Genomic DNA, 144179 nt, shown 5'->3' on the forward strand with positions numbered 1-144179 from the left:
CAAGTATAATGCTAGGGGAGAAAGAACTAACCGGTCAATTTTTTCACCAACCTGATAGATTAGGTATATGCTACAAATGTAGGGGGGAAAGAACTGACTAGTCAGTTTCTTCCCCCACCTGATAGGTCAAGTATATGCAAGGGGGGAAAGAATTGACTAGTCAATTTCTTCTCCTCACCTGACAGGTCAAGTACTGGCTAGGGGGGGAAAGAACTGACTAGTCAATTTCTTCCCCCACCTGATAGGTCAAGTATATGCAAGGAGGGAAAGAACTGACTAGTCAATTTCTTCCCCCACCTGATAGGTGAAATATATGCTAGGGGGGAAAGAACTGACTGGTCAATTTCTTCCCCCACCTGATAGGTCAAGTATATGCTAGGAGGGAAAGAACTAACCGGTCAATTTCTTCTCCCCACCCGACAGGTCAAGTACTGGCTAGGGGGGAAAGAACTGACCGGTCAATTTCTTCTCCCCACATCACAGGTTAAGTACTAACTATATATAGGGGGGAAAGAACTGACTAGTCAATTTCTTCCCCCACCTGACAGGTCAAGTACTGGCTAGGGGGGAAAGAACTGACTAGTCAATTTCTTCCCCCACCTGACAGGTCAAGTATATGTTAGGGGGGAAAGAACTGACCGGTCAATTTCTTCCCCCACCTGACAGGTCAAGTACTGGCTTGGGGAAAAGAACTGACTAGTCAATTTCTTCCCCCACCTGACAGTTCAAGTATAATGCTAGGGGAGAAAGAACTGACCGGTCAATATTTCCCCAACCTGATAGGTCAGGTATATGCTACAAATGTAGGGGGGAAAGAACTGACTAGTCAATTTCTTCCCCCACCTGATAGGTCAAGTATATGCAAGAGGGGAAAGAACTGACTAGTCAATTTCTTCTCCCCACCCGACAGGTCATGTACTGGCTAGGGGGGAAAGAACTGACCGGTCAATGATAGGTCAAGTATATGCAAGGGGGGAAAGAACTGACTAGTCAATTTCTTCCCCCACCTGACAGGTGAAATATATGCTAGGGGGGAAAGAACTGACTGGTCAATTTCTTCCCCCACCTGATATGTCAAGTATATGCTAGGAGGGAAAGAACTGACAGGTCAATTTCTTTTCCCCACCCGACAGGTCAAGTACTGGCTTGGGAGTGGGGGTGGGGGGGGGGGGGGTGGGGGGGAAGAACCGAATGGCCAATTTCTTCCCCCACCTGACAGGTCAAGTATTGTCTAGGAAATGTCTGACCAGTCACATTCTTCCCCCACCTGATAGGTAAAGTATATGCAAGGGGGGAAAGAACTGACTAGTCAATTTCTTCCCCCACCTATATGCTAGGGGGGAAAGAACTGACCAGTCAATTTCTTCCCCCACCTGATAGGTGAAATATACGCTAGTGGGGAAATAAGTGACTGGTCAGTTTTTCCCTCACCTGATAGGTCAAGTATATGCAAGGGGGAAAGAATTGACCAGTCAATTTCTTCCCCGCACCTGACAGATATTAAATAGTAATGGCAATCAAACAGAAGTTAAAAAATTTGATTTGACAAAAAAAAACATTGATTAAAGTTACAAAAAAGAAACATACAGGTTTATTCAAATGAAAAACAATACCTGTTTCATCTGAAATTTAAATGGAAAATGAATAGACACCTGTATCCCAAATAACAATACCGAAAGAATCCAGTACTTAAAGGGAAAACTAGGGGGAAAGAACTGACTAGTCAGTTTTTTCCCTGGGGAAAAATCTGACTAACTAGTCAGTTTCTTTCCCTATCAGAAAACTTATTCCAAGGGGGGGGGGGGGGAACTGACTAGTCAGTTTTTTCCCCGGGGGAAAGAATTGACTAGTCAGTTTTTTCCTCGGGGAAAGAACTGACTAGGGGAAAAACTGGGCTGTTACACCAGAAGCAGGAATATTACCCTAAATGTTAGAATATCTATAGAGTTTCAATCCAGTATCTGCATCAGTTTTGGAAATAGTAACTTGCATGCAAAACTTTAACCAGAAGGTTTAAGTTCGCAGGGGTCATAATTTGGCCAAATGCATGTCAGAGTTATGGGACTTGATGCTATAACCTAGTTTTATAACCCTGAAGACACATGTAAAGTTTCAATTCAATATCTGCATGCAAAACTGTAACCAGGATTTTCTAAGTCCAAAAGGAGGCATAATTTGCCCAAAATACATGTCAGAGTTATGGGACTTGACCCAGTGAGGTTGGTAATTGACCTAGAAAAGAAAGAATAAGTTACATAGCTATATGCCTTTAAGTAATAGCTATATGTACTTGCATGCAAAACTTTAACCAGGATTTTCTAAGTCCAAAAGGGGGCATAATTTGGCCAAAATGCAGGTCAGAGTTATGGCTCTTGATGCTATCACCTAGTTTTATTACCCTAAAGACACATGTGAAGTTTCAATTCAATATCTGTATTAGTTTTATAGATAGTAACTTGCATGTAGAACTTTAACCAAGTAAAAAGAGGGGGCGGCATAATTAAGGCCAAAATACATGTCAGAGTTAAAGGACTTGACCCAGTGAGGTGGTAATTAACCTAAAACAAGAGGGCCATGAAGGCCCTGTATCACTCACCTGACCTACTGTCCTAAAGACCATCAAGATTAACATTCTGACCAAGTTTCATTAAGATATGGTATAAATGTGGCCTCTAAAGTGTAAACTAGCCTTTCTTTTAATTTGACCTAGTGACCTATTTTTTGACCCGACATGACCCAGATTCAAACTGGACCTTGAAATCATTAAGATTACCATTCTGACCCAGTTTCATGAAGATACAGTCATAAATGTGGCCTCTAGAGTGTTAACAAGCTTTTCCTTTGATTTGACCTAGTGACCTAGTTTTTGACCCCACCTGATCCAGATTTGAATTTATCCTATAGATCATCAACATTAACATTCTGACCTAGTTTCATTAAGATATGGTCATAAATGTGGCCTCTACAGTGTAAACTAGCTTTTCCTTTGATTTGACCTGGTGACCTAGTTTTTGATCCTACATGACCCAGATTCAAACTGGACCTTGAGAATATCAAAATTACCATTTTGACCAAGTTTCATAAAGATACAGTCAAAAAGGTGTCCTCTACAATGTTAACAAGCTTTATCTTTGATTTGACCTGGTGACCTAGTTTTTGACCTGACATGACCCAGGTTCGAACTTGACCTAAAGATTATCAAGATTAACATTCTGGCAAAGTTTCATAAAGATACATTAATAAATATGGCCTCTAGTGTTAACAAGCTTTTTCTTTGATTTGACCTAGTGACCTAGTTTTTGACCCCACCTGACTCAGATTCAAACTTGACCTATACAGCCTCAAGATTAACATTCTGACCAAGTTTCATTAAGATATGGTCATAAATGTGGCCTCTACAGTGTAAACTAGCTTTTCCTTTGATCTGACCTGGTGACCTAGTTTTTGATCCCACATGACCCAGATTCAAACTGAATCTTGAGATCATCAAGATTAACAGTAATAAATATGGCCTCTAGAGTGTTAACAAGCTTTTCCTTTGATTTGACCTAGTGACCTAGTTTTTTCCTTTGATCTAACCTGGTGACCTAGTTTTTGATCCCACATGACCCAGATTCAAACTGGACCTTGAGATCATCAAGATTAACATTCTGCCCAAGTTTCATGAAGATAAGTCTTAAATGTGGCCTCTACAGTGTTAACAAGCTTTTCCTTTGATTTGACCTGGTGACCTAGTTTTTGACCCCAGATGACCCAATATCAAACTTGTCCAAGACTTTATTGAGGGTAACATTCTGACCAAGTTTCATTAAGATTGGGCCTAAATTGTGACCTCTAGAGTGTTAACAAGCTTTTTCTTTGATTTGACCTGGTGACCTAGTTTTTGACCCAAGATGACCCAATATTGAACTCTTCCAAGATTTTATTGAGGGTTACATTCTGACCAAGTTTCATTATGATTGGGCCAAAAATGTATCCTCTAGAGTGTTAACAAGCTTTTCCTTTGATTTGACCTGGTGACCTAGTTTTTAACCCCAGATGACCCAATATCAAATCGTCCAAGATTTTATTGAGAGTAACATTCTGACCAAGTTTCATTAAGATTGGGCCAAAACTGTGACCTCTAGAGTGTTAACAAGCTTTTCCTTTGATTTGACCTGGTGACCTAGTTTTTGATCCAAGATGACCCAGTATCGAACTCATCCAAGATTTAATTGAGGGTAACATTCTGACCAAGTTCCATTAAGATTGGCTCAAATTTGTGACCTCTAGAATGTTAACAGTCAAATTGTTGACGCCAACGCCGACGACGGACACAGGGCGATCACAAAAGCTCACCTTTGAGCACTTCATGCTCAGGTGAGCTAAAAAGAGAAAATAAGTTTCAAAGCTATATGCCTTTAAATGATAGCCATATGTACTTGCTTGCAAAACTTTAACCAAGGTGTGACACCTAATCCAGGGTGAGTAGAATAGTCTAAAATAGTCTAGAATAGTCTAGCTAAAAATGAGTATGGTGACCTGTGTTTTTTCTGCTCTTATTTATCTTAGAAACTAATGTTCTTCAAGCTCACAGAGTATGGAAAAAGTCTTAACTCATTCTATAGTAAAATCTGACCCTACATCCTTAAGTCAGAGTTACGGCACCTGGGACCCAACTAATAATGCCAAAATGTTCAATAATGCTTAAGATACCATTTTACATATTTCCAAGTGGAAGAGGGATTTGATTTTCCTCTATCAGTGACTCGAGATCCACATCTGAAGGATAGTCGTCCAAGAAAAAATCTGCCAAACTACTTATGAAGCGGGCCTTCAGATTCAGAGCAGATTTTCAAAGTCTTCCATATAACCCTGCTTCCTTGAGCTAATAGTTTCCGGATAAAATAAAAAACCTGAATAAGATAAAGTGACAATTTATTTTTGAAACTGGTGCCAGCTCTTTAGCCATAAAAATTGTATTAAGCCATTGCAACCAATGGAATTCTTTGAATATCTTTGCAAGGGAAGAACATTAGTTTGAAGTTCAATTGAAACTGGGCAAACTAGAGCTATCACTAAAGGTGATGAATGTACCCCCCGCATGCACTGACACAGTACATTGCAATTTGACGCACACAAGATTGCATAATTATGTGGACTGTATGGATATAGACTGTATGTATACAGTATAGTAACAAAAAACAAAGTCCCATAACTATGCAGAATATTTATCTAAAAGAATGTAACATGCACCATGCACAACTAGGGTTGGTACTGATCACTTGTGTGAAGTTTCATTAAATTGTGTGTAAGGGTTTGGTAGATTAGGCACGCACAAGATTGCATATGCAGACTGTATGTACTTAGTATGTTAACAAGAAACAAAGTCCCATAACTCTGCAATTTTTGTCGCTGAAAGAACCTAACATGCCCCATGCACAACTACTGTTGTTACTGATCACTTGTGTGAAGTTTCATTAAATTGTGTCAAGGGGATGAGGAGAGATGGTGCGCACAAGATTGTGTCTATGTATATAGTATAGTAACAAAAAAACAAAGTCCCATAAGTCTGCAAATTTTTTTTCTGAAAGAACCTAACATGCCCCATGCACAACTACTGTTGTTACTGATCACTTGTGTGAAGTTTCATTAAATTGTGTCAAGGGGATGAGGAGAGATGGTGCGCACAAGATTGTGTCTATGTATATAGTATAGTAACAAAAAAACAAAGTCCCATAACTCTGCAAATTTTTTTTCTAAAAGAACCTAACATGCCCCATGCACAACTACTGTTGGTACTGATCACTTGTGTGAAGTTTCATTAAATTGTGTCAAGGGGATGAGGAGAGATGGTGTGCACAAGATTGTGTCTATGTATATAGGATAGTAACAAAAAAAACAAAGTCCCATAACTCTGCAAATTTTTTTTCTAAAAGAACCTAACATGCCCCATGCACAACTAATGTTGGTACTGATCACTTGTGTGAAGTTTCATTAAATTCTGTCAAGGGGATAAGGAGAGATGTGCGCACAAAGATTGCGTCTACAGACAGACGGCCAGACGGACAGACAACCTGAAACCAGTATACCCCCCCTCCTTACAACTTTGTTGTTGGGGGGTACAGTTATTTAAGAGAGATAATTTTTAGTTATCATTGACAGACAACTGTCTTTGTGTGGTGTGAAAAGCTCCACTTCAGTGCTCACTTTTTTATAAAATATAAGTCAGAATTATGAAACAGGTCATGTCATAATGCAAAAACCTCCTGATGAGTGCAAGTATTCAGTTAAGAAATTACCATAAAACTTCCTTGCATACAAACCTTTTTTTAATGCAGACACATATGCCAAAAAATGTTGTCTTGTTTTTGTTGGGTTTATAGTTGCAATGACACAATATAGATCATATGGTGACTTTATCCAGCATTTGATAATGGAGGAAGACCCCATGTGTCCCTCCAAGCATTGTTTTAGGCATGGTTGGGCACCAGAGTAAGCCATCTGGATGGTATTTTTACCTGAAGAATTCTACAGTAAGGTTTCCAACCCACATCACTGAGGGGCAAGTGATTCGAAGTCATCAACCTTAACAGCTTGGAGAGCCCTAAGGTTTACAACAAAAGCTTTCTATTTGAAATCTGTTTTATTTCATATTTCATGTATATAATCATAGCAGAATATTTTCTTAATAAAGGTAATGTGACATTTCTGTCACTGACAACAAACTGTTTTGGTTTTCAAATCATGTCAAAAAAAAAAAAAATAGCAACCAGACTTTAGCCTCTATGGAAGCCACTTATGCTCCAAGTTTGGTCAACATATCTCATTCCTAGAGAAATCCAATATTTCAAAACCTAGACAGTGACCCAAACAATCAAAATGCATCTAAGTGAGTTTATTAAGCAGAAATCATTTTTCTCTCCACTTTGTTAGTGATAAAGCACTAATAATGACACACTTAGCTTCCGTGAAAACAAGCTTTACAAAATTCATATGAGAATCCACCCTTTCAAGATAAAGGAAGACCTCGCGTGCAACTCAGGGTGTTATTTCAGGCAAAGGTAGGCAACCGAACTACTGTTAGGTAACTGATTCGCTTAATCAAAAGAAAGAATTCTACATCCCAAACAAAGTTTAGAACCCACAGAAGTGAAGAGCAACTGATTCGAAGTCAGCCGCTTTAACCACTCTGCCATGGAGACCCCTTGTTACTGGTTAAAAGGTGAAAATATCTACTTTATAACTTAACTTAAAGCCATTTTGTTTTAAATAGATTTTACAAACAATTGATACTATTGAATGATGTACACTGTTTCCTTTGCCCTTTTCTTCCACAGGATCAGATTGGCATGGTCCAAATCAAATTGAATCCATATGTAAGCATTTCATGCCAGGTTCAAACTGCCTTATTTCAAATAAAGTAACCTGGTATTAAAATATTTTAGGTACCTGAAGTACTTTTAAGGTTGCTAATTTTACATAATGTTATGTGACTTCTTAACAATGTATTTCAACTCTATTTTTTTCATTTGATGTATTTGTTACTCAGGATTCAATTAACCGGAAGATTAATGAACACCAGACCTAATCACACTGGATTCTGAATGGAATCCTTTTACCTTTTTAACTTTGTGAAAATACTAAGGTTGAAGTATACATTAACCACAAGTTCAACCAGTGGTGAAATATGAGAGGTATTAACTATGAAAAACCATATATTCTTTTGTTTCTGTTGACAAAGTCATGTCTCCTAATTTTGTTCATGTAATAAAGCACTAATAATGACACAATGAACTTCTGAGTAAACAAACCAAACAATATCTAGGTTGATATAGACACAAGGTGTCCATCTGGGCATTATTTCAGGCAATGGCAGTCACCTGGGTGGAACCACTGACCTTCCCTAAGCCAACTGATGGCTTCCTCACATGAAAGAATTCTATATCCAAATCGAGGTTTAGAACCCACTGCAGTAAAGGGCAAGTGTTTCAAAGTCAGCGACCTTAACCACTCGCCCATGAAGACCCCTTATTGGTACTGGTTAAAGGTGCAAATATTTGCTTAACATGACCCAATTATACTATTTTGTTTCAATTGAAAGTCTTTATTGAATGCTTCACACTTTTCTCAACTCTTTTATTTAACAAGATCCAATAAAGTCCAAATAAAATTGAATCCATGCATAAGGATTTCATGACAGGTTTAAACTATTTCGAAAAAAGCAACCAGTTCCTTAAATACTCTATGTACCTGAAGAATTTATAAGACTGGCTAATTGTTACATAATGTCATGTGACTCTCAATGGTGTATTTCAACTGGATACCCATTTTATTTAATGTATCTGTAACTCTTCCAGGCTGTACTGAGAGTATTCATTCTCTTCCCACCACTAACAATTAGAAATGCAAGGAAATCTTTGTTTCATTAATGACAGTTCCACATCACCAGAACAGAAACTATCCTCATGTAGCATCCATTGAAGAGTCAGAACTTCCTTCAGAATCTGTCAAAATTTCACCTTTATTTTCTTTAACGATATTTTCTAGTTCATCTTCTGATTCTTCTAGTTCGTTTTCAGATTCTGCCTCCATTAATTATCCTCAGAGTCTGGTTCTTCTGGTCATCACTGCTGGTTCCTTCTTTTGGCTATTCTGTTCACTGGTACAGTCTTTATCCATATGTTTTCTCTTTGCTTTAGACATGCAATAATATATTGCAGGCTGTATTTGTTGTGGTCACATCTGAAAATATTAAGTTGAACTTTACTAATATATTTTTACATAATTATATGTGCAAGGATGCACCTGGAAGAATATTTTTATTTAAGCCTTCCTGTAACTTTGAATACTGAGAGAATTAAGAGTGGTGTTGTGCACAATAACTGCTTCAAACTGTGCAACTGTTTTGTCACTTACAGTTCCATGGTGTGTCCCACTATGTTCCTTCATTGTTTTGTTTTGTCCTCATTTAACTGTTTTACTTTCTCTATATATTTTGTGTACATATCAATCAAGTACATTCCATATGTACATCCTGTAGGGAGTTCATATTTTAGGGGCGCTTCCTTTGACTGTATGTACTCCTACTGGTCTTTGTCCTGTGTTTGATACAACTATTTTAAAAACATACGTTACAGTGTAACCTTTATCTGCAAATATTTTCAATACTACAAATTGTGGTGAATTAATTATACTCACATTTTTGCCCAACTCTCAGATTTGCGTGTAACATTTTCTTGCATAGATCTCAATGTAGCCATTATCTGCTGTGACTCTGTTTTAACCTTGGTCCATGCTGCATGAGAAGTTTACTTGCCCAGTCAGGTAGAACTCTATATGAGCTGTAGATTCTATCATACCCGCCACAAATGACATCAGTTTATCCACATATATGTCAGGCAAATTGTCTACAATCACCTCCACTGAAATTGTACAAAAAAAAAATCAAAATGGGAATGGTGATCTAGCAGATAAGGTCTTGGCCTTAACTAACAGACTGTGGGTTTGATCTCCACATAGGCATGACTGCAACCACTACTGGTTTCTCCAGGATGTGCACTCATGGAGATTCAAATAAGTTTTCATAACAATTGTGCTAAAGTTACTTAGTATAACCTAAATGTGAATTAATATGGCAAAATGGCAGACATTTTCCAGGTATAAAGTGTTGCCTGCAGAAATTAAAGTTGGCAGTGTGGCACTGATGTAAGCTTTTAAAGGCTTTCATGCAAGATCATTTCTATCCCATATGAATATTTGTGCTTTTTCATACATTTAAATATCACAAGTACAATTATGAAAAGCTGGGTTGGGTTTTCAGTTATACTTATACAATTTGGGAAATACTGGGAAATGAAAGCTATCACATTTGTGGAAGACCCCAGGTGCCCGTCGGGGCATAATTTCAAGCATGGGTAAGCATCTGGGTAGAACCAATAAGCCAAATGGATGACTTCCTCACATGAAATTTCTACTTCTCATGCAGGGATTCAAACCCAAGCAGAGAGAGGTAAGATATTCGAAGTTGGCAAACCTACCATACCAGACCACAGTCATCACTACTTACGCAATAATGCAATTAATTAGCTGAATTATAAATAAATATCAGATTCTTTTACACTTATCTAAAAGAATACTTTTAAGCAACTGATTAACATTATAGACAGATGTAGGGAATACAGTGCTTTTCATAATAAATAATAAGGTACTTTTAATAACATACTGGTAAAAGCTGTCTTACCATCAGAGACTGGTATATGTTCTAAAACTTCCTGTATCAGACTGTGCTCATTCAAGCGGAAACCAGCATCATTGCAGTAGAGTACTCTCCCTTTGTCAGTGTCTTCTTCACATTGGAGGGAGTTATATCAATGTCAAGGTCAAATGGATCAAATACAAGATTACTGTCCGTGAGTATATCAGAAGTCCTTCTGTTGTTGTGGCAGCCCAGGCTCTTCCTAAAATAGCAAAATTATATGTCTCATCAAGTGGGTTACTGCAAATTTAGTAACTGTTTTGAAACAAGCACTTAAATGCTGGGATCATAAGAAAGACTGTTCCATGGTATGAAGATAAAGTATTTAAACTTCCCTGAGGACAGTCAAGTAATTTAATCTGAAGGATTTAACAGCCATATCCAAGGTCTGATATACTTTTGAGAAATTTGCTTTAAAAACATTCACTTTTATTTTGTGAGTACTGCATTTGCAAATTTCTCTGTTTGTGAATACTAATGAATACAAAACCAGATATAGCTTTTAGTAAAAGCACATGTCTCCCCATATTGCTTTCTTTAAATGGAAAGATGACATAATATGCAATATTCAGCCATAGCATAGATATGATCCCTATTGACCACTGGCAATCAACAAATAAAATTTGGCAATCAGTAAGTAAACATAAACCATCTACAGCCTTAAAGTCAATGTGACTTCCACCTTTGACCTAGTAACCCCTAAAGCAATACTAGTCAACTACTGACCAAAGTAACCATTCTATAAAGTTTGATAGCAGTAGGCCCAATAGTTATTCAGTTATGGAGCAAAACCCATTTCTAGTCTCAAGATCACTAAGAACTTGACCTCTGACCCCCAAAACTACTTAAAATCTTCGTCTGACCATAGATAATCCTTCTACAAAGATTAACAATTTAATAAAATCCTGGTAGGGTTGCCTGGAATAAGCTTTGTTTTCTTCAGGCCAAAGCAAATGTGGTGCTTAAGAAACCCATATTCTGTAAGTATATGGGTCTCTAGTTACCAACTAGTTACCAACATGCTTTCAAATGCTTTCCGAAGATATTTAAGTGACCACTACTCCATTAAAATAAACAACTGGCAAAATGCTTATAATATGAAAATGTAGCCTTGATACTACAAACTTCTTTAAAGTTTAGTTGAAATCCTACTGGTTGTTTCAGACAAGCATCTGTGACAGACCGACAAAGAAATCACAAAATCAATGTACCGTAGATACCCATGTATAATGCGCACCCGTGTATAATGCGTACCCCCGATCTTAGTCCAAAATCCTGGGGAAAAAAAAAAATTAAAAAAATTTTGCTCAATTTTGAGGTGGATGGAAAACGAAAGTAGAGTTTACATCGTCACCGGTAATAAATTTTATCTCCGCGGCGGAGAGCTACATCGGTCTCACGGTACTATCGATTTTGTTTTCTCGAAAATAAAACCAGTAAGTTATTGTTATATTTGTTGTTTTACCTTTTTTAATTCACTATTTTGAATAAATAAATAACAGCTGATTCAATATTTCGGAATGGTATCTTTCAAAATGACATGAGCTTCTCAATTCAAACTGATAACAAAAGGTGTGATAGTCTTTTTGTCACGATCATAAAGCCAGTAATTACCGGCAATTTACGTGTCACCTCGTGTCAGTTATGTTGTTCACAGTTTGATCTCGGTTAAAGATAATTCTCGATCTTTAATAGTATCATAATTTTTGTGATTTATAAACATTTCTTTCGTCAAAATACTTTAAATTTATATGAAATTAATTCTGTTGAAAGAAAAATAAACAATTCGATCTTTACGGAATGTAACGGCAATCTTAGATTTTGCGGAGACAGTAAGCGCGGGGAGTAGTTTCCCTTTACCAAAATGGCGAACATCGTAACAAACTTGTTTGAAGTTGGAAAATTGTCTATACCTGTGTATTATGCGCACCCACGATTCGGGGGTGGTCCCGGGGGTCAAAAAACTGCGCATTATACATGGGTATCTACGGTATCTCCCCATATATGGAGACTTAATTATCCATTCTTATAGCAGTTAATTTAATGGTTAATACAATTCCAAGAACACACTAATTTATCAGAGCTTATACAGAACATCCCAGGAAAAATTCTAAGTACATACTTTTCAAGAACTTTTCAAGCACATTTTATTTTTGTCTTGAAACCCAGGTCTTCAAATCTTATGCAAAACAACTTGTATCAACTTTTTGAACAAGAGCTCATAGAACACGAAATGCCCCTCTTGATGCATTCAGTAATTGCACAAGGAACAGAAATTATTGGTCACTGTACAACAAAAGTTCTACTGTTCTAGGTCAATGTGACCTTGACCTTTGACGTATTGACCTCAAAATCAATAGGGGTCATCTGCTGTTCATGATCAACCTCCCTATTAAGTTTCGTGATCTTAGGCCCAAGCGTTCTCAAGTTATCGTCTGGAAACGGTTTAACTGTTCCATGTCAATGTGACCTTCGACTCTGGCCTACTGACCTCAAAATCAATTGGGGTCATCTGCAGGTCATGACCAACCTCCCTATTAACTTTCATGATCCTAGGACTAAGTGTTCTTGAGTTATCATCCAGAAACAGTTTAAATATTCTGGATCACTGTGACCTTGACCTTTGACCTACTGACCTAAAATCTATAGGGGTCATCGCTGGTCATGATCAACCTCCTTATCAAGTTTGTGATCATTGTCCCAAGCGTTCTCAAGTTACCATCCCGAAAATGTTTAACTGTTCCGGTCACTTTGACCTCGACCTTTGACCTACTGACCTCAAAATCAATAGGGTCATCTGCTGGTCATAATTAACTTCCCTATCAACTTTCATAATCCTAGCCTAAGCGTTCTTGAGTTACCTTCCGAAACAGTCTGTTCCAATTCACTGTGACCTTGACCTTTGACCTACTAAGTCAAAATCAATAGGGGTCATCTGTCAGTCATCACCAAGCTCCCTATCAACTTTCATGATCCTAGGACCAACCATTTTTGAGTTATCATCCGGAAACCGTTTAACTGTTCCAGTCACTGTGACATTGACCTTTAAACCTACTGACCTCAAAATATAAAGGGTCATCTGCTGGTCATGACCAACCTCCCTGTCAACTTTCATGATCCTAGGCCAAAGTTTCTTGAGTTACCATCCGGAATCGTTTAACTGTTCTGGGTCACTGTGACCTTGCTCTTTGACCTACTGATCTCAAATCAATAAGGGTCATTTGCTTCTTCTGACCAACCTCCATATCAAATTTCATGATCCTAGGCCCAAGCGTTCTTGAGTTATCATCCAGAAACAGACTGGTCTACATACCGACAGATATCTGCAAAACATATACCCTTCTTCTTCAAAAGCACCGCCTTGCGGGTGCTGACGCTCATCTGATTTTTTTGTATAATAGAAAAATTGTCGTATCCATGATTTTCTACGTCCAAAAAGGGTCATAATTCTTGCAAAAGCAGGATGGAGTTATGTTTCTTAATGTACAGAGTCAGCTTATGATGGTGAACAAGTATTCCAAGTTTCAAAGCAATAGCTTTGATAGTTTAGGAGAAAAGTTGACCTAAACATAAAACTTAACCAGGAAATCTGATATTTTCTAAGTCCAAAAGGGGCCATAATTCTTGCAAAAAGCAGGATGGAGTTCTGTTTCTTGCTGTACAGGGTCAGCTATTGATGGTGAACAAGAGTTGCAAGTTTCAAAGCAATACCTTTGATAGTTTAGGAGAAAAGTTGATCTAAACATAATACTTAACCAAGAAATCTGATATTTTCTAAGTCCAAAAGGGGCCATAATTCTTGCAAAAAGCAGGATGGAGTTCTGTTTCTTGCTGTACTAGGTCAGCTATTGATGGTGAACAAGTGTTTGCAAGTTGACCTAAAGATAAAACTTAACCAGACAATGCTGATGCCGACGCCGACAAGTGATTTGTTTGTTTGTTTGGGTTTAACGCCGTTTTTCAACAGTATTTCAGTCATATAACGGCGGCAGTTAACCTAACCAGTGTTCCTGGATTCTGTACCAGTACAAACCTGTTCTCCGCAAGTAACTGCCAACTTCCTAACATGAATCAGAGTGAGGACTAATGATTTCAGACACAATGTCGTTTATCAAATTGTCACGGAGAACATACGCCCCGCCCGAGGATCGAACTCACGACCCCGCGATCCGTAGACCGACGCTCTACCTACTGAGCTAAGCGGGCGGGCTCCAATCAAGTGAAGACAATAACTCATTTTTTTTTCAAAAAAATCAGATGAGCTAAAAATGGTGTTTTAGTAGAAATTGCATTCTGGGAATCTGTGCTAAAATTTGTTATAGACCAATACTTACAACTGCATACCAGGAGAGATTACTTGACAAAATATCTTCTGTATGATCATATCATATTCATTTTTTTTCTATTTCTTTTAAATTTTATTCCCTGTACAAAGCAACTTGCTTAGAAAATACTGTCTAGGTGAAACTTAGTGCTTTTTCTCCAAAATCAAGTTCTTCATCTGTTTTTAATTGGGCTTTAGCCATTTCACGGACTAGCAACAAATTCAAGCCTTTCACCTGTCTGTGAAAACCATGTCTATGCTCCTTAAAACATCGCTATTAAACAAGTAATTAGCAAGGAGAATTCTGTCTACATGGAACTTGGTAGCTGAAATTATTCAAACCATGTGCTGTTTCCTTCAAATATTTTACCTGTTGGTGAAAACTTCACAGAAGAGACTCTGACTTCTGGTTTCCAGTGTCTTGATGACATATCACCTTTTTTTACACCTGTATAGGACAAAAATATTGACAAAGTGAGTTTGCAAATACATGACATTTTCTTACTTTTACAAAAGTACATTTGTATACATTGAAACAACAACACCCTTTTAAAAAAGTGCATTTGTATACATTGAAACAACAACACCCTTAGCATGGAAAACTTAAAACAACAATTACATAACAATTACATAAATTATTGTTGCACAATCTTAAACAGATTTTTCAATTGGTTTCAAGATCTTTTTCTTTGTCTGGGCAATGAAGCCATTTCCTTCCCAGAAGTAAAATTCATTTTAACAGAGAAATGAATGATTCCTCTGTTAATTGAAAATTGACACTAAATTTACCCCAGTGGCAACATGTGGCAGCAACTAAATCTAGTATGTGTGTATGACTGTGAATGTACTATCCTCACAAGAAATATTTTTAAGATATTCAATGGTTACAAATTATGTCTAATATTGCAAATAATCTGCACAACTGAAATTATTAAGAACTGTGGCATTTGTTAAAGAGCTCAAAACTTATTTCAAATAACTTGTGTAGAAAAATTTACCAGGTAGACTAATGTCTCTGTCCTCATCTGTATCAACAAGAGATAAGCTGCCAAACTCTGTCATCTTCCTTTTGTCTAAAAACTCCTGTAATGTAGAAACTAAACTTGTTAACACAGCTGCAAATATGCTGCCACTCCCTAACTATGATAGCCTTTCAGAAGGTACTGGGTGTGTGCAAATATGCTGCCACTCCCTACCTATGATAGCCTTTCAGAAGGAACTGGGTGTGTGCAAATATGCTGCCACTCCCTAACATGATAGCCTTTCAGAAGGAACTGGGTGTGTGCAAATATGCTGCCACTCCATAACTATGATAGCCTTTCAGAAGGAACTGGGTGTGTGCAAATATGCTGCCACTCCCTAACTATGATAGCCTTTCAGAAGGAACTGGTGTAATTTCCAGTTTAAAGAACACTGTAACCTTGACCTTTGAAATTATGACTCCAGAAACAAATGAGGTCATCTACTGACCACAGCAATCACACTATGAAGTCTCTGGTCTTATTTAGTCCAACCAACATTTCTTAATATCAACATCAGCATAACAACATACCCTCTTCTTTGAGAGAAAATGATGGCGGTGCGTAAAAATAGGCCTACACATATACAACAGTATCTGCTACAATCTGACCATTTTACCTCTACAGTTACCAGTGCTTTTTTAATTCTTGTTTATGAGTACTGGTATAACCAAATTTCATTAAATTGATCAAAAGTGCAGAAGGCATTACCATATGTACAAATGATTATGGACATTTCAAATACTAAATGCCTCATGGATCCCACTGAGGGCACAAAATGAGGAGCTGTTTTAGCAAGTTATGGCTATGATACAAATTGCATGAACAAGTAACTACTTCTTTATTTCTAGAGGTTACCCAAAATTGCCTTTTAAGCATAACTCCAGGAATAGGAGGGCAAAACTGACATTCAGAAAGCCTCATATATATTACAAAGCACAGGCTAGACATTGTGAATGGTGAACGATAAGCAACCTAAACAAATTAACCAAACATGTTCACTTAACCAGAAGAAATCAATATATATTCTAACACGACCTGCAAATAACCTACATACATGTAGAGCAAAATCTATCTCGGGTTATTCTGCAATATACCACTCGCGTGCAATGACGTCATCCGATTCAAGTGCGTATCACAGTTGTAAAAAGTAGTTACCATATTTCTAACACTGTCGTTACTTGCATGTCGTGTTAGAATCGAAATAATAAGTTCCCAAGTGTGATTTATCGTAGAATAACCAAGTTTTTCGTTCTTATGCAAAATAATATATCACGAAGGCCTATATTCTTACGCATAAGAACTCAAAACTTGGGTTATTCTACGATAAACCAGGCTTGGGAACTTATTATTTCTTAAACAGATATCTGCCTACCTACAGTAATATTTCTAGAACATTAGTCATATTGATTTCTTTAATAGCAAATTTCTATGTGCAAATATGGTTAAGTAAGAATAACACACCTCCATTCCATCAAAGGACATATTGCACGAGATTTCAAACTTCTTAATAAGCATCTGGTCAGCCACAGAGTATAACACATTCACTCTTAGATCTTCCTCCAGCCAAAATGCCTTCCCACTGCAGAGTAACACACTGTGTTGAAGCTCTGAAATAAAATATAAACAAATACCTAGGTCTCATCACAGTGCTTCATCATCAAACTGTATATTACAATGACTTGGCTAATAGTTGTGGTTCCTTTTGCTGCTACTTAAGTTTGCACAAGGTCCATTTGAGATATTGTTGGAATAATCTGAGAATATTATGTTACTGGATATTCATTTACAAAGAAAGAATACAAATGACAACACCTTGCAAGTTTTTCCAAAAACATTCCATGTGTTCAAGAGAACTAGTCTAGCTAAGTTTCTACATAAAGCTGGAGGGGTGTTTTTTTTTGTTGTTGTTTTTTTTAATTGTTAACTACAGACATAGACAAGGCCATAAGGGTAAGGACTATTCAGAAAAAAAGCATTTTAATATCATGCAGAAATATTATTCAACATAACTGTATACTGTATATTAGCACCAGTAATGAAGTTACCATTACAGCAGTAGTTTTTGTTAAAAATATAATACAATATACAGTTAAATCTGTTCAAAAAACCCTTCCTAGGAAGAGTCTATTCACAGGTGGTCTGTATTAACTGGTTTAAATATATAACAAATGGTTTAAAATCTGAAATGAGATGAGTGGTATTTATAGCCAGGTGGTCTCTGTAAGCACACTTTACTGTTAAGGTAGCTGCACGTCTGATTAACCTGAAGTGATGGATATTGACTGAAGGATCAATATTTTCAAAAGTGGTCTAACGAAAAGTCAAACATTTGACCCTCTCTTTTCTACTGACTAAATTTCCTCAACATAAATGTTTTTGAAAAACAAAATTGGTTTAATAAAATTCTACTTTGTAAAACATAATATACTTGTTCAAAGGTGAAGAACTACCTTAAGTTAAAGCTATAAAACTCTTACTTTCCAATGCTGATTTCTTTGCAGTTATCTTTTCTTGTTCTTTCCTTGAGTATCCGATATCATGTCTCCCCTCTATGGACCCCACCTGCTTGGCCTGATGAGGCTCCCAGAAGGAGATCTGAGCATTCATGTGGACACGCTAATTCTCCACCATCAGGACGGAATGATACAGCTAGCACTGAAACACAATTCTTACTTTCTGGGAAAGAACACAAGGTAACAACAGTAAAGTTTTAACATCTGATAATTATACTCGAAATACAACTGAACAAAACTATGCACTGCCAGGCTATATACTAATTCCCTTCTCGAATGGCAGTAGTCAAAATAAAATAGACGAATAGCTGAACAGACACTTTTAATATTATCATAATTATGTTATCAATGTGTTTCAACCTTTTTTAGCATACATTTTGATTTCATATTCAACTGTATATACTCTTGTACTATGAGTATAAAAGAAAGCATTAACAAGAGGGCTCACCTGACCTATTGACCTAAAGACATCAATATCAACATTCTGACCAAGTTCATTAAGATATGGCATAAATGAGGCCTCTAAAGTGTTAACTAGCTTTTCCTTTGATTTGACCCGGTGACCTAGTTTTTGACCTGACATGACCCAGATTCGAACTTGACCTAAAGATCCTCAAGTTTAACATTCTGACTAAGTTTCATGAAGATACAGTCATAAATCTGGCCTCTAGAGTGTTAATAAGCTTTTCCTTGATTTGACCTAGTGACCTAGTTTTTGACCCCACCTGACTCAGATTGAACTTGACCTATAGATCATCAAGATTAACATTCTGACCAAGTTTCATTCAGATACGGTCATAAATGTGGCCTCTAAAGTGTTAACTAGCTTTTCCTATGATTTGACCCGGTGACCTAGTTTTTGACCCAACATGACCCAGATTCATACTTGACCTAAAGATCCTCAAGTTTAACATTCTGGCTCAGTTTCATTAAGATACAGTCATAAATGTAGCGTCTAGAGTGTTAATAAGCTTTTCCTTTGATTTGACCTAGTGACCTAGTTTTTGACCCCACCTGACCCAGATTTGAACCTGACCTCAAGATCATCAAGATTTACATTTAGACCAAGTTTCATTAAGATATGGTCATAAATGTGGCCTCTACAGTGTAAACTAGCTTTTCCTTTGATTTGACCCGGTGACCTAGTTTTTGATCCTACATGATCCAGATTCAAACTGGACCTTAAGATCATCAAGATTAACATTACTGATCAAGTTTCATGAAGATACAGTCATAAAATGGCCTCTACAGTGTTAACAAGCTTTTCCTTTGATTTGACCTGGTGACCTAGTTTTTGATCCCAGATGACCAAATATTGAACTCGTCCAAGACTTTATTGAGGATAACACTCTGACCAAGTTTCATTAAGATCGGCCAAAATTGTGACCTCTAGACTGTTAACAAGCTATTCCTTTGATTTGACCTGGTGACCTAGTTTTGACCCCAGATGACCCAATATCGAAATCGTCCAAGATTTTATTGAGGTAACATTCTGACTAAGTTTCATTAAGATTGGGCCAAAAATGTGACCTCTAAACTGTTAATAAGCTTTTCCTTTGATTTGACCTGGTGACCTAGTTTTTGACCCTAGATGAACCCAATATCAAACTCGTCCAAGATTTTATTGAGGGTAACATTCTGACCAAGATTCATTAAGATTGGGCCAAAATTGTGACCTCTAGAGTGTTAAGCTTTTCCTTTGATTTGACCTGGTGACCTAGTTTTTGACCCCAGATGACCCAATATCATATTCATCCAAGATTTTAGTGAGGGTAACATTCTGACCAAGTTTCATTAAGTTGGGCCAGAAATGTGACCTCTAGAGTGTTTAACAGTCAAACTGTTGACGACGGACGGACGACGGACACAGGGCGATCATAAAAGCTCACCTTTGGCACTTCGTGCGCAGGTGAGCTAAAAACTAGTAATTTATCTAACTGCTTCACCCTCTCTTAAATAAAGTTTTTCCTATATATTATTGTTAGACATAACTGTGATAAAAAGACATATTATATAGTCTTGAATAATAGGAGTCCTACATACCATCAGAGGACACCCCTAAAGTCCTCCTTAGCTCCTTTATTCTCAAATACATCCCAAAGCTTCACTGTTTATCCCAGGAGCCGATGCCAGCAATGTCCTGGTGGGCTAAAACTGAGACTGCTTACAGCCCTTCATGTCCTGCTAATACCTGAAGTAACAAAGGTTTTTATTAAACTCTGACATGCAGATATGACTAAGCTATACTTTCATCAAGAACATTTACACAAACAAGCAAAATGAACTCTTAAAACATTATGCCAAACTGTTTTTGTGTTTGTGACAAAACTCCAGTTAAGCTTTGGTAAACTGTGATGTCCCTTAAAACTCAAATATGATATTAAGTAGTTGTTGCGTTTAACATCGCACCCACACAATTTTTGGTCATATGGCATCTTTCCTACATTAGATGTTACAGGGAGCCCCTGAGGACCATCCGGGATTGCAGGTTTGGGTGGGCACCTGTTAGAACAACTGCCCTTCCATAAGCCAGCTGGATGGCTTCCTCAATGAAAGAATCTAACACCCAAAGCAAGGGTCTGAACCCACAGCTGTCAGGGTAAACTCAGCCATAGCAGTCACCTGACAAAAAATTGTGACTGTAGAAAGTTATGCTATAAATAAAGAAAAATTCATGTGCAGGTAACCTCTAGAAGTCTGCCAGTCTGCATAGACCATACAAATACTTCAAAAGTATCCTGGCTCCAGCACACACTATATTTCCACTGGGATCTATGGTGATGCATGAAACTGGCTGGTCGAGGCGAGGGAATGTACGGAAATTTCGATATCTGTAATATGTCAACAATATTTTGATGTAACCTGTAAATTAAACGTAATAAAATAGCTCTACCCTGCATGGGTTAATATAAGTACATTGTATAACATTCGTAAAAAATAACATTTTCAATAAGGTCTCTTCCAAGTCAGATTTACATTACTGTATAAGAATACAGATAACCTCAGGCCATAAGGACACAAGTGGATTAATTGGAAATTAATAACAATTAAATAGTTGCAATTTTATTGGGTTTTAAGCCTCACCAACACAGTGTAGGTCATATAACAGGCTGCCATTGGATAGAGCCACTGACCTTCCATCAAGCTAGCAAAAATGTTTCTACACATGTCTGAGACTGCTACATCCAATGCAGAATTCAAACCAATTGCCAAGTTCTAAGTCAATTAGCAAAAATTTGTATTATACCTGTTGAGATCAAAGGCCCGGACTGTTCCATCAAGTGATGAGGATAAAACAACTTGTCCATTCTGGTTGAAAACAACACCAGTTATACCACCAAGATGCTCTGTAAAGGTGACAAAACAGAATCCACTGCTTGTGTTCCATACCTTTACCTGTAAGAAATAACAAATGTTTGTAAAACATAAACATTCCTGTGTATTTACAATAAATCTATCAGAAAATCCCTTGGAAGCACAGTATGAAACCAAGCAAAACTAGAGCTGCTTTTGAGAAAAGCCCATGTCATCATAATTTTTCATCCTGACATTTAGAAGAAATATCTTTGTGTAGAATTTTTCTTCCGAATACAGTCTCCTTACTGAATACAGAATATTTATGCTCTCACCTTGCCATCATCCCTCCGGTAGCCAATTCTGCCCATCTGGTGAATAGACAACACAATTCATGTTGTTATAATGTCCCTGCTGTTCAAAACATATGTTTCACTTTGCCATTCCCAGACTAGAAGCTGACCCAATCCAGAACACCCAAATGCTATCCAGTCTCCTGTCTTGTTAAACTCTACTGTAGCTATGGACTTGTCTGAAATACTAAACAATAGTTATAACTTAGAACATTCACAGATGTTTCTATAACTATATCAAACTCGAGACAATACTATATCTGAAGATTAAAATCAGGCTTATTATTCAATGAATTTTTCTACTATTTACAGCGAAACCTGCATTAAGAAACCAGCCAAAGAAACAACACAATCTGGTGGCTTAGACAGGTGGCTGTTTAACACAACTTGAAATTGTAACAAAAAGTCAATTTGGAAAGTGAGCTGATTGCCTGTTTAAAGGCAAGTGGCTCCTTAGTACAGGTGGCCACTAAGGAAGGTTCAACTTGGATACAGACAAAATCCCCACCACTCCACTTCATTTGAACAAGATGGAAAAAATTCCCCCTTAGATTTTTTCAATTATATCCAAATGTTTACTTCATTTGCATCTATGTAAAAATTGTGATTTCTGAAAAAAAATTAAATCAGCTTTCAATTTCAGAGTTTTTATTCAACAAAATCAAAGGAGGGAATTTGTCCTATATTCAGTCCAACTATATATACACATTTATGCACACACAGTGGTGCATTGGTAAAGCCTTGTGGATACAGATACTGGAAAATGCAGAATTTGACTGTCTCCATAATTCCTTACTAAGGCAAAAATACAAATGTTATCAAGTGTAGTTAAAATAAATAACAAGAACTTTCTTTTTATTGATGTAAAATAAATATATCTAGTTCAAACATATTTAAAAATTTCTGTCTAAAACATTATAAACTAAATTAGACAGTTACTTGAGAGAATGAATGAGGTTGAAGTCTGGCATTTCATGAAGGAAGAAGACCCCGTCATCAAAGCCAGTGACCAGTATATGTGTAGCTTTATGGTAAGCTGAACTTGTTACTGTCCCTCTAGATGCCTTATCACCTCTCGCTGCCTTATAGGAATGCCTGAAAATACAGATTGTAGCTTCAAAATTAGTTCTGACAGACTTTACCTAATAAATAGAAATTTAAAGGGCCATACCTCTTGTATACCTAATAAATAGAAATTTAAAGGGCCATAATTCTTGTATACAATCATTCTACAGTAAAACCAAATAATAATATTTCAGACAGAAAATTTGATAAATATGTATCTTTTACAAAGGTGGATAAGAGAAATTTACTTTATATGTTAAAAGAAATTTGCTATCATCTAACCTGTTGTCTGCCTGGCCACATACATATTCATTTGTAAGCATGGACAGACAGGCTGGCTGATCAGCACACTGACACAAATAAATCTATAGTTCAGCTCTCAAAAAGAAGTAAAAAAATACTGGTAAAGGCATTTTGATATTTACTCTACTGTTGGTAACAAAATTTACCTGGCTATTCTCTTGTATATGACTTTATCCACCATCTTATTTTCTTCATCCTTACTCATCTTCACTTCTTTACCTGCAAAACAAACATTTCTATTATATATTTAAACATTGTAGTACATGTTGTTAATGACAATTTGATTTATGCTATTTATTTTGGCTCGATCCTTTTGAAAAGATTTACATACAAAAACTTAACCAAAAACTGCTAAGTCAAAAAAGGGGCATAATTTTGTGAAAATGCAAAGTAGAGTTATGGAACCTGTGCATTGCATGTCAGATCATGACAGTGAACAAGTGTGTGAAAGTTTCAATCTATTCCCATTAGTGGGTACTGAGATACTAGCTTACATAACCAAAAAACCTTAACCAAAAATTTCTGAGTCGAAAAAAGGGCATAATTTTGTAAAAAAGCAAAATAGTTATGGAACTTGTGCAATGTAAGTCAGTTTATCACAGTGAATATGTGTGTAAAGTTTTAGTCAATTCCTATAAGTGGTTACTGAGATACCAGCTTACATACAAAAACTTAACCAAATCACGACACGGACGCCGACGCATGAGTGAGTCCAATAGCTCTACCTTTTCTTTGAATAGTTAAGCTAAAAATGATTAAATATGGGCTAAAGACAATTGTCAAGGTAGAAAATATACCACAGCAATATAATTGCGAAAACTTGCATCATAATTAGTCACCTTTATTTTTTGGTTCTCCATCTTGTTCCCCATCTTCATCTTCCTCCTCAGAACTGACTTCAATTTTAGGTAAATTCCCCTCTGGTGCTTTGTAGGGTTTAAGTCCATCTAGTTCAGTATCACATTCCCATATGTTCAGTCTACCATTAGCACTTATTGTGTATAACTGCATTCAAATTAAGGAAACATTACCAAAGCATTTCAAGGTTTATCATGTGTTTTGGTAAATTTTCATTTTTATAGCTTATCAATTAAAGATTGAAAGAGTTGAGTCCACAACTTCAGGCATGATAAATGGATCCTACAGATTTAAATGACAAAATGTTAACACATTTTCAAGGACTATCATCTACATCTTAGATGTTCACCAAAAATTTGCCTGTTTTAAGTTGCTTTATTTTCCAACATGTCACTATGACGTTTGATGCTATGATATAATAACTGTGACGTACAAACAGTGCATGTGTTGCATAATAATACATAGTTAAAGTCTTCTTTGCTTAATGAGAAATAAATCAGGTTGTTTTAGAATGTAAAGTAAGGATACATCTAGTGAATTCTGTTCAAAGTATGCTCCAACAATTTCATCATTATGACCTCCTATAGAATACACAATTAGATTGGAGAAATGCTGTGCTCCATATACCCTTGTGTTCATGTCTTTGGACCCAACACAAAATGCTCTGAAATATAAACAGAAAATACTTATATATGGAATACTACTTGTTAATATATCTAGGACAAAATGGTCTAAAATATATAGTAATAGGTATAGTTGACCTTTTGATTTGGATTTTACGGAACACCAACACAGTAAAGGTTACATGGTACCAAACAACACTATAAATTTTAGTTTCACACCTCATTTACATTGAAATAAAAGTATGAGGTGTGGAAACAAAACGTCTATACCTCCTGAATTCAGATATACAGCAAAACTAAGTGTTCTAACAATCATTCAAGGGTAATACAGTGGGTCCAATTCTTTTCATACACAAGCTGTCCTAGAACCACATGGGAAATTAATAGGCTTAAAAATGCTTATAACCTTTTGCTGTTTTGAGGCTTTACAAGTCAAGTCAAGTCAAAGTTTATTCGGCAAAAACATATACATGTTCATCGCCAGTTACAATGTGGCGGTACATACACATATTACAGAAAAGTATGAATCATATATGGTATGAGTGGAATGTACAATCAATTATAAACATATTAAGCATTATGAATAAATATACAAACAAGCAAGAACATTTCATTCATTACAATACTATTAGCAAAAAAGTAGCTACCCAACTGCTTCATTTCTTTTAAGCGTTGCGAAGTAAATGTATTTTCCTAAATTTAGAAGCTTACTTCTTTGAGTTAAGCTCATAATAGATTTGAATTTATGAACACTAGGCCATACACAGTAATATTTTGGCAAATACTGTTTCCTTAAATCATAATAAAAAGGACAAACCAATAAGAAATGATATTCATTTTCAATTTGTTGCATATTACATTTTGTACATAATCGCTGACTCCTCTCAATATTTCTGAATCTTCCTTCTTCAATTGCCAACTTATGCGCAGAGCATCTGAATCTAGATAAAGCTGTTCTATATTTTATGTTATCAATATATGATAAGTATTTTTCTTGACAAAAATCATTTTTAAAGACATTATAACTTTCTAATTTTGAAAATGTACTAAGTTCTGAATGCCACTGCTGTAAATAATGATCAAATATTCTTTGTATTACTGCATTTATTTGAACAATACTAATACTATTATGATTCCATAAGTAGGAAAATCCTAGATCAGACAGCAAACTTTTCACATTTTTTGACCAACTATTCACTAATATTCCATTAGCATTGGTTAAAAACATCAATTTATGTAATAAAGAGTTTGGAGATTTCGTAATCCTGTACCAATACTTAATAATTCTAACTTTACGCAGGACTGACAAAGGAAATCTGCCAAATTCACCAAAAACTGCTGAAGTCGTTGTCTGTTGTCGTACACCGAGAATCTGTTTCAAAAATTTGAGGTGAATTTTTTCTATATCAGGTGCTTTATGAAATCCCCAAATCTCTGATCCGTAAGACAGAATTGGTAAAATCATGCAATCAAAAAGTTTTACCTTTTCTTCAACATTCAAAGAAACTTTATCAAACAATGTATTCAAAGAATATAACGCCTTCAATGCTTGGTTAGACAATGATTTTTGAGCTTGAAAATAGTTTCCATTCGAGGACAACGTAACACCTAAATATGTAAATACCTTAACAACTTTTAATTGTTCATTATTATAATACAATTCTACATTCTCTAATCTGTTACCAGACTTAAACACCATAACGACTCTTTTATCAACATTTACAGTTATGCCCCATTTGTTACAATAAGTATGCAGTTGGTTAAGTAACAATTGTAGGCCTTCCTTAGAATATGAAAATAAAGCAGTATCGTCTGCAAACAATAAGAGGTATATTTGTAATTCATCCAAGGTGAAGGCCTCATTATTATCATTTTGCAAATTTTCATACATGTCATTTACGAAAAAAATAAACAAAAGAGGTGAGAGTGGTTCCCCTTGTTTTACGCCCATATAACTGTCAAAATAATCAGAAAGAGACCCATTTGCTTTTACACAAGATTTAACACAATTGTACATACTTCGCAACATAGATACCACTTTGGAAGACACGCCATCTTTTAGCAATTTAAACCAAATACCATTCCTGTATATCATATCAAAACATTTTTGGAAATCTATGAACGATGCATAAACCTTTTCTTTTCATGTTTAATTATTTTATCAATAATAGAACAAAGAGCAAAAATACAGTCTACAGTACTTCTATCTTTTCTAAAGCCGTATTGAAATTCGTTCAGTAATTCATTGTCTTCAGCCCATTTGCGCAGTCGCATATCTAATATTATAGAAAAAATCTTAGAAAATATACTTGTTAGAGTAATGCCCCTATAATTATTTACATCGTTTAAATTGCCCTTTTTAGGTACTGGCACTACAATACCTTTACACCAAGATTCCGGATAGGTGCATGTATTAAATATATGATTGAACAACTTACACAAAACAGGCGCTATGACAGTCTTGTTTTCTATGAATATTTCAGGGATGAGCTTGTCAACACCAGCACTTTTCCCTCTCTTTAAGGAAGAAATGGCCTTTATAACATCATCAACACAAAAATCACAACCTAACTGTTCTACATTTATAACATTTATCTCATCACTACTCAAATTCTCTTCAACATTTATATTTGTGAATACATCATCTTTTGAATAAATATCTTTAAAATGATTATAAAATTGGTCTAGTGATAATTCGTTTTTAACATTTTGTTTTCTCAGTTTCTTATTTCTTTCCAAAATTTCTGCGGATTTTCACTAGCTAACAAATGCATTTTCTTTTTCTGATTAATATGAAATTTGGTGCGAGCCCGTCTTTTAGCTATTCTGTAGAGACGCCTTTTGGTAACTAGTATTTCCCTATTTTGCTGTGAATTGCATTTAGAATATATTTTATTAGCATATTTTAAATCGCGCCTTGCATTTTCACACTCTTCATTAAACCATGTACTTTTAAACTTTCTGCTACAATAACCCTTAGAACTATTTATTACTTTAGTTTCCCCAAAAATATTAAACGTTTTACTATACAAAAGGTCGGATATTTCTTGTATTCCAGAATCTAACTCTGTCTCAGCCTGAATTATGCTGTTAACTATGCTTTCAATGTTACAAATTTCACCTGACATAATTTCTTTGTATATGTTTACTTTATCATCATCCCATTTTAATACATCAACATGAATGCTTTCATCTTTACATGATACTGGCACACACTTCATATATAAATTTAACTCAATCGGCTTATGATGCGAAAAGGTATACAGATCATGTATAATGAAACTACGTTCAAAGGGAAACAACTCATGTGATAATAGCACATAGTCGATCAGACTATTACCTGTATTTGATAAAAAGGTAAAATCACCAATACCGGCGTCATTTCCTAGCCGGCCATTTACGATTTTTAAATTAGTGCTGAGACATAAATCTATCAATCTGTTGCCCGAGGAATTAACAGTATTATCCATTGATTTTCGATCAGGTAAATCAACATGATCAATAACGGTTTCATCTTGCTCAATAGATGAAATGTACCGTTCAAAACACTCTGGTTTTTCTAAAATGTCACACTTCTTGCCGCATCTTGCATTAAGGTCGCCAAATATCGACACTTTACCATACTGCGAATAATCTCGCACACCTCTTTCTAATGTCTCAAAGAAACCTATTTCATTCATATTATAGTAAATTGAATTGCTCGGGGGTATATAAACAAAACAAGCAAAAATATCATGTTCATTTTGGAAATAATCTTTGCACAATTTAATCCAAATTAGACCGTTATTGTCTGTTTCAATGATCTTAATACCATGCTTTAACTCAGTTTTATAGAATAGGCACACTCCACCATGGCCTCTTTTGTTTTTAATGGATAAAGATTCGGTTCTAGGTACTGAAACACACTCATACCCGTCTAAAACAAAACTATCCTTATTACGTTCCCAGGTTTCACTTAAAAAGATAATATCAAAATCATATACAAAATTCAAAAAGTCCTCATCATCAAAGCAAGTCGAAAGACCTTCAATGTTCCACGATAATATGCCAATTTCACACTTTTCTGAAACATCCTATCTGCCATCAGGCATGGTGGAGTCAGACTTGTACAATGCGTTATTAATATACAGTTTATCTCTGACCAGTACTGCCCTCTTACCTTCTCGTCGGGCCTGCAACATCTTCGGTACCAGTTCGCGCCTGCGCTCTTGGACTTCCGGTGGGAACTGGTCACTCACGTTATAGGGTGTATGATATAGGTTGACATTTTTCAAAGAGTTTTTAATTTTCAGTTTGGACTGAGAGTCAAATTTGACCACAATTGGGCGGGTTTTCTTTGAATCATACACTCCAATACGATGTGCCCTGTCAATTTAGAGCATTGTTTCAGGATCACTAATATTTAGAACCTTTTACAGAAAGCTCCGATACAATGTATATAAACATGAATTCAAAGTTGATCATCGGAGGAGGCAACCACAAGATATTATTGCTACTGTAAGATGAAAATAAATGTACCTGTAAAATCAGAAAAGATCTTTTTAATTTTTCCTAATGTTAACTGTAAAACAATGACATCCGTGACAGCCTAAATTTTACCTTAATTGTCCTTGATCATGTTCAACACAAAATTACCAATTACTCTTTAATTACATACCAATTACTAACTTGCATCTCAATTATGATAACAGTGTATCTCAGTAATTAACTTAATTTAAACATGAACTGTTAAATACTTATACTCATGACATGCTATCATTAACAATGGCTAGACATAGGATGCTTACTTTCCTATCCATCCTGCTAATTCTGCAAAATTTAGGCCTGGGACAGAATGAAGAGCCAAAGTGTGTTTCAAGTTTTCACTCTAACTATCACATGTTACAGAAGATAGTACAGCTGGAACAGAAACTGATCAACCTTGAAGCAGAAAACACAAAACAACAACAGCTAATAGACAGGATGACAACAGAAGGTACTACGTTTTATCATTAACCTTTACCTTGCTAAATTTTTAAAATGTACTGGTTGATCATTCAATTTGGACAGTAACACTTATTATTTAAAGGGGTGTTCATTGGAAATTTACTGACAAAAATAGCAGACCATATGGACGTGCAGGCTGATCTTGGTCTGCACTGGTTGCAAAGGCAAGATCACTTGCCGCTAGCAGGTTAACGGTTGAAATATATACCAGTATGCATGCAATGAGTTTTCCTGTTGATTTAATGGTTCAGCAGGTATCCAAAAATTAGATTAAATAAATAATTTTGGCACATTAATAAACTAATCTAGTTTTCCCAAATGTAAGTTAAATTCTTGCTCAAATCTGTATTTTCCATTCATTTACATATATTATATAGGAGCTGGATCAGTGTATGTGAGATGGGGAAGGAATAGTTGTCCTCAAGATGCAACCCTTGTTTATACAGGTAAATTCTTTAAAACAATTTCATGTAATCATTTTAATGAAGTGCATGTCAAAGTATTTATCACAATTATCAACAAAAGTAAGGATTAATATTATGACCCATCCGTATCAATTTGAACTACTTTTCAATAAGCAGGCTAACAGCAGACCCACGGTGTCATAACCATAACAATGTACATTAATCTTCATACCAATATACACAATGACAGATCTTACAGCTGTAAGAAGTCACTTTAGAGGCTAACTTTTATAACAAAACTGTTTTGAAGGTAAAGATTAACAGCAATTTTGTTCTTTCGTCAAATTTCTATTGATCATTAAATTTTCATTTTCTGTAATAGTCTAACAGTGAAACATATTTGAATATTCAAGGTTATGACGAATACTTGAATATTCACTGACATCCCTAATTTTTAGCATGTTTGCTTCAAATTTAATATATTTGCTTTAACTAATAAGTGACAAATTCGTCCAGAGAACAACTACAAAACAGGGCTTTAACAATAGTATTCATGAACTTGCTGAAAATGTTATTACTAATTAAACCGGTGAACTTTTGTTGAACAGATCCAAGAGATTTGTTTTTTTAACCTACTGTAAATCAAATGTACCCTGTACAGGTTATACTGGAGGTAAATACTACAATGAAGCAGGCAGTGGGAGCGACACGCTGTGTCTACCATCTGACCCAACATGGTCTAATTACACTGACGGGAATGCCAGTTGTTGCCGAGGACATGTCTATGGATCTGAGATACATGTTGAGGAACCGAGCAAGATATTTCCGTATAAGGTTCATACACAAGACATGCCTTGCGCTGTGTGTAAGACTTTGAAATCAACAACACTCATGGTTCCGGCCAGGTCAAACTGTTATCCTGGCTGGAAAATGGAATATACCGGATATATCATGGCTAATTTCTATGCTCATGCTGGACCACACAACCATATCTGTGTGGACAGTCAACCAGAGTTTGTTCCTAATGGTGGTGAATATAAATTACACCATTTACTATATCTCATGGAAGCTCAGTGTGGTTCACTGCCATGCCCCCCTTACGTTCAAGGCCGTGAACTAGCCTGTGTTGTCTGTTCTTTATAATCAAACAATACATGCAGACAAAAAAAGAAGAACATTTTTAAAGCTGCTTTTATTGAGTGCAGTTCTCTAGCTTATTACCTGTGGCACAGTTTCAGTTAATCAACAAAGTCTTAGTATTAAGCATGATTTTAGTGTAGCTGTACAAACACTTACTTGAAATATATGTTCAAATAAAATTTCTGATTATTTATTTATTTATTTACTTAAAAAAGTAAGAATGTTGTTATGCAGAGACTTTGAAATCCAATACGGGTTGTACACTCTGCATGCCACTTGTATGAGATTAAACAATTGATGCTCATTTTATGAAAATCCTTCCAATGGTTAAGAAGATATGGAGCAAACACAAATTTAAACTATTCTATTTATGACCTCAAGTGTGACCTTGACCATGAACTTAAAGGCCTGGGTCATATGCTCTGCACAACATCTTGATGAGGCTGCCAACTGATCCTCGCTTAATGAAAATCTTTCAAGCCATTAAGAAGACATGGAGTCGACAGGATGGACAGATGGACCAACTGACAGACATGACTCAAAAATAGCACTGTAAACAAACTATATGGGGGTATAATTTGAATCTATGGAAATCTAACTCCACAAAAGAAAATATACTTCCCAGATCTTTAAATCTACTATGCATAAAAATCACACATCTGAATAAATACACCAAAACTCACATTATCAGGGAGAAAAGCATAGAATAGGTGCAACTAGGGCTGTAACATAATACTAAAATATGACATACAAGGTAATGAAAATATTTACTTTGAATCATCTGTCCAATCAAGACATGTTGTTTCATCATAAGGCCCGAAGAAGGTTTTGTACAGAACAAATGGGTTATATTCCCTCGTTTTCCCTGGTGCATGAAACACAAGCACCTTGTTCTCTCGAGTGACAGCAAATTTACTGTAAAGAAAGACAAGAATAATCTTAATGGAGAAATCATACCTTTACAACATTTAGTTATAATTGTTTATCAACATAACAAGAGGGCCATGAAGGCCCTGTATCGCTCACCTGACCTACTGACCTACAGATCATCAAGATTAACATTCTGACCAAGTTTCATTAAGATATGATCATAAATGTGGCCTCTACAGTGTTTACCAGCTTTTCTTTTGATTTTAAATTGGTGACCTAGTTTTTGACCTTAATACTGGACCTTGAGATCATCAAGATTAACATTCTGACCAAGTTTAATGAAGATACAGTCATAAATGCTGCTTCTACAGTGTTAAGAAGCTTTTCCTTTGATTTGATTAAGATTAGGCCAAAATTTGTGACCTCTAGAGTGTTAACATGCTTTTCCTTTGATTTGACCTGGTGACCTAGTTTTTGACCCCAGATGACCCAATATCAAATTCATCCAAGATTTTATTGAAGGTAACATTCTGACCAACTTTCATTAAGATTAGGCCAAAATTGTGACCTCAAGAGTGTTAACAAGATTTTCCTTTAATTTGACCTGGTGACCTAGTTATGACCCCAGATGACCCAATATCGAACTCCTCCAAGATTTTATAAAGGGATACATTCTGACCAAGTTTCATTAAGATTAGGCCAAAATTTGTGACCTCTAGAGTGTTAACAAGCTTTTCCTTTAATTTGACCTGGTGACCTAGTTTTTGACCCCAGCTGACCCAATATCGAATTCCTCCAAGACTTTATTGAGGGTAACATTCTGACCAAGTTTCATTAAGATTGGGCAAAAATTGTGACCTCTAGAGTGTTAACAAGCTTTTCCTTTGATTTGACCTGGTGACCTAGTTTTTGACTCCAGATGACCCAATATCGAATTCATCCAAGATTTTATTGAGGGTAACATTCTGACCAAGTTTTATTAAGATTGGGCCAAAATTGTGACCTCTAGAGTGTTAACAGTCAAATTGTTGAAGACGACGGACGGACGGACGACTGACGACAGATGGACAGACGACGACGGACAACGGACACAGAGCGATCACAAAAGCTCACCTTTGAGCACTTCGTGCTCAGGTGAGCTAAAAAAATCTAAGTGCCTACTAATTGGCATGCAATTATTCTATTAGAAATCTTATTATTAAACCTAAATTATATTAGAAATCTGATCTGGATTTTTCCAGAAATCTTCAAGTTTTATGACACACGCTCACTTTGTAACACATCAGAAAAAGACCCTTAGAATTTTTTTTAGCTAACTGGCTAGGTTAAAATAATTGATGTAAATAATGAGATATCATTTTCTGTAAAATCTGTAGAGCATACAAGAGGGCCATAATGGCCCTATATCGCTCACCTGACTTGCAGACAAGAAGGTCCTCAGAAAAAGTATCTAAGTCCAAAGGACAGGAACAACAAAGTGAAGAAATTTAACCAAAAAGAAGAAGAAAAATTCTTACAAGGTATAGGTATGTCAAAATACACCTAAAAATTGGAGGTACCATCCATGTTGTACCACAGAAAAGTGGTCTCAGTTTTTCCCTATGGCCAATAATAAAAAAGTTACTAAAAATAAGCTATTTATAGTAACGTAAAAGGGAAGTTATTAAAAAAAAAATAAATATTGTAAGTGAACAAAAGAAGGATCTGCCAAATAAATCTGTTGACATAAATGAAATTTCAGATCAGTATCTTCATTAGTTATGGAGATATACCCATTTTAATTTGAAATAAAGGGAGGTAATTTGACATAAAATCAGTTCATAGTTATCTACCCTGATTGTCTCAGTCCAACTAATAATAATGATGAAATTTCAAATAAGTCCTATAAGTACTTACTGATATAAATCCATTTTGATTACAATCAGGGGAGGTAATCAGATATAAAATAACTCTGGAACCTATGATTGGATCTGATTTGTCATGGAATCCAAGATTTATTGTTGTTGAAGATATTTTGGAAGTTTGTATCAAATAAAACCATAAATGAAGTCTCTATATGGCTGCAAAAGCCAAAACAGCCAATTTTGGACCTTTAAGGGGCCATAACTCTGGGACCCATGATGGAATCTGGCCAGCTGAAGAAAGGAAGCAAGATCTTGTGGTGATACAAGTTGTGTGCAACTTTGGTTAAAATCAAATCATAAATGAAGCTGCTATTGTGCAGACAAGGTCAAAATAGCTAATTTTGGCCCTTTCAGGGGCCATAACTCTGGAACCCATTAAGGGATCTGGCCGATTCAAGAAAGGAACCGAGATCTTATGGTGACACAAGTTTTGTGCAAGTTTGATTAAATTCAAATCATAAATGAAGCTGCTATTGTGCAGACAAGGTCAAAATAGCTAATTCCGGCCCTTTCAGGCGCCATCACTCTGGAACCCATAACGGAATCTCGCCAGTTCAAGAAAGGAACCAAGATCTTATGGTGATACAAATTGTGTGCAAGTTTGGTTAAAATCAAATCATAAATGAAGCTGCTATTGTGCAGACAAGGTCAAAATAGCCAACTCTGGCCTTTTCAGGGGCCATAACTCTGGAACCCATAATGGAATCAGGCCAGTTCAAGAAAGGAACCAAGATCTTATGGTGATACAAGTTGTGTGCCAGTTTGGTAAAAATCAAATCATAAATAAAGCTGCTATTGTGCAGACAAGGTCAAAATAGCTAATTTTGGCCCTTTCAGGGGCCATAACTCTGGAACCCATAATGGGATCTGGCCAGTTCAAGAAAGGAACCGTAATCTTATGGTGATACAAGTTGTGTGCAAGTTTGGTTAAAATAAAATCGTAAATGAAACCATTATCGTGCAGACATGAAATTGTTGACGGACGCACGGACGACGGACAAAGGGTATTCACAAAAGCTCACCTTGTCACTATGTGACAGGTGAGCTAATAAAAACTTGTACACATTGCACAAAACCGGATCAAATATTTTATGTACCATACTTATTAACAATTTAAAACGATAGATTGTATTTATTACATCTTTGTACTGTATACCTAAGTTTTTTCTAAACTTTCAGCTTTTATCTCTTTTGTCTCTTTAGATGTATACAGTATAAATACAAACATTCGAACATTAAGTGAAACAAATTAAATTAATAATATTCTGATGTAAAGGGTAGCAGTTAGATTTTAAACCATTTGTGCTACTTTTTGCTTAAAGCATACAATATCTGAGACAAAAATACACAAACTCTTTGTTTAAAACTTGTATTTAAAATTTATTTGAATCAGCATTGTAAATATATATGAACAAGGAGCTGCGTTCAATAAACACTTGATGTCCCCGGTGGCATCCTTGTCGATACAAAGCAACCTAAGTCCAAAATGGGGTCAAGGTGATGTTTGAAGATGAGGAATGGTCACAGGTTACATCTGCATTAGTATCAAGTCATTCTTGTAAGCGGTATTGATGCTAGATGAAACGGTCCCATTTGGTTAACCAAGAGATGGCCCATATAAAGCAGCCCAAGTCCAAAATGAGGTCAAGGTCAAACTGAGGTCAGGTGATGTCTGAAGATGAGGAATGGTCACAGGTTACATCTGCATTAGTACCAAGTCATTCTAGGAAGGGGTATTGATGCTAGACGAAACGGTCCTATTTGGTTAACCAAGAGATGGCCCATATAAAGCAACCCAAGTCCAAAATGAGGTCAAGGTCAAGGTCAAACTGAGGTCAGGTAATGTCTGAAAATGAGGAATGGTCACAGGTTACATCTGCATTAGTATCAAGACATTCTAGTAAGGAGTATTGATGCTAGACGAAACGGTCCCATTTGGTTAGCCTCGTACGGACGGACGAACGGACAGGACAATCACTATATGCCTCCCGCATCAGTTGATGCCGGGGGCATAAAAATGGGTACTTAACAGCTTGATCTTCAATTTTTAAGTAAAGAATATTTAAAACTTTTTGCTTTTGAGTAACTGATATTTCTACTAAATGCACATCCTTTCTATTTTCTCACATTTTTGTGTATTTTCTGATCTGACCATGTAGACCATTCTCGCACACATAGTCTTCTGCTTAAAGAATTTTTCCTAATGTATCATTATCTCTTTACAGAAAGAAATTCTATGTTTACATGGTTTAGATTACTGCAATGGCAAGATTTTAGTGAAAATTGTTAAAATTCATTAATCTGAAGTTTAAGTTATAGCTAATAAAATTTATTAATGATAAAAAAAATATTTAATCTGATTCCCTTACAAGTATAAAATAAAATGTCTCTGGCAGGGGATATATTTGTTTATGGGTTTGCGGTATCTTGTATCACTGAAGTATTAAAAACATGTATACCTTCCATCAGGACTGAACTTAATAGCATGAACATCTCTGTGAAAGTGGTATCTATGTAGGACAGTCTTACTGATCAAACTGCATAACAGTGCCTCACCATCTGCACGAAAAATTATGTATCAATATAAAAATAGCAGTCCATGAAAATTACAAATGTACATTTTATAAAACAAGAGGGCCATAATAACCCTAGATCGCTCATCTGAGTTTCACAGCTCAAACTGGTAACAATGTCAGAACATAATCAAAGAAAAATTATTGCTAATGTACTTTGAAAACTTGGCTGTAGAGTGATTAGCCTTAAAGCCATATGAAGAAAACTTGACCCAACACTGTGGACAAATCAAGATGGATGTAGCACCTTTAATAGAGGGTCACCCAAGGAACATTTCTGTACTACAGTGAAATATTGCTCACTGAAGCATTGAACGCTTGATCATTCAGATTTGTGTTGTCCTCAGTCGTTTTCCTATATCTTATACCTTTCAATCACTTGAAACTATCCGGATAAGTAAAACATTTTGCTCTTCCCTTTGGGACTTTGGGCAAAAAACAGTTTAACTGTATTTCAAAATCCGACAATGCAGTCATTACAATTTCACATGATTCATTTGTATTTTGACATGACTTTTGGTGTCTAAAATTGTTTTTGCAGAAGACACTATGTGCGTAATAACTTTTTCTAGTACAAGAATATAAACATAATACAAAAAGGTTTACCTTCATTTACTACTATAAAAGTGAAACCATCTGGAGATAGTGCTATACATGTTATGTTCATACGAGCCTCAATAGGTAGTGTCTCAGACTTGTTACTGGAAAAGAAAAATCAAGAATATGATAAAATATGAAAGACATAAAAAGATCAAAATTTTCAAGCCTGGTTAAATCAGAATATATCTTACAAGTTTTATGAAACTGTCTTGAAATTTTCTAAAACACATGATTATTTATAGACATGTCACTTTAAAAAGTTGAAATAATCAAAACAGAGAGAGAAACAGTCATAAAAAGAGCAACAAGTGAAGTGGTAAGCCTTGCAAATGCAAAACTGCAACATCCCAATTACAATAACAGTAGTAAAACCAATAAAGGTTACTTTATTATTTAAATCTACCTACTATCATTTCGATTTTTTCACTAGACAAATATTGGCAATAACAGAAGAAACAGCTTCATTCCAAATTTTCCAAAATAGAGCAAACATCTATCATAAACATCGCATGAAATCCTGGCGACATACAAATTCATTGTTTGGAAAGTATAATATTGCCAATACAAACAAATTACTTTTTTAGATCAAACACCGTCACTCTGTTTCCAACTGGACTTAGGACACTGCTGCCATCTGGAGTAAATAGTACATTGCCTTTCCTATATACACTTCCTAACAAGTTGGAAAACTGAAAATTAAAATAAATTCTGTTATGTCACAATATTAATCAATATAACAACGCGGCCTGTAGCTCAAAGAATTACGCCCCTCCTTTAGCCTCCCAATAAATACCCCCTAGGGGTGTTGCATTTTGTGAAAGGGGGACATTTATTAAGAGGCCTATTTTTCTGTTTTTGGTGCTTCTTTTTAATCCATCAGTGAATATCATCTATAGTCAAAAGTTCAAGTCAAAAGTTTATTAAATTTAGCAAAGGCCTCTGGCCCAAAATACACAACATATTTATGGTAAGAGCGTTATCAAATAGAATAAATGTATCTTCTATGGAATGAATTTCAACAATCATGAAAAAATGTTAGCAATACCAGGACAGTAAATCTAAAGTTGTTGAAGGTTTAATGCAAAACTTTTTTAATTTGTTGTTGTTAATGCCAAACTGTTATAATTTGTTGTTGTTGTTTTTTTTAATGAAAGTGTCTAGCCGTCAAGTAACTGGACACCTAGCCTGCGTTCTAGCCGCAAATCCTTTGGGGATTTTCTAGCCATCCGGTAATTGATTTCTTAATGAATAAGTAATAATTTATACAGTTTTAAATGTTATTTACTTAAGATATCAATACCATCTGATTTTTCAGTCAATAAAACGAATGAGATCGTGTTTGTATATAACAGCCTAAACTTTAATTCTTAAAACACAAATTTATATATATTTTTTGATGAATGGAAAGCTTATAAAACAAGCAATTCATTAATTAATTTTGACAATTAGGTAGGTGGTGTTATCCAAGGATTTATCGATAATTGACATCTGTTTTACAACTTTAATTGATTAAACAAACAGATTACAACTCGGCGATTCGAATTATACCCACAGGCGATAAATGACTTCACAGCGACTATGTAGGATGATCCTTGGTATCATTGAAAAAATGTATCGGCCCGATCTTTGCTTTGTTATCGCCAGAAACTTTCGCCAACTGATCCAAACTAGTGCCAGAATTTGTAAATCGGCACATTTGGCGCCACTGGCGTCTGACAGCGTGACCTCTGTTACAAGCACGGCTGGCTTAGTCGAGGGTGCCATATTCTCAGAGTTATGGAATTTGCATACACTGCACTCCGTTGCATTGCGTTCGTAAGATGCTAGTGACAACAGTGCTAGTGCTGATAAAATATGCTTCACAAAACTGGTTTATCAAAGATCAAGTGACAGTGTTGAATATAGCAAACCAATGCCTATTGGGGTTTTTAATCTGTATCTATACGTGACGGCGATGCATAGGTATACACATGCATTAGAAACAAATAAATCTTTGTGTTTCAATGGTATACGAGTTTTAAAACATTCTAAACTATATATGATGTCCAGGTAGTAACTTGACCCGAAAAAAAATCGCTTGGAAAGCTGATATTTATTTTACGTGACGAAGCCTTACGTGATGCAGTAATAGACCTGAAGCGATGTTTTATGCGACGACAACAATACTGTATTCGCACATTGTTTAAAAACAAGTACCCGGAAGTACTCGGAATTTTGGAACCGCCATTTGCGTTTGAATTTATGTAAACACGAGGAGAAGAGAAATCTACCGTTGTGCAAAAGGTAAATAAATCCACATGCATGAATTATTTCATTTTTTGTCCATTAACTTATGAACCATATTAATGCCGATTGAGAGGCGAAGTAAGGATGACACAAATTTAGTTTCGATTGATTTTCCTTCAAAATTTATGCGAACCAAGCACTAATGTACTGCTGAAGAATGTCACGTAAAATTATTCTCGTTGTCACGTAAAATTCATTTTATGTAGCTTTTTGTTCCAGCATTTAATCTTCATCACAACTATCTACATTTGACAATTATTAAATAGGTACTAAGTTTTGTACCTAATGTTAATATTTCAATTGTAAAATGATGCAAAATACGCTTCCTTTTGGTGGTGTGTGCCGCTAATTTCAAACATGTAAAATAACACTAATGAGGTTATTGATTTGCAATTATCATCGACCACGGTATATGGCAAATTAAACTATATTCTGCCAAAAATATTTTCGTACACAGTTTCATGTTATGTTTATTGTATCGAATATAAAGATGCTTAAAATGCATGCTAGTTTTAGTCATCTCTATTACAGAAAATTGTCACGTAAAATACAGTTGATTTTAATTCAGTTAATTGTCAGTCTGATTTGATTTTTTTTATATTGGACCATAAATAAAAGTCAAATAGAATGATAATTTCATTTCTAAAAGCACAATAATAAAAAATACCATTTCCTTTGCTCATTCTTAAACAAATAAAGTATTAATAAAATACAAGCTAAACTTAGTTTGTTTTGTCTATGCATTCCAGATAATGGCAAAATCACATGCGCAGCGTCAAAAAGAATATCGTGAAAGGAAAAAGGCTGAAGAAAACAGTTCCTGGTTAGAAAATGAGAGCAAGAGAACAAAGCAATACTACACCAAAGTTGGATTACTTAGCAAGAAGGAAGTAAAGAGTAGACGACAGAATCTGCGTATAAAACAGAGAAAGTACAGAGCAAGTAAAAGGGGTACTAGGACTAATGCCAGTAATCCGGACAATGTTGGTACTAATCCATCCAGTGGTGTGGATCAGATACCTAGTACAAGCAATTTGCCTGTGCAAACCAGCGAAATATCAAGTTCACAAGCACCTTCTACCAGGTTGATTGTAAAATTACCACCAATTAGAAAGAGGCAGGGGTCAAGTAGCAAAAAGAAGGCTGACAGAAATATTGAATACCTGAGACAAGTACAGAATGATCTGAAGAGAAAGAATCAAGCCCTAAGAAAGAAAATATCACGACTACAGAAAAGCAAAGTCACTAGTACACCAAAATCCTAAACTGAGAGAGAAATGATCGATGCAGGTATAGCACCAAGACAGCACCCCGTCATCCGAAAAAAACTGATGTTTGCTAACTGTGTAGTTCGTGAATTAAATGAATCGGCATCAGTAGATCAAAGAAACAGACGTTTAATCAAAACAGTTATAGCTGGTAGAATTTTGCGAAAGTATAAGTTAACACAGTATGCTGCAAATCTGACAAGCCTTCGCGTTAGGTATAAAAGCAAGCCTAAGCAAGGTGGTAGGAAAGTGTATCGCTCTACGATTCAACTTCGCGAAAAGATCAGAGTATTCATGGAAAGGGAGGATAATTCACAACAATTACCAGGAAAGGCTGATGCAGTGAAAAGTCTTGAAACTAAGATGAAATTGCAGAAATTTGTACTCAACAATTACCTCAAGAATGTCTTTTTAAAATACAAAGCTGAAAATCCAGAGCACAAAGTTAGTTTTTCAAGCTTTTGTCGCGCTAGACCTAAACACATCACCCTTGTAAATTATGCAGCCAGGGTAACCTGCTTATGCACAAAGCACCAGAACTTTGCTTTAAAACTTCATAGTCTGAAACGATCCGGTGTAATTACAAACACTAGCCCAGACAGTCTTTCAGAGAGCATGACCGTTGATCAAATGAGCTGTGCACTTTCAAAATTAGATGAACGTGAAATACAGTTCAAACAGTGGAAGAGAGTAAAATGCGATGATGGTAAACAGAGAACAAAATTACTAGATATAGAGAAAGAAAGAGACGTCTTTACTGAGGACATGAAAACCGAGTTTCAAGAATTCAATGAACATGCTTATCGTGTCAAGGTGCAGTTTCAGGCATTTAAGCAGATGAAGGAAAGTTTAAAGGATATGAAAGATCACGTGTGCATACAATGGACTTTTCAGAAAACTATAATATTAAAGAGATGGAAGAAATTCAAAGCGCCTATTGGAATCCGGAATCAGTGACACTTCATCCAATAGTGATGTACTTCAATAACGGCGATAATGTAGTAGCACATTCTAGTATGGTTGTGGTATCAGAAGTATTGAATCATAATTCAGCCATGGTCCAAGCAATTATCGAAAAGCTTATTGTAGAAGTGAAAAGCCTATGTCCATCTGCAACGTTCATTCATTACTGGACAGACTCACCTACATCACAATATAGGAATAAAACCATGTTCGATTTAGTAGCGCGACACCAATCCATCTATGGCATGAAGCCCAGCTGGAACTTCTTTGAAAGTGGCCATGGGAAGGGAGCGTGTGATGGTATAGGAGTGGGTCATTTAGAGAACAGCAGGCACAGCAATTAAGACAGGGAAAGTTAATATCCACCGAGGTAGAGATTTCTATGAATGGGGATCGAAGATCGATAGTAAAATTAAGTACTTGTACATAGAAAGAGAAGAATATGAAGGGTATAACAAGATGATAGAAGATTGCGCGGGAGATGTCAATGTTATAAAAGGGACAATGAAGCTACACAGTGTTGTGGGCCTCAGTGAAGAGCAGATCATGTGCAGAGATACAACTTGCGTTTGCACAGAATGTTTTTCAGAAGAAGGCTTTCTTTGGCATGAAAATAACCAATGTGGCTGGCAAAGATACAACAAATGTAAGTCAGAAACAGTAAACAAGAAGACAAACAACCTTGAATCCGAAGGAAATGAGCAATTGAGAAATGCAAGCGCGATATCCAAGAAAGAAAAAAATCCCATTAATCATCAAGATAGAAAAAGGCATGGAAATGAACTGGGACGTCCAGCAAATGTAGAAAAAGGTAACTTTGTGGCAGCTACATATGATGAAGAAACATACATTGGAAAGGTCGTTGATATTGATGAGGGACAGTATGAAATTACATTCATGGAGAGTGGAAATAAATTAAGGGACTATCTGAAATGGCCTAAAAAAGAGGACAAAATATGGTTACAGCCTGAAGATGTGATTTGTAAAGTAAACGTACCTATTCCCACTGGAAAAGCTAAACGCTTTTACAAACTGGCAAACGAAGATAGACAGAAACTGAGTGGTTATTTAAAATAGGTGGAGAACGTAGTATACGTTACATATAATGTGCAAGCGAAAACATGTATGATGTATCATTATATGCCGAACACTTAGTTATTATCATAACACAGTTATTTTCTAACTCTTATCGTTACAGTTAGGTACTCTATATGTGAGCGGTACTCATATATGCCAATTGTTTTAAGTTGTTAAATGTACGTGACTTTTGAGTTATTTTTCCATGTTTTTACCGAAAATTGTTTGAATGTTTCACAAAGCGTGTTCCAAATACTTTACATCTCGTTTTAAAGTTAATTCAGATGAATATTCTAAATATTTTCAAAGACTTAAGTGAATTTAGTTTTGTCCAGAAAAATGTAGGATTTGTCGTTTACGTGACAATCAGACCTCTTACTTCCGCATAATACCAACATTTCGATAAATGGTGTTTGCTTTGGTAATTTATTTAGCGTTCATGCTTTTTTAATGATAAACATTTTTAAAAATAGTTGTGTGATATTAACACATTCCTGCCTTCAAGAATAAAAAGTAAAAAAACAATAACAACAATTACAAAGTGTTTATAGTAAGATGGTAAAGCGAAAAAAGTTGTTATAAGCTGTAATTCAGGAAAACAATGAAGTTTTTTGGCTTTGATGCTGTTCTTGGTTTGTTTTTGTTAAATAAAGACAAGTTAAGTCTGATTTGATGTGTTTTGTATATTTTATTGACCAAATTTATAATAATACATACACCGTCTTCAAAGTGGTACATGTTAACTGATATAATGACAGATGATGTGTCATATACAAAATAACGTCCGTGGAAGCTTAAGTTTTCAGAACAAATTATTATCAAACATTGTACGGACCATTTTATTTTCAGTTTAACCACCAGTCAGATTGGCAGGTCCTTTGAGAATGAGTGAATTATAGTTAGGAATGGCGAATACACAGCTCAAAGCTTGAAGACATGTCACCCAGGACTGCGATATTAGGCTGCATTTACCTTATAATAATGCTACAAAAAAAATAAATGAAAAATACAAAAAAATACCGACCCTACTTTTTTGGGTCCTGCAATATACCGCTAAGGACCACTAAGGACCGCTAAGGACCACTAAGGAGGTACAAAGGACCACTAAGGACCTTTAAGTGAGCACTAAGGACCACTAAGGGGTGACTTAGGGTTCAATAAGGACCCTAAACAAAAATCTAAGGAATAAATCATAAAATAAAAAAGATATGAGTAAATTATTTCACGCAGTTTTCCCTTTAATGACCACTAAGGAGGCACTATGGGCCACTAAGGACTATTAAAGATGAACTATGGACAAATTAGGGACAATTATGATAATTTTATAACTTTAATTTTAAAGTTTGAATTTTAATCATAAGATAGCACCGCTAGCTGACTGAGTGCTTATGTGTCTTGAATAAATATACATTCAGGAGGTACAAAGGACCACTAAGGACCTTTAAGTGAGCACTAAGGACACTAAGGGGTGACTTAGGGTTCAATAAGGACCCTAAAGAAAATCATAAAATAAAAAAGATATGAGTAAATTATTTCACGCAGTTTTCCCATTAAAGACCGCTAAGGAGGCACAATAGGCCACTAAGGACTAATAAAGATGCACTATGGACATTAATTGTATCACATAACAACACATAAAAAATTTGTAACTTTATTGTCATATTGTTATAAAATCTTATTTAACCTTATTTATTAATATAATATATTGATATAATGTAAGTTCATATACTAAATGTCATATTAAGAAATCAGATAGATATTTACAGAACAATAAAACAAACAACTGCATTGCTTATGAAAAGTTCTATATACAGACATACTAATCAATAAAGTCATTGAAAATTTGAATTAACCTTATTTATTGATATTATTTACCTTGATATAATGTACCTTAACAAATTCATATGCTATATGTGATATAAAAAATATAATATATTGATATAATGTAACTTCATATACTAAATGTCATATTAAGAAATCAGATAAATATTTACAGAACAATAAAACAAACAACTGCATTGCTTATGAAATTTTCTATATACAGACATTCTAATCAATTTTGAATTAACCTTATTTATTGATATTATTTACCTTGATATAATGTACCTTAACAAATTCATATGCTATATGTGATATAAACAAGAGCTGTCTCCATAGGATGACACATGCCCCCGATGGCACTTTGAATGAATAGTTATGGCCGATGTTAGAGTTTAGGACCTTTGACCTACGGAGCTGGGATTTGCGCGTGACACATCGTCTTACTGTGTCACACATTCATGCGTAGTTATTTTAAAATCCATGCATGAATGACAAAGATATGGACCGGATACGCCCATCAATGCACTATCATGAAAAATGACCTTTAACGTCTAAGTGTGACCTTGACCTTTGAGCTACGGACCTGGGTCTTGCGCACGACACGTCGTCTTACTGTGGTACACATTCATGCCAAGTTATTTGAAAATCCATCCATCGATGACAAAGATATGGACCAGACACGCCCATCAATGCACTATCCTTTAACGTCTAAGTGTGACCTTGACCTTTGAGCTACGGACCATGGTCTTGCGCGCGACACGTCGTCTTACTGTGGTACATATTCATGCCAAGTTATTTGAAAATCCATCCATCAATGACAAAGATATGGACCGGACACGCCCATCAATGCACTATCCTTTAAAGTCTAAGTGTGACCTTGACCTTTGAGCTACGGACCTGGGTCTTGCGCGCGACACGTCGTCTTACTGTGGTACACATTCATGCTAAGTTATTTGAAAATCCATCCATCGATGACAAAGATATGGACCGGACACGCCCATCAATGCACTATCCTTTAATGTCTAAGTGTGACCTTGACCTTTGAGCTACGGACCTGGGTCTTGCGTGCGACACGTCGTCTTACTGTGGTACATATTCATGCCAAGTTATTTGAAAATCCATCCATCGATGACAAAGATATGGACCGGACACGAAAATTGCGGACAGACTGACAGACCGACAGACTGACAGACCGACAGACGGTTCAAAAACTATATGCCTCCCAAAGGGAGGCATAAAAATCAGAAAATATTTACAAAACAATAAAACACACAATTGCATTACTTTCAAAAGTTCTATATATATATACATACTAATCACTACAGTCATTGAATATTTTATATATTGATAACCTTATTTATTATGTACCTTAACAAATTCATAAAAATGTCATATCAAGGAATCCGATATATAGTTACAGAATATTAAACACACAATTTCATTGCTTATGGAAAGTTCTATATATTACTAATCACCTTAATTAACCTTACTTTAATTTTGTACCTTAACAAATTATTAAATATATATTTACAGAAAAATAAAACACACATTTGTATTGTTTATATACATGTATATACAGACATACTGAACACATGGCACTGCACATTTAGTTAAACACTAAATTTAGTTTAAACACATGGCAATGTTTGTGACTGTTAATATTTCCTGAAAGGAAGTGAAACTTGCGCTGCTTGACAAAGCATGAAGCCTGTTGTTTCCAACAGAATCAGTACGCAAGTTCACTTCCTTCGTGTAAATGTTCTTGTCACTTTGGCACGGCTTTTTTGACCTGGCTTCTTAGCGACTGCTGGGGTTTGTCCGATTGAATATGTACCATCAGTGGATACAATTCTTGATGGTATTTCTCTTTTTGAAGTGGCATTTAGAAATTTCATTTGTTATGCTTTTTTTTCAGTGTCTGACTTCGACCGCCACACCCCTTCGGTTAATCTGAATTTAGTGAATTTGGGTGGCCATGCCACCAGAAACACAGCTATTCTGGGCCTTAACAAAAGTAAGTGGCATGACTTTCCAGGCACGATCATCATGCGAATAACAAAAATAATCAGCATCCTGTGAATAACAAAAATAAACAGCACAACAGTTGTGCAGATAAAGAAAATTATCGGCATGTCCATCGTGCAAACAGCCTTGGCCGAGTTTAATACGGGCTGAAAATATTGGCCAAATTTGTAGAAGGGGAAGTGTGTGTGTGTGGGGGGCGGGCGGGGGCAACATTATCATTGTTATATATGTAAGTGTATACGGCTCATGGGCCCATGTATCCTGATTCGGATACGTTTAATCCACCTGTGGTGTCAGCGTGTTCCTCGCGAAAACTGGTTACGATGGACAACATATCATATCATTTCTGCTATTTAAAGCTTACAATAAACTCTTAATTACCTTGTATGCAAATTTCATTATCGCTGATTCGTTGACACACTTGAAAGATAAAACTAATGATCAGACAGTGAAATACAATCCGCGAAACCACAAAAACATGCTGGTTTGTTTTTACCGGAAGTGTTCGCCTGCCTTTACAATTATCACAAGCCTAAATTAGATAGGATTTAAGGTTAGAGACCACCAATTGTTTTCCCATAGACTTACATTGTAACATTATGGCGTGTACGGCCTTCCATACATCGAAACATGTATATCTAATTACAAGTTTTTCAAGAACTATCTTAGTTCTACCAAAATATCGGACGAAAAACTATGGAATCCTGTTGGGGCCATTTATAATGTCGCCGTCGCGTTTGTGGGGTCGACACACGACAACGCGAAGTGACATAGCCACATTACGAAGTGACACCCGACAATTGCAAACGACGGCGACAATCCCAAACGACAATGTCGCGATATCCACTTTACAATGTCGCCTTTCAAAAGCACGATATATCGCGATGTCACTTCGCATTGTCGAGCGTCATATCGCATTGTTGCTATGTCACTTCGTAATGTCGCGATGTCACTTCGCGTTGTCATGTGTCAACCCTGCAAACGCGATGGCGACAATATCAAACGACATGCGATAATCACAAACGACGCTCGACAACGCAAAGAGACATTTTCCAAATGTCGTATCGTATGTCGCGTGTCGCGGGTTTGTGTGAGGGTCGACACACGACAGTTTCAAACGATACACGACACGCGAAGTGACACTCGACAATACGAAGCGACATTTTCATAATGTCTTATCGCATGTCGCCCGTCTACCGGTGAAAGGGTAAGATAAAAAGCTGTATTTCCGTACTTTTCCGTACGTAAATGTCCATGTTTTTCATTAACTTCAAATAATTGTAGAATGTTCCAAACACAAGATATTTTAATGAAATAACTTTTATAAATTAAATTCAAACATTGTCTAAACGGATATGTAACTTGTATAATTTTACCGCCGACGGTTTCATCAAAGGACCGTCTCAAAATGTATCATTTTTCATGAAAATATGCATACTTCTTCATATATTAAATAGAGGGGTGGTCCTTGTCTCAGAAGCCATATCTTCATAACCTGATGTCCGATTTTAATAAATGATACCTTATTGCAAAGGGCAAGCCAGTACCTAGAGAAATGAGGCCACGTCAGGTTCGAACCCGGTCGGCTAGGGTTCAAGGTCAAATTGCGGTAATATGAACTTGTCAGAGCAGTCAAGACAGTCCTGGAAACCCAAGCACTACCTTCACTGAGTCCAGTGACACCATTGGAGCAATTCTCATGGCTCTCCGGGTCGGACCAGCTTAGTCTTGGCCAGCACCCTACTGTATATAACAAGTTTAATCATTTTCTGATACCTGTTCTGAGCTCTGATGGCATCATATGGACTTGTAAGTAGCTTAAATGTAAAGCCAAAACATCTACGAAAATATTCATATATGGTATAGGTAGGTACCTGGGGTGTAGAGACTCGAACAAGGGTCAAAATCTACCATAGTGTCATTATCAACTGAAATTCAGTGTAAATTACAATAATAATAATTAAAAAAAATAGGACGGGTATCAGAAAATGATCAAACTTGTTATATGCGGTAGGGTGCTGGCCAAGACTAAGCTGACCCGAACCGGGGAGCCATGAGAATTGCTCCAATGGTGTTAATGGACTCAGTGAAGGTAGTGCTTGGGTTTTCAGGACTGTCTTGACTGCTATGACAAGTTCATATTTTGAGAATATTACCGGAATTTGACCTTGAACCCTAGCCGACCGGGTTCTTTTCTCTAGGTACTGGCTTGCCCTTTGCAACAAGGTATCATTTATCAAAATCGGACATCAGGTTATGAAGATATGGCTCCTCAGACAAGGACCACCCCTCTATATAATATATGAAGAAGTATGTATATTTTCACGAAACCGTCGGCGGTAAAATTATACAACTTACATATCCGTTTAGACAATGTTTGAATTTAATTTATAAAAGTTATTTCATTAAAATATCTTGTGTTTGGAACATTCTACAATTATTTGAAGTTAATGAAAAACATGGGCATTTTACGTACGGAAAAGTATGGAAATACAGCTTTTTATCTTACCCTTTCACCAGTGGACGGGGGACATGCGATACGACATTATGAAAATGTCACTTCGTATTGTCGAGTGTCACTTCGCATGTCGTGTATCATTTGGAATTGTCGCGCGTCGACCCTCACCAGAACCCGCGACAAGCGACATACGATACGACATTTGGAAAATGTCGCTTTGCGTTGTCAAGCGTAGTTTGTGATTATCGCATGTCGTTTGATAATGTCCCATCGCATTTGCAGGGTCGACACACGACAACGCGAAGTGACATTGCGACATTACGAAGTGACATAGCGACAATGCGATACGACGCTCGACAACGCAAAGTGACATCGCAATATATCGTGCTTTTGAAAGGCGACATTTCAAAGTGGATATCGCGACATTGTTGTTTGGGATTGTCGCTGTTGTTTGCGATTGTCGGGTGTCACTTAGTAATGTGGCTATGTCACTTCGCGTTGTCGTGTGTCGACCCAAACGCGACGGCAACATTATAAATGGCCCCAACAGGATTCCGTAAAAAACATATGAATAGTGATACTTTATTTAAGTAATTTTCGTGTGAATGAGATGACCCCCTGTTTACATCATTGACATGGCGGGAGAAATTCGTTTGATAAAACTTTTTTTCAATACACATAAAATGTAGCAAATTCTGTCAAAATATATAATAAAATACTGTAAATGCAGTGAAAATATATCAATTTTGAAAAAATAATCACTTCCTGGGTTTGTTTACATGACTGACCAATCAGAACGCACAGACGTTACATTATTCCCAGGTATACACTTACCTCATTCCCAGTAAGTCCCTGTACTTTTTTGAATTGGTGGTCTCTGACCTTAATAAAGGTTTGTAACAGGACCAACCTACCAACTTCATCACATTTTGAAAGGACGGACCATATATGGCAAGTTTTTGAATTTTCCTACAGCAACTACTATTTTTGTGACTAGTAACAAACCTTCATTATTAAAAATAAATTAAAATTTCATTTTGTGACCATGTGTTACTTTCTTGTTACTAGACTTATATAGGGATGTTACCATTTGTTACTAATGTTACTAATGAAATGAAATCTCAGAACTTGTCAAAAATAAATTAAAATTTCAATTTGTGACCATGTGTTACTTTCTTGTTACTAGAGTTAAATAGGGATGTTACTGTTTGTTACTAATGTTACCAAGAAAATGACACCTGAGAGAGTCTATCATTAATTTACAAACTTATTATTGTGCCATTTTCGTTACTATAGATAAAGAAGGATTGTTACCTTTCCATACAGGAATTTTAACAGGAACTGGTGGAATTTGTGTGGAACAAAGTTGTGACTTTCTATTACTAGATTATAGAGGGGTTGTTACAGGTAACAAATATACAACTACTTGTAGACAAACTCAGATTTGAGCCATATCTAATTTTACTGTGTCTGACGGAACGGGTGGAGGACTCAATCTAATAATTATTTTTAAAACACACCAGAAATGAACTGTTTTTTGATATGTCTTCTGGCCGGTTTCGTTGGTCCCATAGGAGTGTTTCTCTTGATGAATTGTTTTTTTGTAAAGGCACTGAGTACTGGCGTTTTTTGGTTCTTAAAGTTTTTATATAAATTAACAAGAGCACTCTTGTATTCTATATGTCATGCCTTCTGTTGCCATTACACGTGTTAGGGATTCATCTGGTGGGAATTGTCTTGTGACTATGGAACATGGTGGCGGTATTGGGAGAGAGATGAGTTAGATTTAGTGCGCACTATAAACCAGTTTAAGCACCCAGTGGTATTTGCCACTGATCATACAAGGCGGTATCCTACTGTTTTTCTTTATTTTTTCGTTTTGTCCTCATGTGTTTTTGTCTTTGTTTCTGTGTATGTTTGTCTGTGTGTGCTGGTCATGTACGCGTCCGCGTGCTGTGGGTTGCGCTTTGCGGAGGCTGTGTGTTTTGGAACATCGCTTTACCTGTTGGATATTCATCCTTTTTTTATCAATTGTCACTAGAGTTTTTGATAGACATTATCTTTACCTATGATGTACCACAAAGTGTTTATGCTGTGAAGTCAGTCAACCATCTTGAAAGAGATATTAAAAATGACAGAGTAATATGTACAAATTGGTCTAACATGTTACAAGTACCAATTGCAAATCTATAACCCTGAATATAACATGCATTTTAATCATTGAATCACATCTGAATAAGCTTACAGAGCACATGAGCACGACTAGTGTTGGAAGAGATGACCGCACAGCCCAGTTATCAAGTGGTTAGTTCTCTAAATTGTTTTCTCGTTTACGGCAAAGCCAATATTTTAACTGGGGACCATACGCCGCTTTTCATTGAAGTACACTCTGTGTATCGTTGAAGGTTTCATCTGCACCGCCATATAAATACGTCTGCGGATGTCTCTAAATTATATTCTGGTACTTGAAACATGTGTAAATGTTGAGTTCTGCGCAACCTGGGTATAGAGGGCGTGGATTGTAGATTGAATTTCCACTGCCGTCCATGAAAAAGCTTTATCAAACCGAGCCTGCAACATTTTCGTTTATGTCGTGTTGGGAGATCTGTGGTTATCCACTCTTTTTATTTTATGTAAGGACACCGTCGCATATTCGGTCACGGTGACAACGGACATTGCCAGCACTACATACTTACTGACACCATCAAAGTTAAAGGAACAGTCTTGGTAACTTGTAACTGTGTTCTCCCTTTTTAAACTGAAGAATATATTAGAATGTCATTCAAACCATATATACAAAAAAATTATATACACTGGTGTCAATATTGTTTGAAAACTTATTTCATTATTTCCAGCCCGTAATAGAAATTCTGTGAAATAAGTAACACCTCCAGGTATTTTCTTGACATTTACCAATGATTCTAATTTATCACGAGAGAAAAAAGAAAAAAGAAATTTCTGGATGTTGTAGGGGTTGTAAGATTTTGGCTGTTCGTTTTTAATTTTAGTGTTCATGCATGTCTCAACCATATCGAAAGGTGTACACCTTGAAAAAAGCCTCTTTAACATGTGTACGTTGGAAGGAAGGGCATTAACAACAGAAAAATCCAAATAAACACATTTTTGCAAGGGTTGTTTTCATGATTTTGGTCTTTGCATCAAAAATATCGAAAACAAGTTTTAATAAAATTTTGAATCAAAACCTTGACCATCAGATTGGAATAATCTGACCAAGAAAATGAATGCTCATACCTACATATTTATTCAGAAATAAGATAAATGTCGCCGTTTCTTGAATATTACTATTGTCGGTTTTGGCATTAACACAAAGCTGAAATACACGCATGAATACAAAAATGATGAACAAAGGGTTCAGCGATGTGTGAACGGCTCGACCAAACCAACCAAACTGGCAGGTTTGAATAAAAAGATATTGGCATTATTTTTCATGTCATCGATATATTTTGCTTTTGTCTTTCGTTGCTCTTGTACTGACAAAATGAATTTTTTGAATTATTGAATTAATTAAAACAACATCAGCCTTTTTTTGGTGGAGAGAGAGAGAGAGAGAGACTCGAAATAATTTGAAGTAATTAGAAAGGTAAAAGACATTTGGATCAATGCAGGGTTATTACCAGGGCCTTCCAGCCAAACACAATGCCCGGCTAAAACGTCCTAGCACCCAGCTATAAAAATTCAAAATTCAGTACGTTAAAGGGGTTGTAGATAATTTGAGTAGAGTAGAAGGGTTTGGGAAAAACAGTTTCCAACTTGGTTACGCGCCAAATACACGTGTGCCCTGGGAAGTTGCAGACTCGAATTATTCGATTTTTTAAAGGTCCACAATACTCAAATTTTTATTTTAAAAAATATGAAGCTGCTTTTCAAATAGATGTCATGCATACTTGCATGGTTAGAAAAGCATTGCTTTTGATATTGTAATTGAACTGTTATATTTAGAGTCATAAAGGTAATAAAAAACCCAACAGATTTAATAAAACGTTCTAGTATATACAGAAATATTCAAACCTTTGACAAATGTTAAAGAAAGTAATTATCAGAAAAAGGATTTAACAAAAATTTGATGTATTTAATGTTCATAACGAAAAATGTGGCAGACACATTTTAAACAAAGGCATTATGAGCTTTTAAATTCTTTGCTTAAAAAATTATATTGACTGGTTTAACAGACAGATTGTTTTTCAACTGTAAGGATTTACAAGTGCATAATACAACAGGCTGTCATTGTTCCCTCATAAAACTGCCTGCTATGAAATCCTAAACAAACGCTAAAATTGCTTGACAAATTCACGATGGCGGGCCTGATTTGTAATACAAGGCTGTGTTTGCTGTGCTCTGCGTACCGAGAAATCTATCCTTACCTTTTAATTTCAATAAAAACGTAACTACAGATAAATCGAATGAAATATAGTCTATGCGAATTTAAGCTGAAGAGCATTCCAGTGATATATGGTTTGTAGTCCCGATCAGAAATAGCATAAGTGCTGTCCATGATTGGGCGCATATTTTAGATTACAGCTGTGATTGGATCAGGGTCTATTATACAGTGGACTTAACGGGTTCTGAGATTACTGTTATGCTCCTGCGAAGGAAACCAAAAGTTTGAAAAATCTAATTCAAGCAACGTATCATGCATGGACTTAGACTGGATATGTTGTTTTTTTTGCCGGTGATATCAACTTGACACATTAAGGATCATTCCACGATACCCGTTCAGCTTCAACTTTTCTAATGTTTTAAGCTCAATTGGCAGGTCTGTTATTGGAACAGAAGGTATAATAATAATAATAATAATAATAATAATAATAATAATAATAATGAGCACTCTTATCGAAACATCTAACGCGTCACTTTTAAACTGCAAATATGTATCAAATGAAAACTTCTAAATTTGCATGCATCTATAGATAATAACGTGTCATAAGTACAGCAAAATCGAATCATGCAATTACCTCAAACCATTTTGAAAGTAAAGTCGCAAAACTACGCATCAATAAATGAATTGCATCAAAGGTACCTTATACATTTGTTCAGAACTGCATTTTTGAGAGTGTAAGATTGTTGGTCTGTTATGAACTTCTGCAGCTTGACCCGTTAGGATTATGATAATTCGAGAGAAGAGTAGCTCATCAAAAAACGCGTTTGAACGGTTAGGGTACATAATACATTAGACAATGATTATAGGACGATTTTCATATTAGTATCTGAAACATGAATACAAAAAGGTGCTCTTTTCAAAATATGCTCAAATACTGTAATCTTCTTTCTAGCTTTGGCAAAATAATGGTTAAACTTTATGATTCATTTTTTATATTCAACACCATTTGTTGGGTCACGTGAAATATTCACGGATACCATGCACATGGAAGATGGAATAGCATTAAATGATTGGTAATTGATGAAGATAATAGATACACTTCAGGGTTTTGAAAAGTACATACAACTTATGGATATGGGCCTTTATTACATACCAATTTTAAAACTCTGCCAACTTTTAATGGAACTGAAACGTCAGTATTTTTTCCATATTGACGTTCAAATTTCATATCGGGTGTGTGACGTCATTTCTGACGTCAGTTTCGTGTATGTCGTCGCATTTAAAGTACTTTAACGCCAATATTTTCATGTTCACTCAGGCTTAATAACAGAATTGTATCATTTATGTAATACATGTAGTTTTAAGTGTAGATGCTATGTAATGAATAGATTATTAGATTTTGCATCGAGAAATATGCACTCTTTCAGCTTGTTTTCCAATACATGTATTTGACGAGTAAAAATTTGTTGTACATGTTATGTGTATGTTGCTTTAAATAAATAATGTTTAAACTAAATATGCACTCGTTCTTTCGCGGAATAATTTCGGCCTCCTAAAGTCGCGCAATATTTCCGCTGCATATCTCGATACAAATCTAATAATCTATAAATATAGTGTTGTCGTCCCTGGGATGACATCAGTCACAATCAAAGGCTTTTTAAAAATATCTCAGGAACTGGTGTCAGTTCTATGAAATAGACAGTTTGAATATGGCGGACATTTTTATGAGGCTAAAGGGGTAGAATGCACTTTAGCGGTCCAAGAAGTTTACAGTGCGCATGCACATTAAGTTGGGGTGTGGGCGCAGCATCCCCCAAACATATCCATCTCAAAATAAAGTTACCCCTTATAACTTTTAATATTTAAGACTTTATTATAGGGATCGCTAAAGTGCAAGTGCTCCGGCTAAAGTTGCTGCGTTGTCGAAGCCGATATCTGAGTTTCGCCACATAAAACTTTGGTTTCCAATGTCATTTTTGTGGTGTTCTTCCAGTTGGTATTTCATTTATAATGTTACATTTTATTATATCTTTGCATATAACTTTTAAATGTTTACACATGATGAGAATATGCGAAAAAGTGTTCCAACTGCAAATCTCGCATTTGGTGATAGCATCATAAAAAGGTCTAATTTGGGTAATAATAGAGTGAAAGACAGTGCAATTCACGCTTGGACAATATTTTCCTTCCGTTTGATTTGTAGAAATTTACTAGAAGCTGTAACTAGATCTATTGTACTGTCTTACTTAGATTCCAGAAACAAAAATTGTTTTACTGCCTTTAAACAGAGAATTTATTCTCATAATTATTATAAAAAATCAGGTAATCCGGTACAACGTGTAACAGATATACTTATTTTCAGAAGCAATTACTAACTAGTCTATCTTATACCATTTATTGAATAATCATATTAGGTTATTTTGAGCTTACCAAAACAGTTTAAATTCATGTTCAGTCATCTGGCACTTTTCTACCTGTTTTTCTCCTTTTCTTCATCTTGTTTGAATTAGTAAATACAAGAAGGGCAGTTCAATAAGCTCTCGTACAGTTATTCTATTCTTTGACATTTTTGAAACTTATGTCATTTTATGACGTTTTGACTTGATACCCATTTTATACAGTATAGATACAGAGGTATTTTTGTTTCATCTCTTTTTCAGATGATTTTATCAGTATGTTGTATTTCATGCAAAGCATGTTTTTTTTTTTTTTTTTTTTTTTTTTGGCGGGAATATTTTGCTTTTTCCATGTACTTTTGCCAGATCTACAGATGCTCGAGGTAACGTTTACCTGTTGCCGCCAGACTGGTCATTTCTCCCTTTATCATTCTTTCCTCTTACCAAATTTATAATTCAGATTTTGAGTGTGTTTTAGATATTTATCAATAGTGAAATGGAGTAAAACATTATAAGGATAATAAAGTATTTGTGTACTGAACTTGTTTTCCTTCAGTTGCCAAACAAGGTAGAATTTAATACAATAATGAACCTGGGCTAATTTAAATCAGGAATTGTGACCACTTTTCGTCCGTCTGTCCGTCCTAGATATGGCTCAAATCAAGGATGTTACCTTTTGTTACCTATGTTACTAAGAAAATAAAATCACATGTTCTGTCAAAAATCTATAAATTTCAGATAGATGCAGTTTTTGTGACTTTCTGTTACTAGAATAATGAAGGTTTGTTACTAGTCACAAAAATAGTAGTTGCTGTAGGAAAATTCAAAAACTTGCCATATATGAGTAAAATAGGAAAGCGTAGCGTCCAATTGTTAAATGACTGAATACTAAACATGCGATGTTCCTCAAACAGTTTGGTCATAACATTCTTTAATAGAACGTTTTATAAGTTTACAAAGCTGCAAGACATTTGAATTAACTCTTCTTCTGACATTTATAGTTTTCAGATTTTGTTTTACTAAGAAGGACTTCTTAAAATTATTTCAGGAAAAATAGTACGATATTTTTGCAAAATGGAATAAAAATTCTGACATAAAGTCAATTGTTTACAAAAAAAACTGCACTATTTGAAAGAAAAATGATGGCGATAGAAAGTGGACAATAAACGCCCTCTACTATAGAAAAAAAAACGCCCTAGATTTGTATCAGCTCCTAATACAGGTCGTTACCAAGTCTTTTCACGTTCCTTATTTCCGTAATTTGGATATTCTGAATAAAGTTTTGTATGAACGAGATGACAGATATTAAACGAGACATTATTGATACATTAGTGTGGACGCAAGTGGGTGGGTCAACGTAAAATATTGTTTAAGTGATATAAATGTCAGATAGCTGTATTCACTTACGCACCGTGCAATGATTCTGAAATTTTCAAGAGTTAAAGAGGTTTGATTTTGATATGTGCTAAGTTTACATACTGTTTGCGCTGCATTTCCGCCCTTTATTTCTCTTTAAATATAATAACATACCACTGATATTATACATAATTCTAGACTAAAGAACATCGGCGGTGACAATAGGACTTTTTTACTTTCACATATTTTTATAACATCTAAATTTATCATCAAAAACTATTATTGTGCAGTTACTTTCATTCTGGACACCAATAGAGTTTAGATGTTGGTGTATTATAAAACTCTAGGGATCACATTTCCATGCATAAAAAATGTTGAATTTTCAAAAAGAATAGTTTTCGAAACTGTGATTTTGCCAGATTGTTACATTGGAAAAAGCACATTTTTGGCCAAAAAGGAACCTTCTTAGACATATTATAAAAATGAAATGTCCTGCTATCTTAGAATGATATAAAGTTTATATAGGGATCTTGTAAAATGAGACCGCAATTCACTGAAACCCTTGTTAAGGATTAGGCGGAGCAAACAGTAAATATATATATCGCTATGACAATCATTTGAGCTAAACTTCTTATTCTAAATAATTTGCAGGGCCCACTCTGGAGAATCGTCGCAAATAAATGTATTTACAAAGACGGTGCGAATTCAAAACATTGCAGTGATAAGGGCCTCGCCTTTTGCATCTAGTGTAGGCTCGCCTGTTACAAGTAATGTGTGGAGTGAACGAAACATTGCAGTGATAAAAGAGATAAGGACCTGATATGCATTTAGTGCAGGCTCGCCTGTCCTGACCTGAAGAGGTCCAGTGTCTGAGTCTGGGCAGTGGCTACATGCTCCTGGGGCTGATTCCAAAGTCGGATGCCATCTGGGATGAAGAGTAGTGAGAAACATCGGTTATACAGGACAGAACTATGTAGAGTAGAGTAAGGCATTTGTGAAGAGAAGACTGAAGGGCGCAGATAAGTTCCACCAGGCATTTCTACCAGGTTGTTGATGGTGCCATACATCACGATATATTCTGGCTTTGAACAATATGTTGAATTGTCGTTGAGCAGATCAACATCTACATTAGTACATCATACTGTCAGACTTGACAGTTCTATGACGGTGCGCAAGAATAAGAAATATACAGAGAGAAACTGATAGTAAAAGTAAGAAGTAAGTAAATTCGTCCAAAGATAGAAAAAATGGTGTAAAAGTGTTACCCAGCTACTTTTCACACCATCAGGACATGGCCAGTTTGACTTCCGTGATGGTACCAGGTGGCAGAACCCCGTCGACATAGCTCAATTTAAATCCCCCGTTTCGAGCTATTAAGTAGCTGGAACGGAGTTCCCTTAAGGATGTACGAGCGAATTTTTTCTAACGTTAAGAATTTTTTCATATCCTGTGATCTTGAAGAACATTAGTTTCTAAGACAAACAAGAGCAGAAAAAAACATAGGTCACCGAACTCGTTTTAATTTTATAGGGCATTTTCTTCAGCCACTGCTTAAGCATTTCTGAAATTTTGTAAAATTAGAAAAATGGTGGTACTATATAAGACATATAATATCTTACTTAATCTTATAGGGATTTCAGATCTTACAGGTTAATAAGAATATATGGTGATGTCAGTATTATATAAGCATCAATGTCACTAACAAATCTCTTTAATTTTTACATGTTGACATAATTACCCCACCCACATTATTTTCAATGGAAAAACGTATTTAGATCTACAAAAAAAGTTCTGACGTTAAGATTTTCAAAATATTTTGCAGCATTAAAGACACACAAAACTGCTTCAAAATGGAAAGAAAAAAAGTTGGGGTCACCCTGCATCTAAGAGATTTATTAAGAAAAAAAACTGCTAAAACGTGGTGAATTTTGATATTTTTTGTTCTTTTTGTTTTAATTTATATTTTCTAGATAATATAAAGTGCTATCTTGAAAACTTTTATTTTGTTTATAGCTTAACATTATATGTATCAGTCAGAAAAATATCAAAACCAAACCTGATCTACTTTAATAGATATTTGAAATTACCTACACCTACCCCATTGTAAATCTTACGTTAATTTTAGGCAAATGCCAGCCAAAAATAAGGGTGAAAAAAATTCACAAAAAGCATAATAAATTTGGTTAAATGGTACATTTCTAGCCATATTTTAATTATTTAGCATTAATTTTGACAAAACTTTTGTTAGAAAGCAATATTCGAAGAAACATTTTTCAAAATGGCGGATATCCTGAAAAAAAAACGCTCGTACATCCTTAAGGTCAGGTTGGACAGCCCACTTTTAACGATGCCAAAGAGTAGGCCTCAGCAACAGTTGCTGGCAGAGTTCCATAATAGCAGGATACTCCTAGGAAAGAAGCTGAACGTGTAGCAATCAGTTGATGCTCGATATGGTATAGGTATCTGTCACTTTGTAAGAATCTGGGTATGACCTTCGCCGGCGTCAGGTAGTCCTCAAGGTCTATGGTTACAAGATGGTATACTATCTTGTAGAGCATACGGACTTAGTGTTTATGGCAACGTGAATCCAGAGTCTTCCAGCTAAAATCTTCCAACATATCGGATAAACTGCTGGTGTTATGATTCCAGTTTGTTGCAAGGCGAACTGGTCTCCATTGTACCATTTCAATTTTCTTGGTCAGTAATTTTCAGTACTCCGGCATTGGTTATAGAAACATACGTATACAATTTATTCTGATGTATGAGCGTATATACTATACTTAAAAATAAAACATTAGCAACAATTAAAGCCGGTCATGCGTGAAAGAAAACTGAATACCTTTATAAGGCTTTTGAGGTGCAGCCAAATTAGCCCGGAAATTATACAGTAGCACATGTGAACTCTACTGTGAGTGGTCAGATGAAATCAGATAAACCAATGAGATATGTTGTTACAGACCATTACTACAGACACATTCGGATTTTTCGGTTGTTAAGGTGTACAGCCTTTTGTGGTCACATGATTGTATACGTCACTTGTGTCTTTGCATGATCTGAAAGGAATAGTAATTTGTAGGGGGAGTTTACCGGCGTAATTACTTGTGATTTCCGTGTTATTTTCTTTTTTATCACACAAACTTTGATAGAATGCCTGAGGTAGATCTTGACAGACCACCATACACCCCATTTTTCGGGGCTATGGGAGCTACAGCCGCTATGGCGTTCAGTGGTAAGTTGATGAAGGGTCTTGTGACAACCGGAAATTGATTATTTTCATTGAACATTCATTATCATACCAATTGATTTTGGTGTCAGTTAACAAGATTTTGTCTGGAAATCCTTTTATTTTATGAGGCAGAACATCAGGCACTTTGATCTTGTCATTTTTGTTGCAGATCATAGAGAAATTCTCTTCCATTAAAAATTAATCACATGACAGATGTTCTTTCTTACGAGGATGGCCAGTTCCTGTAAAGATCTAATTGTGTTTAAATTTTATATATATGAAATAAAGCAGCCTAATAAGACACATGTGTGTGCACACATTTTCAAAGACTTTTGTCCTGATAATGTAATTCATTCTCTTGTATTCCCAGGATAAGGTGCTTTGACAGTTCATGAGTAGGCTTACAGCAAAGATCACAACGGAATTTCTAGATTTGATGTCGAGATAAAGTAACTCGGCCTCCTAGTCTTTCCTAATCCTTTCCTAATAGGGGGTCTTGCTGAAGTGGATCCTAGCCTCTGCCTCTAAAAACACATTTTTCTGGCAGATGAGAATTTTTTTTTAAACTGAATAATGAACACAGTGGTTATATCAAAGCAGGTTATGAAAGCCGTGTTATTTATCATGTTAAGATATCTGATTTTTATTTGTAATTAAAGAGTTAAAATATAAGTTTGTTCTACCACTTAAAGGGAATGGTGTTGGTTTAAGAGAGGTAAATTTAAAACTTGGAATGTGAAACTGTAAAGTTCCCGAATTTGGAATGTGATTTTCCCTGCTGGATCTTTGTTCATATTTATTTAATCAGAGTGTATCGCCACAAAATACCATTTGTTTTTCACAGAAGCAGACTGGGATGTGATTCAGATGAGAGCTCTTTAAGATATCTTTTCAAAAAAATCATGTGTTAGTTTTGTCAGAAAGCATACTGTAACAAATATTTTTTTAAACTGTAATTGGGTATAGCCTTCATTGAAATTTTGATTTAATCATTGAATGTACACATAAATATTGTAGTCCTGAGAAATACATGAAAAAGTATTCTGTCAATATTCTGCTTTGCGGACAGCTGGAATTACAATACCGTTAAAAGAAATTCAGAGCCTGCACAATATTGAGTGAATAAATGGTATAAATTGTATTTAGGCTGAAGATTTTACATTTAAACCATGATTGAGCAAAGATGTCTAGGAATTCTTTAAAGTTTGCTTGCAGCAGAATTCTAGGAATAGTGATTAACTACATTAGTTTATTTCAGATAATATAAAAACAAATAGTGATGAAGTCTGAATAGAATTCAAATGAAATAAATAAGTCGAGTTATCCCAGATTGCATGAATTGATCATAGTAATTGCTCTGCATAATGATTTTATGGTGGGAACTCTGTGAAAAACAGATCCATTGGCAAAAATGTTGTACTAAAATGAATGTATTTTGACATTGAAACAATTGTATCTGCATTTTTAAAGAAAATTTCATCATCTGCTTTCATGCACTGACAGGCAGATTTTAACCACAACCTAAAATTAACAAATTGAACTTATTTTTTACTTCAGTTTGCTATCAAGGTTCTTTGGGTTATGTTTTCAATATCAAACTCTTTTTCTAACAATTATGAATTTAAAAAAAAAATTGTTACTGTATTAAAAGACTTTTTTTTATTTCTTAGACAGTTTTTTCTTCACTGAATATATTAAACACAATTTTGTACTTTCCTTGTAATGTGGCAATACAAAGTTGATAATATTCATATTTAAAATCTCACTTAAATTTGACTACTGACTCTCCACAATTTTGTTAAGGTTATCTCCCTTTAACAGTAAATTACACTTACCAATCTCTCATATTATCTAGTGTAAACAAGTCTGCTTGTGGTTAAGACTAATAAAAGTTTGTGTACTGGTTTGATAAAATTTAGGGGAAAAGCTTGATGTCGAATGTTTACTTGACTGAAGTCAATGTGTGTTTTAACCTATAAGATCCCATGATATGTGCAAGGAGAAAAACTTATTTGGATGTTATACTAAGTCTATAGTTTAGGATACAAATAAGTGGGGAGAGATTTAAAATATGTTTTGTAAAAGAGAAGAGGATAGTGAGAAATTCAAAGTAAGTCATCATCATTTTCGAAATTCAGAAGACCTTAAGTTAGGGGTTAAAATAAATTATAGAAAATATTGAAAAAATATAAAGTTATTATATATTATCAATACTAACAGTTAAAAACATCAACTTAAAATGTATGGTACATTGTATATTCTTCAGATCTGAGCATTTTTTTTTCAATTCTTAAGTTAAACTGTGTTAAGTGCTCCATGAAAATTTAAACTATAGAATGAAAAAGTTTGACTCCTGTTAAGTATATGGCATTATTTAATCGGACGATGCTGGGTAAAGTTTAAGACATCTTTAACAGATGTTGATCAAAAGATACAGACGAGGACACTATGAACTTCTCTGTAATGACTGTGCCACTGACATTTTTTGCTCATCACATATATGTTGTGCCATTCCCCTGCCCTTCTAACGGAAAAAGAAGAATATCTCAGTCAGTGTCTTCATCACGTCTTCCCCCTGTGCCTTGAAATCTTCAGTACACACCTCAGACTTGGATTTTCAGCAAGTAACATACATGTATGTACTCCCCCAACTTCCTTCAAGTCACACACCACAAACCAAAGTGGTAGTAAAGTTTACTTAAGTCTCACATTGTCAAGGAGAACATACATAAGTATGACCATGCAGTGACAGTAAGTGTTCTCTGGTTACATATACATATTGACTTTCCTGTATAAGATCAGACATGTTCCTTTTCACCTCTCATGATACATTTGTTGTTAACTCATTGCAGTAAACTTGTAGTTTTCACTGAAAGAAACAAAGTATCATCAAACACAAAGTACAGAAATGTTGTTATACACATATAGACACATAATCATGTGACCTAAATTTGCAGTATTTGTGAAACTAACTTTAAACACAATCATATGTCCTAATGTACAAACTGTATGTTTGTTTACTATGAGCACTCTGTGGTTTGTAAATGAAATATCTTCCCTTTTAATCATTAACCTTTACCATGTTTAATTTCTAACATAAAACTGGTCTATCATTCAATTTGGGCAGTATCAATCATTATTCAAAGGGATGTTCACTGAAAATTAACTTACTGGACTGTGAACTGTGCAAACCATGATCAGCTTGCACTGGTCACAAAGGCAAAATCACTTGCTGCCAGCAGGCTAAAGTTGACCATTTAAAGCTCAATCATGGGGAGTCAGGGTTCGATTCCCGACACGGTCATCTTTTTTTCTTGATGTGGCATTTTTAAATAGGTTAGAAACAAAAATGTTCATAATATGACCAAACTTTAATTTGAAAGAAAGGTCATTTTTAATCCAAAATCTGAAGGTCAGTGCCTTTAAGACATGTTTTAATAGGAGAGATCGCCGTGACATCACGCATTAACACCTATTTATCTAGTGGTTGGCAAAACAAATGTTTTTACATCGTTTGTGTATAGGATCGGAATTTTTAATTTTTGATAACTTTTTCGTTCATTTATGGATTTTAAAAATTCAAAAAGTTTTGAAATGCTTACGATTTTCATATTTTCTCATTTAAATATCTTTTTAAAATGAATGACCATTTTAAATGACATATGATTTTAATAGCGGCGTAGAGATGCTCCCAACTTTTAGAAAAACACTTAAGTTAAGCGTTCATAATAAATCCATTTTATTTCGAAATGACAATTAAAAGTAATCAATAAATTGCTTGTTTTATATCCTTTCCATTGATCAAAAAATGATTGATATCATTTGTGTTTTAAGAAAGTTTAAGCCGTTAGAAAAACATCACTGTTTACAAAAAACATGGACACTCGGCGCCTGCCCACCCGATCTTTGTCTTATCAGTTCTAAAAATAGAAAATACGAGGGATTTGTATACAAACACGATCTCTCCTATAATGACTGAATTATTCTTAGATCGAGATTTTAATCAGATTGGATGGCATGTGACAATAAACAAGGCAAATGCCTTGGTTATTTCATAGATTTAACTTTATACTTGTTATTCTACATCAGTAATTTGTGTGTGTTAGAATATTCCATGAGTGTCTTGTAGAAAATCTTTGTCTGAGACTCTTGGAACAGAAATAACTGAATGAAAATCAATATTATATAATCTACTGCTACGACTCTTTGACCACAGGGAGTATTACCCTGTGATATTTTGATGATTCTACAATTTCCATTTCCCAATTAAACACAAAAATAAAACATGGCCTTGCCAGATGCTTTTTTAAGTAGCTTTAATTTGAAAAAAAAAAGGAAATTATAATAACAGTTTGATATTTTTTTTTTGGTAAAATCAATACTAACCCATTTTAAGCAGGTACTGTGTAATCATTTAATTTGGTGGGCAGGAAATTTCACAGTTTTGACTTGAACAGAATAATCGGATATTTCATGGGGACATGAATTTGTGGATTTCAGATTTGGATTGAAACAACTGCAGAATCTAGGAGATTAGTGCCTGTCAAATAATAACGTTTTACAACATCTCTGTTGGTAATATTGTATGATATGTTTGTTTGGTAAGATAACTTGCAGAGTTTTTGTGTTTTCTGGAAGTCTTTTAAGAAATCCACCACTGGCACCAAATGAAGGGACTTGATCATGACAGTTATTGCGTACAAACCCACTGTCATGTAATCAAAGACCTGAAAGTTAGTAAAATGGTAATTGAATTGAGATATTGTTGTGGTTTGTAAATAATCAGGCAAAGAAATTGGAATTTATGTGTTCTTTTTAGCTCATCTGATTTTTTGAAAAAAAATGATGAGTTATTGTCATCACTTGAGCGGTTGTCGGCGTCGGCGTCGGCGTCTGCGTCGGCGTTGCCTGGTTAAGTTTTATGTTTAGGTCAGCTTTTCTCCTAAACTATCAAAGCTATTGCTTTGAAACTTGGAATACTTGTTCACCATCATAAGCTGACCCTGTATAGCAAGAAACATAACTCCATCTTGCTTTTTGCAAGATTTATGGCCCCTTTTGTACTTAGAAAATATCAGATTTCTTGGTTAAGTTTTATGTTTAGGTCAACTTTTCTCCTAAACTATCAAAGCTTTTGCTTTGAAACTTGGAATACTTGTTCACCATCATAAGCAGACCCTGTACATCAAGAAACATAACTCCATCTTGCTTTTTGCAAGAATTATTGCCCCTTTTGGACTTAGAAAATCAGTTTTCTTGGTTAAGTTTTATGTTTAGGTCAGCTTTTATCCTAAACTATCAAAGCTATTCCTTTAAAACTTGCAACACTTGTTCACCATCATAAGCTGACCCTGTACAGCAAGAAACATAACTCCATCCTGCTTTTTGCAAGATTTATGGCCCCTTTTGGACTTAGAAAATATCAGATTTCTTGGTTAAGTTTTATGTTTAGGTCAACTTTTTCTCTTAAACTATCAAAGCTATTGCTTTAAAACTTGCAACTCTTGTTCACCATCATAAGCTGACCCTGTACAGCAAGCAACATAACTCCATCCTGCTTTTTGCAATAATTATTGCCCCTTTTGGACTTAGAAAAATCATTTTCTTGGTTGAATATTATGTTTAAGTCAACTTTTCTCATAAACTATCAAAGCTATTGCTTTAAAACTTGCAACAGTTTTTCACCATCATAAGTGGACACTGTACATCAAGAAACATAACTCTATCCTGTTTTTTGCAAGAGTGATGGCCCTTTTTAGACTTAGAAAATCATGGGTAGGACAATATTTCTATTATACAAAAAAAATCAGATGAGCGTCAGCACCCGCAAGGCGGTGCTCTTGTTTATCATTCAGTTTAGTGATCTGATCAAGTAACCACAAAATCCATGAAAATAAGTCCCTGCTTACAGCTCTAATGAATGATAGCCTTAGACCCGACTGTGTGAAACAAGAACACTAATCCCATATAAGGCTGTTAGCAGATTTTAACCATATGTGATAAAAAAGCATCCATTGGGGTTTCATCTACAGTCTCCCAACTTATCCATTTAGTGGTTTCAAAGGATTTGATTTGAATATGTGGTCTTATATATGTGGTCAATAATACTAGAAACATGTGTGCCAAAATGCTTACTTATAGAATGAAAGTCTATTTTCTGCAAGGTCACGTGAATCTATTGAGTGTGTGTGGGTTGTAACATCCAATATCCAATAGTAAAATCAATAGAGCCTTCTCCAGTAATAGTGACTCTCAAATCATAGAGCTGTGTTAAGCCAGAATATTCCCATGATTTTCATTGTAGGAAAGTATTGATTCTACATTGACTGGCCGTTTTTCTTTCTAACCTTATGAAAAGATACATCTTTCTTCTATAATTAGCTTCGGTATGATTTAACCTTTAATCTGCTGGCAGCAAGTGATTGTGCCTTTGCGGCTAATGCAGACCAAGATCAACATGCACATCCGTGCAGGCTGATCATGGTCTGCACTGTTAGCTATTCAGTCAGTAAATTTTCAATACCACCCTTTGATAAACAAGTGGTACTGCCCAAATTGAAAGATTGGATTGGTTGGACCAATTAATTTTAGAAATTACGCAGGGTAAAGGTTAAGGGCTACCTTGTTGTTATGGTTGCTGGCTGTTTCAATTGCCCCTTTAACCTCTGTGCACTGGAAACCTTGCTTGGAATGTAAAATTCCTTTGTGTAAGGAAGTCAATTAGATGGCTATGGAAGGTTGATGGTTCTAACAAAAAAATAAGCCAATGCCTGAAATAATGCCTATAGGGACAAATAGGGTCTACCTGCGCCATAAAAATCTGGAAAGTCGCCATCAAGGCATTTCATTGTTGTATAACAGAGACAGATATTCAGTCTCCCAATCGAAAACCAGGACTTTTTTTTTTCAGAAAGTCACATAAACTTTATTTACAAATTTGCTCAGTTTGAAGTATTTCATTTATTTGAAAATTTTACAATATATTGAATCTGTAATGCTGTAGAAACTGAGGCTGTAAATTTAATGTCTTTAGACTGTATATGTACTGATACAAAATCTTAAGTATTTTGCAAACATTTTGAATTCATGCAATCTTAGTGTGGTTTAATATAAAATGTTCCCTGAATCGAAGCATAACACAAAGGCATATTTTGGTGAGTTACATGTAAATGTTTTGTGCATAAATTAGCAGTGGGATCAGCGTATGGAACCGATAAATCTTATACTGGCATTACATCCATATTTTTCTCAAGAAATTCTTAACAGCACATAAAAGTTGATTTTGTTATGTTTTCAGCTCTGGGAGCAGCCTATGGAACGGCCAAGTCTGGTACTGGTATTGCGGCGATGTCGGTCATGCGACCTGAGCTTATCATGAAATCCATCATCCCCGTTGTCATGGCTGGTATCATTGCCATCTACGGTCTTGTCGTAGCTGCTCTTATTGCCAACAGTATAGATGCTGAATACGATCTTTTTAAGTAAGTTCACTTGAATAGTAAACTATTTTAGTACATAATGTTTGCAGTAGTGAATAGATAAGTGGTATACTGATATTAAAATAATGGCTGTCTCATCTGCCAAATACTGCAAATAGTCTGGTGTACTGAACACCCCTTTGCTAAATATTTATGCATTTAGCAAATGGAGGAATGATTTTTACATCAGCTGGAAATCACACTGGCTCAAAATTACTGTGTATTTGAGAAACCAAAGATAATGTGCAGACAGAAAAGAAGACCCTAGGTCGTGATAAATTGTAGTCTAGATATTTATACACTGGGGAAAAAGAAAATACACTGTACCATTATGTTTAATTTAGGTGATATTAGTGACAGCAGTTACAACAGTCAATAAATAACTGTAGTTAAGTATTCTATTTTGCTTCCATATTGATCGGTCGTATTTGGCAGAAGGCATTATATAAGTAAAGTGTGTTATCATCTATTCTTGCAATGTATTATATACAGGTAACAGTAATAGTTTTAGAAAATAGAAAAAAAAATCACAGTGATTTGCCTATTAAATGACTAAATGTCTTAGATGAGGTTTTTTGATATGATACTTAGACTTGAAAGTGGCCCTAATACATGTACCTAGTGCTTAAGGTTGCTGACAGCGGATAGTTTTCTTTCATCTTTGTAAGTCTTAAGTTCTGCTTGGAATTCAGCTTGGACTAAGATTAGGAAAGGTTGGCACTTCTGCCAACATGCTTATTCAGGGGTGAAATAATACACGAAGGGTACATTGTACTTGTGTCCTTTTCTGCTATTAAAGCCCAAAAAGGGCCATTTGACCTGAGCCCCAGAGCCCGTCTGCGTATAAAAATTATACCAAAATGGTAATTTAGGGTATTCCTCTACCAATAAGCTGGAAACATAATTATAGTACTTAGAAATAGTATTGATAAAACACAGATGCCATGCTTTTAATACAGTTGCTTTTACTGCTCAGAGAGTTTCATATTTAGTCAAAAGTTTTAGAAGAGGATTTTTCATATGACTCTTTGACTTCTAGCTTATTGTAATTATTACTTTTAATTCCTATCAGGATAATTGAGCTGTGCCATGGGAAAACCAATGTAGTGGCTTTGCGACCAGCATGGATCCAGACCAGCCTCAGGTCAGGATCCATGCTGTTCGCTAACAGTTTCTCTAATTACAATAGGCTTTGAAAGCGAACAGCATGGATCCTGACCAGACTGCGCGAATGCGCAGGCTGGTCTGGATCCATGCTGATTGCAACGCCACTATGTTGGTTTTCCCATGGCATGGCTCATATTATACACATGATTTTGTTATATTCTACAGTGTTCTGACATCTTCATATGTCAAAAGACTGTATAAATACAACTGTTTAGCCAGTACAAATGTAGTTTGTAAGAATACAAGTTTACTGTAGGTAAAGTGATTGTTTTCTGTACTTGCAGGAGTTTCTGTCATCTTGGAGCAGGTTTGAGTGTAGGTCTCAGTGGTCTTGCTGCCGGTTTTGCCATCGGCGTTGTCGGCGACGCTGGTGTACGAGGAACGGCCCAACAACCAAGATTATTCGTGGGGATGATTCTAATTCTTATTTTTGCTGAAGTGTTGGGTTTATACGGACTGATTGTGGCGCTCATTTTGGCCACAAAGAGCAAGAACTAAGATCTATGGTGCTCTGTTAGGTACCTGTTATAAAATATAATACTTGGAAAGATTGTGGTAGAATAGTGTCTATAAATTTTGAAAAATATCAAAGTATGTCAGTTCAGTAAAATCATGGTGTTTACCTTTTTATATTGGTGTTACTATTTTTTGGAACGAAAAATAAGGAAAGAAATTGTAAATGTCTTAAATGGTTTAAATTTTCAATGTATCTGGTTATATCCATTTGCTTTGCATTGCAAACGAGTATCAGAGTTGGCCAGAGAGAAGCAACTCGACACAAGATTATCACTGCTTTGCTAAGATGAACAAATTTCCATATAGTTGTGAATATAGCCAGATATATTGTTTCAATGAATGTTAGCGTATTGGAGCATTTGTCATTAAAGACAGATCTGTATACAAAATTTGCACTTTAACGAGGAAGTTAATTAACATACATGTATCCTATAGGTATAAATCATATAGGCCTTATGAAGTTTTGAAAATTAGAAATTGAGACATGCAATTAAAAGCAATACTGGCTTGATTGGCAAATGCTTCAGTTTTATTGTTTAAACTTACGAGGCATACAAGCTATAGAGTGGAATAATTTTTGTTTTGTATGAAAACCTTTCGTGATAAATATTGTATATTACATTTTGTTATAATATATTTGTAAATAGTTAGTCTTCTGTTGATGGACTTAAAAATGAAAGCAGGGTAGCTTGGAGAACAATTTCACGAAATAATGATCTACTTTTTTATTGTGAAAAAAAATGTTTTAAAACACCAGACAGAGGTCTTGCAATGTAAATATTCAAAACGAAAAATTTTGATCTGAAGTTAAGTGGTTATTAATTCTATTCATATTGGCTAAAATAAAAACGATACTACCAGTTTGTAAGAGGTGCGTCGGAAGGTTTTTAATAGAACAATAGGTTAAACTGATTAAAGGTGATTTCTTGAATTTTGAAATAAAGGTAATTGTAAGATTGCTAAGTTGTATGAAAATGATTATAAATCTATTGATATAAAAAATAACAAGTTTATCAGTGAAAATATGACTGTGAAGGTACTTTTTCATCAGACATTTGTAGTTACCCTCCAGCTAACACATGTACTGTAGATACATTTACCATTTTGTGAGTAACATGTCCTTATGTTTAACTTCATTGATTTGATCTTTACTATTTTTATGAATTAAACTCACTTTAAAAGTTTGCCAAAATATCCTAGGATACGTTATGTACTTGTACAATTTGTATAAACTATTTCTCAATGTTTTGAAAATTAAAAAAAGCTACAATAAAAATACAAGATTTAAATGTTTTTTCCTTGTTTCAAAGTCACCTGTCTCTGTGATTTACTCTATTACTGGTTTTTAGTCATAATTTTTATGTTTTCAATTATATTTTATTTAGTTTTTCTAGAACATTTTCAATTGTGTTCTTAGTTACTATAACCCAGAGAGAATGCTTAAGGTTGTTTTATGCTAGAAATAAATCCCATTGCTTTGTTTGTAAAAACAATTGAAATGACATCAATATTTTATTCCTAACTATTCTATGTTTTTTATTTATCCTGTAGCATATAAATTAAAATATTGGATTAAACTGGCCAGTTTTCTAAGCATTTGTTTTAGTGTGATGTGATTAAAGTTAATTTATAATAGAAAATTAATTCTTAGACTAATAAATTATGTGATATTTTGTCAACATTGGTATACAATTTGAACTTTTTATTACAGCGCATCAAAAATGTTCTATCTATACTTTCCCTAAGATTCTTGAATGATAAAAAAATAGTCAGTTAAAAAAGAAAACACTCCCTGAAAAAACTGAAAAAAAAGACAAAATTCCGCAGTTTTACATGTGAAAATTAAAAGAACAACTTTCTGCTAGTTTTATTGCTTGTTTGCTTCAAAAATCTTTTTCAAATTTCTTCTTTTTATACAAGCCCCATGTAGTCTTATACAGAATTTTTCTGACTCTTGTAAGCAGGTGTAATCAAATGGAAGCAAAAGTTTGACGTGTATGATTGAGAAATCCCTTACCCATGTGTGTAGTAATATAGCTCATTTGTTAACTTTGTTTATAATGGAACATTCCTTCACAGTGTATAGATAAACTTCGATAAAATGACACAATTATACCATTATTAGGCTGGCAGTCAGACACATGTTGACTTTGAAACATTGGTCGACTCGTGACCCATTTATAACATGACCTTTGCCCTTGAGGTCATTTTGCATTCACTGTGCAATAAGGAACAGACCGGTTTAGAAGTTGGTTAAATTGTGTCATCATATCTTATGTCATCAGTAAAATCTCGCTGTATATTGTTTTTTCATTTCATGCATGGTTGACTAAAGTGACACAGTATATATATTTTGTTTCCATGTAAATGTGAAAATAAACTGGAAGAACTCATCAGTACAGTGTTGTTTTCTGCATTTTCTTTTCTCCTGTGTTAGCTCACCTTGACAAAGCGTTCAGGTGAGCTAATAGTATAGGTGGATCAACCAGACAAAATATTCCAGAAGCATCTCAAATATTGCTGGACAGTCAGAATTTCACTAAAATTGTCTGTAGTACCGGTAATATGGTGTGGATTATACTAAAGGTTTTCCAAATTGTAGTGGTTTTGCTTGACTGTATTTACGAGCTTCCAGAGCTGAAACAGTAAGACCTTCAAACGTTTGATGTTTGTTAAAATGCTTTTGCTCCACCATACTTTGGTCAAGAGCTTAAAATAGACCAAACATTATGATAATTTCTCATGAGCCCCTTGATAGATGTTCACCAAACATGTTCAGAAAGAAGTGAATTTAGGAAGGTTAAGGTATTAGATCACTAATAGTAATGTTTACAAAATGGCCTTTGCTTGGTATATTCTGAACGGTAACCGTGTTTTGCACTATTTTGCAATTTTTAAGCAACTTTTACCGTGCCGTTATGTATAAATTTCGTATAACTTACGGCATCTCCTCAAGCTCAAGTAGAGACAAATTTCAAAGTGATAGCCACTATCCAAAACGTTTGCAGAGAACTCATTTTACAATTAATTTTAATAAAAGAAACATCAAACTTTTGGTAAACAATTATAAAACAAAATAAAAATGTCAATATCATTTTTTCTATGGTGCCGCAAGTAAACGGATTTAATGAAACAGAATTCATACTTCAACATCGAAAAAATAAGGTCAAATGCTCTGTTTCTGTTTTGAATTTTGCTTACTCCATTTAAAAATAACCTAAGAGCAGATGTAAAACCTACCTAAATTTCTTCCACAATATATAATCTAAGAGTGAAAGCAAAATAGAGAACTTTCACCGCGTGTAACTCAATATTTTTAAAGATGTGTAACTCTACCCCTTCTGTTTAAGTAGTAAATTCACTTTGAACACCAAGAAAACGCTTATAAGATTCATCTTTATCCATTATTGTACAAGAAATCAATAATAAGTCTTGAAAGAAGTAAAAACTTACTAGAAAAAAAGGAAAATAAGGAAAAAAGAAATTTGGTCCCAGTAGGGCTTGAACCTACGCCCCACTAAGAATTGCAGTAAAAGTAGGTTTATTGTAGGAATTGAATACTCTTCAAAAAGGAGGTTCTCTATTAGTGATCTAATACCTTAAAGGGTCAAAGCAAAATTAATGCTTGTTCACACCAAGTCGTTGTATGTATCATGCTTTTTCGGGACTTTGTAGGTGGTGTTTGACTATGGTGTTTGCTGATGAAAAGCATTTATTGGTCCATCAACTGCTGGACTATCATTAATACAAGACACAAACTGCAGTTCTTGCGATTGTAAAGTATCTTTCTATATAATATACTAATGTCTATAGAAACTTGCAGTTGCTGTGTAAATCTGGTTTGGTAAAAAGGGTGCACCATGGTATATGTAAAAGTCCACACTTAACAAATTGCAGTTTGTGCTTAGTAAGATTATGGTAAACTATGCATTACCTGTTTTATCATGTGGCCCATTTTGATAACGGATATATGTACATCAAGAGATTAACTTGAGAATATACTCTCATAAAGTTCAACCAGGTTTGTCACCCATTAAACAAGGCAAAATGAAGTTACAAGGTGCAGCACTTGTAAACAATATAAGCCATGGTTCTATCAGTCATCAACTTGCATAGTACACAAGCATTATCATGTGCACTTAACAAATTTCATTGAAAATGCCAGACAGAATTTTCAGCAAAGAGCACATTGGAGGGACCACTAATTAATCTGTAAGCTGACTGAACGTCTCCAGTACTTTTGAACAGGTTAAGGATCATGCAAGGTGTTGTGTTGTCGTCTCTTGCAATAAGTATGTCTCCCACCTGGTGGCAGATTTATTCTGACAGTATGGTACAAAATTTGTCTGTCCTTTGACCCCACAGGATGGATTTACACCAAACTTCAAAAATGATCATTGCCAGACCTAGTTCTGCATTTGGGATGTGCAGGTTCACTGATTTTTGGTGGAATTATGACCCCAGATTATTAAAACTTTACGATATTTTGGCTAACTCGTGTGTATCATTTTGCAATTTTTTCTACAAAAACACACAGGATCAGTGCCAAACCTTGTTAGCTCACCTCTCACGTAATAGCAAGGTGAACTTTTGTGGTTGCCCTTCGTCTGTCCATTCACAATTTCTTGTGAACACGATAGAGACCACATTTTGCAATTGATTTTAATCAAACTTGCACACAACTTGTATTGGCATAATATCTTGGTTCCTTTCGAAAACTGGCCAGATCCCATCAATGGTCCCAGAGTTGTAGCCCCTTAATGGGCCACAATTTGCTACTTTTGCTTGTGAACATGATAGAGACCACATTTTGCAATTGATTTTAATCAAACTTGCACACAACTTAAATTGGAATAATATCTCTATTCCTTTTGAAAACTGGCCTGATTCCATCATGGATTCCAGAGTTATGGCCCCTTCAAGGGCCAAAATTTGCTATTTTGACTTTTGCAGCCATATAGAGACTTTATTCATGGTTTGATTTGATACAAACTTGCAAAGTATCTTTAACAACCATAGATCTTGGATTCCATGATGAATCCATCAGATCCAGTCATATTTGAAACTGGGTCATATGGTGTCAAAAACCCTAGGTCACTAGGTCAAAACAAAGGAAAAGCTTGTTAACACTCTTGAGGCCACATTTATGACCCTATCTTCATGAAACTTAGGTCAGAATTTTTATTTTAAAAATTGGATCATATGTCCTGCTTTCAGACGGTTTGACTGGTCTGAACAAAGGACTTAAGCCACCACAGCAGAGACTGCCACAAGGAAACTTAGTGGTGGAAGGTTCTAGGTGTAGAGACGCTAATTCAAAATAGTTCTCTTGAGTAAAACCCAACTAGTTCCACAAGCTTAATGGTCCACCTACATTAATTTTATTCAAGCATTCTGAAACCCACAAGCTTAGGGAGAATGCAGATCTACAGATAGCGGGGTTGTGAGTTTGATCCATGATGGAGGCCCATGTTCTTTAAAAACGGCATTAAATCCAAAACAAACAAACAAAAATAAGCATTCTGATCCAAGCAAGGCTTGAACCTGCAAAGAAAAGGTACATTAATTCCAATCACCACTAGAATTTCCCCTCAGAGTCAAGAGGACAGAAATTGTAACACAAGATAAAAATGTTTCTTCCTTTTTTATTATCAATTAGCACATATTAATCTACACTGTCAGAATGAATCCTTAATAACACACTCAATTAATAGATACTTTTTTTTCTGGATTTATTAGTAACAATTATAAAGACTTCTAGTAAATTATATTCATACATTCATCTAACATAAATAAAAACAGTAACCAATTGCTGGCCATATTCCTTACAAACTACAGGTTGATTTTGAAAAAGTGTGTCACCCAAAAAGGTTTCATTTACATGGCAGGGTGAATTAAGTTAATACCAGTCCGGTTGTAGTTGAAAGAGATGTGTTGGAAGGTGAACAAGTTAAAATGCTCAACTAAATTTCACTGGATAAAAAGATACACAGTGGACCTGAAATAATCCCTGTTTGACCTTTGATCTCATTGTTTGGCCTTGACACAACATAGAAAAATGCATTCCAAAGACTTGTCTTATCTTATTATTGTAATTGTTAAAAAAATCTTTCCAATGGGTAAAAAGATAGTGTAAACAAAATAATTCCTGTCTGACCATTGATTCCACCTTGCAACCTTGACCTTGAACCAACATGACCCAAAGATGCATTCTTCACAATATCTCAATCACTGGTCTTGATTTGCTAAACATAAATGGAAGGGTGAACTGATGGATAATACCTAGCTACAGTAGACACAGATGTGTTGGAAGACAGACAAGATACAAAATGGATGTCAAATATCCCCTATCTGACCTTTGATCTTCCTAAGCAACAACAACCCAGCACGACTGGATGTCATTTCATTCTTGTTATGCTTTGTGGCTTTAAGTTTGAAAATCCTACCAGCAGTAAAACAATACAGAGTTAACAGGCTATTATGACCTTTATTTTCACTGTGCAATACAACCTTAAACCAGCATAATCAAAGTTGTGTTCTAGATTTGTTGCATGGTTAACATTGGTGGCAAGGAATCCTTCATAGGAGTAAGAAAATACACACACCAAATAACCACTATATGGGAGACATGTTTACAAAATCAAATTATAATTGCTATGTGGCAGCCTTGTAACAAGCAAGGACATTTTATTTCCTTCAAAAATTAAGAATTAAAAAAAAAGTGAAATTCAGATTCTGTTTGCTGAGGTAGATTTTAAACAAACTGATTAAAATGAACTACATGTATTTATTGGTATATGATTAAATTCTTTAAAACGATGCTCCAAACTTGTCAGCACTTCTCTAATTCTTTTTGTTTAAGAATTTCGTTCAGGCTTACCCGAGATTCGGTTGCACATGCGCAGATCACTTTTCCGGTTGCAATTCTGCAAGAAACACGCCTCGTAGTTTAAGATTTTTTAATCGGTCGTAGATCGATTTTATCGAAGAATTTATTGAAAATTTCATTCTACTTTATTTGATTAGTTTTTGACACAAATTTGTATGCACATAGTGCATATCTAGTAAATTTAATTTAGTGAAACGAGGCGAATTTTAGGTCGCACGTGGTGTGATTTTTTCACTTCCGTCGTAAAGACGGATGCTAGTAAAGAATCGAGAGATACAACTTTGAAGAAAGTTGTGGAATCAGGTGAAAAAGTTAAAGAAAAAGTGAATAAGAATTGAAATCAAACTTTGACTTTTACCAAGGTAAGTCTCGTTTAATTTTTTAAATTTTTTTTTTTGGTTGGCTTATGAGTTATTTGGTAGACAAAAAAATAAGCCTTTATTCCCAAGAAGTTGTGTTGGTTGGTTGGATTTAACGTCGCACCGACACATGATAGGTCATAGGGCGACTTTCCAGCTTTAATGGTGGAGGAAGACCACATAATAGGTCATAGGGCGACTTTCCAGCTTTAATGGTGGAGGAAGACCCAAGGTGCCCCTCCGTGCATTATTTCATCACGAGCGGGCATCTGGGTAGAACCACCGACCTTCAGTAAGCCAGCTGGATGGCTTCCTCACATGAAGAATTCAACGCCCCGAGTGAGGCTCGAACCCACATCGATGAGGGGCAAGTGATTTGAAGTCAGCGACCTTAACCACTCGGCCACGGAGGCCCCTATTCCCAAGAAGTTATTTGAGACATTCAGTAGAAAAGGAATATAACTTTAGACAACAAAACATCATGTCATCAAAGAGACAGAAATACAGAACTAAGGTTCCTTTCCATCTTGATGAGTTGAAAATCAGAATTTGAGAAAAATTATTTTGCTATCCATCGTAACATATCCAACTTGTCACGAGTCAACAAACTTTAACAGTTCATAGGCATAGGAGCAATTTCAAAGCTTCGAGTGGTGGTCAGTAACCTTCAAGAGCTGTCATGAAAACTTTGGCCAACGAGAAAAAAGCATTTTCCATTTTTCTAATTATACTTCAAAAAAATACTTTACCAAAAATATATAGTTCTATTCCTATTCTGTTTAAAAGTATAATGATTGGTCTTTTTACCTTTATTTAACTTTTGCTACAAAAGTAAAGATTTTGCAGTCAAATATTGGGGTAGACAAGCATATGCCAAAAATGGGCCAGTCCCTAGCTACTATGCTTAGTTAAGAAACAATTACATAGATATATTCCCAGTTGCAGTTTTTTTTGCAATAATTCTACATGTATCAGTATGTTAGAACACCACTAAAGATTTGTTTAGAAAAATATGCACAAGTTCTGCAATGTTAAAACATATGAGCTATGCCATGGGAAAACTAACATAGTGGCTTTGCGACCAGCATGGATCGAGACCAGCCTGCGCATCCGCGCAGTCTGGTCAGGATCCATGCTGTTCGCTTTCAAAGCCTATTGCAATTAGAGAAACTGTTAGCACAGGCTGGTCTGGATCCATGCTGGTCACAAAGCCACTATGTTGGTTTTCTCATGGCGCTGCTCATATTACTTCTGTGAACAAAGCAGATGTGTATTTCTAGATGCATTAGTTTAAGCATCTTTTTATTACATACAAATCTACACTAAGTGTTGTAAATGATATAAATTTGTTTTTCTTTAGCCTTTATCAATTGAAAATATCTCAAAATTATAAACACTTTTAACACAATAACAGATTTAAAAGACATTAAACACAGCCTATCAAATATACATGCCAAAATGGAAACTAATTGAAGTCTCTGGTCTTACTGTAAGAACATGGAGATTAATGTAAACATGTATGTAATATGTAATAATATACAATGTATTATTAATAATATATAGTATGCAAACAACAGACATTTTACTCACTTTTTCATACAAATCTACATCATGCAAATACTTAACAATTATAATCTTTTAAGAATGTAGTGTATCTTAACATTTGTATGCGCGCATGTCCAACCGAAAGCTAACATGAGGATTTACACTTTATTTTTTGAGTCCTTCGCTCTGAATAATGATCAATGAACATTAAAATGAGTATTATGAAATATCTGATATAGCCAATACTATTTTACAACATTAAAGTAAAAAAGAAGTGTTTATTACTTTTAGAACCGCCCTTACTGAACAGCCAACCATGTTGGCTTATGAGACACCTGTCATACAGACAGTTAACATCAATTTTTTGCTAATTCCTATTTACTAAGACTAGGTAGCAAGCAGTATCTATTTGTCTAGTGGCTCACCAACCTGTCACTCTTCCATTAACAAGATCAAACTCTGATGAGACTTGAACCTTTGACCACCTGACTGTAGGACAGACACGTTATCAATTAGGCCACCACAGCTGGGTAATTTATGAATATGAAATTTCTCAATTTGAGATAATAAGACATATTTTTTTTATAAAACACTATACCTGCACTTATGATGATACATGACTGGAAACATTTATCAATAAATATTCTAAATTAAGGTAGTTCTGCACGTTTGATATACCGGAAGTGATGGCGTAACGTCATTTATCCGGAAAACGTAGAATAATGCCTGGATTCGGCGTACGGAAACGAAAATCAGTTTATGAATTAAGGACAACCAGTGAATAAATGTATTAAAATGGCACTGTTTCTATCTTTCTAAAGTTAAAATATGATATTAAAACATCTTACACGTTAAATAATTCAAAATAATGTCTTAAAATTAGCTTGAAATAGACGGTTCACTTTAATGATAGCCAAATATCTCAAAAATAAACTCACGGACCTATACATTTTATTTCACGATATTATAGGCCATACATTTATTTACGACTGTGAGAAGTTTCATTAAAATCTACATTGTAGAAAAAATTCTATTCGCGAAAAAGTTATGAAAGTTGCGTTTTTCCCATAGACTCCCATTATGAAAAATTGCGTGAGGTCGAACTTTTTCAAATCAGTCTAGCAAAAAATCATGCACACGACCCTATCTTTTTTATTTGCTGAATTTTCTTAGTACATTCCGCAGTTTTGAAAAATCAGAGTTTAATCAAATTCTACATTGTAGAAAATTTTTTGATCCTAACGTGCAGAACTACCTTAAAGACTTTCTAAAAATATAAGGGATTTAATTGTATCATTTTGGTACTTGTGATTTTCAATTAATAACTTCTAAAATTTCTTGAAAATGGACTGAATTGTTTATAAAGCAACTAGCCTTATGTATATAACAATGTTTTATTCTCCTTCCATTATTTAATATTCCAATACACAAGAAAAGCTTCTGGTACATAATGTAGTTCAAAAGTCTTGTTCTATTTTCATGTGTAAAAAAAATGATTTCATAAGCCTTATTGAAGTTATTAAAGGTCCATTACTAAAACCCGAACGAGTATTATATGAAAACCAGAGTTTGTAGCTGAAACTTCCTATTTACTGAAAATATGGCCCACTGCATCGGTTCTGACCAAATAGTCATGAATATGTTCAAGAATAACTAACAAATAAACAAAAACTGTTGCCTATGTCAAACCGAAAGTATGCTTTCCGACTGCTTACGAACCCGTCGAGCATCTTCGGACTTTTTCGGAAGAATCCTCCGAAACGAGGCTATAATTTATGAATAGATGCAAAATATATCATATGCCCAAACGATAACGTGATTTTTACAAACTTAGCACATGGAATTCAACAATTTTGTAACTCACAAAAACTTCATGAAAATCATTCTTATAATACAGGTAATATACAGCTATACTACAAGTTTTCATAAGGACAATTCAGGCCCTTCCTGAATAAAAGTGTTTTTACAACTTCGTCTGTAAACTTTTTCAATTAATCTCTTTTCAGTATAATTTTAAGAATATAAATGAGTAACTGTCTTACACTGCAGAAACAAAGTATGATTGAAATTTACCTAAATACACTTATTTATGTACACATGGCTACATTAATTTAATAAGATTTTAGACATTAAACACATTGTCTTAGCCTAAAATCTGTCACTGTCAATTTTAAATTTAAATTTTGTACATCTCATATTTTTCGTGCAAGTCGTGCATAATTATCATCATGGAAATACAGTTATTTTGTTGCTCGTCTTAAATGGATATTCGTTTGAAACAATTTTAAAATCACGTGATCCCAAAGAATTTCCGACCGATTACGGAAAAGCGATAAACACGAAAGTAGGACAAAATGACCCCCTATGTCAGTCTAAGAAAATACAGAAACAATCATTTGTTTCTCTGTACATGTGTTGATTTCAAGGGAATATTGCACGGCTATCGTAATGTTTAGTACTATATTTCAAAATGTGTAGTCTTTTTTTAAGATTTATGTCTATTCATTTGTCTTTATTTTGCACCTTTAAAATTTCGGATTTTGTTATTTCGGTACAACATCCCGAAGGCAATTTTCGGACATTCTACCATCAGACTGAGACATACATCCCACATATACACATCATAAAATTATGATATTACATTTTATATCACACATATTTTTTCACACTGTAAAGTTTGTATTTTAATATCAATGTCTCCTGCGTGTTATCATACTTTTTCCAGAGCTTTCTCAAGAAGCTGGTTCAACCTTGACACCATTGATCGAGGGTCGTCCAGTAATCCTGCTGTTACCATTGCGTTGTCATACAACTGAAAATACAATAAAACTCGTTAGACTACCATATATTAGAACAAGCAATATAATGCTAAATTAAACATATTCTTGCAATGTAAGGGTCACACCCCTTACAATACATTTCACATTCTTTTGACTACACTATTTATGTCAAACCAGTAGTAAGTGAGTTAATGGAACTTTCACATATTATAAGCATAAAAACTTGGGATCTGTTTCATAAAATGAACTTGATATGATATTAGTTTCACCTCACTTAAGCCGCTTTACATGTTATTTCATTTACGCTGACTTTCCCTTTCTTGCCCTTTGCTAACAAAAGCGTCTATATAGTTTGTCATTTAAATTAATATTAGGTTTAATCTATATTTTTGAAGATGGTAATGTCAAAAGTTATCTGCTCTTAAACCCCTACCCCACCCCCTCTCTCCTCCCCCTTAAAATAAGTTCATTCATACAACCCAACTCTCAACAGTGACACAACTGACACTTATACTACTTAACAATTTCCTCTTCACCCTTTGTCATTCTTAATTCAAGTACATTTAATGTCTGCCCCATTTACTCTTACTTAACTTTTCTAACCACTGTGATTTCATTGACCATAATGTTTTGTTTCATCAACTGACCACTTACAGATGTAAGAGAGGACTTCCTTGTGACCTTCAAACTCTAGTCAATACCAGAGATACAAGGAGAAATCTATAGTTACTATCTCTGCACACTAACTGGTGTCTTGGCTGAAACAAATCAGTCCCTAGGTAGTATCACTCCATTATAAATCACAGGGTCTTTTAAATGTTTGTTTAAAAGCTATAAAATTAAGCCGTAACCTTCAATAACTAAGCTGCATTTAATTTTGGTCTTGTAAGATTTAAATACAAACTGACTAAAAAGTTAATTCAAGACGATGCAAAAGTTACCTGATCTATGGTATTTTAAAAGGCAAGTTTTACTAGCAAGTTACATGTATTTTGAATAGTCAACTTAGAATAAAACATTTGCCAGAGATCACAAGGTAATTGTTTACAGAAATCAAAGACGGCAATGAAAGGCTAGTCAGAGTTGACTCAAACACTATCTGTAACCAGCAACCATTACAACTGTGACTACTGCACCCACTTCGTGTTCTGCATTCTGACATTACATGTATACATTTAGTATACGAGTTCAGAAAGAAAGCCTACCAGTTACATAATGTTTGCAACTTAAATAAGAAATACATGGAAATTAATATTCACCATGCATATTTTCAAGCAGAATATGAATAAAATTATAGAGGTATTTTCCTAAATCTGAATCTTTAAAACTTCAAAAACTCTAAATGAGCCGCGCCATGAGAAATCCAAGATAGTGCATTTGTGACCAGCATGGATCCAGACCAGCCTGTGCATCCACGCAGTCTGGTCAGGATCCATGCTGTGCGCTTTCAAACTCTATTGCAATTAGAGTAAACATAAGTGAACAGCATGGATCCTATTCAGACTGCACGGATGTGCAGACTGGTCTGGATCCATACTGGTTGCAAATGTACTATGTTGGTTTTCTCATGGCACGGCTCAAATATTGTTGGTGTCTTTAAAGACAGCACTTCCCAAAAATTAAAAGAAAAATTTGTTTGAAAAAATTCACATTAGTTCTGAAACATGCTTGCTCATCCATACTGCGCAAAAAGCCAAAACTTTCATGTTACATATATAATTGTGTCAGCTGAGAATGTAGATCAGTCTAACCCAGGATTTCAAGTTTAAATTGTTTAAAATCTTAGTGATAAAGTTATCCAGTAGACTGAGCTACAACATGTTGGTAGGCTGATAAAGACAACTTGTTTATCTATGGATGAATTATTTTGAAATATTTAGTACAGTTATCTACAATAATATGGGTTGCCAAGTTTAAAGGTCCAATACTAAGGAAAGTGAACATTTTAATTTCTTTTAAAAAGCACAGAAACTATTTCATTTTATTGGAAAATGAAAGTTGGTATGTAGGAATTCGAAATAAATCGCAGTATATGTACAATTATTTTTCTATGAAGTATGAAGAAAGTTAAAAAGACCTGGGGGGTCATTCTGTCGATTCATTGAAATTTCAACATAATACACATACATTCCTTTGAGTTTCAAAGACCTTCTGTAAATTTTGACCTGCCAATCTTCATTATTTAGTGTCTTGCAGAAGTCTATGCACTGGCTATGAAAAAAATTGCCAACTCACTTTCCCTTAGTAATAGACCTTTAAGATCATGATTCAGATTAATATTAATGAATATTTTGAATTCACAGAGTTCATTATTTGTGAATATCAATGAAAATAAAAGCTGTGTGAAAATCACCCAATTTACAGTTTAAAATGCTGAACGATTTTGCATAATAAACTGCAGTGTGTCTAAAATTGCCTCTGTTTACCCAGCAGAAACTGGGTACCACCAATAACTAGTTTTAATCACTCTTAAATGAGGATGCTACAATATCTACAGAGTTTATACGAATCGTTTCACAAACCAGCTGGTTATTAAAATATTTTTTTCCCTTTTAAACCACTATCATTTTTCCCTGCAAAGTAAACTGACAACTTTCTAACAACAATCTGATGAGAAAGACACTGAAAATCAAAGACATTGTCTTCTATCTTAACACTGCCTTTGGACTTGACTTCCAGTCTCGATTTTTGTTCCTTCTTTGAACTAAGCAGGCAAGCTAAAGTTCTGAGTTTCTGTACAAGCACTATTTATACATTTAAGAAATAATATATCTCATCCAGTGATTTGTCGTTGAATAAATCATTGTTTGGAGTTCAGATGTGAAGGAATTATATCACGAGGGCGCAGCCCGAGTGATATAATAATACGCATCTGAATGATAAACAATAATTTATTCAAGAGCAAATCACTAAATGAGATATATTATTTCGATTCTAACACGTAACCAATGATTTTTAAGTACATCCTTGATGCCATTCATTAAATGTTTGCCCGTTTTCAATTGGTTTCTTTTCCAGCGCGCCGCTGTGCCATTTGACCCTATGATGTAATAATTGTGACGTCAGAACAGTGATTTGTTGTATAATAATTCACTGTTTTCAGCCTTCTTTGTTTAATAGGAAAAATGAATTGGATCGTGTTAGAATAATAAATATAACATATGTAGTGATTTTCTATCCATTTAATTATGCATATCTCTAATAGATAAGCTGCTTAACCTGTTTTAAACATAAAATTAAAAGCCTTATGGAACTTTAAACATGTAACCACAGTTCATGTTTGATTTGATACAACGTGTAAGGTGGAGCAGGGGATCAAACTCCAGATTCTGTCTCACACCAAATCTGTTCTTACACAACTCGTTTTTCTGGCCGAGCACCAACTGTGTAAGCATGTAATGTAGGGCAGTATAGATACACTAAATTATGAAAATCATTACCAAAGTCACCTTCATATCAGGAGAGTACTAACTGATAACAATATTATCAAACAAGGTCAGCTGACTTTCACAGAGGTGAAACAATTTAAGTATGAAATGGTCCTAAAAACCCAATTGTTTTATAGTATTGATGGAAATTCTATTTACAACACTAGATGCCCAAGGGCAACATGTCGAGCCCACCAGCTGTCAAACAGACTGGGAGTTGCACATGAAAATCTGTCTCACTGGGACAAACGCTTGTGCCAAATAAAACAATTGTGCCAGGTTTTTTTATAATCCCACATTCAATGACAGAGTTATTGTCTGAACAAGGTCAATTATAACCATCTTTGACCTTTAAACTCCAAGTGTGACCTTAACCTTTAAGATATTGACACAGGTGTAGCACGCGACACACCATCTCATGGTGGTAAACAATTGTGCTAGGTTATTTTATAATCCAACAATGACGAAGTTATTGTCCGGACAAGGTCAATTATAGCCATATTTGACCTTTAAACACCAAGTGTGACCTTAACTTTTAAGATATTGACAAGGGTGTCGGCATGACACGCCGTCTCATGGTGGTGAACAACTGTGCCAATTTATTTTAAAACCCACAATCAATGACAAAGTTATTGTCTGGACAAGGTCAATTATAGCCATATTTGACCTTTAAACTCCAAGTGTGGCCTTGACCTTTAAGATATTGACACGGGTGTTGAACACGACACACCATCTCATAGTGGTTAACAATTGTGCTATGTTATTTTATAACCCACATTCAATGATGAAGTTATTGTCTGGACAAGGTCAATTATAGCCATATTTAACCTTTAAACTCCATGTGTGACCTTGACCTTTAAGATATTGACACGGGTTTTGCGTGCGACACGCCGTTTCATGCTGGTGAACAATTGTGCCAAGTTATTTTAAATGGTGCTGAACAATTGTGTTTAAGTTATTTTAAAATCCCACAATCAATGACAAACTTATGGTCCGGACAAAGAAATCCGGATGGACGCACAAACATCCAGCCGAAATGAAAGAGAGGGCCATTTCTTATGTTATCTTCTTTTGTTTAAATAGGGGGCCCTGGCCCTTTAATCTATTGTTAACAGACTGAAGCTATTGTTCTCTTTTGTTCTCTTTACCGTTAGATGGCCCTCTCCATTTGGACAACTATATCTTCGCTCCATTACTGGCTCGACAAAAAAATGAAATAATAATAAAAAAAAAAAGAAATTCGAACTCTTGTTGTTTCAATGTGACCTTCTACAGTACATAGTTTTAAGGCAAGATTGAATATCTTTCACTGAGTGAAGAGATGAAAATGTAAGATGTGGTGAAAGATATTTTGATGTCACATGTAAAACAAACACACTTGTCTTTATTTCATGTTTTGTCAATGGTTTTAAGCAAATGTTACCCATTCATTAAGTTCCTTGCCACTAAAAAGGGACAGAAAAATCCCATATTCTCAAAAATACTTTCAAATTATGATTGATGAGCCAACCATACATTTCTTGTACAATACAAACATCAACAGTGTACCTAAAACCAATGAACAAAGTTCACCTGCAAGTAAAGGGTACTTCGTGGCTTTCCTACATAATGGTCTATATATAAGATGTTTCATTATTTTGTTTTTTGTTGGGTTTAATATTACACAAAGAAATTGTAAGTCATAAAGCAACTTTTCCAGTTTTTGATTGTGGAAGGAGACACCAGTTGCCTCTCCTCGAATTGTTTCATGCATGGGAAAGCACCTCAGTAGAATCACCGACCTCCCACAAACTAGCTGGATGGCTTCTTAACATGAAGAATTCTACATCCCAAGTGAAGTTTCATACCTGCATTGGTGAGGGGCAAGTGATTTGAAATCAGAGACTTTACCAATCAGCCATTTGATTTGTAATTAAAACTTATCCCCATAGTTATTTTACATCATTCTTACAACAGATGCTAACTAAATCAGATGAGAGCTATCATACCAGTAACCCTACAATGGAATGGCAGAGACCACATACAGGTTTCTCTTCCCAAGAGTTCAAACCAGTTAGCTACAGGTTAAGGACTATGAAATTCATGGAGATTGCAGTCGATTCTCCTATTCACCCAGATTTGAACTTGTAACCTCTGGATAAATCGTGATAAGATGCAATAAAAAATACACAAGCAGCATGTAGTGACAGGATCAATAAATGAACAAATTACTTCATTTTGGAATTATCTACATTTCTTCTGTTTTTATCTTATGAACTTTCTCTATCCATAAAGCAAGGTGATGATGCAGCCTTCTTAAAGGTGGAATTATGCACATTTTCAAGTAAAACTCCAGCTAAAATAGATGTGTATGTAAAAAGGATGGAGGAAATTATAGCTTTTCACCCAATATACCAAACTCTTCCTTTTACCAGTACAAAATAATAACCTGCCAAATATGACTTTTCTTATTTTGACTGGGGCAGTCTTTTTAAGAAAAGTCAAACTGCAACCAGGAGTTGCTTTCCTTCAACTTTAGAAATTTCTACCTATAGGTAAGGGAGATCACTGCGTATAAGATTTAAGAAAAGAATTATTATCTTATTAGTCTGATTTCTTTATTTCTAAAGCATCAACTTCAAATACTAAGCAGCATTACCATTAATTTAACACATTTAAATGCACAGCAATCGAAAATTGCTTTTATAAAACATTTGCCAAAACACACTATGTGCAGTAAGATGCGCATAGTGCTACACTTTAATACAGCAGTCTCTTGTTTTGTAGGGCTTAACATCCCAGTTCATTATTACAAGTCCTATTTCAGCTTTGATGGTAGAGGAAGACACAGAGGAACCACTGTGGCACTATTTCAGGCAGACATCCCGTTAGAACCACAAGCTTGAGCCATCTCCAATTCTATGCAAGGTTTTGAACCCAAAGTAACGAGAGTCAAGTGATTCAAAGTAAACGAGATTAACCACTTGACCACAGACTCATACTTCAGTCTCTAATCCAACTACATCTCTAACAATATCTGTAACAGATCTACGTACCTCTAGTAAATGCTGTGAATAGGAGAGGTGCTCAACTTATATCTGAACAAAATACAAACATAAAATTTATGTTCAATATTCTCCACTGTTATAAAGTTCTGGTTTGAGATCACTGACAGTGAAAACCATTCTGCAATGTTTTTTCAAGATGCAAAAGTTGTAGCTCTTTTGTCCAGTTCTTTCCAATCCTCTCTTAGATCAATTTCAAATCCGTTTTTAGTCTTTATAAAACACTTCTGCAGCCATGTTTTTAGAACCCCTCAAATACCATAGTCAGTTAAGACTGAATACACTTTTGTTGCTTGTTTTAGGTTTAGCTGGGTATTTTCAGCAATACTGTAAGTGTAACAGCCTGCTTTAACCAAACTGTTCCTGGATTCTGTACCAGTACTAACTTGTTATCTACAAAGTACAGGGTTCATACCTCACCATGTAAAATTTCAGGACTTTTTTCTTACTTTTACAAACCAATTGCTATTTAACTCCAGTTTCACACATCAAACTTTAATTTGCATTCTTCTTTATATTTATTTTACACTTGGCTCAACCAAATGCCTGTTTCTTTTTTTATTGAAAACAGACTTATTTCAAGCATTTTTCGCATGTCATGGACATACAGAAATACTTTACCAGAAAACATACCAGCTGGATGCAAACTTTAACAAAGCTAGGAACCAATACCAATATATTCAACCACTATTATGAATAACAAAATTTTTCCCCCACACACATAATAATAATTATATATTTACCAGATTCATCACTTACTTTCTTTTTCTTTTTTTTTAAACCTCTTCTTCATGCATTTAACAACAAATGCAAAACTTCAGGACTTTTTGGCATTTTCAAGAACCGTTAAAGCATATTTAAGAGTCAATAATGAATAATGAATTAAAGTACTTTCCAAAAAATTTTCCACATTTTTCACTACCTTTTGAAAACAGGAATCAATCTAAACACTTCTGTGTACAAGGCTTCAAGTGTGTTTCTATAACTCCAAACTTCTCAATATGAATCAGAAGTGGATGACAAATGATTTCAGACACAGTATCTTTTATCAAATTTTCAAAGATATATATATGCCCAATCTTGGTACCAAACTCACAACCCTACAATTCATATGTCTCAGCTCTTCCTACAGAGCTATACAGGTGTGTGTTACAAACAGGAAGACAGATAACCTAAGGCATTACTCACAAACACTGAGAAAACATGAGATCAGTTTGCCCACTTCCAGATTCAGTTTTGTGCTCTACTTACTGAGTTACAGGTACTGAGAGAACTTTACACAGAGTTAAAAGGTACATTTCAGAGTCATCAGGTAGCTTAACTTCCAAATACAGCACACCTTCAAAACCAGAAGAAAAATTCAGTTTTTGGAAGTTTCCAGTATTTTTAAGTACCAAGTGATTCGGACAAGTACATTTGCATACCATAAACCGTTCTTTGTGATTTTGAGCAAGTTAAAACTTGCAAGTTATTTTTTATCCAGAAGGGAAAAATCAGTTTTAAGACATTTTTGACAGCGCCTCAGTCATTTAAATTACAAAAATGATGCAGATTTCATGAAATGCCTCAATTTTAAAGGGTATACTAACTTTTTTTACTTACCTGCATCCAGCTTTGAAGTTCAGACCATTAAATTTCACAAATTTTGTGAAACTGTTCGACCAATTACGAAATCAAACCATTGTCAGAAGTTAAATCTACATGCTGGCTTATTAATTTCTTAGTTACATGCACACTTATAATGCAGCTACAATTAAAAGTCCATGAAGACGTTTCATGTAAACATCAAAATCTAAACCGCTAATCCGATCTTTAACAAAATATTATTATCTCTTTATCATGATCTTCAGCAGTCATTTGATCTTTTGACTGACAGGTTGTGTTTCTAATGTATGTCAAAATAATTTGTCACCGCTAATTGGTAATCAATGGAATGATAAAAGAAATTTTCCTGGAAGCACAGATTTGCATTTGAAGAAATATCTACTTGTTCATGTCGTGCTGTTTTCAGACTTAAAACTGCATGGAAACAAGTCAATTTTTTTGGAAACCATCATCAGGTGCTAAGACTTTGGAAATTCCGGATATTAGAAGAGCAGTCTACATAGAAAATAGAAGGCAAACAAGAGCTGTCTGTAAGACAGCGCGCACGACTTTTCTCAGTGCTTGACACTGAATTAGAGCTTTGCTAGTAAAAAAAAATTCCAAGTTAAAAAGAGACATAACTCTGTCAAAATTCAAATCAGAGTTATGGGAACTGTGTCTCTTGGGGTAGACTTTGACAGTAAATAAATATTTTGAGTTTCAAGTCAAAAGCTTTAATAGTAACACAGATATTTGACTTTATCAATAATTTTAACAAAAAAATCTAAGTTAAAAAGGGGCATAATTCTGTCAAAATTCAAATCAGATTTATAGGGATTGTTTCTCCTGGTGCAGACTTTGATGATAAATAAATGTTTTAAGTTTCAAGTCAAAAGCTTTGACAGTAACAGAGATATTTGACTTTATCAAAAACTTTAACCAAATATTCCAAGTTAAAAAGGGCATAATTCTGTCAAAGTTCAAATCGGAGTTATGGGAATTGAGTCTCCTGGTGAAGACTTTGATTAAGAAATAATATATCTCATCTAGTGATTTGTCGTTGAATAAATCATTGGAGTTCAGATGCGGAGGAATTATATCACGAGGGCGCAGCCCGAGTGATATAATAATACGCATCTGAACGACAAACCATGATTTATTCAAGGGCAAATCACTAAATGAGATATGAGCCGCACCATGAGAAAATCAACATAGTGGGTTTGCGACCAGCATGGATCCAGACCAGCCTGCGCATCCGCGCAGTCTGGTCAGGATCCATGCTGTTCGCTTTCAAAGCCTATAGCAATTAGAGAAACTGTTAGCGAATAGCATGGACCCTGACCAGACTGCGCGGATGTGCAGGCTGGTCTGGATCCATGCTGGTCGCAAACCCACTATGTTGGTTTTCCCATGGCATGGCTCATATATTGTTTCGATTCTAACACGTTACCAAGGATTTTTAAGTACATCTTTGACAACATTCATTAAATATTTGCCTGTTTTCAATCAGTTTCTTTTCCAGCGTGCCGCTATGCCGTTTGACGCCATACCGTAATAATTGTGACGTCAAAACAGTGATTTGTTGCATAATAATTCACTGTTTTCTGCCTTCTTTGTTTAATTAATAGGCAAATGAATCGGATCATGTTAGAATAGTAAATAACTACTTCGAGTTTCAAGTCAAAAGCTTTAATATTAACAGAGATATTTGACTGTATCAAAAATTTTAACAAAAAATTCAATGTTAAAAAGGAGCATAATTCTGTCAAAATTCAAATCCGAGTTATGGGGATTGTTTCTCCTGGTGTAGACTTTGATGGTAAATAAGTATTTTAAGTTTCAAGTCAATAGCTTTGATAGTAACAGAGATATCTGATTTATCAAAAACTTTAACCAAAAATTCTAATTTAAAAAGGGGCATAATTCTGTCAAAATTCAAACCAGAGTTATGGGGATTGTTTCTCCTGGTGTAGTCTTTGATAGTAAATAAGTATTTTAAGTTTCAAGTCAATAGCTTTGACAGTAACAGAGATATTTGACTTTATCAAAAACTTTAACCAACGGCAACACCGACGCCGACACCGGGGCGAGTGCAATAGCTCTACTTTTTCTTTGAAAAGTCGAGCTAAAAATGAAGACAATGAAAATCATCCGATTTCCAGAACTTTCCAGTTTTTTGAGGGTCCTGTATTCAGAAGTTCCACTGTAATACTATAAGTTAAGAAGAAATTCACAATAATAATTTAGTCCTGTAAAAAGTACTAACCTGTTCTGCTAAAAGTTTTGCCAAGTAAGGATCACTGGACTGTAATTTGTTCAGCTGTTTGATCAAAGAGTGACTGAAAATACAAAAGTACATTAGTTTCAACTTGGAAAAATGTTTAATTATAAGCAGGACAAAATCTTAAATGCACTTACATAGAGATCTATTCGCCTTTTAGAGCATTTGCAACATTCTTCTCAATCTTCATTCTATATCTTTAAATTCATATAGTCCCTGGCTGATTCCTTGTATTTACTAGGATTTGATTACGTGAAAACCTTCGACACTTTAAGCATTTTGCTCACACCATGCAAATCTGTGATATCAGTATCTTAAGACTTACATTTTAGCGGCAAATAATTAATTTGCCAAAACAATGTAGAAAACTTGTGATGATGAAGTTTTGCCTGTACCTGCAGATCAAACACTCAAGTTACGTTCCTTTAAACCCTGTTCCTATTTTCCAATGGCAGAGCTAAATGAAAATTCTGCAAAGTTTAACTTTCAGACTTAAAATGTAGATGGATACTGCCTAAATCATGATTTTCAAAAGAAATGGAAAGTTAGAGGACAAAAGTCATAAAAAATTGTATTTTTGCTGTACTGTATAAGTACACTTTAATATCTCTTTTTACATAAACCTTTGTCTTACTTACAGATTATGCAGAATTTCTATACAGTTTTCAACTTAATTTGTAACTTTTTTAATTGTACGTTTGCTTGACCAGTGATCACAATTTCTTTGGAACAGTGAAAAATTTTGGGGTACAAACTAATTCTAATCGTTTTTACTTTTAACTAAAATGTTGGAAGGAATTTCTGTCTTTTTTCTTTTCAGGGCTAGCAGATCCCATTTTGAGTGCAACAAGGGAGACTACAAATATAATATTTGAGCGACTGTTTTCGAGTGTCAACTCCATAACATGTAGGGCTGCAGACCACCAAAATAACCAATTATAGAATAACCGATAATTACTAGGGTCACACTTTAATAGTTCCACACAGATATGCAGTATAAACGATTCTCAGTCAGAGTTTTCTTCCCTTTAAAATACTCCCTAATCTCCTCGATGCAACAAAATGCGACTTTCTTTCCCAAATCTGAAAGGGTATTTTTTGCATACACTCTATGCTGTGGCTTTGTCTTAAATGCGTACTATTTTATTTCAATGCATACTTTGATATAATTACACAATAATCACTATCACAGCTGACTGTTACAAAAGTTATCTGTATACATATGCAATCTTATTTGTTAAGTAGATGGAAGCAAATATGCCTCAGTCAGCTCAACTTCTTAGATTCGAGTCACATGTTTTCAAGTTGCTCTTACCTAGGGTTAATCTCAAGTGTTGGCTGAAGAATTCGGAATCTTTCTTCTGGCGACTGGTCAGCAATCGTTGTACGTAGAAAATGTCTGGCAGCACCCATTTCCTTAACAGTAATTACACATGGGTGATTAGATAATCTTTTGGTGATCTGAAATAAACAAAAAAATACAAGTTTGAAATTTTTCTGGTTTCCACTTATTACAGAAACACTTGTGTTGTCTGTATAACAGATAGAAATGCCTCTATTGTGTTAGTCATGCAGTAAAAATATGAAATAAAAGATGACAACTTTAACTGTACTAAATTACCATACTTATTAAGTACCTATAAATGTTTCAGATTATTTGTATTTTACTGAGACTGTAATCTGATTGGAAATGTGTCACTTAGAAATGATAACTTTTTATGTTGTAACATAAGAAAGTGGCCACAGGAAGAGCGACAAAAATAATTTGGGGTTGAATGATGAAGTTATCCCTGGTGACCTTGACATATCGGTTCTTTTAACCAAAAACTGTCTCCCCTCACAATGAAACGTCCCCTTGTCCCCATGTGAAGTCTGATACGGGCAGTAGTTAAAAAGTTAAAATCAAACAGACATTTCCGTAAAAAAACTTTAACCCCATTGTTAATACAACATCTGACCCATATGACCTCGATCTTAAAATGAAGTATCTGAGCCTAAACCAAAATATATCTACCCTTGACCAAGGTCAATCTGGTGGCATGTCATTATAAAGGAAACAGTAAGACACAAACCTTGACCTCCTGTACTCTGTTAGTTAGTGTTGACTTTAACCAATTCATCAATGTCTCAGCTTCCTCCTGCTTTAAACTGTTCTCATCTGTAAACATAAAACATGTTAAAGCTACACAAGTGGTACAAATTAAACAAAGATATTGCAGATATTACAAGTTTAGTAAAAAAATTACAAGAAAATGTTTTCTTTTTTTTTTTCTTTTTCAATTATAGAACTAGTATCACAATACCGAAAGCATATCATTAATAATTCCCCACATCAAACTGAATTAAAGGAAAAATGACATTAAATGTGTTATATTTTGTAAAGCATGTCATAGAAAATATTGCCCTTGCTGTTTGTGGATCAAATTTGTGATCTCCGAACTGGTAATCAGATATCTTCCACAAGTAGCTGACAAACTTTAACACACAAAGCAGAGACCAAAGACAAAAGACCATTGAGAGAAAGTTTTTATAATACAGTTTTTATGAGCATATTATCTGATACAAATCAAGGTATCAAAGACTCATAACTAGGTGAAAACACAGCTTTTTCTATTCAGCTTAGACATTTTACCTTTTTCATCAACAGTGTTGGTGTTGTCTTCCTTGTCTTCCACTAATTCATTCTCAATAGATTTCAAAGTTTTCTTCTCAAACTGTCCGAGATTCATCAGTACCAATTCATCATATGGTTCATACAAAAACAGAACTTCAGCATCTTTCTTCCGCAATGCTTCCAGGTATGGGGATCCTTCAGCAATTTCCCGACTGAAAAGAGAAATATTGGTTGTTACAAAAGTTCATAAACAATCAATCTAACAAAGCCAATCTGCAAAATCCACTCACATCTCTGATAGATGATCAGTTGGTTAGGTTTAATGTCAAAACAACATGAAAGTGCTTAATAGCAGACATTCAAAATTAAGTATTTTGTTTCATTTTTACTGGGTGAGAGTTACATTTGTTGGTTTTAACGTCACGCCGACACAATAATAGGTCATATAGAGACTTTCCAGCTTTGATGGCGAAGGAAGACCCAAGGTGCCCCTCCATGCATTATTTCATTATGGGCAGGCACCTGGGCAGAACCACCGACCTTCTGCAAGCCAGCTGGATGGCTTCCTCACATGAAGAATTCAACACCCCAAGTGAGGCTCGAACTCACATCGGTGAGGGGCAAGTGATTTGAAGTCAGTAACCTTAACCACTCGGCCACAGAGGGCCCTGGTGACAGTTTCAATGACACAATTTAGATTATACTGCATCTTTCCAGCTTTATATGCTGGAGGAAAACCCAAAGTACCCCTTTTTGGCACATTTTTTGTCATGGGCAGGCACCTAGGTACCGAACTTTCATAAACCAGATGGATTGCTTCCTCACATGACAGAATTCAACAGACCAAGCATGTTTTTGAGCCCACAGTGACAAGGGGCAAGTGATCTGAAGTCAGCAACCTTAGCTACTTGGCCACAAAGGCAACATAAAACAAATAATTATACAAATAAAATTTTCATAATATTCTCCTTCTTTTCAAAAAGTCTGTTTTCTTAGTTGTGGTGCACATTCTCATTGATGTATTTGTATGACAGGGTTGAACACTGTTTTTCAAGTGTTTCAGCTATTCAACTCTGTTTTAAAACCAAACCAGTGCTTATGAATTCTATACTAGAACTTAATTCTTCTCCACAAGTAACCAAAAACTTTGACACAAACATAAAACGGAAGTGAAGGTGAAATGACTTCCCATTCAACAGCATCTGTCATCAGCATCTGTCAAACTATCACAGCCAGTTTGCAACATTGACAAAAACATGAAATCGGTGCAGATATCTGACTCAGTTTGCATCCAGTTCATACCTAGACCATAATACATGTATCTGCAAAACTTGTAGCCACCACATTTAAATCAGAATTTAACTGAAATATACTGTGAAATATTACCATACCTTGGAGCTGACAAGTAGAATATATTTCTTTTTCCTGCCTTCATTCTGCTGCAATAATCTTCAATACTGGTTTTCTCCCCTGCTGGAAGTTTGGACGACTCAAACCTAAGAAGCTTTGCGATGCCTTCCTGCCATAACAAGAAACAAGATATATGTGTTTGTTTGATCTAACAGATTCTATTTTACATCAGTATTTCAGTTATGCAAATGTATGAAGTTAACCTAATCAATGTTCCCTGATTCTGTAACAGTAACAACTTGTTCCCCACAAGTACACTTTACCAAAGTTTCCACTATATACATATAGGGAAAAGTGACCACGCTCTCTAGTGGGCATGTTTTTGACAAATCAAAATAATTTGAATGACCTTTGCAGAAGGTCTCTCAAAGACCATATGCATGGAACTATTTTAAAATCTGGCCAGCAGTTTCATACATGAAATTTTATATATAGGGAAAAGTGACCTTAGCCCTCTGGCGGCCATGTTTTTTTTTGTTTTTTTTGATAAATCAAAATAATTCAAAGAATCTTGGTAGAAGGACACACAAGGACCAGTTGTGTGAAATCATTTTAAAATCAGGCCAACAGTTTCATACAGGAAGATTTTTATGTTTCCAATACATATATATATATATATAGGGAAAAGTGACACCTGGCTGCCATTTTTTTTTTTTGACATATTAGATTAATTTGAACAATCTTGGTAGAAGATTACATAAAGACCATTTCTGTCAAATTATTTCAAAATCAGACCAGCGGTTTAGGAGGAGATGTCGTTTGAAGATTTTACTATTTTTAACTCTGGCGGCCCCTATGTGCAATCAAGCGGAACCGTTGGAATAACTTTGGTAGAAGACCATTCAAGGTACATCAAGGCCAAAGTTCACCAAAATCCATTCAGTGGTTTTGGACCAGATCTTGTTTAAAGAGATTGTTGACAACTGACGCACCCTCATACGCAAGACGAATTACGAACACAGCATGATCATAACAGCTCATTTTGAGCTCTTCGTGTTCAGGTGAGCTAAAAAGAACACCACAAGGAGAAACATTTCACTGAGTGCACATGTATATAATGATACAGGTAACATAACCTTTGTAAAAGCATGTTTTTTACTACCTTGGGATAACTACTTATCTGTCTTAGTACTTACAAACAGCTTGGAAAACTTTTATGTCACTTTTCTGAACTAATACAACTGAACTCACAACTGTATTACAGAGATCATCTACTTACTCTAGTATCCTGTTCAGGGGAGGTAACTATACCCTCTCTGAAGAATAAGCCATAGTCCTCATAGAAAGCGTGATACTCCACAGGGTCTTTCTTAGCCTTATCTTGGAAAAACTTTATCAGACGATTTGTAAGCACCTGGTTCAGCTTTCTGTAATGCACAGTATGAGAACATTGTTGCAAATATACTAAGTACATCTGTTTTCTTGTATTAATAGTGAAACATAACTCGCTTGAGCATCAGTGGCACAAGTACCAGGGCTGACTTAAGTGACTTAATGTGGTTCTTGATTGTTTTTTTTTCTATTTTTGGAACACTTAAAACGAGGAATAACTTACGTATTTTACTGATTCCATTGAGACTTTAAGCCAATTATGCCTTATTGCACTTGAAGAGAGAAAATGTGAACAGGAAGCTGCATCTGATAAATTACATGCACAGTCATATCAATTTAAAAAGTATCTATGGGTGCCTCCGAATTTCGGAATAGAGAACTAGGTTCCTAGCAAAGTACTGCGGTCAAAAGTGGGATATCAGTGGCCTCTTTTAACTCGGTTGAATATATCTATATGCAACCTCCACTTTTTTATAGTAGACTGTTAATGCCCCACTGTTCCTGGATTTCTTACCATTAACAACTGACTGACAATTACAAAATAATCAAGGCCTTCACACACATTTGATTTCAGTGGTCAGATGTACAGGAATTGAACCTTGAGGGCAGGATGAACCATGCTAAATCAGACAATAGATCACAAGAAGGTACCTTCTTATTTAAACATGATGATGAAAATTATCCTGAACTTTTCTCATAAGAGTAGTGGCATCATGCAGCTTTTTAACTCATAATGGACATCATTAATGTTCCTTCTTTCTTTAACTGACAAAAAATTACGCCATGTTTTAACTGCTGCTGTTTTGACGATGTCCACGTGTAGTCAGGGAGAACGTTACTAGGTGTAGTCAGGGAGAACGTTACTACGTGTAGTCAGGGAGAATGTTACTTAGGATGAATCATGAATTTCCAAGATACTATTCTGTAGTTTCAAAAAAAAAAAAATCATTTCTTAGATATATACTACTGCCGTTTTAGTAATAAATGTGAAGGTTTTATTCCTTTTTTCTCACCAACAACTGAGAACCAAACTATACATTCACAAATATTAAGCAGCATTATCTCTAACAGAAAGTCATTGTAAATTCTTTAAAATCTGAATATGGCTGTTGTCTATCAAATCTGATAATAAAAGTGACACAAAAATGACCCAATCTACTGCATTCAGTTTATGTGCTGGTTTCGTACATGTATTATGTTTAGAAACATTGAAACTAGAAAATACCTGATCAGTCCACTGTCTTGTAACAACTCTCTGCTTAAATTCAGTGGGATATCCTCACTATCCACAACTCCTGTAATAAAAAAATTATCAGGATCTTTCATCCCTTCCTATGTGAGACAGGTGTTTTCCCAAACCAAGGGACATCGTGAAATGAAAGAACAAAAGTTAGTGAGAGTATTTATCCATGCTGTCCTGAGGATTGAGATGACATCCCCTTTCAGATTGTATAACTGTAAGCAGAAATGTAAGATCATTTTTCTTGCCTGACACATTCAAAATAGATTGCAGTGACAAATAGATTTAGGTATTTCCCAGCATAATGTATATAATTTTTGATGTAATAATATGAATAGTTCTATAGAGATGTCACTTATGTGTACACTATTTTAGACAGGGTTTTCCTTTTTTTAAAGACAATAATATCCCTGGTATGTGATTGGAAACGTGTATGCTGTGACCTTGACCCTTAACAACTATGAGGTAAGGATACACTGGTCTTTCAGCTTGAGAATAGCTATTTGTAGCTTTTTTTTAGCTCATTTTTTTTTTTTACCAAAGCTATGTAGTAATTATTCTTAGTGTCCCAAAAAGAGAGAGACTGGACGTTTGCCTTAATCTAGTTCCTCATACCTCTTATCAGTTTTTAAAACTCGCAACATTTCTCAAGCACAATGGCCAACTCCCCTACATTTAACCCAACAAGGACTGTTCCTACCAGTAACATGTGATTCACAACAAGATACCTTAACCTCTCTCTACCAGGGAGGCAGCTTCAATCTGTATAACAATCATTTAAGGACACATCAGAAGTAAAACCTTTAATCCTAAAAATAAAATACACCAGGAAAAATGAAGGCAAGATGCTATTGAAAATTACCTTTCATGAATCTGAGCCATTTGGGTAATATCGTATTTGACTTGGACATAATCATAACTTTCCGACTGTATAATTGTAGACTGACCTCTGTCTCCCGGCTCATGTCAAATAATGCTAAAAACAAACAGAAATGATTTACATAGATTTGAAAGGTCACATCCATGCAGGCTGATCATGGTCTGCACTGTTCGCTATTCAGTAAATAAATTTTCAGTGACCACCCCTTTGAATAATAAATGATGCTGCCCAAATTGAATGATGAACCAGTCCATTTTTAGAAATATAGCAGGGTAAAGGTAAAAGTAGTGGTCCCTTAATGACAACCAGCAACTTCTGTTCAGTTAAATATACTCTGTTTGCTATTTTGCCATTCTCCAGTTGTTACGAAAAATAATTTTCTGTTATGGCCAAAGGATGCTAATATCATTCATGGAGGATACATAATAGCAGGGAAATGTCCAAATGTCATTACAGGTCCATTACCTTATGTCAACATTGTTGTTTAACATGATAGCTGTCTTGCTGATCTGCTGCAGAATAAGGCTGATAAGCTCCTCTGTGCATGAAGCAGGTTATATTCTAAGGGCATGGTATCAGTATTACTTTTGTGGAAAAACTGACAATTAACACGAACATTAAACCTTACGTTATTACAGTACTGTTTACAAAGTCACATAAAAGTACCTGACATAACAGTATTAGAACGTAAAATACTTACATGGTTTATATTGAGGTACATAGAAGATGGCCCGTATATTGAGTGGAGCATCTGTTTTATAGTGTAGACTGTATCTGGGCCTATCGTAAGTATTAGCGATCAGTCTGTAAAACTCTTCATGCATCTCTTCTGTGACTTCCCTAGGGTCAAGAGTCCATAGTGCCTTGACAGAAACAAAACGTAAAACATTTACAGACCGTATTGCTATGTCATAACATTAAGTTATATGTCATAACCTGATGTTAGATATCATTCTAAAGAAAGACTCAATTGTACCTCTGTAAGTTAATACTTCATTTCTATCTGTGGAAAGGCAGATATGCCAGTTTTATGGGTAAAGAATTATCGTCTGAGAGACAATACTGATTAATAGGTCAGTATCAATTTACTCTTCAGTTATCACTGAAAATGTCAAAAACCCTACAATACCACATGGTCGAATAAAATATGGACCCTAAACTTTTAAATAGCAGGATAACCCTGACCATAAAGTTTATAATTATAAAGTTTCATTTGAATTTATTTCTAAAAGTGTGGTAGTAGTTCCAATCAAATAGAGGACCAGCACTATCTGTGCTGTGTTATATGGATGGTTAGGGGAAAAAACATAATTATACCAGCACTATCATTTGCTGTGTTCTATGGATGGTTTGGAAAAAAAATATACCATAAAAATATACAATACCTGCACTACATTGACTTTCTTGCCATTCAGAAAGATAGAAACACCAACAAAGTTACTGTATTTTGTGATCACATCTATATTAGAGAATAAAAAACATTCAATCAATCAATGTTTTAAAATAATCAAAATGTTGTTTTCATGTTTTTGGTTTTACTGGGTTATATAACACATCTGAAGTCATATGGTGTCTTTAAATATTTCTTCCCTGTGCTTGAGCACCTGGGGTTTTCCTCCACCAATTAATACAGGAAAGTCCCCATATAATGTAAACTGTGATGCCACAACTTAAAACCAAATAAATAAAAAAAAACATCTAAATTCTATGGCCACTTTCTATTTTCTTTTATAAGTGGTCAGGGGCAAGTGATTTGAAGCCAGCAACCTTAACCTCTTTGCCATGGTGGCTTGGACAAAATTATGAACAAACAAGAGCAATAAGCTCTGCACACCAAACAGATTTCAGTCTTCCCAGTGTGTTCATTAAAGAAAAGCTGCACTGTATTTCTATTTGATAAACTGTATTATCTTCTTCATCATTTTTGATTTTTCAAAATACTATAAATTGGGTACTATTCGCAATGATTATATATTCCCTAATATTCACAAATAAATGTTTTTTGTACAATGAAGATCTGTTTGTTTATTTTTAGGTTAATGCCATTTTTCAACAGTATTTCAGTTAAGTAACAGCAGGCAGTTAACCTAACCAGTGTTCCTTGATTCTGTACCAGTACAAAACTGTTCTCCACAAGTAACTGCCAACTTCCCCACATGTATGAATCAATGATGGAGGACGACTGATGTCTTTTATCATAACATCACGGAGAACATATGCCATGCCCGGCGATCAAATCACAACCCTGAGATCCATAGATCTGCGCTCTCTCTATTGAGCTAAGTGGGCCGGCTAGACAAGCTAATTCAAAACTTTGTGAAATATTAGGAAACACTTTACAAGAACAAACAACATGAAGCACAAATTCTTCACAACACACATTGCATCAATTGTATCAAAATAATATTTCCGTAACGGCTGTGATCAGACTTTGGTTACTTTAGCATTCACTTTTTTATGCTATGTAATGAACAAGAGCGCCGCTAAGCGGGGCAATATACGCCCGAAGGGTTACATCAGAGGATGGGAGCAAAATTTAAAAAACTTGACTGTTGAAGCCCAAAAGACAGGAACAACAAAAAAGAAGAAATTCCAAAAAAAAAAAATCTAAGTCCACAAAAAAATTCTTACCAGTTAAAGTTATGTCAAAATACATCTAAAAATTGGATGTACCATCCATGTTGTACCACAGAAAAGTGGTCTCGGTTTTTCCCTACGGCCAATAATAAAAAAGTTTCAAAATAAGCTATTTATAGTAACAAAAAAGGGAAGTGATTCAAAAACAAAAATTATTGTAAGAGAACAAAAAAGGATCTGCAAAATAAAAACGAGCACTGCAATGCAGAACAATATACACAAAGCAAAGTCATATATGACCTTTGACCCCTAAGTGTGACCTTGACCTTGAAGCGAGTCAAACAAAACATGCGCTCTGCACGTTGCCTCAGTGTGGTGAACATTTGTGCCAAGTTTCTTTGAAATCATTCAAGCAGTTCACAAGTTACAGAGCGGACACGAAACACACTCATATGACCTTTCACTCCTAAGTGTGACCTTGACCTTGAAGCTAGTCATCCGAAACAAGTGCTCTGCACGTCGTCTCAGTGTGGTGAACATTTGTGCCAACTTTCTTTGAAATCCTTCGAGCAGTTCAAGAGTTACAGAGCGGACACGAAACGCACTCATATAATCTTTGACCCCTAAGTGTGACCTTGACCTTGAAATGACACATCCAAAACATGCGCTCTGCACGTCGTCTTGGTGTAGTGAACATTTGTGTCAAGTTTCTTTGAAATCCTTCAAGGGGTTCAAGAGTTACAGAGCGGACACGAAATTGCTAACGGACGGACGGACGGTCGGACGGACAGACGGACACCGGGACCATAACATCATACGTCCCTTCGGGCGTACAATAATACACAAAGACACATGCATGTGTTTAATTAGCATAATTACAACTTTATGTTTTGTTTCATTAGTAATTATGTAAACAAACTTACTTGAACAATTTATAGATAAGTCCAAAGATTAACTTTGAATTGTACTAGGCATTGAAAAAAAAATGTTTGTTTCTGGTAACATGCTAAAAAAAAGGCAGTAGCTAGTGAACCGTCACCGGTGCAGCAGACCTGAGGTCTAGTGCACCGTCACCGGTGCAGCATACCTGAGGTCTAGTGCACCGTCATTTTTGTTATATATAAAATATAGCCTTTCTTTGAAGTATAGTTATAACATCTTGTCACCAGTAATATGTATGACCATTATTAAAAGAATGAAGTAAGATAAACCTTGATTTACCTTTTAATTTACCGATTTACCTCAATCTTCACTCTTTGGCAACATTATTTCAGATTCACTATCTCATGACCAGAGCTGCCACCACAAAAGACAAACACGCCCAATCCAATCATTAAATAACTTTAACAAGCAATCCAACAATGCCTACATTTGTAGACCTTCATTCATTGTCTTAATTTAATCTTTATTGCCTTTCACAGTTTTAATCATGGATTTCGTGAGATGCAGCTATTGTAATCAATAATATAACAAATATTGAACTTATAAACAGTTTTCACCGTGCATGTACATTATAAAATATTTGCTTGCAAGATATCAATATTTCCGAATTTACGGTCCCATGACATAATAAATCTGAAATTAAGATCCAATTTCAATTTTGATATGTATACTTACATATATATCCAAATACAGACAATAATTATTTTTATTTATTCGACTTAAATTGACAAAAATATATGGTATTCATGAAAATTAAAAAAAAAAAATCAAAGAAATTCATTCTGTCATTCGGAAATATCTTAGTAAATGACGACTACTAATGTTGCCGAAGAACGAAGATCAGCGCTTGAGATAAAGCCATAAATTAACAAGTAAGTCAAGGTTTATCTTACTTCATTCTTTTAATTATGTTCTTGCTTATTACTGGTGAAAATATCTTTCAATTAAACTTTACATAAAGGCTATGTTTTATATATATTAAAATGACGGTGCACTAGACCTCGGGTCTGCTGCACCGGTGACGGTGCACTAGACCACGGGTCTAGTGGTAAGTTACTAAGGTTGCTTTGATTTTTTTTTATTAAGTGGGACTTTTCGGAAATTATTTTTGTGTCAAAATATGAATACAAATAAGGGGTTATGCAGAGCATCAGTAAGTTGACTTTTTACATCACTGACCATGTTTAAAGCTAAAAAGTGCTGCTTTGCAACTTTTTGTTAAAAAAGTTAAAAAAAACAGAAGCTGTCTGTGAGACAGCGCTCTCGACTTTTCTCAGTGCTTGACTCTGAATTAGAGCCTTGCCAGTAAAAACTTTTTAAAACTTTAACCAAAAAATTCTAAGTTAAAAAGATGCATAACTCTGTCAAAATTCAAATCAGAGTTATGGGGATTGTTTCTCCTGGTGTGTAATTTGATAGCAAATAACTATTTTAGGTTTCAAGTTATTATTAATAGCTTTGATAGTAACAGAGATATTTGACTTCACCAAAAACTAACCAAAAATTTAAAGTTAAAAAGGGGCATAACTCTGTCAAAATTCAAATCAGAGTTATGGGAATTGTTTCTCCTGGTGTAGACTTTGATAGTAAATAACTACTTTAAGTTTCAAGTTAATAGCTTTAATATAACAAAGATATTTGACTTGATCAAAAACTTTAACCAAAAATTCTATGTTAAAAAGGGGCATACCTCTGTCAAAATTCAAACAGAGTTATGAGGATTGTTTCTCCTGATGTAGGCTATGATAGTAAATAACTATTTTAAGTTTCAAGTCAAAGGCTTTGATAGTAACAGAGATGTTTGACTTTATCAAAAACTTTAACCAACTGCGATGCCGACGCTGACGCAGGGGCAAGTGCAATAGCTCTACTTTTTCTTTGAAAAGTTGAGCTAAAAATCACATTTTGGGTCAGGCAAAAAAAAAATGGGTACATTTTGACTTTCACAAGTGGGTAGTATATATACATTTTGACTTCATGTGGGTACATTTTTAGCTCGACTATTCATAGAATAGTGAGCTATTGCACTCGCCCATGCGTCGGCGTCGGCGTCGGCGTCGGCGTCTGCGTCCGCGTCCGCGTCCCGATTTTGGTTAAGGTTTTGTATGTAAGCTGGTATCTCAGTAACCACTTGTGGGAATGGATTGAAACTTCACACACTTATTCACTGTGACAAACTGACTTACATTGCACAGGTTCCATAACTCTATTTTGCTTTTTTACAAAATTATGCCCCTTTTTCGACTTAGAAATTTTTGGTTAAGGTTTTGTATGTAAGCTGGTAACTCAGTAACCACTTGTGGGAATGGATTGAAACTTCACACACTTATTGACTGTGATGAACTGATCTACATTGCACATGTTCCATAACTCTATTTTGCTTTTTTACAAAATTATGCCCCTTTTTCGACTTAGAAATTTTTGGTTAAGGTTTTGTATGTAAGCTGGTATCTCAGTACTTACTAATGGGAATGGATTGAAACTTCACATACTTGTTCACTATCATGATCTGACATGCACTAAGCAAGTCCCATAACTCTACTCTCTTTTTTTTCAAAATTATGCCCCTTTTTCGACTTAGCAGTTTTTGGTTAAATTTTTGTATGTAATCTGATATCTCAGTATCCACTGATTGGAATGGATTGAAACTTCATACACTTGTTCACTGTCATGATCTAACATGCACTGTGAAGGTCCCATAACTCTACTTGGCATTTTTACAAAATTATGCCCCTTTGACTTAGCAGTTTTTTGTTAAGTTTTTGTATGTAAGCTGGTATCTCAGTATCCACAAATTGGAAAGGATTGAAACTTCACACACTTGTTCACTGTCTTGATATGACATGCTGTACAGAGGTTCAATACCTCTACTTTGCATTTTACAAAATTATGCCCCCTTTTCAACTTTTGTATTCATTCAATTGACAAGGCTGTTGAATAGTCGAGCGTTGCTGTCCTCCGACAGCTCTTGTTACTCTTTTTTTTACGTTTTGACCTGCACCCAGCCAAACATAATTATAGGGTAGGTCGGGATACCAGAAACAATTTTTTTTATGCCTTAAATTACCTCTCATAGCAAAGTTTCACTAATTTCTACGCAACATGTTAACATCAGACTTCAAGTTACACATTTTGAAAATTCCTATAATCTATTTGTAAGATCAGTTGATCTAATTTGCTGAACTTCATCACAAAGTATTCCCAGTCTTAAGCTTACTGTTTTCTAAAATTCCTCAGGAAATGACAGAGTTATTTTGCAGAGTTAAACAACCAGAAATTTTTCAAGTGCTACATTTTCACAGTGTCTGTGAACATTCCATGAACATTTTGAAACATGTCCAGAGTGATTTCCAGAAATGTCCATGGAAATTTTTCACAAACACTCAAGACATGTTATATAACAGGTGACTTTTCATTGAAAATACCTACTTTCAATTGAAGTTTTGCATTTGTCCACAGTTTTTCCATAGTTATTCTGTAATATCTACAGCCATGAAAAAATCAAAATTTAAATATTATATTGTGCAGAATAACAGATAAGTTTTCAGAGCGAGTTGGTTATAACCCCATAGTTTTAGTTTGAAAACAGAATTTGGTATTCTTAAAAACACATACCCTACAATCCCCAGATTCAAATTTGGCCTAAAGATCATTCTTAACAATTTAAGTTTCAAGAAGATAGGGTCATAAATGTGGCCTCTACAATGTTAACAAGCTTTTACTTTGATTTGACTGGGTGACCTATTTTTGACCCCACATGACCCAGTTTCGGATTTGACATAGAGATCATCAAGACAAACATTCTGCCCAGGTTTCATGAAAATAGAGTCATAAATGAGGCCTCAAGAGTGTTAACGAGCTTTTCCTTTTATTTAAACGGGTGACCTAGTTTTTGACCCCCGCATGACCCAGTTTTAAACTTGGCCTAGCAGGCATTAAGATAAACATTCTGACCAAGTTTCATGAAGATATGGTCATAAATGTGGACCCTAGATTGTTAAAAAGCTTTTCCTTTGATTTGACTGGGTGACCTATTTTTGACCCCACATGACCCAGTTTCGAACTTGACCTAGAGATCATCAACAAAAACATTTCTGACCAGGTTTCATGAAGACAGAGCCATAAATGAGGCCTCTAGAATGTTAACAAACTTTTTCCTTTGATTTGAACGGGTGACCTAGTTTTTGACTCCGTATGACCCAGTTTCTAACTTGCCCTAGCAATCCCATTCATACCCGTGACCCTGCTCTTATGCCTATGCATTGTAATAGATTTTGTTTTTCTTCTTCTTCAAAGTTCTTCTTTTATAGTAATGGCAAACGCTCAATATGATACAATATGGCCATGCGTTGGGGCCACGGTGGGGGTTAGAAAAAGTAAAAGACTATCAGGTGCTTCCTAACAGTTAAGGTAAAAAGAAGGTGCAAAAATCTAACAATGGCCTTGAAATTTTTCAGAATTGCACTTCTAAATTGTTTGATGAAAATCATGTATACCAGTAATTCCCTATTCAGCCTGTATTTTGCAGTGAAATTATCCTAAGGTGAACAATGTCGGCCTATGTGGTCCCTATTATTAATTCTTAAATTCATAAAGGTAAACAATACCCTGAATTTCCCATAAAACAGGTTTCTTTCATACCTAGATTTTGACCATATTTCATCCCTAAATTCTATAGCCAGTAAATCTGGTAAAGCCATTGGGAGGCAAAAGTAAAATATAATTGTAACACATACCTTTATTTTTCCTATTAGACTGATGCAACAATCACAAATGTAATTAAGTCAATTTTATTAATTTACCAAAAGATACTAAACTGCTAAATCAAAAATAACCATCCATGCACAACAGGTAGAGAAGTAACATTTGTGTACACTGTAAGTCATGAATAAGTCATGAAAATTTTAACACATAACTGTTCATTTATTGGTCATCCATACAAATGGTACAAAGTATGTCCAGAGGGTACATAATAGCAGCTAGACTGAATGAATAATAACTACAGTCAAACCTGTGTTAAAGACCACCTCTGAACAGAGACCACCTGTCTCTAAAAACCACATGTTTTGTTTCCCATTTTAACATTTACAGTGTATTTTAACCTGTGAATAAAGATCACCTCCCAACAAAGACCACATTTTGGCTCTCCAAAGGGTGGTCTTTGTAGACAGGTTTGACTGTATTATAAATATAATATGAAAGCCCTACCCCTACAAATGTGAAACCAAAATTTGTAGACCTGTTTGGCGCCAACCTATATTGTGTTGGTGCACCGTAAAACCCAAATAAATAAATAAACTACCCCTACAAAACAAGGTTTTGAGAGTATACTGGAATCACTGTATAGTTTGTCTATTAATATGTCACACATTACCAGTAAGAGGTCATCCATTTGGAGGGAGTTCTATGGGAATAGTGATTTTTATAGAAAAAAAAGTCCAGCTTGATTTGCTTGAAGTTAGTCTTGCTTTTATATAATTGAATTTCAAAATAAAAAATTGGCATTCAAATCTATGTTGGCATATTTCTGCCAACAAGGTATAGCTATTGTGATTCTTAAAAAAGCTATCTTGATAAAGCGAAGTTTTCTGAAAAGATGATTTATCTCAATAGCTGAAAGTTTCCTGGAAATAGTGTTGGAAAATTTACATTAGTATCTCAATATCAGTAAGACAGCTATCTTAACACTTTGAGCAATTATCTTGATTTTTCTAACTTTTCTGAATACTATCTCAATAGTCTAAAGTTTCCTGGAAGTAAAAAGCATATCTTGAAAACAGTAATTTATTGCATAATGTTTTCAGAAAAATGCACAGTTTTTCTAGAATATGTTATAGAATGTTATCATAATAGTTACCAAGCATCTTGTGGCAGTTTCAAGCACTAACATGAAATTTTGTGCTAAAAATTATTTAATATCTTCAGGAAATAAATGAAATATCTATAAAATATTATGTTTTGCTGAAATGTTTTCAGAAAAATGCTCAAGTTTCACAGGAAGTTTACAATGTTATCCTCATAGCTATCTGTGAAAGAAATAAGTATGCCCCCAAACAAATCAAAGAAAAGGCAAGATGCTGATCACAGGACACTTGAGCCCCAACTTCCCATCATTGAAAGGTTGACCATATTTTACTTGCTGTCAATGCAAGACTGTAAACCATTTAGGAAAACATTGCTGTTGAACAAATAAATACAAACCCATTTAATATCTATAATTGATACCAATGAACACAGTAAATATAACATGTTAATAATTTCCAGGTGAGTAAATGGTTTATTCATAATAACCCTTACCATGCTAAATTTCTATAATGACCTTGTCTATCTTTCAATTAGGACTACCATTAACTGTTAGAAGGGGTGCTTACCTAAAAAGATACTGACTGAAAGGCAAACAATGCAGATCTTGATCAGCCTGCACATTCATTCATTCATTCATTCACTTAATTGAAAAACCGATATCAGCCAGTGCATTATTAGGTAGAAGTCTGCAATATTGTCCTTGAATCTGTGACCCCTTGCTTATATGCGGCAGTGCTTTACTGGCCAAACATACTGCGGCTGCCTGACATATTTTCTACCTTATTGTGACTCAGTTGGTGAAATTATTTTTCTGAATATTTCTGAAACATGTCTGAACATAGACTGAACCCTGTCTGAACCATTTTTAGCAGTCTGAATCTTTCCGAACAGGGAGTTTATGTTGTGGACATTTCTGAGTGTTACTGAACTGTATCTGAAAGATTTAGAGACAAATTCGAAAAGTTTCAGAAGATGATTTTTCTGAGCTTTTACTGAAATATTCCTGAAAGATTAAAAAGTAAATTAAGGATATTCCATTTGACCAATTTTTCTAAAATACTACCGAAATGCACATCAAAAATAAGTTAAAAATGTTTCTTGTTATGAATTTCTAAATTCACAATTTCAAAAATATTTTTATACACAAAAGATACCTATGCATATTTTTTTTCATTAATTTTACAAGAGAAAAAAATTAGTATGTCCATGATCATTATCATTTCAACTCAACTCGACAATTTTATTTTGTAATTAAGGCCACCGGCTCACAATACATAAACATATAAGACATGCGGTGAGTAAGTAATGCATGTTTGGATAAAGTGAGTATTCTCCCTTTAACATTCACATCAATAATCTATGTATTCAGTAAATGTTAAACAATCACTGCTATTCTATTAAAAAAAATTTTTTTTCTTTTTTCAGAAAGAAACATTTGGTACAGCCTTTCAAGACAAAGATCTTTTTAAGACCCTTCACTGTCTTTTTCTCACATGTATATAGACTTCAACAATATTACAATTAATCAACAAAATAATATATTCATTTTTATACCCCCGTTTGAAACACGGGACGTATTATGGGATCACCTCTGGCGGGCGGGTGGGCGGGCGGCGTCCACAGACTTTGTCCGGAGCATATCTTCTTCATGCATGGAGGGATTTTGATGAAACTTGGCACAGTTGTTCACCATCATGAGACGGAGTGTTGTGCGCAAGAACCAGGACCCTAGGTCTAAGTTTAAGGTCACACTTAGAGGTCAAAGGTCAAATTCAAGAATGATTTTGTCCGGAGCATATCTTCTTCATGCTCGGAGCGATTTTGATACAACTTGGCACAAATGTTTACCATCATGAGACGGAGTGTCGTGCACAAGAATCAGGTCCCTAGGTCTAAGGTCAAGGTCACACTTAGAGGTCAAATGATACAAGAATGAAAACTTTGTCCGGAGCATTTCTTCTTCATGCATGGAGGGATTTTGATATAACTTGGCACAAATGTTCACCACCACGAGACGTAGTGTCATGCGCAAGAACCAGGTCCCTAGGTCTAAGGTCAAGGTCACACTTAGAGGCCAAAAGTCAGATACAAGAATGACTTTGTCCGAAGCATTTCTTCTTCATGCATGGAGGGATTTTGATGTAACTTGGCACAATTGTACACCATCATGAGACGAAGTGTTATGCATAGGTCCCTTCTTTAGAATTACTACCCTTTGTTGTTACTATAAATAGCTTATATTGTAACTTTTTCATTACTAGTCGTAGGGGAAAATCGAGACCACTTTTTTGTAGTACAACATGCATGTTACATCCAATTTTGAGGTGTATTTTTACCAATCTCTACCTGGTAAGGATTTTTGTGTGGACTTACAATTTTTTGGGGGGGATTTGTTTTTTTTTTTTTTTTTTTTTTTTTTTTTTTTTTTTTTTTTTTTTAAGATTAACTTCCCTTAGTTGTTACTATAAATAACTTATATTGTAACTTTTTTATAATTGACTGTAGGGAAAAACCAAGACCACTTTTCTGTGGTAGTAGATGTTACTTTCAAATTTTAGGTGTATTTTAAGGTATCTCTACCTGCATGGTAAGGAGTTTTTATGTGGATTTAGAAAAACAAAAGAATTACAATAATTACTATTTAACAACCACAAAATTAAAATTCCATTTGCAAATACAGGTGCTAGGGTAAAGAAATTTGCTGTGACGGGCGTATATTGTGACATTCTGGCACTCTTGTTCCTTTTGCACTTGGTGTTCATAGCAAAACTATGGCTGCCACATTATAAACCAGGCATTGGGAAACTGCTCTCGGAAATTGTCTTAATTAATTGGGAAAATCTGCAAAATACAAAAATCTATCGCAGGGCCGGATCCAGATATTTTTGACTGGAGGGCACCAGTCTTGAACGAAGACGTCACCGCCGAGGCGCATAGCAGGGTGTTGGAGGGGGCTTTTTGCCCATGTTAGGGGATTCAGGGGGTCTTCCTCTGGAATTTCTTTTGAAATACAGGTATGAAATGGTATCCTCAGGTGCATTAATTGGTGGGTGTACTCCCCTCATAGTAGGGGGCTCAGGGGGCTCCCCCTCCCCTCTGGAAATTTTGAAATACAGGCATGAAATGGTGGCCTCTGCATTTTTAGGTCTAAATTTTGAGATATTGTAGGGGTATGTTACTTCCCTCTTGATTGGGTGGTCAGGGGGCTCTCCCCCTGGAAAATTTTAAAATACAGGTATGAAATGTTGGCCTCTGAGTCTGGTGCGTTTCTGGGTCTAAATTTTGAGAGAAAACATATTTCTTTGCCAAAATAGTAGGGTGAATCTTTGATGAGTATAGGTCACTTCTCAGCCAACTGTGAGGGGGGGGGGGGGCACGGGCCCTCTTGGCCCGGCCCTGAAACCGGGCCTGTATCGGGCATGTTAAAGAACCGGACAGTCCATTCGCAAAAAGCTAAGTTGTTAGCCGGACAGGCCTGTATCAAATGTATTTCTCTTTGTTCATGGACCTCTCTGTGTCCCTCTGTTCAGATCATTCTTTGTTTGGTTGAATGGTACCCTGTGTGACTGCCCTTTTATGTAAGTTTATCATGAAAAGGGCGCTATAATATAGTAATAATGTAATATAAACGTAATCATATCGGCCTAGCCTTACCTAAATACTGACTGAACATACAAGTCTGTATTATTGTTACATTTAAATACTCCTAAAAGTTACTCCTGAATTATTCTATTCTGGTGCTGGACTATTAAAACAGAAAACATTTTTATTCAGTTCTGAACAAAAAATAACTTGATGTAAGTGTATTGATTATTTACAGATCAAGGTTTTAAAATAAAAGTCAAATGCAGAAAGTGTTAATGAAAAGCATATGTTAAGAAAAGTTTCAGAAATACTCAGAAGTTTTCACAAATATAGTTTTCAGATTTTGTAAATGGCTGAATATTTCTGTATTGATGCCTGAGATTTTCTACATGTGATTTAAATGATTTATGAAAATGTCTGAATCATGTCTGAATATTTCTGAATTATGTTTGAACATTTCTGAAGTGATCTGAATATTTCTGAACTAATGTCTGAACATTTCTGAATTGATGTCTGAACATTTCTGATTATTTTTCTGAATTTTGCCAATTGAAGCATGTATTCAGAAATTAGCAAAGAAGGGATTTTCAGACAAATTCAGAAATGTTCAGCAATTATTCAGATTACAATTCCCAAATATTCAGGGTTTTTTCCATGAGAGAAGGTATCAGTCAATTTTTTTAACTGAATAAATACATGCAGTATGACTACAAAATGTTATATTTTTCACACACAGAAACATTTGATAATTTTATGTGTTCTTTTGTGATTTGATGATTTCAGTCACATTTTATCCATTATCTTCAGACAGTTGCTAAAAGGAAACTTAGGTATCAGAATTACCCAATGATTGAGTCCTGAACAAGGCATTATTACATTTTCTTGAAGAAAAAATGCATGAGCTATGACCACTTGATTAAATACATGCAAACATTTTGTCAACAAAGCCAGCTAAATGACTTGCCAATGGTAGATATGGCAATGGTAGATATGGCAATAACATTGTTAGACCTTAGTAAGCTTGTAGGGAATTAATCGTCAAATCTACTTCCTTTTTTAGCTCACCTGTCACGTAGTGATGGGGTGAGCTTTTGTGATCGCCCTTTGTCCATCGTCCGTCCGTCCGTCCACAATTTCTTGTGAACAAGATAGAGACCACATTTTGCAAGCAATTTTGATCAAACTTGTATAAAACTTGTATTGGCATGATATCTCAGTTCCTTTTGAAAACTGGCCAGATCCCATCATGGGTTCTAGAGTTATTGCCCCTTAAAGGGCCAGAATTTGCTATTTTTGTGCATCAACAATTTCTTGTCTGCACGATAGTGGTTTCATTTATGACTTGATTTTAACCAAACTTGCACACAACTTGTATCACCATAAGATCTTGGTTCCTTTTTTGAACTGGCCAGATCCCATTATGGGTTCCAGAGTTATGACCCCTGAAGGGCCAAAATTAGCTATTTTGACCTTGTCTGCACAATAGCAGCTTTATTTATGATTTGATTTTTACCAAACTTGCACACTACTTGTATCAACATAAGATCTTAGATCCTTTCTTGAATGGCCAGATTCCATTATGGGTTCCAGAGTTATGGCCTCTGAAAGGGCCAGAATTAGCTATTTTGACCTTGTCTGCACAATAGCGGCTTCAGTTATGATTTGAATTTAACCAAACTTGCACACAACTTGTATCGCCATAAGATCTTGGTTCCTTTCTTGAACTGGCCAGATCCCATAATAGGTTCTAGAGTTATGGCCCCTGAAAGGGCCAAAATTAGCTTTTTTGACCTTGTCTGCACAATAGCAGCTTCATTTATGATTTGATTTTAACCAAACTTGCACACAACTTGTATCACCACAAGATCTTGGTTCCTTTCTTCAACTGGCCAGATTCCTTTATGGGTTCCAGAGTTATGGCCCCTGATAGGGCCAGAATTAGCTATTTTGACCTTGTCTGCACAATAGCAGCTTCATTTATGATTTGAATTTAATCAAATTCACACAAAACTAATGTCACCATAAGATCTTGGTTCCTTTCTTGAACCGGCCAGATTCCTTTATGGGTTCCAGAATTATGGCCCCTGAAAAGGCCAAAATTAGCTATTTTGACCTTGTCTGCACAATAGCAACTTCAATTATGATTTGATTTTAACCAAACTTGCACACAACTTGTATCACCATAAGATCTCAATTCCTTTTTTACGCCCGAAGGGACATATTATGTTATCGCCTCGGTGTCCGTCTGTCTGTATGTCTGTTGGTTAGCAATTTCCCTTCCGCTCTGTAACTCTTGAACCCCTAAAAGGATTTCAAAGAAACCTGACACAAATGTTCACCTCATCGAAATGATGTGCAGAGCACATGTTTCGGATGGCTCACTTCAAGGTCAAGGTCACACTTAGGCGTCAAAGGTCATATGACTTTTTTTTGTGTGTATATTGCTCTGCATTTGCGTCGATTGCAGTACTCTTGTTTTTATTTGGCAGATTCTTCTTTTGTTCACTTACAATAATTTTTTTTAATTACTTCCCTTTTATGTTACTATAATAGCTTATTTAGTAACTTTTTTATTATTGGCCGTAGGGAAAAACCAAGACCACTTTTCTGTGGTACAACATGGATGGTAGCTCCAATTTTTAGGTGTATTTTGGCATATCTGTACCTTGTAATATTTTTTTTTTCTTTTTGGTTAAATTCTTCCCTTTGTTGTTCCTGTCCTTTGGGCTTTAACAGTCAAAATTTTGCTCCTATAACCTCCTCTGAAGTAATCCTTCGGGCATGAAACTACTGGCCCGATTTGAAAATAATTTTATTTGAAGTAACTTTAAGAATATTTCAACTATATTTTCTCATAATTCTTTTAATTGATCTCGATTATGATTTTTTTACCTTCTTGTCCTTAAGTGCAATGATAACAGGTGAGCGTTATAGGGCAATTTTGGCCATCTTGTTTAAGATTTACCTTCCTTAGTTATTACTATAAATAACTTATGCCTGTGACCTTTCTTATGTTGTGGGGGCATCCGTGTCTGTGACACATTTCTAGTTTCTTTTTTTAGCTTAATTACCAAATGCACTGGGTCAAGTCCCATAACTCTGACATGCATTTTTGCCAAATTATGCCTCCTTTTGCACTTAGAAAAATCCTGGTTAAAGTTTTGCATGCAAGTTACTATCTACAGATTAAATGCACTGATATCGAATTGAAACTTTACATGTGTCTTCAGGGTTATAAAACTAGGTTATAGCATCAAGTCCCATAACTCTGACATGCATTTTGGCCAAATTATGTCCCCTGTGGTTAAAGTTTTGCATGCAAGTTACTCCAAAACTGATGCAGATACTGGATTGAAACTCAAGATATTCTAACATTTAGGGTAATATTCCTGCTTCTGGGACAATGATTCGAATAGTCGAGAATTTGCTGTCTTATGGACAGCTCTTGTTTAAATTTCGCAATTATATTTCACAAATAATGAAGTAATGAGCTCATTTAGGATAAAGAAACCACCAAATTTCTTCTCCAGTGAGGCTGTTACAGAAATCTTTATAGAAGGAAAAAAGTGTCAGTTTTAATAAAGTGTTCTTTTCTTAAAATGAGCAATTATCATGTATGAATTTTCCAATTTAAAAGACCAAAATGTCCTGATGAAACGCTCAGTCTGTTGTGAAGTTAAAAGGAATTCATGCTCAATCTTTATTCTGTAAGATTCTTAATTTGTATGTCTGATTTTAATAGGAATTTTTGACATATGAATGATGCATAATTTACATAATAATACCTGCTTGTTAATCATACCCCCACAAAACGAAGTTTGGGTGGTCATGGTATATAAGAGTGAGCTTGGCGGTCGGTCCGTCCGTTGGTTTTCATGGTTTCTGGATGATAACTCATGAAAGGCTTGACCGATTTAAATAATTTATGGTACACAGGTGAAACATCAGAAAATACAGGTCAAGTTCAACTTTGGGGTCAGTAGGTCAAAGGTCAAGGTCACAGTGACCCTGAACAGTTAAATGGTTTCCGGGTGATAACTTGAGAACACTTGGGCCTAGGATCATAAATTTTGGTACACAGGTGTAACATCATGAAATACAGGTCAGATTCGACTTTGAGGTCAGTAGGTCAAAGGTCAAGGTCACAGTGACTCAGAACAGTTAAACGGTTTCCAGATGATAACTTGAGAACCCTTGGATCTAGGATCATAAATTTTTGTACACAGGTCACTGAGGTGTAACATGATGAAATACAGGTCAAGTTCGACTTTGAGGTCAGTAGGTCAAAGGTCAAGGTCACAGTGACACTGAACAGTTAAACAGTTTCCGGGTGATAACTTGAGAACGCTTTGGTCTAGGATCATAAATTTTTGTACACAGGTGTAACATCAGAAAATACAGGTCAAGTTCGGCTTTGGGGTCAGTAGGTCAAAGGTCAAGGTCACAATAGCACGAAATAGTTAAACGGTTTCCGGATGATAACTTGAGAACGCTTGGGCCTAGGATCATGAAAATTGATAGGGAGGTTGGTTATGACCAGCAGATGACCCCTAATGATTTTGAGGTCAGTAGGTCACAGGTCCAGGTCACGGTGACCCAGAACATTTAAACAGTTTTCAGACAATAACTTCAGAACGCTTGGGACTAGGATCACGAAACTTAATAAGTGAGTTGGTCATGACCAGCAGATGACCCATATTGATTTTGAGTTCCAAAGGTCAAAGGTCAGAGTGACCCGGAACATTTAAACCTTTTCTGGACAATAACTTGAGAACGCTTGGGCCGAGGATCATGAAACTTCATAGGGAGGTTGATCATGACCAGCAGATGACCTCTATTGATTTTGAGGTCAGTTGGTCAAAGGTCAAGCAAGTTTGGCTTTGACATTGGCTTAGTCCTGTGACAAGGCCATATTGTGGGGGTATAATTTGTCACTCCTGTGATACAACTCTAGTTTCTTTGATTTGATTTAACCCTTATCATGCTGGACACAATTGATTCTTCCTTTGCGACCAGAGTAGATTATGGTCAGCCTGCACATATCTGTGCAGGCTGATCATGATCTGCACTGTTTGCTATACAGCCAGTATCTTTTTGGTAAACACCCCTTTAAACAGTTAATGATACTGTCCAAATTGGAAGATGGACAAGTTCATAATAGAAATTTAGAAGGGTAAGGGTTAAACCGGATGATAAATATTTGAAAGTTTAACTTTTTTTTAACATTTTACAGTTTTCCGACATTGTCATAGTATTATATTAAAAAACAAAATTATTGAATACATTGAGCTATTTCTGTAAGAAAATGTGTTAAATTTTTGTCATTCTTTGTAAGAATCTGAATCTGAGATTACCTTCCTTTAGCAGTTTGCATCATAAATTTATACGGAATTACTTGTATTTATACATGTATTTAGGATGCATTGAATACAGCTGTGATGGGAGATTTAAGGTCTAATAAAGAAGAAATAGTGAAAGCTGTTCTTGGCGTGCAACTTGTTATCAAAGAAAGTAAGTCACCGACATGTAATTGCTTTATATGTGTCATTTTTAACACTGAGCACTAGTAGCACTAATACAACTTATACATTTTAGATCATATGATAACTTTCAAAGTTTGATCCTGCTTCTCAAGGTCATTTATCATGTAGGTAGAATCAGCAGCACTCCATAAGCTGGATAGATTTTGAAAACTTTCCTTGCTCTATAATGCACAATTATAAAAATATTTCAATTTATATCTCTGTTTTGAATGAAGCAAGCTTCAGTTTAATTGTTGTTGGTAGATGACTATTGTTATTAGGGTCGTGCTTTCAAATCTGCATGAAACAGTGTACTTTAGCCTGAAAATTCAATACTCATTTAAATTTTAGTTCTTTTTTCTGTTTCCAGGTATTTATGGTTTCCATGGCAACAAGAAAATTCCGTTTATCAAGATCACTGTGGCAATACCTCGCCTCATTGCACCAGCAAAAAGGCTGCTCGAACATGGTTTCAGTTTTCCAGGTTATGGACAATTCTGCTTTCAGTCCTACGAGTCTAACAGATTTTGAAATTAGGTATGTGTTATTACAACATAGCAGATTTAAGTCGAAAAATCAAAGATGCCGTATTGAAAGGTCACTATTCAGATTTTTGTTTGATAGTAGGTTGAACAGTACTGGGAATGAAACTGGTTCTTTTTGCATGAAATTGTATGTCCAAGCTATCCTAAACGAAAGCATCAGACTACAAATACAGAGTTCCTGAAAATTGATTTGTGTAGATTTTCTGTGACACAGTGAAAACCTTTAACAAGATGAAGAAGTTTTAAGATTCTTGAAATACTGATATGTACCTCATGACTATAGTTTTATTGCTGACACTTGTTGACTGGCAAGCCTCTCAGTAAGTGTTTTATACTATGAAATTTGAAATTAATTATACCCCCACCAAACATGTTTGGAGGGGGGTATATGGGAGTCAGTTTTGTCGCATCGCGTCCCGAAATCTATTATCTCAGTTATTACTAAATGGATTTGATTCAAACTTAAAATAGATGTTCCACCTTATCACCCACATCATGTGACACAAGGTGCATAACTCTGACACCAAGTTTTCATGAATTATGTCCCCTTTTACTTAGAATTTAAGGTTAATTTTGTTGTATTTTCACTATTTCTCAGTTATTACTAAATGGATTTGATTCAAACTTAAAATAGTTGTTCCACCTCATCACCCACATCATGTGCCATAAGGTGCTTAACTCTGACATCAATTTTTTATGAATTATGTCCCCTTTTTACTTTAAATTTAAGGTTGATTTTGATGTATTTTCACTATATCTCAGTTATTACAAAATGGATTTGATTCAAACTTAAAATAGATGTTCCACCTCATCACCCACATCATGTGACACAAGGTGCATAACTCTGACACCAATTTTTCATGAATTATGCCCCTTTTTACTTAGAATTTAAGGTTAATTTTGATGTATATTCACTGTATCTCAGTTACTACTAAATGGATTTGATTTAAACTTAAAATAAATGTTCCACCTCATCACCCACATCATGTGACACAAGGTGCATAACTCTGACACCAATTTTTCTTGAATTATGTCCCCTTTTACTTAGAATTTAAGGTTAATTTTGATGTATTTTCACTATATCTCATTCTGATTGGCTTAGAGCCAAAGGGAAGTAACCTTTTTTAACTTTTGTACTGAGTTTCTTCCCCTTAAATTCTAGGAATTAGTCTATTTTTAGAAATCCTATTTTTAGATTTTCAATATTTTTGGTATTTTTCTAACTTTTTTATTATCAGTCCTATGTAAAAAGTAAATACATTTTTCTGTGGTAACATGGGTAGGTAAGACACTTTTTTGTATTCACTTTTAGTGTATCTCTAATATTAGAGATTTTTTATATTTACCTCATCCCTCATCCAGGGCACATAATTATACTAGTATTACTTATATGTGGAAGCCCAGGATGAAGTACTCCAAAGACGAGTAAACTTCTTTTTAAGTATTAAGCTTTTTTGACATTTTTATATTATTCTAAGTATTTTTAAGATTACTTATGGTTGCCATTCTTCTGTGACAAGACCGTATGGTGGGGGTATGAGTCACTCCTGTGACTAGTTTTTACAGTTTTATTTTTTAATTTTTGACATTCTATCCAAGTAAACACAAGTTCAAGTTCAGACTGGTCACATAGCATAAACTATGGTTTGGCTGTTTATATATGGAGTCGTGTGAGAAATGCTATTGACAAACAAACAAACAAATGAATAATTGCATTGGTTTTATGGTAATAACCACTGATTTCTTCTGTTAAGGTTCATGGTAGACAGTAATGTTGTTGGTTGTAACTGGATAGAGGTTCCAGCGGGGAAGTACTGTATCAGACAAGGAAAACTCTAACCAATCTGATGCAAAGAGACCTCCGATGAAATCTAGATGTCAGATTGAGCTGGACGTGTCCTGGCAGGACTTTATCTCACATATGCCTGAAGGAGAATGGTCCTGAGTTGCCCCATACAGAATTTTGAGCTTTGATATAGAATGTGCAGGGCATATAGGTAGGATGTTTGTTACCAACATTAAAAGTTGAAAAATAAATACATTGTTTGATCTACCAATTCTGTACCTGAAGTTTTTGCAAACTTGTTGAAAATGTTTGCATTACATGTTCATTATAAAGAACATGAATGGTAGAAAGTAGAAACTTGATAGTTTTTAGCTCACCTGTCACATAGTGACAAGGTGAGCTTTTGTGTTCACCCGTCGTCAGTTCGTGCGTGCGTCCGGACAACTGAAAAGAAAGATAGGGCCATCTAATGGTAAAGAGAACAAAAGAGAACAATAGCTTCAATCCGTTAACAATAGATTAAAGGACCAGGTCTCTCTATTCAAACAAAAGAAAATAACAAAAGAAACGGCCCTCTCTTTCATTTCGGCCGTCCGTCAACAATTTCTTGTCTGCACGATAGAGGTTTCATTTATGATTTTACTTTAACCAAACTTGCACACAACTTGTATCACCATAAGATCTCGGTTCCTTTCTTGAACTGGCCAGATCCCTTTATGGGTTCCAGAGTTATGGTCCCTGATAGGGCCAGAATTAGCTATTTTGACATTGTCTGCACAATAGCAGCTTTATTTATGATTTGATTTTTACCAAACTTGCACACAACTTGTATCACCATAAGATCTTGGTTCCTTTCTTGAACTGGCCAGATTTCTTTATGGGTTCCAGAGTTATGGACCCTGAAAGGGCCAGAATTAGCTATTTTGACCTTGTCTGCACAATAGCAACTTCATTTATGATTTGATTTTAACCAAACTTGCACACAACTTGTATCACCATAAGATCGTGGTTCCTTTCTTGAACTGGCCAGGTCCTAATATGGGTTCCAGAGTTATGGTCTCTGAAAGGGCCAAAATTAGCTATTTTGACCTTGTCTGCACAATAGCAGCTTCATTTATGATTTGATTTTAACCAAACTTGCACACAACTTGTATCACCACAAGATCTTGGTTCCTTTCTTAAACTGGCCAGATTTCATCATGTGTTCCAGAGTTATGGCCCCTTAAAGGTCCAAAATTTGCTATTTTGCCTTTTGCAGTCATATAGAGACTACATTTATGGTTTGATTTGATTCAAACTTCCAAAATATCTTCAACAACAGAAATCTTGGATTCCATGACGAATCTGTCAGATCCAGTCGTAGGTTCCAGAGTTATTTTATATCTGATTACCTCCCCTGATTGTAATCAAAATGGATTTATATCAGTAAGTACTTATAGGACTTATTTGAAATTTCATTATTGTCATTAGTTGGACTGAGACAATCAGGGTAAATAACTATGGACTGATTTTATGTTAAATTACCTCCCTTTATTTCAAATTAAAATGGGTATATATCTCCATAACTAATGAAGATACTGATCTGAAATTTCATTCATGTCAACAGATGGACTTGGACAATCAGTGAAGATACATATTGACTGAATTTATGACAATTTACCTCCCTTTATTTTTTATCTAAATGAATACACCTTAGCAGCTTCTAATGAGATTGGTTTGAAACGTTATTTATTTCTTCCATGGTAAGAAATAGTCATATTAGATAACTCTTGATTGAACATTTATCGATATGAATACTTTACTAATATATTGTTGTATAGGCTTGTACTCTGTATCTTCTACATGCATATACCAGTGCATGATTACCTCCCCTGATTTTAATATATGGATTTATCTTGGTAAATATTTATAGAACTCATTTGAAATTTCATTATTGTCTTTAGTTGGACTGAGACAATCAGGGTAGATAGCTATGGACTGATTTTATAGCAAATTACCTCCCTTCGTTTCAAATTAAAATGGGTGTCTCTCAGTAAGCAATGAAGATACTGATTTGAAATGTCATTTGTGCCATCAGATGGACTCGGACAATCAGGGTAGATAACTTTTGACTGAATTTATGACAAATTACCTCCCTTTATTTTATGTAAACAAATATATATCAGCAGCATCTAATGAGATTGGTTTTAAATGTTATTTAAGTCTTTCAGGGTAAGGAATAGTCATGTTAGTACAAAAATGCAGCATTTGAGCCTAGGACCCTCAAACTTGGTATGGAAATTGGCCGTGACTAGGTCAAAAGGGACTGTTAAAAGAAAATGTTTATCTTGATGAAATTTAATGTGTATGCCTATGTGCTTTATGGCAAAACTTGATCATATCATTTTGAGCAGTGGTACTCAGGTGAGCGATACAGGGCCATCATGGCCCTCTTGTTTATTGTATTTACCAGTTTGGTTTAACTGTTTCTTGAAATGTTGACTAACTAATGAGACTAGAGTTGAATATTTACAAAAGAAAATGCAACAGAACAAGAACTGAAGTGCTGAGGCTGAGCGTGTAATCCTAACAATAGATTGTGGTAATTGTAGTGAGATATATAAGCAATATGGAAGAAATACTGATTTTTATTTGTATTTTACAAAAGAATTTAGAATTAAGAGGGCCTTGCATTTATTTGGAGGAAAAGGGAGCATTTATATGGGGGCATCTGTTAATAAATGTATTTGGAATGTTTAGCTCACCTGAGCACAAAGTGCTCAAGGTGAGCCATTGTGACTGTCATTATCCCGCTATATATGGTGTGTATCATCCGGCGTCCATCAATGTTTGCCTTGTTAACAATCTAAAGGCCACAGTTGTGACAGTCACTGACACGGCCAATGAGACCATAAACGACTTGTCGCCGCATTGTGCAGGCTTAAGTCCCTCGTCGCTGGTGTTGATGTCCTCCCCTCTCGTACCCCAAGCTGAGCATAGGAATTCAGAAGCTTGGGGTCACCTCCGCATGCCGCCTGGTGGTGAAGCGCCGGTATACTGGTAGATCTTCTATCTGGTCAACACATCCGTGCCCCTCGAAGTGTCCCGCGAAGGTGTCTACTGCAGCGTTCATCGTTGCCCGTACCGCCTATCGCCAAACAGGAGCCTCAAAAATACCACACGAGTTGCTGGACTTGGTAGCCGAAGCCTTTTTTGTGATAGTTAGGTTGATTCCCCCGTGCAGAGTTATCGAGAGTCTGTATGGCCCTTCCTCGTCGTCCCAAGGCATTTGTAGAACCACTCGCTCCGGTCATAGTTGGGACACCGACGGCTGCATCCCAATATAATATGGTCTACGTTCGTCCATGCCCTGTGCCTTCTCCGCGACATGCACGCTCTGGAGGGAAGGAGAAGATGTATGTTAAATTTTCTTAGGAGGTATTTGTAACATCCTAAATTAGTTTATACATAATTTGTTTTAGGTCAATTGTGAAGGAAGTTCTGCAACTTATATTGGTCTCTCTCAACACCTCATTCCTGATGGAACCCATCGCTACGAGGGTATGGGAGAAGAGGCCAGTTTCCCTTTTAATGCTGAGCGCCAAGCAAGGGGGCTACTAGTACCACTTTTCACATCTTTGGTATGACGCGGCCGGGGATCGAACCTACGACATCCCGCACTCGAAGCGGACGCTCTACCACTAGGCTATTGAGGCGTTTTAACGTCCATACAGAGCATCTAAACAAAACAAGGATTAAGGTAGTTCTGCACGTTCGGATCGAACTTTTTTCTACAAAGTAGAATTTATCTAAACTTTAGAATATACTTAGAAAATTCGGCAAATAAAAAGATAAGATCGTGTGCTTGAGTTTTCGCTAGATTGATTAAAAAAAACTGGACCTCACGCAATTTTCATAATGGGTGTCTACGGGAAAATCGTAACTTTGGTAACGTTTTCGCAAATAGAAATTTTTCTACAAAGTAGATTTTAATGACACTTCTCATAGCTGTAAATAAACATATGGTCTATATATTGGTGAAATAAAATGTATAGGTTTGTGTGCTTATTTTCGAGATATTTGACCATAAATAAAGTGAACCGCACATTTCACGCTTATTTCAAGACATTATTTTGAATTATTAAGCGTGTTAGATGTTTTAATATCATGTTTTAACTTTAGAAAGATAATAGCAGTGGCAATGTAATAAATTTACTCACAGGTTACCATTTATTCATAAAATGATTTTTATTTCCGTACGCCGAATCCAGGCTATATTTATCCTAAGTTTTCCGGAAAAATTACGTTATTCCATCACTTCCGGTTTATCAAACGTGCAGAACTACCTTAACACGATTTGCCTAAGTAATGATATGCATACAAGAACTATTGTATTACATTTGTCAAAGAATATTGCATTGATAGTTACATATTTAGAAATCCAAATCTTTTTATTACTATAATAACTACCCCTCCCCCTCATCCCCGCACCTCCACCCCCTTGCCTACTAGAGATTGGAAATAAATGACTTTGAAACCCACACGCTCTTTAACATTTAGCCTTTTTGATCAGAGAGTTGAAATATCCCAATATTTATCCAATGTAAATGTAAATGTAAAACTAGAAATTGTATTGAAATGAGAAGAACTAGTCCACGTTTTAAATACTTTCAAATTTAAGAGGTATCATAACAAACGTTCATAAAAATCATAACGAAATAAATCTCTAACTTTATGTAATTGGTCTGTTTATTCCTTAGATAAATCTGAAACAGATATTGCGAAATAAGATGTTGCATACCAACATTGATTGACTGACCACCTGTAAACATATTTTCAGGGATTGCATTAGCAAAATATTGAGGTGTACATATACTTCTATATTCAGGTCAAAATAACTCAAGGAATAATAACATTAGAAAGCCTAGATGTTAACACAGGTGAATTACTTGCCATTTCATACACATGGTCAATATTGCGGATTGACGAATTTCTTGTCTGAAATCCCATAGAAAACGGAGGAATTGCGAAGCTGTCTCTACCTTATGACAAACTGGATCCCATCTTTGTCTGAGTCAGATAGTTATAAACCCAGGTTTTGCACCAGTCAAAGTACTACCTACTGGGTTCCTTTTACTTGTTACAAGCGGTTACCAAGCAAAAATCCCTGTTTCATTCGTGGAGTGCTGTATTAATGGATGCAATCTCTGAATGTGTCTTTTGTCCTTTTCATAATATACTGATCGCCACAAACCTCAAGTGTAAAGCAAATGCATTCCTATATGATAATAAAAAAACATTCTTCTAAAAACGCATAATCTATATGTTTTTCTAGTACAGATAAAATTTAAGTGTAGTCATTATTAAACTAAAATTGTTCTGTCAAGTAATCTTTTCAGATGTCAGTAGTCTCCAACTGCAATTAGTGTTTCGTGACATGTTATATTTGAATAGATATAAAACATATTGTTAAGCACTTATCGATGTCTGAAAAACTTACAAAAGGTCCATTAATGAGAACAATATCACCAACTTAGATATTTTAAGGGCAGAACCACAGTTATAACTGGATGTTTCAGAACAATTTTTAAAAAAGTTCAATTGAAGTAAGGATTGTTATGATAACTATAATCACAAGATGGCGAAAATAATTTTATGCTTAATTATATCGTGTATGTTCATGTTGAAATGGAAGTATACACTGTGTTACATGCATGACGATATGAAAAGATTGTTAGAAGACCTTTTTAATGAAACAAGATACAGCAAATTGATGCGGCCTATTTATAACCAAGATAAAGTGATGGAGGTAATGTGATATTATTTGTTTCTACAAATTTGTTGAAATGCATTTAGCCTATCATACATTCTACATTTTAAATAGTGTAATTACAGCCGAGATGGACGAGGAAACGATTACTTCAGAGAATAATAAATATTTAACACATATCTCATATTTCTAATTTCTTGATCGAAAGACTAACGTTACTAGACTTTATTTCAAATGTATCTTTGCCAAGCTCAGCAAAATCATTCGACTAATAAACAATATTTAGATGTTTCAAAAACAACTACAACTGTGAAAATAATATATAAAACGGAACATGTACCTTTCCGGACACATGCGGTCAAACAGATAAAGATGCTATTATTTAAAGTTTTCTTTCCTAAGAAATCGTTTCCATGTATGTTTTCAAAAGAAATTATTATCAGTTGAACATTGTTGAAATACTTGTTTTGCAATTGTGATAATTACTTTCATAACGTTCTAAAAGTGTGTCGCCTTTCGAAATCTACGTATGATAACTTTAACGGTGGTTAATCAGATTTTAGTAAGTAATGAATTTGTAATGCCGTAAATATAATTGACTTTATATGAAGGAATGTTTTAATGCTGCGGCACTACATATTATGTCCAAATAATAAAATACAGTTCCAGATTATCTTCTTTATTTTTCTTCAGTGGAAAACCACACAGTTTAAAGTCTCAATTAACAGTTTTCACACGGATATCCGTAGAATATAACAATTAGTAAAAAACTTTAAATATTAAAATATATGTTCTAGTGAAAAACCACGATGTTTCTACTTGGAAATCCAAAGTTATTCTCTCAATTTTGCTGTCTTCAAAATATATTTTTTCTCAGCATATCATAACTGACCAATTGAAATGATCCTTATTGTAAGTGCAATTAACAGTATAAACCAATCAAATTCAAGAAAGCATACAGGGTAATAAAATTACAAGTATTTGAAATATTAAGAAGTTTTGACAGCAATCAACACCTTATCAGTCAGGAAGTCTTAACATTTAAATTATCAAGTCAGTCACAATGACCCTATCACAAATAGGTTTAGAAGCATTTTAGCACATTTTGGACTATCAAAGATTAAAGTGCATAAATGTGTTAAAGTTGAGACAACAATAAAGTTTTGACAAGTGTCATGAAAACATAAAAAGAATTTTCGTTATTTAAACTTTCAGCAACATAAACTTATTGAATAATTTATCCTTATTGTAGTTTCTATGTTAAAAGATATACATTTTTGTGCTATCTGATTTTTTACCGATTTTTCTGATTTTTCACTGCACAACACTATCTCCCCCTTAAAAATATTTCACTCCTGTGGAATGAAAAAAAAAATCAGAGTACAATGCATAAGTAATACATCAACCAAAAATACACAGTTCGTATAAATACCAGATTATACTTTAAGTATATAAGTATCAACAAAGACGAATAACTCTGCATAAATGTGGCATCAGAAATTTATTAATACGCACTGCACAAAGAATTCATTCATTATTTTACATGAAATTTTACCGAATTGATTTTAAAAAAAAATGAATTTTAACAACACAACACTACCTCCCTTTTTTAAATAATGTCACTCTAGTCTTGTAAGATGGGAAATTCAAAATGCAATATAATGAATAAATTATAACTAAATTACTCTAGCCACGTTAGATGCACCGTAAGTTCGTATATAAATACCAAATTATACTTAATGTATATAAGTATCAAAGACAGACAAACAAACATGCATACAAGTAGCCACACAATCCGCTAAAACGTATGAGTTATATTGCACAAGGAATTTACATTTACTTGTGTCTTTCAAATAAGTCCTGTTTATTTCTTGTATTTGTATTGCCTTCCATTTGTTTCTTGAGTTCTTGAATTTTGATATGCAGCTTTTGATTTTCCTCTTTTTCACCCTGAAATGCTGACTTTGTTGTTGTTATAGAAATAACCATTCTCTGCATAACATTCGCTTTCATTGTGATGTCGCAAGTCACGAACTTCTTCTACCAGTTTAATGTTTAGAGTTCTCAGATTATTTTGCTTTGAGTTGTCTGAAGTTGGTGGAATGGAGGAATTTGTCTGGCTGCTTAAGATAAAGTCAATGTCTGCGTTGTAAAATGGCAATGATGTTTCTGCTGTTTTCCTGTTAATAAAGGCTGTCATGCGTTCTCTGTTTCGTTGTTTTGAATTTTCCGATTTGTAAGTGTGTCCATTTGCTTTAGATTTACAAACTCTCGTGTAATGTCCAATTTTGTTGCATCTGTTGCATGTTGCTGTCTCAGCATAACACTTTTGATCGTGTTTAAGTCCACACTGTTGACATGAATTTCGTAGTGGTAATCCACCGAACATTTTTCGGCGACGCCGTCTAAATTCGTTTTCGTCACCTATGCCACGTGACTTCAGTTTGCAAATCAAACTACTTGATAACGCATTATAGATAACTTATCAAAATGGAAGATTTATGCAACACTCTGCCTGATTGGACGAGAGTGTAAATTTCTTTCACTCTGTTGATTGTGCTACGCTGAGTGAAATGTAGACAAAACGTTTATCCTAAACGACGCTGTTCACAGTTTTAAAGCAAACTTTGGCTCAGTATATTTAGCAAGAATATTGATATATCTCAAAATGATAAGTAAGTTTAATAAATATGATAAAAACCTGTTCAAATACCAACATATATCAAATTAAAGAAAGAGCTGAATACGGTCTGCGTATTACATGAATAAGGGTGTGATAAGAGTCTTTTATGTAGAAGTGCTTTTTAAAAGATTTTCCTTGTTACATTGGCGTCTGTATATGAAAAGGTTTCTTGCTTTTGTGACTTATTCAGATTGCATATTAAAATGAGTACTTGTTTGCTTTGATATATTTGTTATAAATTATTTAACTGATTTATTATATATGAATAGTTTTCTTTAGTATGGTATGCAAATATTGAACTCAGTTGAAATCTGTTTCATTATATATATGCTATATAATGACTGAATCTCATCACACTGAAATGAAGGTACGCTGCAAGTTTATCTATCTGATATGACTACGGTCAAACTTTGCTTATGAAACAGAAATATTGAAATAATTACAATTGTATGTTTTGCTTGACCTTCACTTCTTTATAGGTGTGACGTCATTGTCCAAAGATTCATGAATAGCGAATATGCATTTGTTAAAGCGGGATCAGTTGGCCTATTTTAGAAATAAATAAAAATAATAAATAAAAAAATCCTTTAATTGATTTTTTCTCATGTATTCTAATCAAACTTGATTTGTAGCATCTTTATTAGGCCCGCAGCCAACTTTGTTCAGCTGGGACATTTGACCCCTTTTAGGGGCTGCTAGAGCTAAAACTAGAAATGCCTTTATACAGCGTCTCATGAACAGCTTGGTGGATCTTTGTCATACTTGGTCTGGAGCATCATTATAAGGTCCTCTTCCAAATTTATTTATATAGGAACTTGGGCCGTATTAGGGACCACTATAGCTAAAAGTAGATATGACTTTCTTCGCTTTAACCACTAAAATGTAATGGATTTTATCAAACTCGATGTATAACAATATCGTAAGGTCTCGTGCTATTTTGTTACAAATGGGAATAGGGACCAATTTAGCTAAAAATATAAACACGTTTAAGGACCTCTTCTCATGAACCGCTTCATGAATCTTCATCAAACTACTGCTGTAATTATTCGTCTAAGGATAAACGAAACAAAATTGCAACCCTACGAAACCTTTGCGAAAAATTAAAAGAGAACCATTTAAATTGTTAAAGTGCGGTGTTTAGTTTTGCAATTTGAAAAATGTTAGATGAAAGATGAATGTTAGATGAAAAATTCATAAACTTCTTTCCTTATTACAATTCGCCGACCATCATTTTTAAAGATATTTCTTGTTATTGTCATTTTCTCTGAGGAATTTCGTATCTCGCTTGCTAATTGAGAGGTTGGGAAAGACCACTGTTCACCGCCACGTGTAATGCCGTAAATATAATTGACTTTATGAAGGAATGTTTTAATGCTGCGGCACTACTTATTATGTTCAAATAATAAAATACAGTTCCAGATTATCTTCTTTATTTTTCTTCAGTGGAAAACCACACAGTTTAAAGTCACAATTAACAGTTTTCACACGGATATCCGTAGAATATAACAATTAGTAAAAAGCTTTAAATATTAAAATATTATATGTTCTAGTGAAAAACCACGATGTTTCTACTTGGAAATCCAAAGTTATTCTCTCAAACTTGCTGTCTTCAAAATATAGTTTTTCTCAGCATATCATAACTGACCAATTGAAATGATCCTTATTGTAAGTGCAATTAACAGTATAAACCAATCAAATTCAAGAAAGCATACAGGGTAATAAAATTACAAGTATTTGAAATATTAAGAAGTTTTGACAGCAATCAACACCTTATCAGTCAGGAAGTCTTAACATTTAAATTATCAAGTCAGTCACAATGACCCTATCACAAATAGATTTAGAAGCATTTTAGCACATTTTGGACTATCAAAGATTAAAGTGCATAAATGTGTTAAAGTTGAGACAACAATAAAGTTTTGACAAGTGTCATGAAAACATAAAAAGAATTTTCGTTATTTAAACTTTCAGCAACATAAACTTATTGAATAATTTATCCTTATTGTAGTTTCTATGTTAAAAGATATACATTTTTGTGCTATCTGATTTTTTACCGATTTTTCTGATTTTTCACTGCACAACACTACCTCCCCCCTAAAAAATATTTCACTCCTGTGAAATGAAAAAAAAATCAAAGTACAATGCATAAGTAATACATCAACCAAAAATACACAGTTCATATAAATACCAGATTATACTTTAAGTATATAAGTATCAACAAAGACGAATAACTCTGCATAAATGTGGCATCAGAAATTTATTAATACGCACTGCACAAAGAATTCATTCATTATTTTACATGAAATTTTACCGAATTGATTTAAAAAAAAAGAATTTTAACAACACAACACTACCTCCCTTTTTAAAATAATGTCACTCTAGTCTTGTAAGATGGGAAATTCAAAATGCAATATAATGAATAAATTATAACTAAATTGCTCTAGCCACGTTAGATGCACCGTAAGTTCTTATATAAATACCAAATTATACTTAATGTATATAAGTATCAAAGACAAACAAACATGCATACAAGTAGCTGCACAATCCGCTAAAACGTATGAGTTATATTGCACAAGGAATTTACATTTACTTGTGTCTTTCAAATAAGTCCTGTTTATTTCTTGTATTTGTATTGCCTTCCATTTGTTTCTTGAGTTCTTGAATTTTGATATGCAGCTTTTGATTTTCCTCTTTTTCACCCTGAAGTGCTGACTTTGTTGTTGTTATAGAAATAACCATTTGCTGCATAACAGTCTGACATTCCTTAAAACGTTTCTCTAACCTCTTGTTTTCAGTTTGAAATATAGTGACTGTATTGATTATTTCTTTGACCAGCTTCTGTAACGTTTCATTGTGATGTCGCAAGTCACGAACTTTTTTTACCAGTTTAATGTTTAGAGTTCTCAGATTATTTTGCTTTGAGTTGTCTGAAGTTGGTGGAATGGAGGAATTTGTCTGGCTGCTTAAGATAAAGTCATTGTCTGCGTTGTAAAATGGCAATGATGTTTCTGCTGTTTTCCTGTTAATAAAGGCTGTCATGCGTTCTCTGTTTCGTTGTTTTGAATTTTCCGATTTGTAAGTGTGTCCATTTGCTTTAGATTTACAAACTCTCGTGTAATGTCCAATTTTGTTGCATGTTGCTGTCTCAGCATAACACTTTTGATCGTGTTTAAGTCCACACTGTTGACATGAATTTCGTAGTGGTAATCCACCGAACATTTTTATTGTCATTTTCTCTGAGGAATTTCGTATCTCGCTTGCTAATTGAGAGGTTGGGAAAGACCACTGTTCACCGCCACGTGTAATGCCGTAAATATAACTGACTTTATGAAGGAATGTTTTAATGCTGCGGCACTACTTATTATGTCCAAATAATAAAATACAGTTCCAGATTATCTTCTTTATTTTTCTTCAGTGGAAAACCACACAGTTTAAAGTCACAATTAACAGTTTTCACACGGATATCCGTAGAATATAACAATTAGTAAAAAGCTTTAAATATTAAAATATTATATGTTCTAGTGAAAAACCACGATGTTTCTACTTGGAAATCCAAAGTTATTCTCTCAAACTTGCTGTCTTCAAAATATAGTTTTTCTCAGCATATCATAACTGACCAATTGAAATGATCCTTATTGTAAGTGCAATTAACAGTATAAACCAATCAAATTCAAGAAAGCATACAGGGTAATAAAATTACAAGTATTTGAAATATTAAGAAGTTTTGACAGCAATCAACATCTTATCAGTCAGGAAGTCTTAACATTTAAATTATCAAGTCAGTCACAATGACCCTATCACAAATAGATTTAGAAGCATTTTAGCACATTCTGGACTATCAAAGATTAAAGTGCATAAATGTGTTAAAGTTGAGACAACAATAAAGTTTTGACAAGTGTCATGAAAACATAAAAAGAATTTTCGTTATTTAAACTTTCAGCAACATAAACTTATTGAATAATTTATCCTTATTGTAGTTTCTATGTTAAAAGATATACATTTCTGTGCTATCTGATTTTTTACCGATTTTTCTGATTTTTCACTGCACAACAAATTTATGCGAGTTTTTCCACTACGTTTACAAGAAGTACTTTTAAAGTTTAAAGCAGCATGCCTCCAGTTTTGGCTAAAAAATAATCTTTCTTTCAAATTGATGTTTTGGTCATATTATGAATATTAGAATATGAATTTTTGTTTCTAAAATATTTTAAAAATTCCAAATCAAGAAAAAAGATGACCGCGTCGGGAATCGAACCCCGGACCGCCGCGGCAATAAAGACATTTTCCGTCGTCGTAACCAATAGCGCTTTAGCTGAAGTAGTGAATAATGAATTCAAAATATAGATATTTATAATTGAGAAAGTTTACCTGCTGGAGTAAAAGCGTGACAAACGCTTTTCGATTTTCATCGTAAAAAGTAGTAAAAACAGCAAATTCTCATGTGTTTCCGTAACATAAAGTTTGTCAGTAATTACGTTTAAACTTTCAGCAACATAAACTTCTTAAGGAATATACCGGGTAGCATATTTTTTTTAAAGATATCTAAAAAAAAATATTTTTTTGTTGTTGACGAACGATCTGGAGGCATGCCGCTTTAATTTCCCTATTCTGGTTGCCAAGCAAGAGTTATTTAGCATAATTCAAAACATAATTATTACATTCCGCCTTAGAAGTGATATGAATATAAGAAGCATTGTATTATATTTTTCAACGATTTGCATTAACAGTTGCATATTTAGAATTGTAAGGGTTTTTTTGTCATGATAACCCTCGCCCCCGCTTTATTCCCCATCACTACACACACACAAACACCACCACCACCACCACTACCCCTTTGCCTATGACAGATTGGAAAAAAACGACTTTGAAACTTTGTACACGGTTGTACAATTTGCTTTTGGTTCAGATTGTTGAACTATCCCGATATTTATGAAATGCAGTTGTAACAGTATTGCATAGATCTCCTTTAAAAATATATTATCAGGGATTGCGATAGTAAAATAGCCAAGTGTACATATGCTTCTATATTCCAGGTCAATATAACTCCCGGAATAATGACTGTCGAAAGTCTTGACGTTACTACAGGTGAATTACTTACCATTTCATATATCCAAATATCATGGATTGACGAATTTCTTGTCTGGAATCCCACAGAATACGGAGGAATTACAAAGTTGTCTATATCTTATGACAAACTGTGGATCCCATCTTTGTCCCTGTCAAATGGAGCTCTCAAGGAAAATACAGGGCAGGTTATAAACCCAGGTTTTGCACCAGTCAAAGTACTACCTACTGGGTTCGTTTTACTTGTTACAAGCGGTTATTATCTGACAAAGTGTGACATTGACACTAGATTTTATCCTTTCGACGAACACGTGTGTAGTTTTATCTTTTTTTCTGCTTTACATGATACAACCGAAATGGAAATAAATTCTCATTTGTCAGATTTTGCACTCGGTATGTTTCAAGAAAATTATATATGGTACCATACGCAGACAGAATATAAGAAGTTCACAAGTTCAACAGAAGGCACCGGCTTCTCTTTAAGTAGTGTTCAGTTTATTATCACTTTGAAAAGGAGACCTACATTTGAATTGATCAACAGTTACATTCCAATTCTGCTTTTAACGGTTTTGAACATAACGACAAATTTTGTTCCTGCAAATTCCGGAGAGCGTCTTTCATTCGCAATAACACTTTATTTGTCATTTATATTTATCACTACTGCGCACGTTGACGAAATGCCTCATGTATCCGTCAATATCGCCTTTTCGTCGTATGTAATGCTTTCCTTGAACGCTCTCAATACTGCAAATGTACTTTGGAGTGTGCTTATGGTGCGAATGTCACGATGGCATACATGTAAAGTACAAATTTCAGGGACACTTAAGATACTAGTTGACTGGTACCACAAAGAAAAGGGGCGTAGGAAAGTGAAAGTTCATCCGAATGAATCCGACTCCGTCATTGAAGATCTTGATCAACGTTCTGAAAGGAAAGAACCACAGGAAAAGGGAAGTGCGAGTAATGCTGAAATCGGAGACGAAATTGATTCGCTTACATGGTTAGACGTGGCAGACGTTCTTGATAAAGTTTATTCCACAATAATAACTGTTTTAGTAGCAGGTGTTATCTTAGCTATGGTTTGTTTGTGGGTGTTGTCTTGAGGGATAAATTTTACATTTAATAATTGTTGTAAGAAATATATCCCAGAGTGGTTAAACGGTAGTTTGTAAAACGTATTTCGCATTACCTGACGTCATACAATATAGTAACTTAGTAATTGTATGGCTATGCGAGATTCATACAAACATGTCTGATTTACGTTTAATTTGTACTTTGAACAAGTAAATGCAAGCATCCAAACGTTTTTATAACGTGCTATGTAAATATAAAAAATGCATCGCTTGAAAGAAAAATAAATCTGTTCTCCAAAAGAAGTATATTTGTTGTAGGTGTGACTTTATCTGTCGTCTTATGTCTGCGATTAAAACATTTGAAGAAGAGTAGGACTTTATGCCGGGAAGTAAGCATTCACACATATTACAAATGTAATCACACGTTACGAAATAACTTATTGCGAATTTCCATGAGTAAAAACGGAAAATTATGCTGTTCACGTGTGAAATATATTTTGATCTTACAATGAAACAAGTAATTTTTTATATATCTTTAATCGTTTTAAAAAAGTTATATCCTGTTGTTGTTTGTTTGCACGTCACGTGCATAGCATCGTGATGTAGGACCTTCATGTCGTGACGTCAGGATATCTTTTTAGAATAAAATGTAAATAGTTTTATTACTGTTCCTGATTTCTGTTACATTTTATTATGATATAATGAATATATTTATTATCATGTTGGTATGTCTATATACCTATATCTTTACTGAAGTATAATTTGCAGGGAATGTTCTATTATTTATCATTCATATTCTTTCGCATTCAAATTCAGTTCCGTACCAGTGAAAAATAAAAATGATATTTTCACCGTTTCAAACAGTGAAAATATCAATTTTATTTCACTGATAAATTTCAGTATTTCTTTAGAGAGGATAAAATAAAAAGTTGTCTATACCTATAATAACAAACTGTGGATCCCATCTTTGTCCATGTCAAATGGAGCTCTCAAGGAAAATACAGGGCAAATTATAAATCCAGGTTTTGCACCAGACTGGGTTTCATAGTACTTTCTACTGGGTTTGTTTTACTAGTTACAAGCAGTTTTTATCTGACAAAGTGTATCATTTATACTAGATTGTATCCTTTTGACGAACACCTTTGTAGTTTTATCTTTTCTTTTCTGCTTACCACGATACAACCAAAATGGAATTAAATTCTCATTTGTCAGATTTTGCACTCGGTATGTTTCAAGAAAATTATATATGGTATCATACGCAGACAGAATATAAGAAATTCACAAGTTCGGCAGATATCACCAGGAGACGCACATTTGAACTGATCAACAGTTACATTTCAATTCTCCTTTTAACTATTTTGGACATATGGCGCCAGGAAACTGTGGTTGGGTTGTTTGCGCAATGACCGTACCAATGCGTTGCCCTACTATGATACTTGTTTTTGTATGCTTGTTACTTCTGTGTGTTTTTACGACTACATTCATTTTGTGCGAAATCCCTGTTTTATTCGTAGAGTGCTGTATTACCGGATGCAATCTCTGAATGTGTCTTTTGTCCTTTTTATAATATACTAATCGCCATAAACCTCAAGTGTAAAGCAAATGCATTCCGAAAAATAATAAAAACCATTCTTCTAAAAAAAGCATAATCTATATGCTTTTCCATTACAGATAAAATTCTGTTAAGTGTAGTCAATATTAGACTAAACTTGTTCTGTCAAGTAATGTATTCAGATTTCCGAAGTCTCCAATTGGAATTAGTGTTTCAAGACATGTAATATTTGAATAGATATAAAACAATATTGTTACGTATTTATTGATGTCTGAAAACATTACAAAAGGTCCATTAATCGCCTGTACGAAATTTTACGCACGTCAGTGGCACGGATTAGAGACGGAAAATGCTCAATTTTTCCAGGCGGAATTCAGACGGAATTCAGTTTTTAAGGTATCTAAATAAAACAGAGATTCCGCACGTCATCGGTCAGGAAAATTGGCACGGAATATTTAAATTAGCAGGAAAAAATTCCGTGCGGAGCAGCTTTACGCACGTCATTGGGCAGGAAAATTGGCACGGAATATTTAAATTAGCAGGAAAAAAATTCCGTGCGGAACAGTTTTACGCACGTCATTGGGCAGGAAAATAGGCACGGAATATGTAAATGAGACGGAATTCAGAATAAAATTCCGTTTGGATTCCGTGCGGAAGTATTTTACGCACGTCATGGCCCATATGCTTATTGGACCGATAGTAGGGTCTGACCGTGGCCAAGTAGTTAGGTTGCTGGCTTCAAATCACTTGCCTCTCATCGATGTAGGTTCCAGCCTCACTCAGGGCTCATAATTCTTTATATAATATGCTGTTTATAATATATTCTAACACGGCCAGCGAATAACCTACATACAGGTAGAGCAAAAACTATCTCGAGTTATTTAAGAAATAATTTATAGCAAAGCAGTGCTTTATCACTATTTGTACACGATGGGTGGTTATACGTCGGGCGCAATAATTTCACGAGGGCGTAGCTATAAATTATTTCGATTCTTAGATATGTTCTTTGTAAAATTTATATCAAATATGATGGAACTGTTTCATCGCGCAAGCATGGCGCCAATAGTAGGTATTTGTTAAAACACGCCAGGACCGGAAACGGTAATACTTCTTGCGGCAGAATTCAGTTCGAGCAAAAATTATTGTGAATTATTCAGCAAAGCGAATAACTAATTCAGTATGTATATAAATTAATCAAAACATTTGTGCAATATGACATTTCGTTTAAAACATGTTATTAAGTAAAATATTTCATGAAATTTGAAAGCGCTATTTCTTGATGCGTACATGGCGCTAAATATCACGTTGCAGGGGCGTAGGGACGATTTGAGCATTGGGGCGGCGGAGGGGGTGGGTTTGGGAGGGGGTGTCCCCCTGCTATGAACGGGGTACGGGGTTGCCCCGGGAAATTTTTGCATATAGCTAGAGTAAATGGTGCTATCTGGCGACTTCTTGGACTGCTCAGTATCTGTTGAGCATACTCGTTTTTTTTCGAGTTTTCACCCCTTTAACAATTTACTATGTTTAAACACTGTAACGGAGGTACGATGTTAGATACGCACAATGTCTTGCCAGTGTAAAACCAGTGAATGTCTAAGTAGAGGATCGAGCACAAGACCCTGACTTAAAGAGGTAATCTAATCCTTATAGCATTTTAGTCATTATAAATGGCATTGTAAAGGTAAAACGCAATTCACTGTTTTCTTTGAACCATTGAGGGTTGAATGAACGGAGTTCATGGTTCTTTTTACCAAATGATCGATTTGGAAATGCAAAATTGCGAGGCTGATTGGCCTTTTATATTTTTATGTAGAAGCTGTAATACTTGTTAATTTAACTAGATCTGAGGATTTTTCTACATTTTATGCGTTGAATTTAATCATTATGATTGGTGCCTTTGATTTGCAAACAGTATGTTTAAGCGTCAAAAATATTAATTTAATATAATATTTTATGTAAAGACATCTAAAGATCCCGATTTGCGTTTGTGTTTTACTCAAGATACTTTCCTTTGTCGGCAGAATTTGAGATACAACATTAATTGCAAGTTTGGCAGTAAGCAATTAAAATCGATTAACTTTCATTAATTAATGTATCGCCTATAATCCAAGTCTGCGGGGCGTAAAAATACAGCGACCTTGGTTGTTGCGAATTATCGATTTTGTACAATACCCTGTCACCAAGGTGACCTAGCAAGGTGCCAGCGATATGACAAGATTCTGTGTACATATCAGTCGCCGATGCACTTCATGATAAATGGTAGACCGCTGTTTTTATTTTCAATTATATTTTCTAGCCTTTTCAAAAATTTACGAGTTCGGCATTTAGCCGCTTCTCGAAATATTGGGGCGGCGGGCGCCGCCCCTGCCGCCCCAGCTCCTACGCCCTTGTGTTGACGTGAAGTCAACATAACATCGTTGTGATGATTAAAGCATTGTTAGCCATATGAGAATTAACAAATAATCAAGGCCTTCGCGTTGTTTATCGTCTAATTTACCACGGTTCAGAGTTCAGATGCGTAGGAATTGAACCACGAGGGCGTTAGCCCGAGTGGTTAAATACTGAAGCATCTGAACGATGAACCGTGGTAAATTAGACGATAAATCACAAGAAGGCCTTGATTGTTTTCATTCTGACATGCACGTTAATGTATTTCAATAAATATTATGCTGGAATTCATTTACGCGAGGAGTAATGTATCGGACGTCAGGCGGCTATATGACGTCAAAATTGACGTCATAATGCTCTCTTACCGGTCCGTGCGTCAACCGTTGTTTATCGCAGGATATATTGCGTTTGATTTTCTTCTTTGTTTAACTGGAAATCAATTCGAGCCATGTTAGAATCTGCAATAAACCACTCGCGTGCAATGACGTCATCCGATCCAGGTGCGTAGCACGGTCGAAAAAAGTAGTTACCTTTTTTTTCTAGAACTGTTGATACTAGTATGTCATGTTAGAATTGAAATAACAAGTTCCCAAGTGTGATTTATCTTAGAATAACCCTAGTTTTTTGTCCTTATGCGAAACAATATATCACTCAGGCCTACGGCCTTCCTGATATATTTTTATGCATAAGAACTCAAAACACCTGTTATTCTACGATAAACCACACTTGGGAACTTATTATTTCTTAATTAAACATAAAAGTATTGTTTATTATAATATAATACATTAATTAGCTCAGATCTCGGATCATCTCCGCAAATGATGCGGAATTTTGTGGATTATTGAGTTGAGGAAATCCGTAACAAATCTAGAATGTGGAAAAAACTGCGGAAATTGGGAGAAAAGCAGTTATTGGAAAAGTTCCCCAATCAATGTGGAATGCGAAGTATTGAACCACCGAATGCAGAAATAATGCGGAAACTGGGAGAAGATCAGAATTGGAAAAGTTACGCAATTAAATGCAGAGTACTGAGCCACCGAATGCGGGAAAAAATGCGGAAATTGGGAGAAAATCAGGTATCAGAAAAGTTCTGCAATCAATGCGGAATGCTGAGTATTGAGCCAAGGAAATCTGCAGCAATTAATCAAAATGTGAAGAAGCTGCGGAAAATTAAGAAAATTTTCATTTCTAAATACGACAAGCTTTAATTAGAATGAAAGTTTGATGACGGACATGGGGTGGTCACAATAGCTTGCCAAAAACATTTCGCTCTAATATGAGCTTATATCATATTCAAAATCTTTAAAATTATGTTTTTTATTCAATTTTAGTTAAATATATTTTCACACGCAAGCTCATACAGTGAAGCATATTAATGCCTGAAATTTAATTAATTAAAACATTAAATGAATTAAAAATAGACACAATTATGCATGGGGACATTAATCTGATGATAAATACAGTAGTCTAAATTTAATTTATCTGAAACACAAGATTATTCTAAGCAAAAGTTCCAGCTGTATACACTATCAAACTCGGCAAATGCATTCATGCTGCTTTGTAGAACAAAATTCACATCCTTTTAATGTCAGAACAACTAAATGCCTCCAATAATTAAGTTGTTGTGAGTTATTCGTAAAACTGGTTGAATAACTGTTAACATAATTAATAGATGATCGGCAAATTGAACTAAAGTACTAAAAGGGTCAAGTTATTTTCACTTTTTAATTATGATGAAGATGATACCGGTACTTCCGACGATTCACAGTGACCGTTAATTGTCAGATTTATCTTCTTGCATCATGGCAATAGGTTGCATTTCCACTACTGTCCGTGAACAGGCTCAATCAAACCGTACAATTTCGATTTTGTCTTTTTGAGCTACCTGTGGCGTTTTAATTTTTCTATTTTAAAATGTCATTGACAAGTTTTCTATTGATCTTTGCCGGATTTATGTCGACATGTGGGAATATATCTAGCACTGTGAGTTATCTGAAAAACAAATAAAATTTACAAAATCAAAAGTGTTAAATATTCCTTAGAAAGCATTTTAACAAACAGAATAAACCTGAAATTGCAGTTACAGGTAAGATCATGTTTAAGGTAAATTTAAACTAAATTTGTAAATTTCAATCGTGCTTAAAATTTTGAGAAGACTGGGGAAAATACTCAAAATGTAAGGGCTACAGCCTGTATTCAGATTTCAGAGGCAAATTCATTAGTAAACAAAATCAATATGTACTTTAAAAGGAAATTAACAAATAAAAAAAAACGACTTAATTTATCATATTTTTTTCTTTTTTCAAAAAATACGTTTGAAAATGCGGGACGAAATGACCAAATCGGGGACGAGTTGACTAGGGGACGAGTTGATTGTAAATCGTTTGTTGTGGGCCTATTTTGCAAATGCGTGGCTCTGGGGCTTTGTTTTTTTTTTCAAGAAGTCTACCCTTACCTATATTCTTTTACTTCCGGAATTAAGTCGCAGGATTTCTCAACGATTGAATTGTTTGGTCAGCGTGGTATGCTACTACAGAACCACAATTTGGCACAACATAGTCACAGAAAAACATCTCACAAATTTTAAAGATGGCGCAAAAACTGCAACAGCTTTGGAAACCAATAGAAATACTCGAATCATTTGACCCTCGGTCCTACAATAACCAATCAAATATGCCAATACAAAATGGTCTCCCGCGATGGCCAACTTTTGAATAATGCGACAGGTAACCAGCAACTTCCCGTAAAAGCTGATTGGCTGAGGTATCTTCGGTAAACAAACATGGCGGCGCATGAGATCTAATAGCAATCGGGAGACTGTACTTTCTCAATATTTAGACGTTTTCAATTAAAACTGGCAGTAACATATATGAAGTTTCATTTTAAATGGTATAGTTTTACTGGTCTTGATTGTATTTATATGTAAAGTTGACGCAAGTCCGAAAAAATACTCGTAAATGTTGTCTTACGATTCGTTCGTCGCCGTTCAGCTCGTTTCCATTTTTACAATTGGTCCGACTCTCCATGTAGAAATTTACACATACTGCCATTTAACCATTGTATTTTATACAATGTGTACAAATTAGTTAAAAACAAATACATTGGCATTTTTATTGACTATCCTAGCTTTTCTACATGATCATTGTTTGTAATTTAATGTTCATTTATTTTCTATTTCATTTTCAGCATACTATGAATTTGAAGAATAATTAAAGCTAAGTCATACTCACCAAAGCATTGGCATCACACATAAGCTTAAGTCTGCTTTTTGAAAAAAAAAAGCACTTATGAGATTTATAATTAGATGTGCCCCAACATTTACTCCAAATGTTTTTAATATATCTTGTAATATCTAATTGATTTACAAAAAAATGATCTGAAGAAATGTCAGATTGTATGCTTTATTAGATTTTTTTTAAGCGAAAACAAATCCTAAGTCAGACTTTTTTCTAGGGGCCTCCGTGGCCGAGTGGTTAAGATCGCTGACTTCAAATCATTTGCCCCTCACCGATGTGGGTTCGAGCCTCTCTCGGGGCGTTGAATTCTTCATATGAGGAAGTCGTTGCTGGATTACGGAAGGTCGATGGTTCTACCCAGGTGCCCGCTCGTGATGAAATAATGCACGGAGGGGGACCTGGTGTCTTTCCGCCATTAAAGCTGGAAAGTCACCATATGACCTATCATGTGTCGGTGTGACGTTAAATTCAATAAACTTTTTCCTGGAAGTTAGAAAATTTCAAAGTCAAACTTTCGCGTCTCACGAAGAAACAAAAATTCTAAGTCCAACTTTACGGCTCTGTTTGTCTTACATGAAAAGAAAGTATACGCATTAGAAAAAAAACTAGCCTTAAATTACAAGGTATATCTAAATTTTTAGAGATATCTGTGATATCTAAACAAAGAAAAATATTCAAGTGGCAATTTTTTAAATCTTGCTAGCCAGATTTTACAATAATTTTACACAAATGGTCCTTGTGTGACCCTCTACCAAGATTGTTCAAAACATTTCCATTAGTTAGCAAACCAGTCAAATTTACGTCACATTTTTTTAAATTTCTGAAAGAAAATTAATAAAACTCTTTTCATTCCTAATTAAAGAGGTCCACCAACATTTACTGCAAAAATATCTTGTAATATTTAATTTATTTAAAAGAAAAACCAGAAAAAGTCAAATTTACCACTAAGTTTTTTCAAAGTATAATGTCCCTATCTTATGAAATAGTCTAGGGTCAAATTTTCCGCAACTGAAAATGTCTAAGTAGAACTTTTCCGCATTATGAAATTGTGAGAGTCAGAATTTCCGCAACTGAGAAATGTAGTGTCATTATTCTGTATGTTTTCCGTAAAAACAAAAATTATTTTCTGCAGAAACTGAAGGTTTCAGCAATTTTTCCGCATTTTCTCCACTTGAAATGCAGTGCGGAAATCTAAGCTAAGGGCGATCAAATATAGACTAAAACTTTACTAGATTTCAAAGTAATGTTTTTCATTATTCCTTTGTATCCATACTTCGTTTTACTATTGTTTTGGGGCTTGTAGGAGTGTAAAAATTTCTAAGTGGAAAAAGTTCGTGTTGTAAAAATTACTAAGTGCCAAAATTCCGTCTACAAAATTTGACTAAGTCGAAAAAGTCCGTGTCTACCAAAATGACGTGTGGGTTATTTTGGTTATATTGAAGAAGTATATTTGTTGTAAGTGTGACTTTATCTTTCGTCTTATATGCTGCGATTAAAACAACTTTAAAGAAGAGTAGGACTTTATGCCCGGAAGTGGGCATTCTGTAAACACACGTTAAGCGAAGTTCTTGGATACACTAACACTCCAGGTCATATTACACTGTTACCGGATGACATTTGGAAATGTGCGCACGACCATTAAAAACAAACAGTTATTTCATAATCAATGTATTATTTTTAAAAAAGGATCCAATTTGAATGATATGTATTGACCCTTTTTCAAAAACCAAAATTAAATTTCTCTTGCCTTACTCTAGCGGCTGCTTCGGGTGTGTAAAGTTCATATGTTCTTATTAGAATGTTTTCCTTGTGATTTTTTTTTCATTTCATTTTATTTTGTACATGTGAGATGTTTTGTCCTGCTCAACCTTGGGCTAGAGAGTATAAACGGTAGCATGCATTTTTACTACCGTGCTCCAGTCTGTTCATTGATATGTTTGTGTTATCTTTGTTTATTTGCTGTACTTCGTTTATGTTTTATGTGTATATACAAACGCTGCTGTCGGGTTTTGGTTTATGTTTTATGTGTATATACAAACGCTGCTGTCGGGTTTTGTTTATGTTTTATATGTATATAGAAACGCTACTATGTTTTATGTGTATATACAAACGCTGCTGTCGGGTATTGGTTTATATTTTGTGTGTATATACAAACGCTTCTGTGGGGTTTTGGTTTATGTTTTATGCGTATATACAAACGCTGCTGTGGGGTTTTGGTTTATCTTTTATGTGTATATATACAAACGCTGCTGTGGGGTTTTGGTTTATCTTTTATGTGTATATACAAACGCTGCCGTCGGGTATTGGTTTATGTTTTATGTATATATACAAACGCTGCTATGGGGTTTTACTTTATGTTTTATGTGTATATACAAACGCTGCTGTCGGGTTTTGGTTTATGTTTTGTGTGTATATACAAACGCTGCTGCGGGGTTTTGGTTTATGGTTTATGTGTATGTACAGACGCTGCTGTGGGGTTTTGGTTTATCTTTTATGTGTATATACAAACGCTGCTGTCGGGTATTGGTTTATGTGTATATACAAACGCTGCTGTAGGGTTTTACTTTATGTTTTATGTGTATATACAAACGCTGCTGTGGGGTTTTGGTTTATGTGTATGTACAGACGCTGCTGTGGGGTTTTGGTTTATCTTTTATGTGTATATACAAACGCTGCTGTCGGGTATTGGTTTATGTGTATATACAAACGCTGCTGTAGGGTTTTACTTTATGTTTTATGTGTATATACAAACGCTGCTGTGTGGTTTTGGTTTATGTGTATGTACAGACGCTGCTGTGGGGTTTTGGTTTATCTTTTATGTGTATATACAAACGCTGCTGCGGG

General features: G+C 35.0%; 4 protein-coding genes, 1 long non-coding RNA gene and 1 pseudogene across 5 annotated transcripts; 4 read left to right on the plus strand and 2 right to left on the minus strand.

Annotated features, from left to right (window-relative positions):
- Positions 1 to 8606: 8606 nt before the first annotated feature.
- LOC123556544 (periodic tryptophan protein 2 homolog) lies at positions 8607 to 47025 on the minus strand (annotated as a pseudogene).
- LOC128556897 (short-chain collagen C4-like) lies at positions 29136 to 31816 on the plus strand. Its single transcript, XM_053542798.1, has 3 exons — positions 29136 to 29567; positions 29956 to 30024; positions 30644 to 31816. Exons 1-3 carry the CDS (start codon positions 29342 to 29344, stop codon positions 31123 to 31125), a joined length of 777 nt encoding a protein of 258 aa, XP_053398773.1. The 5' UTR covers positions 29136 to 29341; the 3' UTR covers positions 31126 to 31816.
- Positions 47026 to 60065: 13040 nt separating the features above from the next.
- LOC128556898 (V-type proton ATPase 16 kDa proteolipid subunit c-like) lies at positions 60066 to 71841 on the plus strand. The gene is made up of 3 exons (XM_053542799.1): positions 60066 to 60287; positions 67582 to 67765; positions 69214 to 71841. Exons 1-3 carry the CDS (start codon positions 60206 to 60208, stop codon positions 69425 to 69427), a joined length of 480 nt encoding a protein of 159 aa, XP_053398774.1. The 5' UTR covers positions 60066 to 60205; the 3' UTR covers positions 69428 to 71841.
- Positions 71842 to 75074: 3233 nt separating this feature from the next.
- Positions 75075 to 100286, minus strand: LOC128556899 (heat shock protein 75 kDa, mitochondrial-like). The gene is made up of 11 exons (XM_053542801.1): positions 100217 to 100286; positions 99532 to 99694; positions 98814 to 98927; positions 97937 to 98006; positions 96599 to 96746; positions 95361 to 95488; positions 93988 to 94181; positions 93428 to 93513; positions 92671 to 92816; positions 91341 to 91413; positions 75075 to 81050 (listed from the first exon to the last, which is right to left on the minus strand). Exons 2-11 carry the CDS (start codon positions 99653 to 99655, stop codon positions 80949 to 80951), a joined length of 1185 nt encoding a protein of 394 aa, XP_053398776.1. The 5' UTR covers positions 99656 to 99694; positions 100217 to 100286; the 3' UTR covers positions 75075 to 80948.
- A 16870-nt stretch (positions 100287 to 117156) lies between these two features.
- Positions 117157 to 119792, plus strand: LOC123556576 (uncharacterized). Its single transcript, XR_006687486.2, has 3 exons — positions 117157 to 117251; positions 117633 to 117799; positions 119562 to 119792. It is a non-coding gene; the product is annotated as an uncharacterized LOC123556576 (long non-coding RNA).
- Positions 119793 to 133076: 13284 nt separating this feature from the next.
- On the plus strand, positions 133077 to 134189 carry LOC123558151 (acetylcholine receptor subunit beta-like). Its single transcript, XM_045350029.2, has one exon. It carries the CDS (start codon positions 133077 to 133079, stop codon positions 134187 to 134189), a length of 1113 nt encoding a protein of 370 aa, XP_045205964.2.
- Positions 134190 to 144179: the final 9990 nt, after the last annotated feature.

Source organism: Mercenaria mercenaria, chromosome 5 (genome assembly GCF_021730395.1).
Source record: "Mercenaria mercenaria strain notata chromosome 5, MADL_Memer_1, whole genome shotgun sequence".
Taxonomy (NCBI): domain Eukaryota; kingdom Metazoa; phylum Mollusca; class Bivalvia; order Venerida; family Veneridae; genus Mercenaria; species Mercenaria mercenaria.

What these genes read in the sequence shown, in the direction of transcription:
- LOC128556897 (XM_053542798.1), top strand. Translation starts at nt 29,342, where the DNA reads ATGCTATCATTAACAATGGCTAGACATAGGATGCTTACTTTCCTATCC. An exon ending in AGACAGGATGACAACAGAAG is followed by an intron (nt 29,568 to 29,955) that starts GTACTACGTTTT and finishes TATATTATATAG; the next exon opens with GAGCTGGATCAGTGTATGTG. An exon ending in TGCAACCCTTGTTTATACAG is followed by an intron (nt 30,025 to 30,643) that starts GTAAATTCTTTA and finishes TACCCTGTACAG; the next exon opens with GTTATACTGGAGGTAAATAC.
- LOC128556899 (XM_053542801.1), bottom strand. Translation starts at nt 99,655, where the DNA reads ATGCATGAAGAGTTTTACAGACTGATCGCTAATACTTACGATAGGCCC. An exon ending in TGTACCTCAATATAAACCAT is followed by an intron (nt 98,928 to 99,531) that starts GTAAGTATTTTA and finishes GTTTGTTTTTAG; the next exon opens with CATTATTTGACATGAGCCGG. An exon ending in ACACTTGAGATTAACCCTAG is followed by an intron (nt 91,414 to 92,670) that starts GTAAGAGCAACT and finishes TTGTATTTTCAG; the next exon opens with TCACTCTTTGATCAAACAGC.
- LOC128556898 (XM_053542799.1), top strand. Translation starts at nt 60,206, where the DNA reads ATGCCTGAGGTAGATCTTGACAGACCACCATACACCCCATTTTTCGGG. An exon ending in AGCCGCTATGGCGTTCAGTG is followed by an intron (nt 60,288 to 67,581) that starts GTAAGTTGATGA and finishes TTATGTTTTCAG; the next exon opens with CTCTGGGAGCAGCCTATGGA. An exon ending in GCTGAATACGATCTTTTTAA is followed by an intron (nt 67,766 to 69,213) that starts GTAAGTTCACTT and finishes CTGTACTTGCAG; the next exon opens with GAGTTTCTGTCATCTTGGAG.
- LOC123558151 (XM_045350029.2), top strand. Translation starts at nt 133,077, where the DNA reads ATGACTGTCGAAAGTCTTGACGTTACTACAGGTGAATTACTTACCATT.